The 142,875-nt window shown below is 48.6% G+C and overlaps 1 protein-coding gene and 1 long non-coding RNA gene across 2 annotated transcripts; both read left to right on the top strand.

Annotated features, from left to right (window-relative positions):
• Positions 1–21,795: 21,795 nt before the first annotated feature.
• ITPKB (inositol-trisphosphate 3-kinase B) lies at positions 21,796–133,019 on the top strand. The gene is made up of 8 exons (XM_033198065.1): positions 21,796–21,935; positions 23,316–25,458; positions 115,448–115,547; positions 116,841–117,054; positions 122,059–122,263; positions 124,570–124,671; positions 126,689–126,760; positions 129,821–133,019. The coding sequence occupies exons 2-8, from the start codon at positions 23,521–23,523 to the stop codon at positions 130,034–130,036; spliced, it is 2,847 nt and encodes a 948-aa protein (XP_033053956.1). The 5' UTR covers positions 21,796–21,935; positions 23,316–23,520; the 3' UTR covers positions 130,037–133,019.
• LOC117075595 lies at positions 88,635–107,470 on the top strand. The gene is made up of 2 exons (XR_004434058.1): positions 88,635–88,750; positions 106,920–107,470. It is a non-coding gene; the product is annotated as an uncharacterized LOC117075595 (long non-coding RNA).
• Positions 133,020–142,875: the final 9,856 nt, after the last annotated feature.

Raw genomic sequence — 142,875 nt, 5'->3', positions numbered from 1 at the left:
TCAAAGAGAATTAAAATGTAATGTATACTCTCTAGATGCTAAAGCTGTTACATATGACATCATTTAATCATCACAACAATCCTACCCCATAAGTACTACCATTCTCTTCATGTTTACAGATGAGGAACTGAGACTTTAAGAGATTAAGTAGGCTAGTCATGGTGGCTCATGCCTGTAATTCCAGCACTTTGGGAGGCGAAGGCGGGTGGATCACCTGAAGTCGGGAGTTCGAGGCCAGCCTGACCAATATAGAGAAACCCCATCTCTACTAAAATTACAAAATTAGCTAGCTTGGCATAGTGGCACATGCCTGTAATCCCAGCGACTTGGGAAGCTGAGGCAGGAGAATTGCTTGAACCCGGGAGGTGGAGGTTGCATTAAGCTGAGATCACGCCATTGCACTCCAGCCTCAGCAACAAGAGCAAAACTCCATCTCAAAAAAAGAAAAAGATTGAGTAAATTGCCCAATGTCATAGAGCTATGAAGTGGAACAACTATGAATCAAATGTTGTTGAGACCTGCACTGACCACACTATTACAAATTGCAAGCTTTTTCCTAACCTGCCCCTGATCTCCCTGTATGGGGAATTACTATTGCTATTCTTTTTCTACATCAACATCTCTTATCACTTTCTAACACACTATATAATTTACGTATTTATTATACTTATTCTTTTTTTGTATTCCTGAAATCATTGAGCTTCAAATTATGTTTACTATTTACTGCACTCTTTCCCATCTAGAATGCAAACTTCAAGTGGACAGATTTTGAGCTGGGCACAGTGGTATACACCTATAATCTCAGCTACTCAAGAGGCTGATGGGTGAGGGTCCCTTGAGCCCAGGAGTTTGAGACCAGCCTAGGCAATATAATGTCTTTTTTAAAAAGACAGAATTTTAATCTATTTTGTTCATGGATATATTCCTAGATGCTGAGATATAGGCTTGGCACATACCAGACGTTCATTTAAATAAATATTTGTTGAATGAATGCTTGATACCAAAGTCAATGATCTGAACTACCACAATGACCTGCCTCCTAGTATATAATAAATATAAACGTTTTTCAAAGGTGGCCCCAGGATAACCAATGAGCATGGATCAGGGCTGTGGTGACAGATGCCTGTGGGTCCATGAAGATGACGTGAGTTGTGAGAAAGAGCAGGTTCTGGACTCTTCCATTCCTTCCTCCAGCTCCCAGCCACCCCACCATAGTTCTTCTACCTGGCTCCTTTTGCTGCAGGGAGCTGCCCAAGGGGTCCTTGACTATACCCCTGATGGTGATCGTGATGAGCAGATGGGGGTTCTGTGGGAGTGGTGTAGCCATAGCAGGATGCTGGGTGTTGGGGTTCAAAGAGTTCAAAGGAGTGAAGAGCTGTCCCAGAGAGGTGACCCTGAGAGATATCATTTATTGAGAGTTTACTCCAAGCCAAGCATAGGGCTACATGGGCTTCATATATGTTGTTTCCAGTTCTTACAGCAACACATAAAAGTGGGTATTATTGTCTCCATTGTGCAGATGAGCAATCTAAGGATCAGAGAAGTTAAGTGTTTTGCCCAAAGTTATACAGGAGCCAAAGCAACAGCTGAGCCAGGATTTGAAGCCAGGCATCCCTGACTTCAAAGTCCTTATGCTTTTATACCATCCAACATTGAAAGTATTGCTGTCTTGTAACATCTTAACTTGCCACAATTTATCACATATTAGGAACTCAATAAGTATGTCTTTTAAGAATGAACAGATGGATGGATGCATGGATGGGTAGATGAGTGGTTTGTGTAGCTGTCCCTTGAACTATAGCACTCTTTGTTGACTTTCCATCCATTTTGAGGAATATTTGGCTCTATATATGTGAAAGAATACAATTTTTTTTTCTTTTTCTTTCTTTTCTTTCTTTTTTCTTTTTTTCTTTTTTCTTTTTTTTTGAGACGGAGTTTCGTTCTTATTGCCTAGGCTGGAGTGCAGTGGTGCGATCTCCACTCACTGCAACCTCTGCCCCCTGGGTTCAAGCGATTCTCCTGTCTCAGCCTCCCAAGTAGCTGGGATTATAGGTGCCCGACACCACGGCTGGCTAATATTTTGTATTTTTAGTAGAGATGGGGTTTCACCATGTGGGCCAGGTTGGTCTCGAACTCCAGACCTCAGGTGATCCACCTGCCTTGGCCTCCCAAAGTGTTGGGATTACAGGCGTGAGCCACCGTGTCTGGCCAAAGTACAATTTTTCTAAACGAAGGAACACTTCATCAAACTAAGTATTATCAATAACAATTATTTAAGCAACAACATAAGTACGTCTTGATATCAAGCTATTCTTTCAAGTAATCTTTAATTGCTCATTATAGGCATTTAGAAAACATGTATTGATTGTATTTATTGTTTATAATCAAAGGAGAAAAGGGGGACTACTGTCTCTTGATACCAAGCAATGAAGGAGTCACAGATAGTCATGGCTAAAGGACTTTCATAAGCACCTAATGCCCTCATTTTATAGGTAAGTCATTTGACCCCAGTGAGAAATGTATATGTTTAGGTGGTTGTTTAATGATTATTGGGTTTTTTTTGTTTTTGTTTTTGTTTTGAGCTGGAGTCTTGCTGTGTCGCCCAGGCTGGAGTGCAGTAGCACAACCTCTGCTCACTGTAACCTCCGCCTCCTGGGTTCAAGCGATTCTCCTGCCTCAGTCTCTGGAGTAGCTGGGACTAACAGGCGTGTGGGACATCACACCTGGCTAATTTTTGTATTTTTGGTAGAGACAGGGCTTCACCATGTTGGCCAGGTTGGTCTTGAGCTCCTGACCTCAAGTGATCCCCCCGCCTTGGCCTCCCAAAGTGCTGGCTGGGATTGTAGGTGTGAGCCATCGCACCTGGCCTAGTCCATTTTTTGTTTGTTTGTTTTTTGAGATGGGGTTTTGCTATGTTGGCCAGACTGGTCTGAAACTTCTGAGTTCAAGCAATCCTCCTACCTTAGCCTCCTGAGTAGTTGGGACTACAGGTGCATGCCACCATGCCTGGCTTATTTTATCTTTTACTATAAGCAAAACTTTATTTCTCTATAAATAGCTCTTATTTAACTTATTTAAACTTTTCATATCTCAGTTTCATTGCATTTAAAGTGGAAATAGTAACATTACCTACCTCATAGCTTAGCTGTGATAATTAAATGATCAATACATGTAAATAATATGTAAAGTGTTTCGAACAGTACCCGGCACCTCATAAGCACTTATCTATCATTATGATTACTATTACTTAATAGGAAGAAATTGGGGGATTGTGTAAATCAATTTATGGCTTAATAATGAAATTGATCTCACTCTTCTTTCTAATCTACGTTTATTTTACTATGTAATAATAACTTTTAAACAGCATTCTGGTTAGAATTACAGTTTTCCTGTTTTGCCTAAACACACATGCAATGTGTATGCACAGGCATATCTTGAAGATATCATGGGTTTCTTTCCAGACCACTGCAATAAAATGAGTCACATGAATATTTTGGCTTCCCAGTGCATATAAAAGTTATGTTTACATGGCCGGGTGCAGTGGCTCATGCCTGTAATCCCAGCACTTTGGGAGGCCGAGGCAGGCAGATCACCTGGTCAGGAGTTCAAAACCATCCTGGCCAACGTGGTGAAACCCCGTCTACACTAAAAACACAAAAATTAGCCAGGCGTGGTGGTGCGTGCCTATAATCCCAGCTACTTGGGAGGCTGAGATAGGAGAATCACTTGAACCCGGGAGGTGGTGGTTGCAGTGAGCTGAGATCGCTCCACTGCATTCGAGCCTGGGTGACAGTGAGACTGTCTCAAAAAACAAAAAAAAAAAGTTATGTTTACACTGTCCTGTAGTCTATAGTCTATTACGTGTGAAATAGCATTATGTCTAAAACACAGACATACCTTAATTTAAAAATACTTTATTGCTAAAAAGTGCTAACAATCATCTGAGCCTTCAGCAAGTCATAAACCTTTAGCTGGTGGAGGGTTTGCTTCAATGTTGATGGTTGCTGACTGATCAGGATGATTATTGCTGAAGGTTAGGGTAGCTTTGGCAATTTCTCAAAATAAGACAATAGTGAAGTTTGCTGTATTGATTGACTGTTCCTTTCACAAAAGATATATCTACAGCATGTGATGCTGTTTGATAGCATTTTACCCACAGTACAATTTTTTTTTCAAAAATGAAGGCAATCCTCTCAAACCCTGCTGCTGCTTTATCAACTAGGTTTAGGTAATTTCCTAAAGCCTTTATTGTCATTTCAACAATATTCACAGCATCTTCACCAGGAGTAGATTCCATCTCCAGAAACCACTTTCTTTGTTCATCCATAAGAAGCAACTTCTCATCCATTCAAGTTTTTTGATCTTGAGATTGCAGCAATCCAGTCCCATCTTCAGGCTCCATTTCTAATCGCAGTTCTCTTGCTATTTCTACTACATCTTCAGGCACTTCCTCCACTGAAGTCTTGAACCCCTCAGTTATCCATGAGGGTTGGAATCAAATTCTTGCAAACTCTTCTTTACATTGATATTTTGACTCCTTCCATAAATCATGAATGTCCTTAATGACATTTAGAATAGTGAATCTTTCCAGAATGTTTTCAATCTATTTTGCCAAGATCCATCAGAAAAATCACTACCCATGGCAGCTATTGCCTTACAAAATGTATATCTTAAATAATAAGACTTAGAAGTCAAAATTACTCCTTGACCCACGGACTGCAGAATGAATATTGTGTTAGCAGGCATGAAAACTATGTTAATCTCCTTGTTCATCTCCATTAGAGTTCTTGGGTGAACAGGTACCTTGTCAATTAGCAGTAACATTTTGAAAGGAATCTTTTTTTTTTTTCTGAGCAGTAGGTCCCAACAGTGGGCTTAAAATATTCAGTAAACCAGCTGGGCTGGGTGGCTCACACCTGTAATCCCAGCACTTTGGGAGGCCGAGGCAAGGGGATCACGATGTCAGGAGATTGAGAACATCTTGGCTAACACGGTGAAACCCCATCACTACTGAAAATACAAAAACAAAATTAGCCGGGCGTGGTGGTGAGTGCTTGTAGTCCCAGCTACAACCTGGGAGGCGGAGCTTGCAGTGAGCTGAGATCGTGCCACTACATTCCAGCCTGGGAGACAGAGCGAGACTCCGTCTCAAAAAAAAAAAAAAAAAAAAAAAATCAGTAAACCATGTTGTAGACAAATGTGCTGACATCCAGGCTTGGTTGTTTCATTTGCAGAGCACAGACAGTAGATTTAGCATAGTTCTTAAGGCCCTGGGACTTTTGGCATATGATAAATGAGCACTGGCTTCAACTTAAAGTCACCAGCTGCATTAGTTCCTGCCAGGAGAGTCAGCCTCTCCTTTGAAGCGTTGAAGCCAGGCATTGACTTTGCCCCTCTAGCTATGAAAGTCTAGCTATTAATTTCTTTTGATACAGGCTGTTTCATCTACATTGAAAACCTGTTGTTTAGTGTATCCACCTTCATCACTTATCTTAGCTGGATCTTCTGGATAACTTGCTGCCGCTTTTTCGTTAGCACTTACTGCTTCTCCTTGCGCTTTTATGTTAGGAAGGTGACTTCTTTCCTTAAACCTCATGAACCAACCTTTTGCAGTGTCTAACTTTTCTTCTGCAGCTTCCTCATCTCTCTCAGCATTCACAGAATTAAAGAGAGTTAGGGCCTTGTTCTGGATTAGGCTTTGGCTTACAGGGATGTTGTGGCTGATTTGATCTTCTATCCCAACCACTATACTTTTTCTGTGTCATCAGTAAGACTATTTTGCTTTCTTGTTATTTGTGTGTTCACTCAAGTAGCATTTTATATTTTCATCAATAACTTTTCCCATATAGTCACAATTTGGCTAACCGTTTGGCATGAGAGGCCTAGCTTTTGGCCCATCTCATCTTTTTACCTGCCTTCCTCACTAAGCTTAATCATTTCTAGCTTTTGAGTTAAAGTGAGGGATGTGTGACTCTTCCTTTCACTTGAACACTCAGAGGCCATTGTAGGGTTGTTAATTGGCCTGATTTCAATATTATTGTTTCTCAAGGACTAGAGAGACCCAAGGAGATAAGTGATGAAGGTAGATACACTAAACAACAGGTGGCTCACGCCTGTAATCCCAGCACTATGGGAGCCCTAGGTGGGCAGATCTCCTGAGGTCAGGAGTTCGAGACCAGCCTGGCTAACATGGTGAAACCCTGTCTCTACTAAAAATACAAAAATTAGCAGGGCATGGTGCTATGCACCTGTAATCCCACTTACTCTCAGGAGGCTGAGGCAGGAGAATCACTTGAACCTGGGAGATGGAGGTTGCAATGAGCCAAGATCACGCCACTGCACTCCAGCCTGGGCAACAGAGCGAGACTCCATCTCAAAAAAAAACAAAAAAAAGATAGACTTGCTCAAAGCAGTGTTGCCACAAACCTTCAATTTGTCAAAAAGAATATCTGTGAAGCAGAATAAAAGTAGGTATTCCTGTATATGCATGCACACATGCATGTGTGTGTATGAGAGCAAGAGACAGAGAGAGAGAGAGAGAGGGACAGAGAGAGAGAGAGAGAGAGAAAGACAGAGAGAGAGAGAGAGAACAAGAGTATAAAACATCCGATGCATCAAACCTGGTGACTATACCTTCAAATGCATCCAGAGCCTGCCTCCTTCTAGCACTTCTGCTCTCCTGCCTGGCCTCACCCCTGCTCCTCCAGTTTGGCTTCCCACAGGAGCCCCCGAATGCTCTTCCTGTCTGCTCTCTTGCCCCTCCACCCTCTGTTCCCCACCAGCAATCAGAGGGCTCCTTCTAAAATGTGAGTCAGGTCATCTTACTTACTTGCTCAAAACCTTCCAAAAGTGTCTCTTCTTACCCTAGGGAAAGCCCTAACTATCTCCCTGATCTTATTCTCTCCAATGCTCCCTTCACTCACTCTGCCCCAGCCACCATGGCTGTTTGCTTCCTTGACCCTGCAGGTGTGCTCTTGCCTCAGGGCCTCTACTCTGGCTGTCCCCTCTGTGGGTAACACTCCTCCCTGGTGTGTGAATGATGTCCTCCATCCTTCAGATCTCTGCTCAGACATCATCTTAGGCAGAAAGTCTTCCTTGGCCACCTCTACAAAGTAACTTAGCACTCCCAAAGCCCTCTTACCCTGCCTGTATTGTTCTCCATGGCTCTTATCAACATCACACGCACACACCACACACACACACACACACACACACACACACACACACACAGGCTTGTTACTCCCATCTTCCATTACTGTGAAGCCTCTCTGAGGTCAGGACTTGTGTGTGACTCCCTGCTCTATCCTTACAGTCTAGAATACTGCCTGACATATAACTGCTCAGTAACATTTTTTGAATGAATTTGTCTTCTTCCCTTTTTACCTTTAATCGCTTCCTCCCCCCCACCTTTTTTTTTTGAGACAGAGTCTCACTCTGTCGCCCTGGCTGGAGTGCACTGGCACTGTCTCAGCTCATTGCAACCTCCGCCTCCTGGGTTAAAGTGATTCTCCTGCCTCAGCCTCCCAAGTAGCTGGGACTACAGGTGGCCACCACCATGCCAGGCTAATTTTTGTATTTTTAGTAGAGACGGGGTTTCACAATGTTGGGCAGGCTGGTCTCGAACTCCTGACCTCAGGTGATCCGCCCACCTCAGCCTCCCGAAGTGCTGGGATTACAGACATGAGCCACCATGCCCGGTTTTTAATCACTTTTTAATTATTTAAAGAAAAAGATGGCTGGGCATGGTGGCTAACAATTGTAATTCCAGCACTTTGGTAGGCTGAGGTGGGCAGATTACTTGAGGTCAGGAATTTGAGGCCAGCTTCGCCAACATGGCAAAACCCTGTCTCTACTAAAAATACAAAAATTAGCCCAGGCATGGTGGCGCATACCTGTAATCCCAGCTACTTGGTAGGCTGACGTAGGAGAATTGCTTGAACCTGGGAGGTGGAGGTTGCAGTGAGCACACACTGCACTCCAGCCTGGGCAACAGAACAAGACTCCATCTCAAAACAAAAAACAAAAAACAAAAAACAAAACAAAAAAAAAGAGAGAGAGAGAGAAAAAGACAAAGAAAGAAAGAAAGAAAAAGATGCTGTGAGAACTCACTTGCTCACTTGCCTGGAAGTCAGCCCTGCGGCTCCAGTGGACCTTCTGGGCTCTTTAGCTGAGCAGCCTCCAAGCCTGAGATGCCTGCTTCCCCAGCCTCCAGGGGTGGGTATGGATACACACCTCGACTCAGCCCATCAGGCACACCCACTGGACATTGACACAGAGAAGCAGGGCCATGGAGAAGCCATCTTTGTGTAATGGTGCCAGCACCATGGCCATGTCCAGGCTCCAGGAGTATCAGTGCTGCAGCAGGAGCTGTGTTGACAACACCTTATGTGGCACTGGACAAACTCTCAGGAGTGATTCGACCTGGGGAGCCTCCCCCATTCCTGCCCCATCTCCCAAGCTTGATTTTCTGGCATTCTTGATGATTTTATGAATTCCCCATATCTTTATTATAACTTTATCTTGTGCTTATAGAAGCAATATACAGTTTCTGTTGCTTGCCATTAAGCACCCTGACCACTGCTGGGCCATGCTCTGTGATGCTTTATGGCAATAAGCACAGTAGGTTGGGGGCATGCAGGAACCACTGGAAAAACAGTAGCCTCATAGATGCCTTCCTAACCCCCTACAACCTATTATACCTTTACCTTAAGGTAAGCAAGTTGGCATTCTTTGCATCTCATAATTTGAAGTCATTCATCTTTGTGCTTTCACTGCATCTGCTCTCTTTGGAGAAGATGTCTATTTTTGAAGCTGCTGGGCATTTGGGAATCCTGCACACAATGTGAATTGGTTGGGTTGGCACTGTCACCAATGACGATGTGAGTCGGGTTGGCATTGTCAGCACTTAGAGACACAGTTTAGATTGAAAGCTTTCAACCTCAGCATTCATGCTTTAGGGTTCCTTTGGGAGTTACTCTTCTAGCTGCATTTCCAGGAATTTTAATATAAATTATGTAACAACAAGCATGGAGACTGTACTCAGGAGACCAAGAGAAGTAAGAGCATCCCAGCCTATTCCCAGCTTTTCAGCTCTGCCTTAGCAGGGAGCACATGGCCTCTAAGACAGAAAACCAAAGCCTCAGCCCAAGATGAGCTCCTCCCCTCACCCCTGCTTCTGTTTACCCCAGCCTTCCATCCCAATCAGGTGTTTTAGTTTAGCACAGAGATGAGCACATAATAAATACCTTTAAAAGCAGTCTAGGCTGGGCACAGTGGCTCATGCCTGTAATACCAGCATTTTGGGAGGCTGAAGTGGGAGCATCACTCGAGTCCAGGAGTTTGAGACCAGCCTGGGCAACATAGGGAGACCTCATCTCTACAAAAAAGTGAAAAAATTATCTGGACATGGTGGTGCATGCCTGTGGCCCTAGCTACTCAGGAGGCTGAGGTGGCAGACTCACTGGAGCCCAGGAGTTCCAGTCTATAGTGAGGCATGATCACACTACTGCACTCCATACTGGGCCACAGAGCAAGATCCTTTTTTTTTTTTTTTAGAGTAATCAAGCGCTAAATCATTGGATGGATGATGGGGGAGACCTCGAAGGGGAGGAAACACTCCCATTTCAGGGCCTTAGAGAGCTGCTAGAGATGGGTGATGTAGCCCCGGACCCCCAGTCCTGGAGGGTCAGCAAGTGTTTATCAGGTGGTCACCAAATAAAAGGAGTGTCCACAGCATGGAGATGCAAGGTCCTCTTGCTTTTACCACTGAGGGGGCCTTGATGTGGGATGTGTCTGTGACAGTCTTGGCTGCCCTCCAAGGAGAAGCCTGTGAACCAGGCTCTTTCACAGCTGGTTTTGCCTGTGACTTCAATCCAGCCTTGCTTAAGATATGGCCTAAGTTACTGGCTAAGTTGCAATGTGGCAGGGCCCATGCTAGGGTCTTTCATATACACCATGTCATTTAATCTTTCAAGATCCCTATGGGGTAAGCAGCAGTATCCCCATCTTGCAGATTAGGAAAGTGATGTGAAGAGAGGCCACCTAACTCCCAAGTTCACACAGCTGTTAAGTGGCCAAGCTGGGATTGAAACTCATGTCCAGGCCAGGCACAGTCACTCACGCCTGTGATCCCAGCACCTTGGGAGACTGAGGCGGGCAGATCACCTGAGGTCAGGAGTTCAAGACCGGCCTGGCCAACATGGTGAAACCCCGTCTCTACTAAAAATACAAAAAATTAGCCGGGTGTGGTGGTGGGCACCTGTAGTCTCAGCTACTCAGGAGGCTGAGGCAGGAGAATGGCGTGAACCCAGGAGGCAGAGCTTGCAGTGAGCCGAGATCGCGCCACTGTACTCCAGCCTGGGTGACAGAGCAAGACTCCGTCTCAAAAAACAAAAAAACAAAAAAACAAAAATTAGCCAAGCATGGTGGCAGGTGCCTGTAATCCCAGCTACTTGGGAGCCTGAGGCAGGAGAATTGCTTGAACCCGGGAGGCAGAAGTTGCAGTGAGCTGAGATTGCACCACAGCACTCCAGCCTGGGCATGGCAGTGAGACTCTGTCTCAAAAACAAAAACAAAAACAAACAAAAAACTAAATAAATAAACCTTTGTCCACCATGGACTTTTTAACCAAAGGGCCCAATGGATAATAAGAATTAACTGATGAGGCCAGGCGCGGTGGCTCACGCCTATAATCCCAGCATTTTGGGAGGCTGAAGAGGGCAGGTGACAAGGTCAGGAGATCGAGATCATCCTGGCCAACATGGTGAAACCCCATCTCTACTAAAAATACAAAGAATTAGCCGGGTGTGGTGGCACGCACCTGTAGTCCCAGCTACCAGGGAGCCTGAGGCAGGGGAATCGCTTGAACCCAGGAGGTGGAGGTTGCAGTGAGCCAAAATTGCGCCACTACACTCCAGCCTGGCAACAGAGCAAGACTCCATCTCAAAAAAAAAAAAAAAAAAAAAAAACAGAATTAACTGATGAATAGGGAAATTTCAGGTCTTCAACATCTTAATCCAGGACCACAGTAATGGCATTCTAATTGAGCCCCTTGAGGAAGTATTCCCTTAATCACCAGATCAGTCCAGATAACCTCTCTTTGATTGTGTAGCCCCTGGAGAACACAGCTACTTTATTTTTCCCTTATTTTCTGAGATGGTTCAAGATCAGCCTCTGTCCTTAGAGACAGACTCTAAGATGGGTTCAAGTATTTCTGCCTGCAGGCATTTCACGGCCCTGTGTGTGAGTGGGCTTGGCGATTTGCTTCTAAGCAGTAGAGGTGATAGGATTATCATCTAAGCAATGGAGGTGATTATGTTACATAAGATTGCAACTTCCATCTTGTAAGCAGACGCTCTTTGTTGCCTTCTAAGCTTTCGTGCTTTGATGAAGCAAATAGCCATGTTGAGGAGGTTCACATGGCAAAGAAGTGAGAGAAGCTTCTGGCCAAAGCCAGCAAGTTGCTGAATCTCACCAACAGCACTGTGAGCTTGGAAGCAGATCCTTCCCCAGTTGAGGATCAGATGAAGCCCAGTCCTGGCCAACACCTTAAGTGTAGTCTGAAGCCGTGGACTGAACTAAACCACACTGCGTATTACAGAAACTGTGAGATTATAAATACATGTTGTTTCAAGCTGCTAAGTTTCTGGTAATTTGTGATAACAACAGGTAATTAATATGCTCCCTTATGCAGTTGCGAGCTCCTGAAAGGTAGGGCTGTGTTGCATGTTTTACTCATCTCTGAGGGCCTGGTATCCGGGAACTCTGTAAGGTTTGTGCCCCCAGTGAACCTGGTCTCTATTTCCCTTCCAATATATCCTCCGTACTGCCTCAGAGGTATCTTTTTAAAATGCTAATTTGTATCACTCTCTGCCTAAAACTCCTCAGTGGCCGCCTATCATTTTTAATGAAAATCCAAGCTAATTAGCTTAGTAATTAAGGAACTTCACCACATGTCTCCAAACTGTTATTCCAGGCTCTTCCCCCCCACTATTGCCCCCCACCCACCGCTACCATATACTCTGGCCACATGGATTCAACACTCCTCAAACCTGCTCTTCCATGGGTCAAGGGACCTGTGTGTGCTGTGCCTCTGCCTAGAAGACTCTTTTCTTTTCCTGGTGAACTCCTACTCAGCCTTTACAGTTCACCAAAAGATCACCCTTTCCTGAAGCCTTCCCATCTCCTCCCCTAGTCCAAGGTCAGCCCTACCACTGTTCTTTCTTGGTAATTTGAGTGCTATTATACCATTTATCACATAAAAATAAAAATAATTATAACTATTTTACCACTTGGTTCCCCTTCTAGTCTGTGAGTTCTTTAAAGATGAGTACAACTCCTCTTCATATCCTTCTCTTCCCTCTCCCCCTGCCTAGAAAACCCAGTCATAGTTTAAGAGTAAATGAATGGCATTAATGATACCCAAAGCTGAAATGAGATGCTCATGGGTTAAACGACAGCGATGTAGGCTGCGTTAGTGAGTACCAGCAGAAGCTCTGTAGACACCTGAAGCATGGACTGAGTGTGGTTTGCAAGCAGTATAGATATAATCTCTTGTTGCTTGTGCTGTCCCTTTGTTGTAAGGGAAAGGAGAAATGGGAGGCAAGAGAAACTTCCCTTTTCTACCAAAGACAGCTATTTTGTGTTAGAACATTATATGGTGACCTTTTCTGAGACTCTGTTCTTATATACCAAGCATGTAAACTTAACACTTTCTTTTCATTCCTAAAATCTTAGATGATGGATCAAGGTTGACCAAAGTCCTTCTCTGGCTCTCCTAAACTTCCTAATGGAGGCTATTCAAACACAAGGCCCACTGTATCAAAACCTCAGAGAAAACATTTTGTGAATGTCCTGTAACTTGCACGTTTCCAATGCTCTTTCTCACCAATTATTTTTGTCCTAAGGGTCCACAGATGTCACACGAATCCAGTTATCCAGAGAAAGGTGCTAAGGCCGCTCCTCACCTTTCACTCTTCTGTTGTTGTTGCTGTTGTTGAGACAGAGTCTTGCTCTGTTGCCCAGGCTGGAGTGCAATGGCATAATCTCAGCTCACTGTAACCTCTGCCTCCCAAGCGATTCTCCTGCCTCAGCCTCCGGAGTAGCTGGGATTACAGGCACCCGCCACTATACCCGGCTAATTTTTGTATTGTTAGTAGAGATGGGGTTTCACCATGTTAGTCAGGCTGGTCTCGAACTCATGACCTCAGGTGATCAGCCCGCCTCGGCCTCCCAAAGTGCTGAGATTACAGGTGCGAGCCACCGTGCCCAGCCCACCCTTCACTTTTTAGGATTTAAAGCAAAGGCAGCCTTTTCAGTGTGTAGGAGGGGATCCCTGGAGAAGAGGTTTAGTGCAAAGCCATAGAGAGTCAGCAACTTAAACTGACAGCAAATTACTTGGTTTCAATTAAAACAAAGTCTTGACACCACATGTTTTCTTTCCTTTTTCCTTTCCTTTCCTTTTTTTTCTTTTCTTTTCTTTTCTTTTCTTTTGAGATAGGGTCTCACTCTATCACCCAGGCTGGAGTGCAGTGGCACAATCATGGCTTTTTGCATCCTCAACACCTGGGCTCAAGCGATCCTCCTGCCTCAGCCTCCCAAGTAGCTGGGACTACACGTGCATTGCATCATGCCTGACTAATTTTTAAATTTTTGTAGGGACAGGGTCTCGCTATGTTGCCTAGACTGGTCTGGAACTCCTGGTCTCAAGCAAACCTCCTACTTTGGCCTCCCAAAGTGCTAATCCACTGCATCTGGGCTTGACACCACATTTCAACATGAGTGTTTAAGTTAGCTAAGTCACATTTAGGTAGGAAAAGCAGGATCATATTTTTTCAGTCCATCTCTTATCAGTTCACGGTTGTCATTACAGACAATGAAAAAATGTATATATACATTTTTGATGCTAAGTGAATACATGTATTTATACCACTGGCTCAGATCATGGCTATTCTATGGATTTTGAGTCTCTGTGCATAATTTCTTAACAGATTTACAACAGAGACAACCCAATCTATTGTTTAGATGGCTGGAAAAGTCAGTTTGAAACTAGATAATGGTTTCAGTGTCCACATGTAAATGGAATATACCTATAAGTATCTTACACTTTGCTGCAGAAATCATCCTAATCAGCTTGGTATTCTCTTTCCAGTACCACCACAAAGCAGCCTCTGGATTTAGGAGAAGCAGAAAATACTTCTGTTGCTCTTGCCTGAGTTGGGGACAATGACCATTCAATAAATATGATCAAATACCTTTGCTACACCAGACATAGCAGATGCAAATGGGAATAAGTCCTCAAAGAAGAGGAGACAAAAGGTAGCACATTATAACAAAGCCTGGAGGGAGGGAAGGGTTTAGTAAGCATTTGATGAATGAATGAAGACATGAAGAATAAGCTGTTATAATAGTGAAGTATACCCAGGAAGCCATGAAACTAGGGCTAAAGCTTGGATGTATAGCGAAAATGTAAAAATGGACTTTCTCTTTTCCATATCAACCTAGAATCATAACATTTGCTGTTTTCATTTTGCTCTTCCAGACCATGTGCCTCATGACTAGTGGCAGAGGGTAGCAAGACTGTGTTTGTGTATGTATATGTTTAAATAAATAAGTCTGTCTTTTAAAAAATAGTATTTTTAATGACTAAGGAATTAATCATGAATAAATATATGTAAGACAAGGTATTAAGTGGCTAGGGGAGGTGGGGATTGTTCATAGAAAAGCCATAGCTGCTCTCTGCCTTCAAGGACCTTATGAGAGACAGCATGAAAAGCTTACTAATGGTGCGAGGCAGAAGGAGGGATGCTGAGTGAAGGGTGCTGATGCAGAGTCTCCACGTGCGAGGAAGAGGAGGTCATTGCGGGCTGGGCCATCAGAGGAGGATTCCTAAGAGGATGACACTGCAGGACAGATGGGACAGCTGGAACAATTTTGATAATTTAGCAAAGTTATATTTGAAAAAAGGGAACACAGAGTTATTCCATGAAACATGTGAATGAACAAATGAACAATTTACCCAGAACGTTTCACCCAGAAGAGATATTATATGTCAAGCGCTGTGCTTGACACTAAGAATGGGGCCCATAATATCCTCATCAAAGGCTATATCCATCCATAGCTATGTTTTAAAAAATAACTTTATTGGCTGAGCACAGTGGCTCATATCTGTAATCCCAGCACTTTGGGAGGCTGAGGCGGGTGGATCACCTGTGGTCAGGAGTTCAAGACCAGCCTGGCCAACATGGTGAAACCCCGTCTCTACTAAAAATACAAAAATCAGCCAGGCATGATGACGGTTGTCTGTAATCCCAGCTACTCAGGAGGCTGAGGCAGGAGAATCACTTGAACCCGGAGGGGGTGGCTGCAGTGAGCTGAGATCGCACCATTGCACTCCAGCCTGGGCGACAAGAGCAAGACTCCGTCTCAAAAAAAAAAAAAAAAAAAATCTTTATTACGTTATAAGTGATATACAACAAACTGCACATATTTAATGTTTTACAGTGTTATATGTTTTCATTTATGTATACACTCATAAAATCATACTACAATTAAGACAGTGAAAGGACCCATTACTTTCACAATGTCCCACATGTCCCTTCATCTTTCCTACTTCCTGCCCCTCTCCACAGCCTCCATGTTCAGGCAGCCACCCAGTCTACTTTCTGTTACTATAGATGAGTTTGTGTTTTCTAGAATTTTCCATATTTAGAATCATACAGTAGATACTCTTTTTTTTTTTTTTTTTTTTTTTTGAGACGGAGTCTTGCTCTGCCACCCAGACTGGAGTGCAGTGGCCGGATCTCAGCTCACTGCAAGCTCCGCCTCCCGGTGTACGCCATTCTCCTGCCTCAGCCTCCCGAGTAGCTGGGACTACAGGCGCCCGCCTCGTCGCCCGGCTAGTTTTTTGTATTTTTAAGTAGAGACGGGGTTTCACCGTATTAGCCAGGATGGTCTCGATCTCCTGACCTCGTGATTCGCCCGTCTCGGCCTCCCAAAGTGCTGGGATTACAGGCTTGAGCCACCGCGCCCGGCCAGTAGATACTCTTTTGTTTGATTTTTCTCATGCAACATAATTCTTTTGAGATTCATCCATGTTGTATGTACATCAATGTCCATTTCTTTTTTATTAATGAATATTCCATTGTATACCACAATTTGTTTATCCATTTACCTCTTGATGGACTTCTGAATTTTTTTACAATTTTTGGCTAATTCTAATAAAGCTGCTATGAACAGTATGCTTTGCATATATTTTCTCCCAGTCTATGCATTGTCTTTTCAGTATTTTTTGAAGAAAAGTGGGGTGTTTTGTTTTTGTTTTTTTGTGGACACAAGGTCTCACTCTGTCACCTAGACTGGAGTGCAGTGGCATGATCATGGTTCACTGCAGGCTTGGCCTCCCAGGCTCAATTGATCCTCCCACCTCACCCTCCTGAGTAGCTGGGAATACAGGCACGTGCCACCATGCCAGCTAATTTTTGTATTTTTTTTGAGACAGAGTCTTGCTCTGTCACCCAGGCTGGAGTGCAGTGGTGTGATCTCGGCTCACTGCAATCTCTGCCTCCCAGGTTCAAATGATTCTCCTGCCTCAGCCTCCTGAGTAGCTGGGACTACAGGCATGCACCACCACGCCTGGCTAAGTTTTGTATTTTTAGTAGAGACGGAGTTTCACCATGTTGGCCAGGCTGGTCTCAAACTCCTGACCTCCAGTGATCCGCCTGCCTTGGCCTTCCAAAGTACTGGGATTATAGTTATGAGCCACATTGCCTCCTAAAGTGCTGGAATTACTGGCATCAGCCACCATGCTTGGTCTAATTTTTGTTTTTATTTTGTTGTAGAGATGGGGTTTTACCATGTTGCCTAGGCTGGTCTCAAACTCCTGAGCTCAAGTGATCTGCCCACCTCAGCCTCCCAAAAATGCTGGGATTACAGGTGTGCACCACTGTGCCTGGCCTTGAAGAGAAGTTTTAAATTTTGATGTAGCCCAAATAATTTTGGTATCACATCTAAGAAACGGGAAGCCAAGTTCCCAGATATTTTCTCTTATGTTTCTTATAAAAGTTTCTTGGTTTTAGGCTTTATAATTAGGATCTGTGAGCCATTTTGAGTAATTTTTGTACAATATTATATAAGATATTCATTGAATTTCTTCTTTTCAGATATGGATGCTGAATTGTTACGGCACTGTTTGTTAAAAGACTTCTCTACTTTTTCTGCACTTGTGTCAAAAATCAATTTTCCATATATATGTGGGTCTATTTCTGGTCTTTTTGATGTATTTTTTGAACTTTATGCTAATGCCACACTATCTTGATCACTGTAACTTTATAATAAGTCTTGACATGAGATAGTGTTAGTCCTTCCACTGCGTTCTTTTTCAAAGTTGTTTTGGTCATTCTAGATCTTTTGCATTTCCCTATGAAGTTTAGAAAATAAAAACAAAATAAAATAAACAAAATCTTGCTGAAATACTGATTGTGATTGCATTGAATCTACAGATAAATTTGAGGAAGAACTGACATAACAATATTGAGTCCTCCAATTCATGAACATGGTATATCTCTTCATTTACTTAGGTCTTTTTTTCAGTAGTGATTTATAATTTTCTTGCTATGGATCTTCAAATGTTTTGTCATGTTTATCTCTAAGTGTTTCATAGTTTTTGATGTTATTGTAAAGGTATTATTATTATTTAATTTTTTAAAATTTCCGATTATTTCTTGGTAGTATGTAGAAATACAACTGATTTTGGTATATTAATCTTGTATTCTGCAACTTTGCTATTATGGGCTGAATTGTGTTTCCCTCCATATTTATATATTGAAGTCCTAATCCACGATGCCTCAGAATATGACTATTTGGAGGTAGGGTCTTTAAAAAGGTAATTAAGGTTAAATGAGGTCATTAGGATGGACCATAATCCAATATGACTGGTGTACTTACAGGAAGAGGAGATTAGGACAAAAACCTATACAGAGAGAAGACCATATAAACATATATAGAGATATATCGGCCGGGTGTGGTGGCTCACACCTGTAATCCCAGCACTTTGGGAGGCCCAGGCAGGCGGATCACAAGGTCAGGAGTTTGAAACCAGCTTGGCCAATATGGTGAAACCCCATCTCTACTAAAAATACAAAAATTAGCTGGGCGTGGTGGCGGGTGCCTGCAGTCCCAGCTATTTGGGAGGCTGAGGCAGGAGAATTGCTTGACCCTGGGAGGCAGAGGTTGCAGTGAACTGAGATTGCACCACTGTACTCCAGCCTGGGTGACAGAGTGAGACTCTGTCTCAAAAAAAAAAAAAAAGACAACTTATCTACAAGTCAAGGAGAGAGGCCTCAGAAGAAACTGGCCCTGCAACACCTTGATCTACAGACTACTACTATTCTTAGTCACCAGAAGTGTGAGAAGATAAATTTCTATTGTAAACAGAATTTCTGTTGTAAGCCAACCAGTGTGAGGTACTTTATTATGGCAGCCCGGCAAACTAATACATTTACTAAACTCACATGTTAGTTCTAATAGCTTTTTTATAGACCCAGGATTTTCCACATAGACAATTACATAATATAAATAAATAGTTTTACTTCTTCCTTTCCAATTTGATGCCTTTTTATTCCTTTTCCTTGTCTGATTGCACTGTCTGGGACTTCAAGTACAATGGTGAGAGCAGACATGCTAACCTTATTCCTAATTTTGTTTTATTTTATTATTATTTTTTAGATGAAGTCTCACTCTGTTGCCTAGGTTGGAGTACAGTAGTGCTATCTTGGCTCACTGAAACCTCTGCCGCCGGGTTCAAGTGATTCTCCTGCCTCAGCCTCCTGAGTAGCTGGGACTACAGGTGCGTGCCACCATGCCTGGCTAATTGTTGTATTTTCAGTAGAGACAGGATTTCACCATGTTGGCCAGGCTGGTCCTGAACTCCTGATCTCAAGTGATCCACCTGCCTCAGTCTCCCAAAGTGCTGGAATTACAAGCATGAGCCACCTCGCCTGGCCATTGTTCCTCATTTTAGTGGTAAGTGTTTAGTACTTCATCATTAAGTATGATATTAGGTTTTTCGTAGATGCTGTTTATCAAGTTGAGGAAGTTTCCTTGTATTCCTAGTTTCATGGCCTTGATTTTTTTAACTTCAATTTCAAAAGCAGGCAAATGGGTACTCTGAATAGTTAGGCAAACCTTCCCTATACCTATAGAGAACAACTGAAAAGTTAGGCACACCTTCCCTATGGTTATAGATAATAACTATACAATGTGGAGAATTAGTGACAAGCATGGATTCTAGACCCAGATTACACAGGTCAAATCCTGGTTTTGCCACTTACCAGCAATGGGATTTGGGGACAAACGACTCACTTATTTGCGCTTTCATTTTTTCATCTGTAGAATAAGGATAATAATGATGCCTGCCTCATAGAGTTTTTATCAGGATAAAAATGTATAAATATTTATAATGTGTCTAGAACAGTGTCTCTCAAATAAATGCTATGTAAAATATTCTTCTCATGTTCATTCACAATCATGGAAGGCAACTAGATTCTGTCTCAGGATGCAAGCCCACTATGCTAGCATCCAGACATGCATTTTATTCTGTCTTTTCCCCAACCCCTGCTGCTCTTGGTGGCACAGCTAGAATTTGAGACTGGTAGAATCATCAGCTAGCCCCACCTCAAGCTCAAGGCAGAAATTCTTTCTGCATGTCACACCTGACAGCTGCTGACTGCCTTCTGACCAATAATTCTTCAGGTTGACTGCACATTCAAGAAGTCTGAGTTTCTCAGCTATGGAAGCCTGATGATATCAGGCTGTGAGGTGACAGTGAGGTTTCCCAGGGATTGGGAAGCTAAGTGTCTGTGCTTAATGTATGCATTGCTAGGTCCCTCAGTTGCTTCCACCATGATACCTGACATAGGTATTGGCCTCTACTAGAACAAAGGCCCCTCAGACATAAACTCCAATGATTGGGTCTCCTGAAAACTGGCAACTCGTTTCTTTTGCCCCTAGGGAACCAAATTAGGGTCAAGGAGAGGGCTGGTTTCTCTTTCTTAGGAACTGCTCAGATCCTGAATAACTGCTCAGAGCCCTGAATAACTCTGGGCTTTTTTTTTTTTTTTTTTTTTGAGATGGAGTTTCGCTCTGTCGCTTAGGCTGGAGTGCAGTGGTACGATCTTGGCTCACTGCAACGTCTGCCTCCCAGGTTCAAGTGATTCTCCTGCCTCAGTCGCCCAAGTAGCTGGGATTACAGGAGTGCACCACCACGCCCGACTAATTTTTGTATTTTTAGTGAAGACGGGGTTTCACCATGTTAGTTAGGCTGGTCTCGAACTCCTGACCTTGTGATCCGCCTGCCTCAGCCTCCCAAAGTGCTGGGATTGGGCTTTTTAAAAAAAGTCCCATTGAAGGTAGGAGGGGAATTAGGTTCAATTATTCCATTTCTAATTTTTAAAAATTAGAAAGTTTTCAACAGTGCATGATTCTCAGGAATTCTTGGCTAGAAGATCTCTTGATTTCAGATTTAGCATGAGCCTTTTCCTGATTGAGCAGCAGGTTGCTTTGCTCACTTAACAGTATTGTTACATAAACAAGCAAGAGATCTGTGTGCTACAAGCAAAGTCAAAATTTCCATCTGAATTTCAGCTAATCATGATATAAGGACCAATTCAGGCTTTGGATGTTTCAGTGTCCTGCGCTGTGCAGCTGTGTTTTCCCTCTTTTCACTAAATGCTGTAGTTTAAGATTTAGAGAATTATGTAAAACACACTGGCAGTGCCAGGGCTTAAAAGGGGTAGGATCCCCTGCCCAGTAATGTTTGCTCATGTTCTTTCTCCCTTTTTTGCTGATAGTAAAAAGGTTCTTGAAAATGATCCAGTCTACAGGAGACAGTCTACAAGGGTCTACAGGAGCAAGACGGGTTTCAGACATTAGCCAAGGCTTCTTAGTTCCAGGACTATGCTTTTTCTTAAAATAATTCTGAGAATTAAGTGCAAAAATATGTGAATGTCACATGCGCTGTGTGCATTTATAAATAAATGTGATATGTAAAGGTGTATTTATACATCTACCAATCGCACTGCAAAACCATCCCCAGCTCATAGACCAACCAGTCTTCCAAAATACTACTGTGATGCACTTAAAATCTGCAACTCTGCAGGAAGGTGACCTCAATGTACCTTCTTTGAATTTGCAGAATTGTGTACAAGAACACAAACCGTTTATATAGGATTGTAGCCTTTTTTAAATGCTAAAAAGGTCCCCATGATTTGCTTTGTTTAAGACATACACTCAAAACTTTATTAAAAACATTTTTCAAAACTAGTTTCATAAAGCTAGACACATCAGCAAGCCTCGATTGAGGGGTGGAAAATGAATTGTGTATCTTTAAACCGCAGAAGTTAAAAGGCTTTTTTTTTTTTTTGTTAGCTAACAATGGAAACTTTTTTTTAAGTGTTTCCCTCCCTCGTCTTGCCAAGCAATAGAAAAAAAAAAAAAAAAAAGAAAAGAAAAACTTGTTCCGCTGAGTTCAACCCCAGACAGGCTCACAACTTCCTTCCTGCTTTCCTCCCCCAAGCCTCCGCCTTTCTCCCTCCTCCCTCCTCCCTCCTCCACCCCCCCCCCAACTTTTCTTTCTTTCTTTTTTTTTTTCAATCGTACATTGAACAAACACTGAAGTAGCCCGGAGCAGACATTGACAGGAGCAGTATCTCCACGGCCGAAAAGGGCGTGCAGAGCCGGCTTGGCGTCGCAACTGCCGGGATCGCCCGGCCCCTGAACCGAAGAGCTTCCCCCTGTTTTGCACTCCTCTTTTTTGTCTTCCATAGCTTGTGAGAAAATAATTTCTGAACATTTTTACTTTTAAAGCCATCTCGTCCCTAGGAGGTCTGCGCCTCTGGGCATGTAGTCTACACAGGATCTGAGAATCTGAGAAATTGCAGGTAAGTCTGGCGGCTTTTTAATGGCTCTCGCCTCTGAACAACCCTCTTTCCCCTCACTTTCTGCTCTGGAGCCAATCTCGGCCTTCCTGGTTCCGAAGTAGGGCAAAGGGGTGGGCTGGGGAGGCAGGGAAGGGGGTTTGATTTTGGAGGGTGACATGGAGTGGTGGTGGGGAGAAAATCCGGAGAGGGGAGGTCCTCGCATTTCTCCTACCCGCTTTCCGGGCCGCTCACTCCGCGCCGCCTCCCCCAGCGCGCTCCAGGAGTCCCCAGGCTGGGGTCTCGGGGCGGCTCTGCTGGCGCCGGACGAGGCTGCCCGGGTTTGCAGAGAAGCTCTGCGCTCCGCGGCGCTGTCCTGGGGTGTTAGAGCGCCAGCTCCAGGGAGGTTTGCAGAGCCAGAGGCTCTGTGCATCTAGGGCTGCAGCCATGCACGCCCCTAAGTTCCTCCGAGTGGGCGCGGGTCCGGGAGCCCGCAGGGGCAGTTGTGTCCTCGGCAACAGGGCGCGCTGAGAGCGGACTCGCTCCGCGCGCGTATACACACACGCGTGCACACGCACACACACATACACACACAGTCACACACCCCTCCATAGGGGACGACGGCAGGAGGGCAGCGAGTACTGGTTCCGGTAGAGGGGATGTGTAGAACCTCGGTGCGCCCACACTCACAAAACACTTGTCTAGGGCTAGGCAACAAGGCCAGAGCTGAAAAATGCTTCGGCTGCGGCCCCGCCGCGTGCCCAGGCCTTCCTAGGCCGAGAGACACAGCCCCAAGGCCAGGGTCAGGAAGGTAAACGGCGGGCACGCGGGCGCCCTCCCAGATCCGGGCGCTGGCAGCGATTCGGGGAAGGCGGGTTCCGCTCAGGTTCCCTCCAAGCCGGTCGGTCTCTGATGCCCCGAGAGGGTGGAGCAGGGAGACCCTGAAGCCCAGGGCGAGGGCTGCCAGGTTGCCCTCTATAGCCAATGTTTGCTCAGGCTGGGGAGACTCGGAGACGGTGACTGGGATGTCCTCAGCCCGGGAGAGCTGGGAGTCAGCCGCGCCCCACGCACAGCATACTTAGGAGCCAAGGAGTTGGACCTAGCTTCTCGCCGGTCCGCGTGGCTCCGGAGACGAATGTTAGGACTGGGATTTGAAGGGACCTCATAAAGCTCATCGCAGTCTGGGGCGGGGTGGGGGGCGGGGAAGCACACCGGTAACCGCGCTGGCGACCGAGGCAGCCGGGGCATTCCCTCGCCGAGCCTCGCCGTCCCCATAGGTGAGATGTCGGGTGGCGCCGGGTCCTGGATAGATTGGGTTCCCGGGGCTCCCTCTGGGTTCTGCAGGCGACCCCTAATTCCCCCGCGCCCTCCAGGGTCCTGACTTTTCTCCTTGTATCTCCACAGCCGCACGGTTGTTTATGGAGCTTTGGGTGGGGGCTGAACCCGCGGTCGTGCCCCCAGCCCGCAGCCCAGGCCATGCCGCCCCATCTGCGCGCAGAGCCACGGCTGCCGGGCCTCCGGGGCTGAGCCGGCAGCGCCGGGAGGAGGAGGCGCCGGCGGCGGAGCAGGAGCCGGAGCCGCGGCGGCGGGCAGCGAGGGACCCAGTACTATGGCTGTGTACTGCTATGCGCTCAATAGCCTGGTGATCATGAATAGCGCCAACGAGATGAAGAGCGGCGGCGGCCCCGGGCCCAGTGGCAGCGAGACGCCCCCGCCCCCGGGGAAAGCCGTGCTGAGCCCCGGCAGCGTTTTCAGTCCCGGGAGAGGCACCTCTTTCCTCTTCCCCCCAGTCGAGTCACTCTCGCCCGAGGAGCCCCGGAGTCCCGGGGGCTGGCGGAGCGGCCGGCGCAGGCTGAATAGTAGCAGCGGCAGTGGTAGCGGCAGTGGCAGCGGCAGCAGCGGCAGCAGCGTGAGCAGCCCAAGTTGGGCTGGTCGCCTGCGAGGGGAAGGGCAGCAGGTGGCGGCCGCCGGTACCCTCTCCCCGCCGGGGCCGGAGGAGGCCAAGAGGAAGCTGCGGATCCTGCAGCGCGAGTTGCAGAACGTGCAGGTGAACCAGAAAGTGGGCATGTTTGAGGCGCACATCCAGGCACAGAGCTCCGCCATTCATGCGCCCCGCAGCCCGCGTTTGGGCAGAGCTCGCTCGCCCTCCCCGTGCCCTCTCCGCAGCAGCAGCCAGCCCCCTGGAAGGGTCCTGGTTCAGGGCGCCCGGATCGAGGAACGGAGGACAAAGTCCTGGGGGGAGCAATGTCCAGAGACTTCAGGAGCCGACTCCAGGAGGAAAGGAGGGCCCAGCCTATGCACCTCGCAGGTGAAGGAAGGAATGCCACGTCTTCCTGGCCGGGCTGCCCCTACAGGATCAGAGGCCTGGGGTCCTTTTGTAAGGATGGAGAAGGGTATCTCTGCCAGTCCCGGCTATGACTCACCCACAGCTATGGAAATTGACAAAAGGGTCTCTCCTCCCCCGGGAACCCGCAGCTGCCTAGCTCCCTCATTGGGGCTGGTGGGAGCTAGCTTAATGATAGCCACAGAAGTGGCAGCGAGAGCTACATCTACAGGGCCACACCGTCCACAGGATCTTGCCCTCACTGAGCCGTCTGGTAGAGCCCGTGAGCTTGAGGACCCGCAGCCCCGAAAGGCCCTGGTGGAGAGGCAGGGGCAGTTTCTGGGCAGTGAGACAAGCCCAGCCCCAGAAAGGGGCGGGCCCCGCGCTGGAGAACCCCCTGGGAAGATGGGGAAAGGAAATCTGCCGTGTGGCATGCCGGGCTCTGGGGCGCCTGAAGTGGGCGAAAGGCCAGAGGAGACGACTGTGAGCGTGCAAAGCGCAGAGTCCTCTGACGCCCTGAGCTGGTCCAGGCTGCCCAGAGCCCTGGCCTCCGTAGGCCCTGAGGAGGCCCGAAGTGGGGGCCCTGTGGGCAGGGGGCGTTGGCAGCTCTCTGACAGAGTGGAGGGAGGGTCCCCAATGCTGGGCTTGCTTGGGGGCAGCCCCTCAGCACAGCCGGGGACCTGGGATGTGGAGGCGGGAATTCCTTCTGGCAGAATGCTGGAGCCTTTGCCCTGTTGGGACACTGTGAAAGATCTGAAAGAACCTCAGTGCCCTCCTGGGGACAGGGTGGGTGTGCAGCCTGGGAGCTCCAGGGTTTGGCAGGGCACCATGGAGGAAGCCGGTTTGGCATGGACGTGTGGCACAGGGGTGCAGTCAGAGGGGACTTGGGAAAGCCAGCGGCAGGACAGAGATGCCCACCCAAGTCCGGAGCTGCTACCCCAAGATCAGGACAAGCCTTTCCTGAGAGAGGCCTGCAGCCCCAGCAACATACCTGCCGTCATCATTACAGACATGGGCACCCAGGAGGACGGGGCCTTGGAGGAGACGCAGGGAAGCCATCGGGGCAACCTGCCCCTGAGGAAGCTGTCCTCTTCCTCGGCCTCCTCCACGGGCTTCTCCTCATCCTATGAAGACTCAGAGGAGGACATCTCCAGTGACCCTGAGCGCACCCTGGACCCCAACTCAGCCTTCCTGCACACCCTGGACCAACAGAAACCTAGAGTGGTAAGTCTTGCTCTGAGATTTGCCCAGAACTCATGCTGATTTCAGCAGACTTTTGATACCCTATGCATCCCTTTTTCTTACTTTCTACAGTCATGAAAACTCAAACCAGGGCCCTGGGACAGTCACAGTGAATAATTCTGTCCAGGTGTGTTTGCTGAGGTGGAAGCAGAGGCACTGACCATGCATTTTAGCTTGGACGGTGAATCTGAGTCATTTCTACTATTTCCATGCACATCTTAAATAACAAGTTTTAAAAGTATTTCGTGTAGGTCACCATGTTTCTTGGGAAAATAATATTCATAAGTGTCACCAAAAACTTCTGTACTAATCCCCAAAGATAGTGAACCGAGCTACTGAGTGTAGTTTTTGTCTGATCAGGTGAAACACTTAACTCTGTGTTTCATTCAGGCCAAAGAAAATTGACAAGGATATCATCAAATTAAGTTAGCCTCTACTAATAAGCCAGGAAAATGAGTGATGTGAGTCTATGACAGGACCCTGAAACCTGTAGATGTGGTCGTGGCCAGTGAACTGGGTGAGGAATCACTGAACCTCAGTAAGTTAAGCCAGGCCATTGCAATATTTGTGTGATCAGCGTAACCAAGGTGCAGTTTGATGTATGAATTAAATGAAAACGATACTTTGAGCTAAGCAGATGGTTTCTTCAGTATCATAGGCACCTGGGTGGTATCTCCAGAGTAGGTACCTCCTAATGGATGTACATGTCAGTCAGTACAAGTTGACATTTCAGGTATGTTTTCACATGCGTCTGGTTTGGGTCATCACACTGACATCTTGTTCTGGTTATGGCAGTAGACAGGAGTTTATTTCTATTACATGGTTAATCGAATGTGTAAGCTGTTTTTACTTTTAGGAGGATCACAGTATCTTACAGAAGACATAGGAGTTGAAGCTAGCACTTCTGAAAAGATCTGGACTTTCTATTAGCTTTTCCAGAGAGCATGGGGAATTTCCTAGTTCAGCATGCCAGGGGTGGTTGTGCTACATTGGGGGAAAGTCTGCATTTTATTATAGTAGGTAGCCTTCCGATTTCATCTTGAATATCAAATACTCTTCACTGTACCTCAATAACTTTCTCCACCATGACTGGGAGCTTTATGTTTCTACTCTGCATTCTTCACTAAGGTATTTTGGACCACAAAACGTACTCCTCTCTGATTCCGTATTCACAAATCATAGTCTGGATTTTTGAAGACCAGGCATTCCTTTTCATGAAACTCTGCTTTCTGCTGATGATCTGGAGGCAAATGTGTATGCAAAATCGCCCCAATCAGCCTGGCATTTTGTGGCTAGGACAGGGCCCCTGGGCATTATGCACCTGCTGTCAGGCATAGGCACACCACCTTTAGAAGGGGAAACGGTCCACCTGGAACAGGATGGTGGTCAAGGGCAGGTGGGAATTACTTCTTTCTGAAGGCATGGCCCAGATTTATCTGTCTTTCTGCCCAGCTGTTAGAGGCCTACTGAATAAGAGATGGTCCCCCATCCCACCCCTCCCAGTTGCTTTTGAACTCCTGAAGCATAGCTAGAACAGCCAAAGTCACTTTAACTTGTTCCCTGACTGTCCATTCACCCTTTCTAGTGGTATATTAGCAACTTCTATTGGTTGGTTGTCAAAACAGTTTGTGTCTTGATGTTTGAAAAGGGCTCTTGTCTAGAAGAGAATTAACCGGGAGATCAATAATGACAGGTGACTTTTTTTTTCATTTGCTAGGATGCCATTTGAGAAACCAGAGGGTTAAGTGGTGTTTTTAAGTTAGTGAACATATCCAGAGGTAGAAATGAGGCCAGCTTGTTGTCCAGTCTACCTCCCACCTTTAAACAGGTTTTCATATACCTGCAGAGCAGAGCCAGGGAAACATCCCCTGCTGGCTTTGCTCTCTGAATCACATGAGACTGGTGGGAAGTGGGGTGTGTGTGTGTGTGTGTGTGTGTGTGTGTGTGTAGGGGAGTAAGGGTGGGTAACCAACTGGAAATTATGGGATCCTAGGGACTTTTGAGCTTTGGTTGAGTGCTTGCATGATAAGCAAAGTTTTCTTCTTGTACAGATTGTTACGCTGGAGCCTTATCTGTGACACCCGAACATCAGCTTGTAGGGTCAAAAATCACTTGATTACCTGCGATTGATATTTTGTCTACATAAGCCCAGACATCTTGATGGAGTGAGCCTTTTGGCTGGGTCTTTCTGTTTGATAGATAAAAGCCCCACCAGCTCTGTCTGAGGTTCTACCAAACTGATGCAGCATTCTCTTTTCTGGACTTTGCTGTGTCTGTACAGCTACTGCACTACGCTACAGCTGCACACTCTCATGCTTGCTCACACTTGCTTACACTCACCCTCACACACGCTCACACTCACCCTCCTATGCTCACACAGGCTCCCACTTGCTCACCCCGCTCACACACAGGTCTGAAATGGCATGTTCAGCGTTCCAGTCACATAACCAACCCCTGGCCCTCAGACCCACACTAGACACAGATCTTTTTCTATGCTGCCCTACCTTCCCACAGAGTTAAACCTCTCAGGCCTCCTGTGGCGCTTTCTTCATCCTTGCTGAGGAATACGAGTGTGTATGATTTGGTGTGCAGGCAGGGGGTGACAGTATATCTGCTTAGTAGGGATCAGACACTTGAAATTTGCTCAGAAGTAGTTGCATTACACACCCAGTGGGTAATGCCTGAAATTCAGGCACATTCATGCTTACTGTTTCTCTGAGATCTGAACAAAATCAAATTGCACTGAGCAAGGATAGTGCTCTCTCTTTTGTTCTTTCTGACAGCTAAAAATTAACCAGTGGTTGTCTACTTCCTTATGTAATTCCGTTTAAGAGAATCTGGACCATTGAGACACCAGGCTTAAAATGTTGTATTAAGATATAAAAGTACCTTACTTTAAAAATAGATTTTTATTGATTTATTTCAAAATTGTTCTATCAATTGTATGTACAAAAAACAAAAGAAGGCAGGGCACGGTGGCTCATGCCTTTAATCCCAGCACTTTGGGAGGCCAAGGTGGGTGGATCACTTGAGGTCAGGAGTTCAAGACCAGCCTGGCCAACATGTTGAAACCCTGTCTCTACTAAAAATACAAAAATTAACTGGCGTGGTGGTGGGTGCCTGTAATCCCAGCTACTTAGGAGTGGGAGGCAGGAGAATCGCTTGAACCCTGGAGGTAGAGGCTGCAGTGAGCCAAGATTGCACCACTTGCACTGCAGCCTGGGCGACAGAGTGAGACTCCGTTTCAAAAGAAAACAAAAACAAAAACCACTGGCCTAGTTACTTGGGGGATGTATAAAGAAGTGTAGTACAAAACCCTTGGCTTCATGGTGCTTACTTTTTTATAAGGGCCATTGGAATTTTGTTTCCTTAGCCTTTTTTTTTTTTTTTTTTTTTGGTGTTGACTAGTTTTGTTGTCTTTTTTTTTTCTGAGTGAAAAACTAACTCATACACATAGTAAAAAATCCAAACAGTTTAACGTGGTTTTACGTGGTTTTGAAAAGTGTGTAAAAATTTTAGTTCGGGGTAAACCAAACTAAAACGTAAAAGCTTTAGAGGGGCACTTTAAAAACTGCATCTGTTGGTGAATACTTTTAAGTGGAAAATTCTTTTCTAGATGAGAATGTTGAAAGCTCAGCTTCGTGGGGTTATAACCTCAAGTTGCACATGCTGTTTGCTGAAGATGGGGTATCCTTCTTCTCTCTCAGGTACATGGAGAGGATCTTTCTGGCAAGGCCTCAGCAGCTTTGAGATCTGGGAGGACCCCGAGTCATTTATGTTGGGTTTGGGGTATGAATCTGATCTGTTTGAGGGTGAAGAAACAAAACACTCAAAGTCAAAGGGAACCAAGGACACACTCAGGCTGTGCTTCTCTAGCTTAGTTTTCTCCTCTGAAAATGTGGGTATTGCATGGGATCGATCTCATGGGGTCATCCAGTTCTGTCTGTGACTATGTAATTGAAGACATCTGATTTACAACCTAGTGTTTGTATTAGGGTATTGGGAAATGTGACAAGACTTGTTAGGTGTGGATTTCCAGCACTGAGGCCAAAACTGGGCGCCTTCACTTTTGTGCTTTTGCTTGACACCAGTTGATTGATCTGTCTATCTTCTGTCTTTTTGCCGTAAGAATGGCTCTTTGTAATTTCACATTGAAAAAGTATCATCAAAATAAATCATCAGTACAACACCTAAGATTATCATTAATAATTAGACTGGTGGTAGAGACTGCTGGTAGGATGCCAGAACATTAACCTGAACAGTAAAAGATTCATTCTGTTGGCGGGGCACGGTGTCTCAGGCCTGTAATCCCAGCACTTTGGGAGGCCGAGGCGGTCGGATCACGAGGTCAGGAGATCGAGACCATCCTGGCCAACATAGTGAAACCCCGTCTCTACTAAAAATACAAAAAAAAAAAAAAAAAAGAAAAATTAGCCGGGCGTGGTGGCGGGCGCCTGTAGTCCCAGCTACTCGGGAGGCTGAGGCAGGAGAATGGCATGAACCCGGGAGGCAGAGCTTGCAGTGAGCCGAGATCGCGCCCCTGCACTCCAGCCTGGGAGACTGAGCGAGACTCTGTCTCAAAAAAAGAAAAAAAGATTCATTCTGTTTAAAAACAAAAAACAAGGCTTTGTCCCCCCTCAGATACTGAAGTCTAGAAACTGAGGCCTTGCCCACACAGAGCCAAAACATCACTTCAAAGACCTTGTCTTATCAAAGATAAAAGTATTCAGCCAGCTTAAAACCTTTTCAAGTAAAGGTGAGGTATACAGAAAAAGAAAGAGGGATTCTAAGCATTGCAATTTATCATGCAAATGCTTAGACTTTGCAAAACATACAGCCCAAGACTTACCCGCTTTTAGGTACTACAAGAAAACATTAAAGCTGTCAGTTGGTGTTTTTAGAGAAATATATTTCAGGTGTTACATAAGTCATTTTCAGAATTTTTGTTTTTAAGTGCTGAATTGCTGCGGAGTCACTTTTCTGATTTTGTTGGCACATACCTGTTAAATGCAGTTCCAGATTAGATTAGTACTGGCTAGTTTATTTATATTCCTAGGAGTATTGATAACATTGTTTAGACTTATTTTATTTTGTCAGGTTTCAATTTAGTTATCTAAAGGTAGAATTTTAAGGTATTTAATGGAAAGAATTTTGTATCTTGGTGGAAAAAAACTACAGACTTTGGATAATCAGGAGGTGATTCAGAATTAACTGGAACTTTTCTAAAGCATGTTGTGATCACAGCATCAGTGTAGAGGGTTCTGCGGATTTTGGTGGGAGAGGAGACCTTGGGATCATAGGTTTATGACATGGTATTCAACTCCATGACAAGAAGGCCTTGCTGTGATTTGTCTTTTCCTCACTGGGTAGAATTGGCATTGTGAAAGATGTATTTTTCAGCCATCAGGGGAGCTCATTGTTAACAAAAATCACACCAAAACCAACTATGAACTCTTTGGTAATTTGAAAAGTGGAGTGGCAGCTGCCTGTTTGGGATTTTGTATGACCAGTTCTAAGATGGTTGCCCTTCCTGAGTTAACTTACTAAACCAAGTGACGATGGTGCTACAGGCAATCCCAAACAACATGGAGCAGAAACAATCAGCATCCCATGGGTCTGATCCATCTGACTGTGGAGGGCCACCTTGGTGATCTGGAAGAATCTGCTGACCTGGTCCCTTGACCTTCTAGTCAAATTTGACTTGCTGAAGTTCTGCCAGACAGCTCTTCATTTTCTCACTGGGCCCCCTTCATTCACCCCAACTTTCTAGTGAAGACAGCAGCCCTGATCCATTTTTCCAGGAGTAAACTATTATCTAAAATACAGTTCAAGTCTCCTTGATTGAAAGACACCATAAATATATATGATCTCATTAGGAAGTTAGGCCTTTGTGCTTGCTATTGAAAAATAACAAAACCTAGGCAGGGTGTGGTGGCTCACGCCTGTGATCCCAGCACTTTGGGAGGCTGAGGTGGATGGATCACCTGAGGTCAGGAGTTCGAAATCAGCCTGGCCAACATGGTGAAACCCCATCTACTAAAAATACTAAATCTATTAAAATACAAAAATTAGCCAGGCATGGTGGCACACACCTGTAATCCCAGCTACTCAGGAGGCTGAGACAGGAGAAACACTTAAAAGGGAGGAGGTGGAGGTTGCAGTGAGCCGAGATTGCACCACTGCACTCCAGCCTGGGTGACAGAGCAAGATTCTATCTCAAAAAGAAAAACCAAAAACAAAACAAAAACTTTTTGATAGCTTCCATAATTAACAGTATCGAAATCTGGGTCTGGGACAGGCTTTAGAGCTCATTTCCTTTTTTTTTTTTTTTTGAGATGGAGTCTCGCTCTGTCACCAGGCTGGAGTGCAGTGGCATGATCTCGGCTCACTGCAACCTCTGCCTCCTGGATTCATGCAGTTCTCCTGCCTCAGCCTCCCGAGTAGCGGGGACAACAGATGCACGCCACCACGCCCTGCTAATTTTTGTATTTTTACTAGAGATGGGTTTTCACCATGTTGGCCAGGATGGTCTCGATCTCTTGACCTTGTGATACTCCCACCTCAGCCTCCCAAAGTGCTGGGATTACAGGCGTGAGCCACTGCGCCTAGCCTCATTTCCTTTAATATCCACATTTTACAGAGGAGGAAAGCAAGGGTGGAAAATAGTCAATACCATTACAGGACCCATGGTTACACCCTTCTTTTCAACTAACAAACTTCCTCAGTGGGTAAGCCCCTTACTCGCCTTTGCAGATCCACCTCAGCTTTGAACACAGTACATGCTTTTAAAACATTTGTTAAAGGAATAGATGAATGAACAAAGGAGAGAAAAAAATCCCTGCCGTATTATCTACCCATAAAAGAAATGCAGAACCATCTGGAAGGTAAAGAACAAAGAAAGAGAATCAAGCCCTTGGAATACAAGTTTGCTGCTTATTCCTGTGACTTTGCTGCCACAGGGATAAGGGTGCTAGCCTTAGGTTTAGGAGACTTGGGTGAAATTCCAGTCTACACATGGCCGGCAAGCTCTCTGAAAAATGGGGAGAGTCAGTGTGACCTCAGGGAGTGGTGAGCATTCAATGATGTCATGTTTACAAAAGTGCCTAGCACTGTACCTGGTACATAGTAGGGGTGTAGTAGTAGTGGTTTCCTTTTGTTCAGTTGGCAGGGTTGGATATTACTTTAAGGCTTAGACTCAAAGTGGTAGGAATGAATTGCTTGGTCAGCAGAAGTGCACACTGTACACTGGCCTCAAGGGACAAGGTCAACCATGACACATGTTTGCAAACTGTTTTTGCAGGGAAGACCACTCTGATGTTTCTTACTTAAAGGCAGGGTCTTCCAACTTTGTCTGATAAGGAATGACTTGTTACAATCATTTCACAGGCAAGCCGACACTCAGGCTTTTGACTACCTTGTCTGGTGTGTTTCTCAACAATTCCATTAAGAATTCACTGTTAGAAATCTGGTCTTTTTCTCCTCTGTTGAGCTTTACTTGGACATTTTATTGATTTGATATCACTTAATAGAAACCCATTAACAAAAAGTATCTCTTCAGGCCACTAGTCAATACAGCATTGTTTATTTCCTGAGATTTTTACTTCTATTTTGCCCCACATGAGCTGGTAAGTTTTATAAGTAAGCAAAAAATAGGAGCTATAGACAATAAGGAAGCAGAATGAACTTCTGCAATTCATATTTATGTATGATTTCGCTTGGAGTGGGAGATGTTTTTATTTCCCCGTCTTTGAATAAGTAGAAAAACATCTCATGCAACCTGGGGTGGTGGTGGTGAATTTTCAGCTAAAGGGAATCCTCCCTTATGAAGCTCACTGCTATCCTGTTAATTCGGCATTTTACTTTTGTGGTAAGATTCTGGGTGGAAAGGGAAAATGAAATGATATAGCATCTCAAACATAGGCATCAAGATTATTTCCGTTGACCTGGTGACCAAGATTAGGGTTTGCCTAACCCAGAGATGATAATATGTGTTAATAATGCAGGGTAAGGGCCGGCCCTTGGCCAAGGAGAACTCTTCTAAAGGGGTAGGCCATTTGCTCACATTTATAAAGTTGGTCTCAGGGCGTTGAGGGGTCGGGGTGCAAATGAGGTGCTTTTACCTCTGACTTTTGGGGCAATGACAGCAGTTTTCTTTCTTGGCCCTTCTAAAGGGTTCTCTGCATTCTGTCCCCTCCCCATCCCCACCCATTAAATGAGAATGAATAAACTGATTTTACTGTTTTCCAAAAAGAAGCCGTAACACATTTTATATTACCAGTGCTTAATATTTTCATGAACTACAGGGAGCGTTCAGCCTGCTGCGAGACGGATTTGGTTCCCTGGTGACTGGCCATCTACCCAGCTCAATCTGCAATCTCTCTTGGTATGCTGCCGAGTTGGTGGGACCTGGGCGATTACAAGGGAGGTCACTGCACCCCCAGGCAGTTCCCAGCAAGTGTTTTTTCCAATTTCACTGACATTCTTTCCGGGCTCAACTCAATTTGTTTTCATCTTCTCTATGGCAATTGATGACTGACTGTAATTCAGCAGGATCTCCTGTGAAGTGCTTCTTGCTCAGTTGAATAGGAGCTGGTGTTTGTCTAAGCCTCTGCTTATGCATGAGGTATAATGCTTTTTATATGTTATATAATGCTCTTACACGTTAGCTATCTGAATGGTAGATTTAATAAAATATACCTCATAATCTTATGGGGAAAAGATGCTGGCTGGTATAGAGAGGAACTTGGGAGTATCACTTCTGTAATCCTTATCTAACCTGAATCTATTAGCAGGAAACTGAAAAGGCCTGTGTATGACAGTGAGATAAACAGTTTTAATCTCTTAACAATGTCAAGTGGAAAATCTAACTACCTGCCAGTAGCTTAAGAAATGGCTAAGAGATTTTGTTAGGGACAAATAATCCTGAGACCTAGATTGCTGAGCCAAGGGTAGGAAAATTGGTTGCTATGTGTTACAGCTGGGAAGTGAGAAGGTCACTGAGAAACTGCTAAAAAAAACCTTACAGATTAAACAGTCGCCAGTGTAGGGGACATTTTGAATGTGTTATAATTGATATTTTAGTCTATATGAGGCCGCTGAAACCTTTTTCTTAAAAAAAAAAAAAAAACTTCGTTTAATTTGAGACGGAGTCTCACTCTGTCGCCCAGGCTGGAGTGCAGTTGTGTAATCACAGCTCACTGCAGCCTCAATCTCTCCAGCTCAAGAGATCTTCCCTCAACCTCCCAAGTAGCTGGGATTACAGGTTCATAGCATCATGCCTGGCTAATTTTTTATTTTTTAGTAGAGACATCTCTTGCTGTGTTGCCCAGGCTGGTCTCGAATTCCTAAGCTCAAGTGATCCTTCCACCTTGGCCTCCCAATCCGCCTTGGCCTCCCAGAGTGTTGGGATTACAGCTCTGAGCCACTGAGCCTGGCCTTCTCTTTTTCTTAACCTTTCTCCTTCATCATCATCATAGTCATCACAGCATTAAACACTCATTAATATTTACCATCTGGCTAATTGCAAGTAATTGAGGAGACAAGGCCTCCTCTGAGAATGTTTTTTGTGCTTTACAAGTGCAACGTGCTTGAAAGACTTGTGACTCTCAGATCCAGCACTTGACCTCATTGGGCCTCTTTGGACTTGGGTATCTTCAGTCTATAAAATGGGTATATTGATAGTCTTGCTACCGCATGTGGTCTTTGTGAGTCCAAATGAGGCAGTGTATATAGTCATTTGGGGAGAGTGAATTATTTCCTGCCTAAATGAGTTTTTAATTATCAGTATGATGACTTTGCTTTTAAACTTTTACAAAAAGGATGGACAAGGGCAAGCACTCACTCATGAAGAGTATTCTGACCTTGCTTAAAGAGAAATCGCTAAGGACTATGTTAAAAACAATCTTTGCATCCACAGCAGAGCCAGTTCTGAGGTGGACGGAGCAGTGAGGTGGGGGTTGGGATGAGGAGACATTCTGGATAATGCCCCGGTTTCACTTCAGCCACAGCATTGTCTCCTCTTGCCTGTGTGCCCATCTTGGCCACTGTGGACTGTGGATGCAGCCTCCTCTGACTGTGGTTTGCCCACTTGTCAGTGGGCATGCAGATGTGACAGACACCAGGGAAGGCTGGAGCAAGCAAGAAGGGGGCCCCAAAGCCGGGGTCTCATGCTCCCTGAACGAGGCCGCCAGCTGCTGAATCATGACAGGGAGACTGCACTGTACTCTAGAGTTTGAGGGTACTTAATGGGGGCATGGACTTTTCTAGTACCATGTAGTGGTTTTCTCTTCTGTGTCATGGAAAGGGAAAGGGGAATTCAACAAAGTCTTGAGCTTTTAATGCAGATACTACATTCAGCAGATATATACTTGGTGCCTCTTCTGTATGGCCAGGCCCTGGGCTAGGTCTGGCAACCACTGCCTCCTTTCTCACAGAGCTGGATCTCCCTTTGGGTGGCTGCTCACTTTGAGAAGTGCACTTTGCACCCAGTGGCGGCCCAAATAGTAGGCATTTATTTAATACCCTTGTCTGTAGACACCTGTGCTGAAAAGAATGGCTTAACGGATGCTGTCCCTGTCCTTGGGAATCTGCCTTCTAAGACAAAGTTAATGCCAACTGGAGATTTGCGAAACTGAAGAACAAGTTGTATGGCCACTGAGCAAGCATGTTCATTAAATATGAGTTAATAAGTAATGGATTGGTGCTGGCATGCACAATGCAGAAAGCTTCAGTACGTGTTGTGGAACAGGGAGTAAAGGAATTGAATTTGGGCAACAGCCTCTAGGGAAGGAGTCTGGGGTAAAGGTCTTGAGGAATTTGCTCCCTCTGTTGGAAGTGGTCGATCAAAGAGACTGTTCTGGATCCAGAGGCTCGTGGAGGCTGGAATGAAAGAGGGCACCCCTCTTCCAGGACTTGATTCGGAGCGTTGGATTCTGCACAAATTGATGCTCAGCAGATGCATGGTGCAGAGCCCAGTCAGCTGCACTATTGCTGTGCTCTCGGGAGGACCCCGATTGACCAGAAGGACATGGTCAGGAGAGCTCGGCAGGGGTTTTTCTGCTTAGTACGCATTATGGAGCCTTAACTGTGGAAGACACCTGGCGGGGGGGGGGAGAACCCTGAGGGTGGTAGTCCTGGGTTGAGTCTAAACTCTGTTGCTTCCTATCTGCGTGACCCTAGAGAAAACTTTGTGCCCCTCAGTTGCATCATCTGTGAAATGTGACTGATAATACCCACCTTAAGGCTGTGAGCCTAGGCCGGGCGCGGTGGCTCAAGCCTGTAATCCCAGCACTTTGGGAGGCCGAGATGGGCGGATCACGAGGTCAGGAGATCGAGACCGTCCTGGCTAACATGGTGAAACCCCGTCTCTACTAAAAAAATAAAAAAATAAAAATAAATAAAAAAACTAGCCGGGCGCGGTGGCGGGCGCCTGTAGTCCCAGCTACTCGGGAGGCTGAGGCAGGAGAATGGCGGGAACCCGGGAGGCGGAGCTTGCAGTGAGCTGAGATCCGGCCACTGCACTCCAGCCTGGGCAACAGAGCCAGACTCCGTCTCAAAAAAAAAAAAAAAAAAGGCTGTGAGCCTTAAACAAGGTAAGGTGGGGAATGCCTAGTACAGTGTCTGGACATACTAAATGCTCAATACAATAGCATGAACCTCAGAGGCAGCTGTGGTGCCATTCATTAACATTTTATGCTGAACCTGCGACTTCCACCATTCCCTTTGACTGGCTGAGAGTGAATAAGGGTGCCTGAGGCAGTATTGCCTTCTTCCCTTGGAAGAGGAGAGGTCATGGGGTCTGGGAGCGCTTTGACATTGATGTTTGTAGGAAGTGTGTGCTGGAGGAGGCTTGCTCTGCTGAGCACGGAAACAATATGGTCTGCTGGGGAGCGTGGAGCCCAAGCCAGCCAGACCTGAACCCACACCCTCCCTCCGTCCTAGACCTTGGTGTGGACTGAACATCTCTGAGCCGCAGTTTCCTCATCTCTAACATGAGGATAATAAGCCTCTCTCAGGGGCTGCTGTGAAGATGAAAGGAGATAATGCGACTCAAGTGCCGGGTGCAGAACAGGGGTGGAATAGAGGACACCCCTCCTCCAGTTGTGAAGAGCATTTTTAAGTGGATTCTCTAATCGCCTTCACCAAGTGGCTCGAGTCGCATCATCCCAAGTACAGCTAATTGTCGAAGATGATGACAAAACAGGCAGCAGGATTTATTTTTCCAAGGAGGTTCTTCAGTTGCAGGAGAGGCCTCACTTTGTTACTAGGGATTGGAACTTGAAGTTTAAAAAAACAATCCCCTGTATTCAGCTGCTGGCAAGAGGTGTCAGGTTACACACCCTGGGGACCAGCCTCTTTTTATTCTGTTTTGTAGGTGGAAACTGGCTGAGGTCATTCAGACACAAAACACCCAGCATTTGGGGTGTGAAAGCCGTCCCTTCCCTCGCTTCCCCTTGTTCCTCTGATTTCTTGATGCATCTTTTTAGAGTCACTGTAGCTCTAAGAGAGCCAATGAGATATATATATATATATATATATGCGCGCACACACTACTCTGTATCGCTGTGACTTTTCTTACCAAGGAGGTCTCTGGACGTGTGTGATTTAATTAGCCTTCATCTCTTCTCTGTGCCGCATCTGGTGGCCAGGCCAGGCACGTGCTTATTAACACAGGCTCTTTCTGAGACTAAGGAGATGTTTTATTTTACTGCACACCCAGTGAGGCCCGTCAGGCGTCCATTCACAGGGACTCAGGTCCATGTGGCTCTGGGGTCTCTGAAGCACACTGTGCATCACCATAGCTTCCTCTTGAAGTGAGCCACGGAGAACCTACCCAGCACTTACCAAGTCACAAGGCCATGCTGTGCCCTTGTCATCTGGGCTGGGATGGTGGAGTGGAAGGAAAAGCCAGTCAGGTGACTGGATGGACCTGATGAACCCCAAGCACACCAGCTCACTTCCAAGTCCCAAGAGGGCCTACTGGAACCCACGCAGGATCCAAGCTGGATGGCGACAGGTTCCATCTGAGCAGCACAGAGTGGCATCACCACAGCCCAGGGCACCTCTGCCTGCCAAACCCGTCTGTACACACTGGATGTGTGATATGGAACTCTCTCCTTCCTTTCGGCTGTAATTCGGGGGGCGGGGGGGTGGGGGAGGGGCGGGGGTGGGCAGGCAGCAGGCAGGATTGACCCTGGGAGTTTGCATCCAGGGTGATCTACTCAAGCCTTTTCTAGCCCCAGGACCCATGAGGCATCTGTACAGAGCTTCCAGGCTCTGAATATGCAGTTTTGAGACTGTGTCCTTTCTAGACATATATGTCTCAGGCTCAGCATGCCCTAACACCTCCCCAAGCCCCAGTTTCTTTCTGCCCTTTGCAGGATGAAGGGGCTGATGTCTGGGAGAATTGAAACCACGAAAGGAGCTTGTTAGCATGTGGCAGTGTTGACCTCAGAGGTGGTCTGATGGCAAATGTGCTGAACAGTAACTCTCTTATTGCCCAAACCTGGAAATATACACAGAATGGTAATTGGTTTCGATCTCAGGGTAAAGGCATATGGAGCAGCGTCTGGAATGCTGTTTACCTTGCGGTATTACACTGTACATTAAAAATCAACTGCTTGGCCGGGTGTGGTGGCTCAAGCCTGTAATCCCAGCACTTTGGGAGACCGAGACGGGCGGATCACAAGGTCAGGAGATCGAGACCATCCTGGCTAATATGGTGAAACCCCGTCTCTACTTAAAAATACAAAAAACTAGCCGGGTGAGGTGGCGGGCGCCTGTAGTCCCAGCTACTCCGGAGGCTGAGGCAGGAGAATGGCGTAAACCCGGGAGGCGGAGCTTGCAGTGAGCTAAGATCCGGCCACTGCACTCCAGCCTGGGAGACAGAGCCAGACTCCGTCTCAAAAAAAAAAAAAAAAAATCAACTGCTCTCTCCTGAGAGCCGAGCCGTCTCCCGCCTCTGCAGACTGCTGGTTAACACCGAGAAACTGAACGGAGCCCTGCAGGTCCTGGGGTCCTTTCTGGCATCCTGTCTTTGGCATTTTGAACTGGGCTAGATTTTCTGGTCTGTCACTATTGGCCTCAAATACCACATTCCCAGGGGAGGGCAGGAAGGTCTCCTAGGAGTTGGAGTGGCGAGGAGCCCCAAGGATCCATGTCGTGCCTGAAGCAGGGGTGCCCTGAATGTACCAGGTGGCAAGTTGCTAGGGACCATGAGCCTGGCCCCTGACTGTAGTTTGGGAACACTGACTTTGGAAAGAAGATTTGAGCAACTTCAGAAAAATATTTTATGGCTGGATGCAGTGGCTCATGACTGTAATCCCAGCACTTTGAGAGGCTGAGGTGGGTGGATTACCTGAGGTCAGGAGTTTGATCCAGCCTGGCAAACATGGTGAAACCCCGTCTCTACTTAAAAATACAAAAAACTAGCCGGGTGAGGTGGCGGGCGCCTGTAGTCCCAGCTACTCCGGAGGCTGAGGCAGGAGAATGGCGTAAACCCGGGAGGCGGAGCTTGCAGTGAGCTAAGATCCGGCCACTGCACTCCAGCCTGGGAGACAGAGCCAGACTCCGTCTCAAAAAAAAAAAAAAAAAATCAACTGCTCTCTCCTGAGAGCCGAGCCGTCTCCCGCCTCTGCAGACTGCTGGTTAACACCGAGAAACTGAACGGAGCCCTGCAGGTCCTGGGGTCCTTTCTGGCATCCTGTCTTTGGCATTTTGAACTGGGCTAGATTTTCTGGTCTGTCACTATTGGCCTCAAATACCACATTCCCAGGGGAGGGCAGGAAGGTCTCCTAGGAGTTGGAGTGGCGAGGAGCCCCAAGGATCCATGTCGTGCCTGAAGCAGGGGTGCCCTGAATGTACCAGGTGGCAAGTTGCTAGGGACCATGAGCCTGGCCCCTGACTGTAGTTTGGGAACACTGACTTTGGAAAGAAGATTTGAGCAACTTCAGAAAAATATTTTATGGCTGGATGCAGTGGCTCATGACTGTAATCCCAGCACTTTGAGAGGCTGAGGTGGGTGGATTACCTGAGGTCAGGAGTTTGATCCAGCCTGGCAAACATGGTGAAACCCCGTCTCTACTAAAAATACAAAATTAGCTGGGTGTGGTGGCAGGCGCCTGTAATCCCAGCTAATCCTGAGGCTGAGGCAGGAGAGTCACTTGAAACCAGGAGGCAGAGGTTGCAATGAGCCCAGATCGTGCCACTGCACTTCAGCCCGGGCAACAAGAACAAAACTCCATCTCAGAAAAAGAAAAGAAAAGAAAAGAAGGCCAGGTATGGTGGCTCATTCCTGTAATCCCAGGACTTTGGGAGGCTGAGGCGGGTGGATAACCTGAGGTCAGGAGTTCCAGACCACCCTGACCAACATGGTGAAACCCCGGCTCTACCAAATACAAAATACTAGCCAGGCGTGGTGGAGTATGCCTGTAATCCCAGCCACTTGGGAGGCTGAGGCAGGAGAATTGATCGAACCTGTGAAGCAGAGGTTGCAGGGAGCCGAGATTGCACCATTGCACTCCAGCCTGGGCAACAACAGCGAAACTCCGTCTCAAAACAAAACAAAACAAAAATAGTTCAGTATGACCCCATGACCAGATATCGTAAAAGGGAACATGAGGTCCACATAAAGGTATTTAAAAGTCAATTGCAATAGGATAGGATGGAGGGAGTCCTGGCTCATCAATATTTCTTTTTTTTTTTTTTTGAGACAGAGTTTTGCTCTTGTTGCCCAGGCTGGAGTGCAATGGTGAAATCTCGACTCACTGCAACCTCCGCCTCCTGAGTTCAAAAGATTCTCCTGCCTCAGCCTCCCGAGTAGCTGGGATTACAGGCATGTGCCACTACGTCCGGCTAATTTTGTATTTTTTTTTTTTTGTAGAGATGGGGTTTCTCGGCCGGGCGCGGTGGCTCAAGTCTGTAATCCCAGTACTTTGGGAGGCCGAGGCGGGCGGATCACGAGGTCAGGAGATCGAGACCATCCTGGCTAACCCGTTGAAACCCCGTCTCTACTAAAAAAATACAAAAAGCTAGCCGGGCGAGGTGGCGGGCGCCTGTAGTCCCAGCTACTCCGGAGGCTGAGGCAGGAGAATGGCGTGAACCCGGGAGGCGGAGCTTGCAGTGAGCTGAGATCCGGCCACTGCACTCCAGCCCGGGCGACAGAGCGAGACTCCGTCTCAAAAAAAAAAAAAAAAAAGAGATGGGGTTTCTCCATGTTGGTCAGGTTGCGCTTGAACTCCCAACCTCAGGTGATCTGCCCACCTCGGCCTCCCAATGTGCTGGGATTGCAGGCATGAACCACCACGCCCGGCCAATATTTCTTTTTATTTTATTTTATTTTATTTTTTGAGACGGAGTCTTGCTCTGTTGCCCAGGTTGGAGTGCAGTGGTGGGATCTCGGCTCACTGTAACCTCTGCTGCCCAGGTTCAAGCAATTCTCCTGCCTCAGCCTCCCAAGTAGCTGGGATTACAGGTGCGTGCCACCACGTCTGGCTAATTTTTGTGTTTTTCGTAGAGGTGGGGTTTCAGCATCTTGGCCAGGCTGGTCTTGAACTCCTGACTGCGTGATCTGCCCATCTCGGCCTCCCAAGGTGCTGGGATTACAGACCTGAACCACCACACCCGGCCGTGCCCAGCCAATATTTCTTTTGCAATTCACTGGAAGTTATAATTTTACTACCAGTTCAATATGAATTAACAGGTGGTGCGGCTGTTAAAAATACTAAGCAGTCTTAGGATGCACAATAATAATAAAAATAATAGCAGCAGTGATTTCAGAAGTGCCTATTATGTACCAGGCATGTTCCATCAAATACTGTATGTAATTTTTGCAAGGCATTCATTATTTTCCTCCTTTTAGAGATAAGGATGAGACATACAAGTTGTTAGTCCCAAGCCCACAGCTGGGCAGGGCTGGGATTTTAACTCATCTGAATCTCTCAAGTTCCTACCCCGTCCTCTCTGCCACCCATCAGCTGTCACCTGGAGAACAGAGGAAGGTGGCTTTGAATTTAGTTCTGGGCCTTTTGCTTTAGGGGGATTGGGGACTGACTGAACTGAATGCAAAGGCAGATGGGTGGAACGATGGGGGTTCTGAACCACAGCCCTGGGAGGTGGCTGAGGGAATTAGGATTGGTGGTTGTTGTGGAAATATTGGACCTGGGGGAAAGACAGTGTGTTCACATAGGTTCCCTGGAGTAGCGTTTTAGTCTGGTCAAAGATCAATTCTCTATTTGAGGGGTGGAACTAAGAGAGGATTCTTTTCCTTATAAGTGAAAGGGCCTTTGTTTAAAAAAGGGATGTAATAGATGCAACTGCAGCAAAAGTGAGCCCCTGGAGCTGCCTCCTTAGGTTGACGAACTGGAAGAGAACTCTTAACCCTAAAGGGCAGGAAAAGGTTAAAGCTCCTCATTGCTACAGCTGTAGCAGGGCAATAAGCTCCTGATAGCAGAAAAGTGGAGCACCCCAAGGCACTCACTCTGCAATCCGGGTCCCCAGGGACTCAGCCTGCCTCCCACAGGGAGAAGAAGGGCAGATCTGCCCTCAGGACAGAGGGTTGCAGCAGATACAGAGCACGGATCTGCACATGTCCAGTTGCCTCAGGCCACCCAGAGAGAGCATCGTGGGCCTCTTGACTGCGTGGAGCTTGCTAGGTACTGCTATACTGTGAAGCACCCAGGCAGCCTGGAGCTGCACATCCTGGGCATGAGTCCAACAGGTACAAGCTGTTGTGGGCTTATAACGTCAGTACCTAAGTAGGCATTGAATGCAATCAAGTTGGGTTACCTGCCTGCAGGTAAATTAAATTAAATCCTCATTTAAATTAGGAGACATGGGTGAGGACCTAAAGGGGCCAGGAGACAGAAGGCCCAGGCTTGCAATAGGTGATAGTTTCAATGTGTGATAGAGGTGGGACTGAAGGGTGTGAACCCTGGGCATGCCATGGCAGCTCCCTGGAAAGGAGCACAGCTGCGGTCACCAAGTGAGGCTGTGACCTCCATCGTGAAGGCCATGTGGGCTGGCAAGTGAACAACCACAGGGCACAGGCAGTCGGCAGGGAGTGACCGCCAGGATTCCTTATTGAAATTGGATTCCTCAGCCTCTGCTATGCTACCCTCAGAGATTCTGATTCAGTTTTTTGTTCTGTTTCGTCCTGCTCTGTTGCCCAAGCTGGAGGGCAGTGGTGTGATCTTGGCTCACTGCAACCTCCGCCTTCTCGGTTCAAGTGATTCTAGAGCCTCAACCTCCCAAGTAGCTGGGATTACAGGCATACGCCACCACAACTGGCTACTTTTTTTGTATTTTTCAGTAGAGATGGGGTTTCGCCACGTTGTCCGGGCTTATCTCAAACTCCTGGCCTCAAGTGATCCGCATGCCTCGGCCTCCCAAAGTGCTGGCCCCCAATTCACTTTTTAGGAGGGGACATCTATGTCATTTCCAGGTCTGGCTATTTTGAATAAAGCAGCTGTGAACATTTGTGTACACATTTTTGTGTGATGTAAGCTTTCATTTATTTGTGATAAATGCTCAGGAGTGCAGTTGCTGGGTTGTACAGTAGTTGCATATTTATTTTACTTTCTATGAAACTGCCACACTGCTCTCCAGAGTGGCTGCACCATTTTACATCCCACAGCAGTGTATGAGTGCTGCAGCTTCTCCACATCCTTGTCAGCATTTTATTTAGTAGCTGAGTAGCTACTTTTATTTTAGCCACTCTGGTAGGTATCCAGGTATGCATGGCCGTCTCATTGTAGGTTTTTTGTTTGTGTGTTTGTTTGATACAGGGTCTTGTTCTGTAGCTTGCCCAGGTTGGGGTGCAGTGGGCAATCATAACTCGCTGCAGCCTTGACTTCCCAGGTTCAAGGGATCCTCCCGCGTTAGCCTCCCAAGTAGCTATTTATAGGACGACAGGTGTGCAGCACCAATGCGCAGCTAATTTTTAAATTATTTTGCAGGGATGGGGTCTCACTGTGTTGCCAAGGCTGGTCTCAAGTCTCCTGGCCTCCCAAAGTGCTGAGATTATGGGAGTGAGCCACCACACCAGCCTTCATTGTAGTTTTAACTTGCTTTTCTCTTTTTTGAAGAAGAAGAAATCTTGCTCTGTCGCTCAGGCTGGAATGCAGTGATGCGATCTCGGCTCACTGAAAGCTCTGCCTCCTGGTTTCAAGTGATTCTCCTGCCTCAGCCTCCCAAGTAGCTGGGACTACAGGCGCCTGCCACCATGCCCGGCTAATTTTTGTATTTTTAATAGAGACGAGGTTTCACTGTGCTGGCCAGGCTGGTCTCAAAGTTCTCACCTTGTGATCCGCCCGCCTCGGCCTCCCAAAGTGTTGGGATTACAGGCGTGAGCCACCGTGCCTGGCCAACTTGCTTTTCTCTAATGGCTGGTGATGTCAATTTTTCATTGGCTTATTTACCGTCTCCTTCTGTGGAATGATCTGGCTTAGAAAAAGAAAAATTCCACAGAGGTGCTATAAAAACGGCAGGGTGTCAAAAGCCTTGGCCTCTGGTTTGGGCTTTGCCTCTCAGGGCTTCAGGTGAAGGTGCTTGGTCATCTCTGAGGTCCCTTCCTGCCCTCAGTGTTCTCTGACTCCAAGACACAGTCATGCCCCTTGGCAGGCAGCCTCGGCGGGAGCTGTGGTGTGTAGGAGGCCAGGACGGCGGTCCCTGCCCACATGCCATCACCTCCCAGCCCCGTCTCCACAGGAGCTTACCCAGGCTGACTCACAGGTGCTGCATTATTTAAGGAAAGTTGTTTATTGATTGTTGGGCCTGGAAATAAAAATACAAACAAAGAAGCAGATGCAGAGTGTCTCCTTGCCACCTCCCTCTGGTCGCCTCCGAGATGGTGGCTGAGGACCAGGCCCCGCTCTGGGCGAGGCTTCCTTTCCGCCACTGGTGCTTCCCGTTGTCTCTCTGCAGCCTGGGCCTGTGCTTTGGGTTTAGTTTTGCAACACAGTCATGCTGAAGGTCCCAGAGATGCTTCCCCTTTTTATTGTAATTAAACCAAAAAAGAAACATTGGGTATGTAATTTACAACTACTCATAACCGCAGCGATGGAAGGAATTTTCTCTTTAGAGCTAGCACTGGATTTCACTTTGCCCCTAGGCCGCTTGGCCATGTCCTTGTCTTCTTTTAACTCCTGGGGCAGCAGAAAGTGGTCTTGAGAGTTAATGGGATTGCTACTAGTTTGAGTACCTGCTGGAGGGTTTGATCTCCATCGAGAAACAGGGGAAGATGTCATCTGCTTACGAAGGTGTTTATGTTTGTTTTTCTGCCCAGTGATATACATGAACCTGGTAGTGTGTGAAATAAAGCATCTTAGTCCTCATTTCAGTGAATCAGAGGAAACGAAAAGGCGTGGTTGTTTCTCCCTCAGTATGATGAGGTCTGTATAATATTTGCAAAATCTCCTCTGGTGAATTTGTATAAGCAATCTATCACAAAGAAAGTATTGTTTTCTATATGGGCTTAAAGGATTTTTGGAAAATGGGCAGAGGATTTTCCCATGTATTCCCTGAGCCCGGGGATTGGAAATGGTCTCATGGAGACAGATGACCACAGGCTTTCCACCCAGTCCCCATGGCCCGCTAGAATTGTCCAGCATGTTTCAGTGGTTATTTGATTGGGCTCAAGACCAAAGTTGGAACTGAATCAAATGATGGTTTGGTTCAGAATATTTTTCCATTTTGGTATGTTTTGAAAACCTAGGTTTGATACTGGTTGTAGTTGTTCAATAGATTTTTTAAAAAAACTTTTGGTACAACACCCACTGAGGCCTTTCGGGGATTGGGGCAGGGAGAGCATCAGGATAAACAGCTAATGCATGTGGGGCTTAGTGCCTAGGTGACGGGTTATAGGTGCAGCAAACCACCACGGCACTTGCTTACCTATGTAACAAAACTGCACATCCTGCACATTTATCCTAGAACTTCAAATAAAATAAAAATTTTTTAAAAGAAAATAAAAAGCAAAGATTTTTAGAAAAAAAGAAGAAAAAGAGATTGTAGAGCCACCAAATCTCTTTTTAGAGTATGGGAAGAACAGAAATACTTTGGGTAGAGCAATTTTTGGCAGAAAATGATTTGGGTTTATGTGAGATATACAAAACTATTCTTACGCATTTTTACTGCATACCACAACTTGGGATTTCTTAGTATTTTTCTCATCAACCACACTACTTTAAGTCATCTGATTAGAAGTGTATGAACATGTTATAAGCTCAGAAAATGGCATGTAAAATCAATAGAGGGCTGGGTGCGGTGGCTCATGCCTGTAGTGCCAGCACTTTGGGAGGACGAGGCAGGCGGATTGCCTGAGGTCAGGAGTTTGAGACCAGCCTGGCCAACTTGGCAGAACCTCATTTCTACTAAAAATACAAAAATTAGCCGGGCATTGTGACGGGCACCTGTAGTCCCAGCTACTCAGGAGGCTGAGGCAAGAGAATCACTTGAACCTGGGAGGCAGAGGTTTCAGTGAGCTGAGATCTTGCCACTGCACTCCAGCCTGGGCGACAGAGCGAGACTCCATCTCAAAAATAAACGCATAAAAATAAAAGCAATAGAGTATTACAGTGTTAATCAGGAAATCTTGCACATTTTGAAGGTTTCAAATGGCTTGGTTTAATAAAGAAAGAAAATTTGTAATACCTAGAAAATTGATGTTGAATGGCAAAAATAAAACAGAAAATACTGCTATACAAAAACCTCTTGTTATATTCATGACTCAAATTATAATCTGATATTTGTGTTTGGTTTGTTTGAATACATAAAATATGTTATGGCCATTGGTAAGCAGTTAGTTCATTTTGATTCAAGTTACTTCTCCAGATAGCATCATTGTTATAAAACTTAATTTCCATGAACTTACATTCTTCCAGGATGGTTTTGTGTGTTGATCTTCTGGTTTCTTAAATATTCTGGGTCAGAGTTACTATACTATACTTGCATTTGTGCTTCGCAATGAACTAGAATAAATACTTTCTATTAAAACCAGCAGAGGTTTTGCTAAAGAGAATGCACACACAGGCCTTCTCTTTTTGGTACAAGGTAGAGGGTTTTATCTACTACCTGCGACTAACTAGCTTTCAGGAAAGAGTTAACTAATGCTTTACTCATGGAGTTCACAAACGTTTATGGTGTTCTGGCAGTAGGGATACATATATAAGCATAGCTTAGTTCCTACTTTTTAGGGATTTGAAGTTTAGTAGAGGAGGCAGATTGTAATACCTAATACCTATTATGCTTTTATTATGTGGTAGGTATTGAAGGAGAAGTTAAATGACATGTCTAAAATCATAGTAATAGAAGAGTCAGGCTATGAACCAAGATATTCTTAGGGTTTCTCATCGTTGGCATTTAGGGACAGATACTTATTGGTTGTGTGGGGCTGCTCTGTGTACTGTAGGATGTTTAGCAGTATCTCTGATCAGTAGCACCTCCCCCCATTTGTGACAACCAGATGTCTCCAGACATTGCCAAACGTCCCCCGTGGGGAGAATCGCCCCTGATTGAAAAGCACTGCTCTAGAGCCTGCTCTTGTGCCCACCACTCTGTACTGTCTTCCTAGATGAGTGAGTACTGTGGGAGAGAATAAGCATGTTTACAGTGTGAAGTCCCAATTCCTGCTGGCAGCAGAGGACAGATGCCAACACTACCTAGGGTGGTGGAGAAGAGAAATATTCTCAGATATGGTGCCACTGGAGTTGAATTTTGAACTCCAGAGAGTTCAAAAAAGGCAGAGAAAAAGGAAGACTATCTGGAGTAGAGGGATGTGCATGCACAAAAGCACAGCAGCAGGAGGAAGCAGGGCAACCTTGCAGATGGCAGGTAGTTTTCTGTAGTCCCTTTAATTCCCTCTTCAGTGCTGTTCTCTTGTTTACTCTGTTCAAGCAGCAAGCCAGGGTCACAGCAGCTCTCTATGTCATTCTTACTTCAAATCAAAGGTGTTGTGTTAGTCAGGATGAGCTAGGTTATGTTGCAGTAACAAACAGCCCCAGAATTGGCAGCAGAAAACAAGAAAGGTTTATTTCTTACTCATGCCACATACCTGATCTGGGTCAGCTGTGGTCTCATGGTGCTGATTACTGTACAGAGGGAATGAGAACATGGGGAATCACATACTGACTTCTAAAGCTGCATTCCAGACAAGTAACACTTATCACTTCTGCTCACATTTAATTGGCCAGGCAAGTCTGCTGTCCTCACCTAATTTTAAGGGGGCAAGGGAGTAGAGTCCTACCATGTGCTCAGGAGAACTGGAAATATTTGCGGGCAGCACTCAGGTGTACCACAGATGTCAGAGGTCCATACCTGAAATGTTCAAGCACACACAACTCATCGTCTGCTCTCTGACAGCCTCCTAGCTTGGCTTTCAAGAAGGGCCCTTTGCCATAGATGGTCAAGATTTTTAAAAATATCAATTATCAAAAAGTCAAAGAAAGTCCTTGTGGGACCAGGTCACAAGCCCTCAGTTTCAAGAGTCAGGATGTTGGGGTGGGAGTGATACAATTGATTGAAGTCAATACAGTCTGGATGTGGTAGATTGTTTTACAAGGAAGGGCAGTTTTTCAGGACACTGATCATTATCTGAACACCCAGGATGCTTTCTTTGGCTGTCACTGTACTAGTTTTAAAGCCTGAGCCAAGTGTCAAGCAGCAGGAGGGTGTCCTTCGTGAACTCTGAATTTATGGGGCTGTGTCTGAGAGAGAAGAGATGCCAACAGTAGTGACTGAGAACATTCTGGATGATTTTAGAAACCCCAAACACATTCCTTAAACACCAAGGAGCATTCTCTTTGTTAGAAATTCCTCCAGACCACGACTCTGGCCCTGGCCCTGGGGTTAGGAGATAGAGAGGGTGCCTGGCTATAGTGGATCTAAAACAGGATGACACCGGAAACCTGTGGGGAGGATGCTGTCCTTGTCGCCCCTTGATAGGGGGCACAGAGGCCTTAGAGAAACAGAAATAAAAATAGCAATTGTTTGCCACTTCCCTCCCCAATAAAGTGTTCTCTCCAAACCTGGTTTCTACTCTATTTCTGAACTGTTTTGCTGCATGGTGTGTAGCGAGCCAGCGTAAATGTGGGAGTGGGAGGAACGGGACATAGGCAGCAACTCAAAGGAAGGCAGAATTAGTAGCCGTCTGGGAACCGGGAATGGGGGCATTCTAGAGACGTGAAGAGGTCGAACAGCCAGCTGGGTCCAGAGTCACCTCGCCTCTGGTGTCTTAGCAGAGCATGTGTGTGTGTGTGTGTGTGTGTGTGTATATGTGTGTGTGTATTTGCACATATGCACGTGTGTGTTTATGTGTGTGTCCATGCATGCGTGTATATGGGTAAGTGTGCAGTGTATGTGTGTGTGTGTGCATGCATGCGTGTACGGGTGTAGATATGTGGGTGTGTAGATATGTGTGGGTGTGCACATGCATGCACCCCTGCAGTGGAAGCTGTGTGCAGCTGCATGAGTGTTACTGACCATCCTGTGGTTTGCTGATAGCTGCCTAATCTGAGTTGTGTGTTTCCTCCCTCCCCCAGCAGACACTCAGGGCGCTCCATGATGCCCCGGGACACTAATATTTTCACACCTGCAATCTGTATTGCTATTTTCTCCTTCGGAGGGCAATATTGCCCTTCTGGGTGCTTAAGTAGGACACACAGGACCAGATAATATAAGAGAAGCCTGAATGCTCAGGGCCAGAACAGATGGTCCTGAACAAGGTCACAGGCCGTCCAGGGAGTGCAGGGCCAGGGAAACACCAGCTCACTTCCTTCCAGCTGACTGCTCCCTTCACCGTGACCTTCCCTTCAACCTTCCCTTCAACGCCTTTGTTTCCTGGCTGTAAAATGGGCACGTTGCATACAGCTGTGTAGGGAGTGTTTGCAAGTGCCCAGGCTCTGGGAATTTGAGTAAAGGAGGCCCTTTGTTGGTTGCGCACACAGCCTCGGCTTTCTTTACCTTGTGAGTTGTCCATTCAGTTGGAGTAACTGTGAACACCCACTTACCCTTCACATATCCTAGGATCAGGACTGTGCCTGCAGTGACCATGAAGGCTGGAGAGCCAGATGGCTATGGACCTCACAAGGGCCTGCCAGTTCCCAGGAAGGGGGTCTGGGCTGCCAGGACAGGGGGCAGCAGCAGGACTCAGCGAGAAGGTTGCCTCGCAGTGAGCCCTGTCCATCTCTAGTACGGTGGCAAGGTGGTTGAAACCCTGTCCTTATCCTATGCTCTGAGGTCTCCGGAAGACACAGGTGCTATATATAAAACTAAGACTGTTATCTCACTCTTGCTAAGTTTCCACCCTCGCGGCTTACTGTACATCACCGGGGAGAACATTTCCTGAAGCCCTTCTCCCGGAGCTCTGGGGCCAGAGTGAGGGACGCCTTCTGAGAGAGAGAAAACCTTCCCCCCAGGAAGGCCTTTTGTAGAAGGGGGAGGAGAATAAAGATGTCCAGGCAAATGCCCAACCTCACCCTAGTGAGCTTCCCACTAGCTGAGCTGGGGACCAACGTGGTACCAGCCCACAGGGAAGCCCCTCATCTTCCCCCTTTTGCCTTTTAACATGGAGTCTCTGGGTCAGGGATGGATGCGGTGGTGAGGGATGCTAAGTATGAGCAGACATCCTAGTGGGTTCAGCTCAAATTCCAGAGGGGATGGGGATGGGCAACACTCCTGAGGAACTTCTGTTCAGCACTGGTCATCGCCGTGACAAATGATGGGAGGTCCGGGTTGGGAGGTTTCCATTTAAGCATTGGTTCCTTGCAATTTCCCTGGGCAGTTTTTTCAAATAGCCCATGATTGTCATTTTGGGTAGGACGATCCCCATTGTTTGGGACTGTCCAGCACACTGAAGGTCACTGAGCATCTGGGCCCTGGAGCACTATTTGCCATTGTGCAACATACACCACACACACTCTCTCTCTCTCTCTCTCTCTCTCTCTTTCAAAACACCCTCTAGGGCTGGAGGCAGGTACTGCATCTGGTTGGGAACCACCGCAAGGAATTATTTATCTTGGCAACATCTCAAGAGGACATCGAACTGGAGTCAAAGGATTTTGGGGAGGTGGAGTAGGAAGGAGGTAGAGGATATTAGGCTAAGAAATGTCCTGTCAGCTTGGACAGGGTGTTGGCCTAATTTTTTTAAGTGAAGAAGTTTCATTTTTTTTGTCCTATTTATGAGCACCCAATTGACGAGCACTCAGTTAATTGGAGAATCTTGTGCATTTTGTTTGGTTTTGTTTTCACTTTTTCTTAATAAGATGTCTCTTAATAAGCACTATTACCTGTGGGGCCGGCTTCATGAATGCAGTTGCACAGGCCGCATGCTCAGAAGGGCCCCGCTTTGGGGTTGAATGCCTGGCCGTTGCTGCCTTGAAATTCATGATAGTTCTTTGAGTTGGTGTTTTGTAAGTGAAGTCCAGTAGGACAATGAAGCATGAATTCCCTGGGCTCCAGCCCCACCTGGCTTCCTTCTCCCCACCCCTGGCAACTACTGACTCTTCTGGTCCCATCAGGGGCCTGGGTGAAGGTTCAGGGAGGGACAGGGTTGGCGTCACTGGTGTCCCAAGGTAGGGTGTGGTGGCCATCCCCACCCCAGGCTGGCAGGGCGAAAAAGTAGGCAACTCCGTGAGAATTCAGCTCACTCTGGGTCCAAATACTGAGGGTGTCCCAGCACGGAGTGTGCAGTCACTTTGGGTCTGCCCAGGCAGGTGTGTGGAAAGAGGAGACCTCTCTGCTCCTGGCCTAGCCGCCCGGTAGAGGAAGGCAGTAGACAGAGTGGCCAGAGTTAAGGGGCGGACTCCCAGCGTCCTGTGAGACTCTGCACTCATTAAATAGCAAATACGAAACACTGTATCAAGTTGAGAGAAACCCTGCTGAAGAAAGGAAGGAAACAGTTTATTTTAGTACCTTTTATGGCACTTTTTTCCTGTTTTTTGAACAAGGGTGCTACATTTTTACTTTGCACTGGACCCTGAAACTTAGGTAGCTGGCCCTACTTGCTTACTTCATTGCTACCTGCAGTTTCTGTTTATTTTCTGTCTCCCAGTTTCTAAAAAGAAATAACTGGTTAAAAGGGCTCACCATGAACACAAGTGCTTCCATTTGTTTCCCCCTTTCTGTTCTTCTGAGGGACATGATCACCAGCCAATCACCAGCTGCCCCACCCCAGACTTCTTTTCCAATGCTACCTGTTAGCATGGCACCTTCTGGAGGAGGCCGTGAGTCAGGGGAGAGGAGACGGGCAGGGAAGACAGATTTATCTGTCCCTGGGATGTGGCTGAATTTTGTGGTGGGTCGGTCGTGAATCTTCCCATTGGGGAGTGATTTCTTCCCAGGCAGTTATGAGGTAGTGCTGGCCCCAGGCAGGATGCTGTCAGGATACTAGACAGGGAACCATAAAGCAAGGTTCCAAGAAACCAGGCTCTGCTCTCATTAGCGAGCTTTATTAAGGGACTCTTTTCAAGTGGGGAGATAGTGCTGCAAGTTAAGCACTGTCTTTGGGCAGGAGTATCATGCCGTAAGACACGGCCCAAGGGAGAATGACAGTGAGGAAACCTAATTGCAGGTCAGGTGGGCCTGTAGACAGGGACAGGTGAGGGCTAGGCCCTGCCCCTGCCGCTTCTCATTGTTGGTCCCTAGTCATAGAAGTTTCATATTTAGACAGAGGAGGGTCAGGGAAATATCACGTCTTCTGCTTTATCTAGGAAGTTCTTGTTGGGGGAAAGTTGGATGTCAGAAGCCACTGTGCCTGCCTCTACCCTAGTCCCCTTCACAGCCTGCTGCATAGTTTCCAAGTGTCCCAGGACCGCAGTGACGCCCACTCCACCCATACCTTTTTAGTGTTAGCCACTGCTTGTCTGTTACTATAAAATGCACATCAGACATTCCTAGACCCATCGGAGACCTGGAGAGGGCAGACAGTGGACATCCTCCTACCACTGGGCCAGACACACCCATGGCAGCCCAGATAGGCAGCCCAGGGCAGGGGAGGCCATCTTTGTTTCTGGATGTTCCTAGACTCGCCAGGGAGGGGGTGCAGCCAGAATAAAGGCATGGGACATACTCATGCTAAAAAGTCACTCATTTATCTAAAAATCCAAACTTAACTGGGCATCCTGTACTTTTTCTGGCAGCCTTAACCCAGAGGGCAGTTTTGTCACAGCCTTTGTGAAATGGGTGAATCCAGAAAGGAAAGAGCTGGTGGCCCAGAGGCCTCTGGAGATCTCCTATTAAGGGGTCAGATGTCTGGGGCTCTGCTGCCCACTGCTGCCACCTGCTTGCTGTGCCATATGGAGTTGTTCTGAGGCCTGGTGTAGCTCGTGTTCAGTGGGGATAGAGATACCAGTGTCTTCTTCCACCTCCCTTAGGCTCTCCCTCAGAATGGAATACAGTGAGGGGCCTGGCAGAATCCTGGCCTAAGGCAGCATGGCCTGCCAGGCCTCCATCAGAAAGCTGCTCAGGCTCCCTGCCTCATGACTTAAGATGCTGTCAGCAGCAAGTATCAGAAAACTGCAACCCAGTAGAGTTGAACAATAAAGAAAACACATTATTTCACTTTAATCAACAAGTCCCAGCATAGGCAGTATTAGCATTGGTTAATTCATCAGCACAGCAGAGTTACTGAAAGACCTGTTTCCTCTGTCTCTCTCTGCTCTGTCCCACAACGTGTTGACTCATCTTTCCTCATGGTTTCTGGATGGGTGCTGCAGGGCCTCATGTCCTGTGTGGACATGATAATATCCCTTGGAGGAAAAAGTGGGGATGGCTCTTCATGGTGTCTAATGCCGAGACATCTTTCTCAGAAGGCTCCCAGCAGATATCCCCTGTGTCTCATTGACCAGAATGTCTCACATACTTGTGCCTAAGTCAGCCTCTAGCATGGGAGTGGCTTATAACAATTAGTATTGACTCTGGGAGTAGCTCCAAGGAGCATGCATTTGGATGGGTCTCAATTAGGTCCCTTGAACTGTTCCCTACCTCATTCTGCCAACAGCTTGAGGCAGGTTTGATTTATTTTTTCTTTGTTCTTTTTGGTTTTTAACAAAAACTTAAACATTACAGAGAAAGAAGCTAATGATAACCATAACTAAATAATGATAACCACGACTAAATGAATGATTTAACTCATTCTAGGTATTTACAATCTTTGTAAATCCAATTTGATCTTCGACTAATTACCTAATTTGGTTTTACATAATTGCAGTCTGATTGTACTAGTTTTATCTTTTATTGTTTTAACGTCATTTCATACTTTCATTTTCATGTATTGATGTAGGTCACCTGCTTGCCATTTTAAATGAATAATTGCAACTAACTTTTATCAAGTCCTCATCATGTGCCAGTCACTGTTCTAAGTGTCTTACATTGACTATTTCATGTAATCCTCATGGCGACCCATTTTCAGATGAGGAACTGAGGCACAGAGTATATAGTAATGAACTGTGTGGTCTGACTCCTGAGTGTGAACTTTCAGCCACTACACCATTTACATCATCTTACTCCTACCTTTGGGTGGGTAGTTTCCATATTTTGTTGCAGTTATTGCCATATGCAGCCATGAGCATTTTTGTTAAAACGACCTCTTTTCTTCTCCCTTTAGTGACTTCCTTGGGAAGTGTTCCCCTCAGTGATACTGCTGGGGCAACGTCCGATACCAAGAATGATGTATAGCATATTTCATCTTCCCACGCTACTCTCCCAAAAGACTGAGCCTATTACAGGGTCATCTGCAAAGTCTTAAGTGCTGCAGTTTCCCTACGACCATTGGATTTTGTTTGTAGTTTGATATTGTCTTACTGTCCCTTAAAGTTATAATTTGTAATTCTTTAGTTTTCAAGAGGGACTCTACATGTTTCCTTGTGATGATGGCCTTTAATTCCTCATGTGTACGCTGCTTATTTATCCCCATTGAGCCACCACTGCCCGAACATGTTGATAGCACTTTTTATATAGTAAGCTATTAGTTACTTAATGTACAAATATTTTTCCATTCCATGTTTTTCTCTTAAAATTGTACTTTATTGGCTGGGCACGGTGGCTCACATCTGTAATCCCAGCACTTTGGGAGGCCACAGCAGGTGGATCACCTGAGGTCAAGAGATTGAAACCAGCCTGGCCAACGTGGTGAAACCCCATCTCTACTAAAAATACAAAAAGTAGCCAGGTGTGGTAGCGGGTGCCTGTAATCCCAGCTACTTGGGAGACTGAGGCAGGAGAATTGCTCGAAACCGAGAGGCGGAAGTTGCGGTGACCCAAGATGGCACCACTGCACTCCAGCCTGGGCAAAAAAACGAAACTCCATCTCAAAAAAAAAAAAAAAGAAAAGAAAAGAAAAAAAAAAGTGTACTTCATTTGGCAATGATGTTTTTATTCTGAATTATTCTACTAGGTCCCTTTTTTGCCTTGTGAAATTGTTCTTAATTGCGCTGGCCTGGAAATAGAGCCCATATGGTACTGGAGGGTGATGGTTTTTCATAGTTTTTCTTATGCAACCACTCTTAGTGATGAGTCCCTAGAGGATTGAACTGTGCCTCATTCTGTGGACCGGACTTTTTGGAAACCCCTTTTTGAGCCCCCAGGAAGCAATCTGGCTGAGAGCTGATGCCTGGATGCTAGCCAGCTGGCTGCTGGCCATATCCAGCCACCTCAGTCCCCTGGCCATCTGTATACCTCGGCAACAGAGTGGCAACTGACACACCCAGGCCCAGAAAGCCAGACAGACTGGCGGCTGGAAACTTCATGGAATCCTTGTAATTAGAAATGGAAAAGACCTGTTAGCTCGAGTGGTATTCTCCTCCTCCTCCCACAGGCCCTAACCAGCTTTAGAACGTGACATATAATTTGCCCTGTCACTTGGAGCACTCAATTGAGTTTTCTGGGCCTTATATGTGAAATCTAAGAGCTGGACCAAATCAGTGGTTTTTAACCCCTTTTGGGTCTTATGCCATTTTGGAAAGTGGTAGAAAGCCACACACCCTCTTTCCAGAGAGAAGCACATTTCACAGGCCATTTTGCCCTTTCAGGACATTGATAACAAGAAGCCTGTCTAGATCCTAGCCCACGGTCTTCAGGTTTAGAACCCAAAGACTTGTTGATCTCTGAAGTCCCTCTCAGCTCAGAAAACCCACATTCTAGAAAGTTTTCTGTCAAGGACCCTAGGTATGGAAATGGGTAAAAGGAAGTCTCTTGTACTTAACTTGGAGGAAACCACTGTCCAGCCCAATGGGTTTCACTATCAGGTATTTTTATTTATTGTTTTACCATTTATTATTTTTCAGGATTGAGTTCTACTTTGTGGTACCACAGTCTTTCCCATCACCTTAATCTTTCTAAATTTCATACTGCCTTTGATTGAAACAATTGAACTCTTACAGGTTTGTGGAGTGGCAATGGGATTCAAGTGACTTTGACCTTCACCTCACAGGAAGGGGGATCATCTTTCTGGCAATTCCCAGCAGATAATTAGCCTCTGCCTGCTGACCCTCAGCCTCCTCTCCCAGCCCTTTAACAGCTTGGAACAAGAGGCAGCAAACTGGTTGGGTTGATGTTTATGTGAGCATATGGGTGCTTGGGAGGTGGAAGATGCGGGGGGAATCCCTTCTGATGGCTCTACAAGTGCTTTCCCAGCACTCTGGGCTTGCGTGGTTAAGAGGCTTTCGCTTCAGTTCCCAGGGACTTCAGAGTTTCTAATTCCTCAAATGACCTGCCTGACAGGAAGTCTTCTTCTTTTTTTTTGTTTTTTTTTTTTGAGACGGAGTCTTGCTCTGTCGCCCAGGCTGGAGTACAGTGGCCGGATCTCGGCTCACTGCAAGCTCCGCCTCCCGGGTTTACGCCATTCTCCTGCCTCAGCCTCCCGAGTAGCTGGGACTACAGGTGCCCGCCACCTCGCCTGGCTAGTTTTTTGTACTTTTTAGTAGAGACGGGGTTTCACCGTGTTAGCCAGGATGGTCTCGATCTCCTGACCTCGTGATCCGCCCGTCTCGGCCTCCCAAAGTGCTGGGATTACAGGCTTGAGCCACCGCGCCCGGCCAGTCTTCTTCCTTTTTTTTTTTTTTGAGACGGAGTCTCGCTCTGTCGCCCAGGCTGGAGTGCAGTGGCCGGATCTCAGCTCACTGCAAGCTCTGCCTCCCGGGTTTACGCCATTCTCTCCCCTCAGCCTCCCGAGTAGCTGGGACTACAGGCGCCCGCCATCTCGCCCGGCTAATTTTTTGTATTTTTTTAGTAGAGACGGGGTTTCACCGTGTCAGCCAGGATGGTCTCGATCTCCTGACCTCATGATCCGCCCATCTCGGCCTCCCAAAGTGCTGGGATTACAGGCTTGGGCCACCGCCCCCGGCCCTGACAGGGAGTCTTAACAAATGATTCGGGCCTCCAAGATCTTTCCTCAGGAGTCAGGAGAAAACGAGCAGTATAAGTTGATATAGCTGGAGAGAGGATGTCAGCAACCTCCAGCTGTGGACAAGGCCAGCCTAGCCTCCTGGAATGGGGTGGAGGCAGTCACAGATACAAGTCTCCTTGGTGGGAAATTGAAGGTATTCAGGCCTGTATGTGCCCATAGGCACTTCTGCATATTTGGATTTGACCCAGGAAGCTTGGGGAAGGAGGGAGAAAATCAGAAGCTTTGACATCAGTTTTTTTTTTTTGAGACGGCGTTTTGCTCTTGTTGCCCAGGCTGGAGTGCAATGGCACAATCTCAGCTCACCGCAACCCCCACCTCCCAGGTTCAAGCGATTCTCCTGCCTCAGCTTCCCAAGTAGCTGGGATTACAGGCATGCATCATCACGCCCAGCTCATTTTGTATTTTTAGCAGAGATGGTTTCTCCATGTTGGTCAGGCTGGTCTCGAACTCCTGACCTCAGGTGACCTAAATGCCTTGGGCCTTCCAAAGTGCTGGGATTACAGGCGTGAGCCACTGCACCTGATTGACATCAGTTTTGTTTCTGGACTCTCCTCTCTTCCTCTGGCCTTCAGAATGTTTATGGAAAAATGTGAAATGAGGGATAAAGGAATTAGCACCTAAATATTTTACATAATGTTAGGATGATTTTGCTGTGTGGGAGAGTGGCCTGAATGTGGGGAGCCTTTGAGTAACTGACCTATAACTTTTCTTACGCCCTTCTGATTTTATCCCAGTTACTGATGCCGTTCTTAGCTCCTACCTCTTCTGGAATTCATCTTTGAACATTTAATACATTTGGCCAAGCAAGAACAATGCTGTGATTCTTTTAAAAAGTACAAGCTTTTGTCAATACTTCTTTCAAGTTCTAAATTTTATGAGGAGTTTGTTCCACTGTGCAAAGGAGCCTCTGACTTTAAGAAAGGTCATTCCAGCTCAAGATTTCAAATGAAGTTGAGGCTGTGTGTAGTCACAGGATTTCTCATGTCATCGGCAGAGATAAAAGCCTCTTAGTTTTACACTGGGCACAGCATTGTTGAACGTCCATTACTTACTGTTTAAGTAGCCAATGATCTCTGAAAAAACCTTGGATGTAAAGTTGGCAGAATGATGCACTGCTTTGTTTCAAGCCACTGTAAACTGTCTTTCCCAGTGTCACTTTTATCTCCACTGCTTTTGTCACATCTTTTTGTTCATTTCCCCAGAGTGGAAAAATATTGCATTATCCAGAATGACAATTTTCATTGCTGCCCGCTCAATTCAGTTTTTCATAAATATCCAAGAAATAAACTAGCTGAGTTCTTCTCCATTCTTACACATCTTCATTAGCACACACGAGAAGTTTTTTACAGGGAATTCTCAAGTTGAGCAGTTATACCTGTTGGAATGTGGGTAGCCTTGGTTATATTAACGTTTATAAAGATAAGTAGTGTTATTACTTTATTGGTCATGTATAATCATATCGGAGGTCTAATTATTGAGAGTTAACAATGTTTTGTAATTGGTATTTTATGGCATGCTAAACATTTTTCTGAAGTGCTCTTACTATTAATGTTTATCTATTAGTTTTGTAGTCACTTTTTTCATACTGTAAAGGTAAATGGAATTCAGATTAAGACTGAATTATCAAACATTTTCAGGGGTCTAAACAAATAGTATTTACAGTCCGACCCTCTCGCTGTTTGAGATCTAGGAAAATAAAAGCCTTGGGCGGATGAGTTTCCGGCAGAACCGCTATGCTCTGCAAGCTGTCCGTGGAGTTGGGCAGTGTCATCCAAAGAAATGAAGATTTTTTAAAATTAGCTCTTAAAATTAATTAATCAGAAGTTGTTACTCTTGGGGATGAGGGGGACCAGGGAAGACAGGATTTGGGAGCCTCCTGACCTACAGTTCAACCCTACAAAAAGTATACCCATTTTACAAATGAGGAAACCCAGACTGAAACACATCCTTGATCCCAAGCCGGGAGCTGGCGGCCAGCAGCGCTGAGATTTTTTTCGTAAGCAGCAACAGCAGCCCCCTTGTCTTTCCCGCCTGGGGGGCGCAAGCCAGCCGTGCAGGACAGCATTTCAAGCCCCGCTGCTACCTCTGCTGCGGGGCCGCTGGCGCTGGCGGAGCCGGCAGGGGCGGCCGCCTCCCCATCACGTGACGGGCGCCGCCGCAGAGCATGCCGGGAGACGGCGCTCCCTCCCCGCCGCGGGCTTCCGCGCGTGGGCGGCGGGCCGGGCGCGCGCGCGGGAGGAGAGAGGAGGTGGGGACCGGGCAGCGACTGGGGAAGAAACCGCGGCGAGGAAAAGCCCCCCTGTAGAGCAGGCCCTGTTCCATCGCCCTGCCCGAAATCCCCGCGCGGCGCCCCCGCCTCGACCAGCGAGCGTCGGGCGGTGGGAACCGGGCCTGAGCTGAGGGCGGAGGGATTCCAGCGCCGTGCTTTAATTGTGAACAAGTCGAGCGAGAAAGGGAGGCAGGCCTGGTTCCCTCGGGTCCCCTGGTGCAGGCTTTCACAGCCAGGGTGCTGGTACTTGGTCTTTCCCCTGCATAAGGGATAGGACTGTGTGTGCAGTCAGGTTTTTCTAATAATACCTTGCACTTTTTTTTCTTCACCCACTCAGACATTCCCCATTTTTCCTCATAATCACTTTCTCTCGCTTCAGCATACACACTTAGCCCTTGGCAGGCAAAGCGGAATCTCGGGTTCTTGTCAGAGCTAAGTGTTTAAGCTTCTGAAACACAGGGCATATTTGGTTTATTTTACTGTTATGAAAATAAACCACCTCCTGCAGTTACAACAGCACAGATTTTCCCTCGATAGGGTCAGTGTGGATTATCTATTGGAGAAAAAATATTTAATTAGAAAGGAATGAAATTCTCTTAGCTCCTTGAGGTTGGAGGGAGCTTAGGCAAGGAACAGTTAAAGGTAAAAACAAAAAATGCCAGGAGCCCAAGAAGCCACTATTGGAATGCAGTATCTGTTGGCTACTGGTTTAGCACACTGCCCCAGGCTTCCCAGTTGGGGCTCCACTCGGGTCCTAGACTGACAAAATGGGAAGGCACCCTCCCAATGGGTCTTCATTACCATCTGCCGAATAAAGAGAATACCAGTAGTTGTATTTCGTGCATTTATTGGAGCCGAATGATTGGATTAAATCTAGTCCCTTACTGTGCGAGCGTAGTCAACTTTGGTCATCTCTCTCTAGGCTTAGAGCCAGTTGTTGCCTGCCTTTGTAACCAGATAGCCACAATGAGGCCATCAGAGGAGGATAGGCAGCCCTGCAGAAGGGAATCGTTTTTCTGTACCTCACCATGATGAAATAGGGCTAGCGGTCAAGTTGAATTTTCTCTTTTTTTTCTTTCCCCCCGAGAGGGAGTCTCACTGTGTCGCCCAGGCTGGAGTGCAGTGGCGTGATGTTGGCTCACTGCAACTTTCGCCTCTTGGGTTCAAGCGATTCTCCTGCCTCAGCCTCCCGAGTAGCTGGGATTATAGGCGTCCACCACCACGCCCGGCTAATTTTTGTATTTTTTAGTAGAGATGGGGTTTTGCCATGTTGGCCAGGCTGGTCTTGAACTCCAGACCTCAAGTGATCCATCCACCTCAGCCTCCCAAAGTGCTGGGATTCCAGGCGTGAGCCACCGCGCCGGGCAAGTTGAACTTTTCTCTTGGGGAAATCATGTGCCTGCTCAACACAGATCTGGTGGAGTTTTCTTGTCTCTTTCTCTTCCCTGGCATTTTCTCTGGTCTTAGGCAAGTATTTCCTGCTTTTTCTGATCCCCTGTGTGTGCATGGGACTTAGGGGAGAAAGGAGGAGGGAGTTTTCTGTTAAGGGAGCCATGGATGAGCAGGCAATGGCTATTTGGTACCAGTTATTCTGCAGAATTAGGGGGCGCTGGATGCTGACAAGGAGTCAGAAGGATTCAGTCATCATGACATCTGCAGTCACAACTGGGTGGGTTAGTGAGCGCCCCTGAAGTGTGTGTACTCATTTCAGGCGCAGTCAGCAGCAGAATTCGGGAAGACTGTCGCACCCCTCCTACTCCCTGCGTGCCGGCAGTTTGCTGTGTGTATCTCCATGGATCTGTGGAGCTTAAGAGATTAAGTCCTTGGAGAAAATGGATAAAGTGAAGTTTTTAAGTAGGACTGTTGTTAGGAAGATGTTAGCACACTGAAGAGTTTGTAGGAATTCTCCTGTTGGGGTGTCACTTTCTGTTCTGTTGAAATGATACTTCTTCCAAAAGCTGGAGTTCTGGGCTTATATAGCAGGGAGCCTCGCTGCAGCTCACACACACCCTGCGTGGCTGGCTTCTGGTCAGAGTACCAAAAGCATTTGAAGTTTCTGGAGGTGTGTTAGCATAAAGAATCAGTGTCATCAGGTAGCTGGGACATTGTGAGAAGTCTTGTCCATGTCTGTAGAAACAGTTTCAGACTGACTGCTTGCTGGTTTCTCATTGAAGGCACCGTGTGCTCCATGTAGTGCTCTATGTAATCTAATGTACAGAGTCAAAGCAAAAGCTGCAAATGATGACAAACCCAGATCCAGAAAAAGACACAGCCCTTGACAAGGTGGTGAATTTCTTCTGAGCTTCCTAGCATCTCTTTTTATATTCTCTTCCTCTCTTGATTGAATTTTGTTTGGGTCCCACTCCCTTCTCATTCTGATAAGGGTGGAGGGGCTCAGAAGGTGGTGTTCTGCAGGCAGGCAATGTAGCCTTTGAGAAGAAGAAGCAGGCTCTGGAGTCAGAGGCTGAGTTTCAATCCTAGCCTGGCCAATCACTAGTATCATTCTAGGCAATGTATTTATTTTCTGTGAAAACACTTTCGTCATTGGGTTTATGTGGGAACTGAGCAATGTGGGTAAAGTGCCTTGCATATATAGTAAATCATATTAATAGCTGTGATGGTTAATACTGAGCGTCAAATTGATTGGATTTAAGGCTGCAAAGTTCTGGGGTTTTTTGTTTTTTTGTTTTAAGACAGAGTCTTGCTCTCTTGCCAGGCTGGAGTGCCGTGGCCTGATTTGGGCTCACTGCAACCTCCGCCTCCCAGGTTCAAATGATTCCTCTGTCTCAGCCTCCCAAGTAGCTGGGACTACAGCTGTGTGCCACCATGCCTGGCTAATTTTTTGTATTTTAGTAGAGATAGGCCAGGATGTTGGCCAGGATGGTCTCGATCTCCTGACCTCGTGATTAGCCTGCTTCAGCCTCCCAAAGTACTGAGATTACAGGCATAAGCCGCTGCGTCCAGCCAGTTGCAAAGTATTGATGCTAGGTGTGTCTGTGAGGGTGTTACTAAAGGAGATTAACATTTGAGTCAGTGGGCTGGGAAAGGCAGACCCACCCATAATCTGGGTGGGCACTATCTAATTAGCTGCCAGCGCGGCTAGAAAATAAAGCAGGCAAAAAAACATGAAAAGACTACACTGGCCAAGCCTCCCAGCCTACATCTTTCTCCCATGCTGGATCCTTCCTCCCCTTGAACATCAGACTCTAAAGTTCTTCAGTTTTGGGACTTGGACCAGCTCTCCTTGCTCCTCAGCTTGCAGGCAGCCTATTGTGGGACCTGTGATCATGTGAGTTAATACTGAATAAACTCCCCTTTATATGTTTATTTATCCTATTAGTTCTGTCCTTCTAGAGAACCCTGACTAATACAGTAGCTTAGTGTTTGTTTTTCTTTCTTTCTTTTTTAATTAATGAAGCTCTGCTGTACTGGGTGCTATGGAGAATATCCCAGAAAGGACTATTCTCAAAAAGCTGACAATAAAGATGATACTGACTAATGTTCACTGAATGCTTAATATGCTCCAGGCGTTGTTCTAAGTGGTTTGAATATTTTGGCTTATTTAATCCTACTAATGAAATGACCCTGTGAGGTAAGTGCTATTAATACATCTATTTTGCAGATGAGGAAACTGAGACCCAGAGGTGTTAAATGACTTCTCAGTTGTCTGAGAAAATTTTAGTATGTGAACACAGTTTAGAGCCCAGACCTGCCTGGCTGCACTGTCTGGGCTCTTAACTGCTGTAATCTATACTGCTGTATGTAGTATAGGATAACACACTGGGGAATCTAACAGTGTCGTCAGTAGCCCGGAGGGTGCTTGGCGGTGCAGAGATCCTCAGAGATCATCCTCCAGGTGCGCAGCCAGAGCAGTCTCTGTCCTGCTCTTGCACCTTTCCTTTCTCTATAGCATTGTTGCTGTGACCAGGAGGCATTGCCTTAAGCCTTCCTACAGAACAGATGGCCCACTGAGTCCTTTCCTTCTAGATGAGACTTTTCTCAGATGGCCTGATAGTACCTTATTATCCGCATACTAGAAAGCCAGGGCTGCTTCCTTATGAGAGGTAGTGGGGTTGAGAGGAGGCCAGAGGGCCGTGGAGAGTTCACGGAACCAAGAGAAAACTTAAGGCATTGTTCTTGCCTGCCAGCTCTTCCCTGTGTCCTTCCCAGCAGTTGGTAGTTTCCAGGTGAGACTGGCTTTCTAGTTCTTTCTTGCACTGCCCAGCTCAGCCCTCTTAATTTTAAGCAAATGTGTGCAACAGGTTGGAGAGGGTACCGGCTTGAGATATGACCAGGATAGCAGAGCTAGCCCTGTCTGGAGACTATCAGCAGATCTGTGTGAATGCAGTCAGCAGGATGGGCTGAGAGGCCAGGTGCAGAGCTGAGCTCTAGCCCAGTGGCCTGGAGCAGGGGGGGCTGCCCCATTTGGGATGCTGCTTTCCATAACCTCCTGCAGATCATGCCTGTCCTCTTCCTAGTCAACCTGGGGAAAAGAGTCTTCCATATTTCTCCAGCCTCTGATGACTTAGTAATGACTCATTCATATATAAGTGAACAATACCTGTCACCGTGGCCTCTGTCTTTTTCAGAATTGGTTTAGTTGGTTTAGTCTGGGAGATGCAAAATGAAACGTGAAGGCACACACTTTCCAGTCTTACTATTCTGAAAGGTTGGTCCTTCTCTAATTGGCTCGGTGCCTCCATACTCTGATTTAAGAGAGGTTTCTCATCACCCCAGCAGTCAGCATCCCTAGCCCTGCCCTTCTGGCCTCTAAGGTCAGCTCTCGTCAGTTCAGAAATGAGCTGTCGTAGCTGCTTTAGGGATCTTAAGGAGTCTGTGACCTTTCTCATGTTTCACAGGAACAGAAATTTCCTGAAGATCCACTCTATGCCAGGCACTAGGCTAGGTGCTATGGAAACAAAAGATAAACCAAACAGAGCTTCTGCCCATAAGGTGCTCTCCAATTTGGGTGATTCCCCTTGGCCCCTTGACAGTTACACTGGTGACATTTCGGGGACAGAAAACAAGATTTGAACCGGTTTGGCAGACAGATTCAAAGCTGCCCTTCAGCCTACAGTGCTGTTCTGCCCCGGGGGAGTGTCCTTCCATCTGTCTGGAGAGCACAGTGCATAGGACCCTGCCTCTGAGTTGAGTGGCTCCCAGCCTGTTGGCAGCCAGTTGTGGCTGTGACCAGGGCTGCCCCAAGAGGGTTTGGGTCCTCTTGGGGACCCCTTATCACCCAGATATGCGGGCACATCTGCCAGGGTAGGCCACAGAACTGTGGTGTTCCTAGGGCAGCTCTAGGTGTTCCTAGGATAGTTCTGGGTTGGTACAGAGGACCCTAGAGAATTGTCTCTTTCACTTATGCCACCTGGGGCAGGTCCCCAGTGTCTTCACCACTAATTGCCTCCCTTCTCTAGCTCCCATAGTCATGGTGAGGAAAAGTGACTTCAGTGCTCATCAGAGTGTTTGGGAGTGCATAAAGCCCAGTTCGCCTGTCAGGTATGTTTGATTTCAGCTTATTCCTCAGATGAAATGGCCAGCCATTGTTTGCAGAGTTGGAGAATCACGCACAAAGAGATTTCCTCACCTGACCTCTGGACACCCATCTCTCCAGGGATGATGAGAAGGGGAACTAGGGCCTTCCTTGCTGATGCCGGGCCTGTGTCTACATCACAGTGCTTTCTTGTCTAAAGGGGGAGATTCTACTTCTCATTTTGCAGCACTGTGTATTCATGATCTTTTCAGATTTGCTTATTGGTGCAGAAAAGGGAAAGAGCCTAAAGTTTCTCAAATCTTTGCCAGACACTGTACCGTGCCTCTAAATGCATCATATCTTAATCACTCTTCACAACAACTATTACTATTTTCATCTTTCAGACAGGGAGACAGATTCAGAAAGGTTAACCAAGTTGTGACAGGCACCTAGCCTGAATCAGTGGATTTCTTCCTGGACCTACCAACATTTAGTTGATGCTTGCCCAGGTGTCTGCTTTGGTGAACTATATCCTATTGCTGTCAGATAAGAACACCTCCAAATTAACATGAATCCATTTGTTTGGTGGTAGCTGATATGATTTGTTCCCATGAGGCCTGGATGAATGAACTTCGTGGTTGTGACCTCTTTTTAATTAGTGATGCTGTACCTGTCCTTCCTGTAGGAAGCTGACATCATTGAGTGTGATCTCTGTGCTGGGTTTTTTCCTGGGAATGGGGACAGGTTGTGCTAACCCCCCTGCCTGTAGTCGGGTGCTGCAGAGGACACTCAGGCCTCAGGGAATGGCTTAGGCTACATCACCTCTGTAGTTTGTCAGCTCTGAGATTCTCAGGCCTTAGTAAGTGTGATGAGACAGGAAATATTCGGAGCCCTAACCAGATGTAAAGACTGTGTGCGTATGTGTGTGTGTGCGTGTGTGTTTCCTCACTGCTAGTGCTAGCTATGAGTTCTATGGAGAAGGCCAGCCATCTTAGCGGTTGCTTGGTCTCCAAGGGGACCCTGAGAAATAGCAGCAGCTAATAATGCTCCAAGCTAGTAATTAATACTCTAACTAGAAATGATGTTCTCAGGAAACAGTAGAAAATACAGGGGCCGGGCATGTGCCATTTCCTCTCTAAGCTTTGGCCTTGTTGGAAGTGGAAGCCGGTGTCCAAGATAGTAAAATCAGTTGCTATCTATGTGCCAGGGATGTACATTATAACTAAAACTAGCTACCAGGGAGCACCTTATATGTGCCAAGCATCTATGTTGAGAGAGAGAGAGAGACACACACACACACACGTATATCTATATGTGTGTATATATATGTGTGTATATATTTAAAATTAAATCTCACTTAATCCCATATCAAAACTATGAGATAGATATTATTGTCCCCATTTCACAGATGTGGAAACTAAGGCTTAGTGAGATTAAGTAATTGGTCTAAATTCACCCAGCTAGTGACTGGTAGAGCCAGAGTTTTAATCCAGCATAGTGAATTCCAGAGATTCCCAGGTAAAGGCATTAATGGGTGAGTAATAGGCTAAGCTGGATGCTCTGGGCAAGAAGCAGGAAGGAGCTGAATGGAAGAAGCAGCAGCATGTAAGTGCATATTGGAGGGCTGGGAGTAATTAGTCTTTTCCCTCTGCTCTGCCTTTTTCTTCTCCTCTTCCCTTTCCTGGCCCTGCATCTGTTTCCTCCCCCTCCTCACCACTTCCTTCTCTTTTCCCTCATCTTACTGTCTTGTCCCCTGGGTTTGGGGGGCTCACAGTGGCATTGTGGGCTCTGCCATAATTTCTCCACTTGCCCTCTTGTGTTCTCCCCCATGTCCCCTCCCTCCTGTCCTTCCCCTCTTCCCTCTTGCCATTTGTCTTCCAATTCTGCTGCACACCGACTCTTGCTGCTGCTGCCAGAGGACAGAGTGGGATGGGGCAGAGGTATGTTCTATAGGGGAAGGGGGAGCAGAGGTATGTTCTATAGGGGAAGGGGGAGCAGAGGTATGTTCTATAGGGGAAGGGGGGCAGAGGTATGTTCTATAGGGGAAGGGGGAGCAGAGGTATGTTCTATAGGGGAAGGGGGAGCAGAGGTATGTTCTATAGGGGAGGGGGAGCAGAGGTATGTTCTATAGGGGAAGGGGGGCAGAGGTATGTTCTATGGGGAAGGGGGGCAGAGGTATGTTCTATAGGGGAAGGGGGGCAGAGGTATGTTCTATAGGGGAAGGGGGGGCAGGGGTATGTTCTATAGGGGAAGGGGGGGCAGAGGTATGTTCTATAGGGGAAGGGGAGGCCCCACAGGTAGTGTCAGGTCTGCTGCAGGTGTGAGAAGAGAGAGCGGATGGCGGGGCCAATGCTCAGGCAGCTGGCCTGGGTGGGAGTGTGGGAGATACCTGGACTGCTTGCCCTGTCAGTGCAGCCAAGATCGTGTTGGCGTCTGTGGAGTCACGCAGGACTGCCACTCCCTGGGCTGAAGGTTAACCGATCCCCCTTCCCCAACCTTCCATACATTAACTGCCATAAAATGCCGCGAGTGCCAATCTCACTTTGCACAACTGATTTATTTAAAACCAAAATACGGACCTTCAGTCTTGTATTAGTGGTTTTGGCCTAGAATGTTAATCAAGATAATTTTGACTCTTGATTTTTGTAATTTATCCTGTTCACTATCTTCTCCCAGCTTTTATTTATTTATGTATTTATGTATGTATTTATTTACTTACTTACTTATTGAGACAGAGTCTCCCTCTGTCGCCCAGGCTGGAGTGCAGTGGCACAATCTCGGCTCACTGCAACCTCCGCCTCCCAGGTTCAAGCAATTCTCCTGCCTCAGCCTCCCGAGCAGCTGGGACTACACGTGTGCATCACCACACCTGGCTAATTTTTTGTAGTTTTGGTGGAGATGGGGTTTCACGGTGTTGCCCAGGCTGGTCTCAAACTCTTGACCCCAGGTGATCCGCCCACCTTGGCTTCCCTGAGTGCTGGGATTATAGGTGTGAGCCACGGTGCCCGACCCCTTCCAGCTTTTTGAAAGAGTTGGAAAAATGAGGAGACCTAAATTCAAATACTGTCCTGGTAACTTTTTAACTGTGGACCTTGATCGAGCCAGATCAAAGTTTGATTTACCCAGTGGTTTTCAACCATGAGTGATTTTGGCCATTAGGGGATGTTTGGCAATGTCTGGAGACATTTTTGGTTGTCACAACTGTAAGGGTGGTGCTCCCAGCACATAGTGGGTAGAGGCCAGGGATGCTGCCGACATCCTCCAGTGCACAGGACGGCAGAGAATTACCCAGTTGAAAATGTTCATATTGCTGAGGTTAAGAAACATTGATGGCTGAGCCTGAGTTTCTTTACTATAAAATGAATATAAGAATACCTGGCTCCCTGACTTGGAGGCTCAAATGAGATAAGATGTGTAAAAGTACCTGATAAAACTGCACAGTGCTCTGTGGGTGCCCAGTTCATCAGTTGATCAGTTATTATTGAGGACACGCCATACCAATTGGTAATGTTGCTATCACTAATTAAAGAAGTCATAGATAGAAAGTTTGACTAGGATCAGACTCAGAAAAGAACCTTCTAGGGTCCTAATAAAAGCAATTTCCAATGTTCTTAAGGGTCTGTTATCAATAGCCTCTAGGGGTACAATTGTTCTAACAGCTTCAAAACTGTTCAACCATACTTGGACACATATTTTCTTTTTCTATCTTTTCATGCACCTTGGTGAAATCTGAACACATTCTCTATGGCATTCTTCCTGATTTTGTAGCCTGCATCAAAAGAAGAAATGATATTGGTTTGTTGAGAGTTTTTCTTAATGAACCCATGTAGATTTTTAGTGATTTCTACCTTTCCCTGTAAATGCTCACAAATCACTTGTTCGGTAATCCAGCCCTATGTTTACCAGTCTGAAGCTTTCAGAATCCACTTTGGCAAAATGTTAGGCAAATAGTTACCCGTCTTTAGTCCTCTTACACCTCTTAAAGGTTATTAGCAATGGTTCTGTGAACGCAGAGTTGAGTTCTTTCAGAGCTATGTCTGAAGACAAGGTGTGCTGTGAGAACCCATTGTGGGTTGGGCCGCATGGATCATTTGAATTCTTTTTTAAAAGGGTTGATGTGGAGCTTTTTGAGTAAACTTGAGTTATCCAGGAAAGGGGAATAAGGTACAAATCACCTCTCTGACCCATGGTGTCAGCACAGGGCTATAATTCAAAACCGTGGGACTGGCTCCTATGACCGTAGCAGTTTTAAAACTACAGATTGTGATCTTCAAATGGGGATCAATTTAGATGGTTACAACCAATATGTTTTAATAAAATAGAATATTATAGAGTAGAATAGAAAATAACAGAATTCATTGCACAAAGAAATGTTAAGTACTGTTATGTGAAACTTTTGTTTTCAGTTGTGTGTCTGTGTATATGAAGAATATACTGAGAACACCATAAATTAGATTGCTTACAAAACATGTCGGTGGGGGGACAGGCAGTGATCGCTACAGACCCAATAGGAAGTGGTTCTAAAGTCTAGAAATTAAATTCTAAAGCAATGACTCTTAGGCAGGGGTTTTCCTAATATCTGTGTGCAAAGAGCTGCCCAGCATCGCTCGACAGCAGTTTAGACCAGCTAGGGAAAGGAAGGGAATGGTGGAGGGTCTAACTGCTTCCAGAAGCCCAAAGAGATCTCAGCTCAGCGTCTTGTGTGTTCTTCTGGGCTTTTGGCTGTCACTATTCCCAGCGGAAACTGCAGTCCTGCTCCCGAGAAAGCAGAGCTGGGTGCTGTCTGCTCACCAAAGTTGACCAGAAGTGACTGTTGTAATGTGCTACCTTTGAGGGCTTCTGGACCACCCTGGAAGACAGCAGCACCCAAGCCAGGACTCACATGCCTGCCTTGCTTCCTGAGCAGCCGAACTTTATTACCATCACACTTGAAGCAGCTCGTCCGGGATTTGTTTGAGGCAAGAGTTCCTAGGCCCAGGAAAAAGCTGAAAGCTGTGGACTTAGGAGCCAGATGTTGAGATTTTGTTGTCTGCTGATTGGTTGGCTCTTGTCAGGAAAGGAGAAGAAGGAGAAATGAGAGTATATTCACAGTTGCATGGGGAGTTTTTTACCCTTTTCTTTTTTTGAGACGGAGTCTCGCTCTGTCACCCAGGCTGGAGTGCAGTGGCGCGATATCCACTCACTGCAAGCTCTGCCTCCCGGGTTCACGCCATTCTCCTGCCTCAGCCTCCGGTGTAGCTGGGACTACAGGCGCCTGCTACTGCGCCTGGCTAATTTTTGTATTTTTAGTAGAGACAGGGTTTCACCATGTTAGCGAGGGTGGTCTCGATCTCCTGACCTCGTGATCCACCTGTCTCGGCCTCCCAAAGTGCTGGGATTACAGGCGTGAGCCACCGCACCCGGCCTCCCTTTTCTTTTTTTAAAGAAGTTGGCATATTCTTCAAACCTGAGTATTTATATATTGAGCACTAACAATTCTACATTTGAAGAATAAATCCCTTTAGTGACATGCTACCTTCAGCTCTCATTCTTGGGACTAAACTGAGTGGTGACTTGGGGGTAGCTTTGCCTTATAGTGGCTGGCTCAGAAATAGCCAGTACACTTTTGACACAGACTGCCAGGCTCTCTGGCGGAAGACAGAGGCTTTGGAGCTCAAGTTTAGCCTCAGCTGTTCTATGGCAGTGTAGGGTGAGAATTGGACCTGGTGGTTTATATTAAGAAGTCCGGGGCTACAGAATGGGAATGCTTTCTTTAGAAGCTTACCCCCTGAAAAATAATTTCTACTTTCCTATTTAAAGGGGCTTTTGAACTTGTGTTTATGAAATCTGTTCCCGCCATTTCATGTGACTTGGGACATAGCAGCTGGGATGATGTTCTTTTTACTCAAATGGAAAGTTGGGTTGGGCTAGGGCCTGTGGAAAAGCTGGAGAAGTTTAAGAGCCAGACAAGCAGGATTATAAAAAACAAGAACCAGGAAAAAAAAAACCCCACATGATCTTGAGAGGCAGCCTAGTGTAATGGAAAGAGTATAAGCTTTGGAGTCAGATGACTTAGAGTTGAACCCTAGCTCTGCTCCTTGGACATATTGCTGAATTTCTTCCATTTCCTCATGTATAAAACTTGAAAGTTATAGGGTTTCGAAGACTCCAGGAAAAATAGATGCATGGCACCTTGCATGTAGTAGGCCCTTGATAAATACTGATTCCCTCCCAGGCATTTTATCCTTGTTTTTCTGGGGCTCTTAACTTTTCTTCACTGGTCCTTGGTAGGCACCCATTTGGAGTTCAGCAGGTACCTGGGAGCGCAGAGGAAAAAGAGTGCTACAGACTCCAGGTGGGCCCTGGGTGACCACTGAACCCACCTTCATGATTAGGACCCATGCAACACAGAGCTGCTTCCAGAGCTCTGGGGGATTTCCTATTAGCTTGGGGTAGTTTAAAATTGAACCCATCACAGTGACACGATGGGGAGACATAAACAGAACATTTAGGAGCAGAGCACAGCTGCTAAGGTGGCATGGTAGACTGCTTGGCATTACAGCATTGTTATTTATTAGGGAAAGTTGAAATTGGTCAGAGAACAAAGTTTTCCTAAAGACCTCAGTCTTAGGACTAGCAGTCTCTTTTCAGTGTTCCTCCGTAAAAATTTTTTGCTCTGCTCTATATTGGGCCAAATGCACTAGCCAAAATACTATTTTGCAAATTTCAGGGGAGGGGATGGGGCTGCTCATTCTGGGCCCTCCCCTTCCTGCTGTTGACTCAGGCCGGGCTAAGGCATTCTGTGCTGTATTTGGGGGATTTTCTGGGGCTGATTTTAGAATGCCTGCTCACTGTGTGTGTAGAGCCCCCCCAGTCAGACCCCATCCCAGCATGACTCCTGCCTCTCTCATCTGAAGCCCATGAGCTGAGGCTGGGAAGAGAATAGAAGACACTGGTCATATGCATGTGCCAGAGTTTGTTTGAGGAAGAGATTATACATCCATATTTCCAAAGAGAAAAAACAAGTTTTTTAAAAAATGTGGCAGTGTATATAACATAAAATTCACCATTTTAACCGTTTTAAGTGCACAGTTCAGTGTCATTACATCCATTCACACTGTCACACAGCCATCACCACCATCCGTCTCCAGAACGTTTTCATTTTCTCAAACTGAAACTCTACCCATTAAATAATCCCTCTCTCCTCTCTCCTAGGCCCCTACAACCATTAATCTACTTTTCTGTCTTTGTGAATTTGCCTATTTTCAGTACTTGGGATAAGTGGAGTCATACAACATTTGTCCTTTTGTGTCTGGATTATTTCATGTAGCATAATGTGTTCAAGGGTCATCCCTGTTGTAGCATGTGTCAGAATTTCCTTCCCTTTTAAGGCTGAATGATAATCCATTGTGTGTCTATATCACATTTTGTTTATCCAGTCATCTGCCGATGGCACTTGGCTTGCTTCCACCTTTTGGCTATTGCAGGAAACCAGTTTTGACGTGTTGAGATGCCGGCCTGATTTCCCTGCCTGCTTGTGAGATAGGTGGACACGTTGAATTGACGGTCCTCTGTGTGAATGAAGTGTGTGCGACTGTGTCTGAGTGTCTGTCCTTCTCAGTTGACGTAAATACTAGGATTATGAAAAGTCCTGTTTTATATCTGAAGAAACTCTCCCTGCCCACTGGCTTGTCAGAGCCTCTTGATGAAAGGGTAAACAGGAGGTGAGTGCTTGACGTAGGAGGAGTGAGTTCTGCCTCAGCCTCCTGCCCTGGAAAGTGTGTTTACTGCAGGATGCTGTGGGGATGAGAGGACCAGTTTGGGGGCCTGAGAGCCCCAGATCAGGACCAGTCTCAGAATTTATTTCTTGTGTGGGCCGGGCGCGGTGGCTCAAGCCTGTAATCCCAGCACTTTGGGAGGCCGAGACAGGCGGATCACGAGGTCAGGAGATCGAGACCATCCTGGCTAACATGGTGAAACCCCGTCTCTACTAAAAAAATACAAAAATCTAGCCGGGCGAGGTGGCGGGCGCCTGTAGTCCCAGCTACTCCGGAGGCTGAGGCAGGAGAATGGCGTAAACCCGGGAGGCGGAGCTTGCAGTGAGCTGAGATCCGGCCACTGCACTCCAGCCCCGGCGACAGAGCGAGACTCCGTCTCAAAAAAAAAAAAAAGATTTTATTTCTTGTGTGACTTTGGCTAGGTCACTTTAACTTTTCTGAGCCTGGTTGTCTACATCTAAGAGGATTTTGGGGTCCATATTTAATGTAACATGTCAAAAGCTGTTGCCCGGTGCCTGGCTTATGGTATGTGTTCAAAACATCTTCTCTTCCTTAAAGAAACGCTTATACACTGTTGGTGGGAGTGTAAATTAGTTCAACCACTGTGGAAGACTGTGGCAATTCCTCAAAGACCTAAATACAGAAATACCATTCAATACAGCAATCTCACTACTGGGTATATACCCAAAAGAATATAAATCATTCTATTATAAAGACACATGCACATGTATGTTTATTGCAGCACTATTCCATAATGGCAAAGACATGGAATCAACCCAAATGCCCGTCAGTGGTAGGCTGGATAAAGAAAATGTGGTACATATACACCATTGAACACTATGCAGCCATAGAAAGGAATGAGATCATATCCTTTGCAGGAACATGGTTGGAGCTGGAGGCCATTCTCCTCAGCAAACCAACACAGGAACTGAAAACCAAATACTGCATGTTCTTATAAGTGGGAGCTAAATGATGAGAACACATGGACACATAGAGGGGAGCAACAAATACTGGGGCCTTTTGGAGGGTGGAGGGTAGGAAGAGGGAGAGGATCAGGAGAAATAACTAATGGGTACTAGGCTTAATACCTGGGTGATGAAATAATCTGTAAAACAAACCCCCATGACACAAGTTTACCTAGGTAACCTGTACATGTACCTCTGAACTTAAAAGTACACAAACACGTATGCACGTGCGCGCACGCGCACACACACACACACACACAAATAAAACCTTCCCACAAAGAAAAAACCCACAAAAATTTTCTCCTTCTTTTTCCACCAGGATAGTTAGCATCTTGCCAGGGAGAGACCTTGTTGTATTTACCTATAGGATTCTCCTTCCCTGGGCCTACCACAGTACCTGGCCTGCAGTAGCGGCTGCTGGTTGGATGCTTATTAACTTTATCCTGGACACTCTCTGGGAAACAAAAGCTGTTCCACAACAGGACTTTCCAAAAATGTTCTGAGAAAACACAGCCCCAGTGGAATCAGCACAGAGCCTTCTAAGGGGGCGGGCTTTGAAGATAATATGATTTATTTGGATGGGTAAATTCTGGCTTGTTTGAAAAACAAAAACCTAATACCGGCCTCATTACTTTTTTCGTCGTTGCCTCTTTGTCTGTGGGTAGAGTGTTTTTCAGAGATTATTGGTTGGAACTTTATAAATAGGCCAGTTGTCAGATGTCTTGGCACAAAAACATATCCCAGTGGCTTTCTTTAGGAATTTTCATAAAACTAAACGTCTCTCCTTGGAGAGGACTGTGTTGATCACCATCTGCTGAATACCCTAAAGAGGTCGGAAAACAAACTTGCTCCCAACCTAGTGGAACTAGCCAGTGGAATCCAGATGTCAGTAAAGTGGGGAAGAGCTTGTTTGTTGGGGGAAAATGGAGTGGTTGGTAATGGCAGCAAAAAGAGTCCAAATCATTTTTTCTGGACCCTTCTCCCAACTCCCATCCCTATCCCTACCCATCTGTCTTTGTCTTTATCAATGAGAGTCCTACCAGCGTCCTTGGATGGTTTTGTGGATCAAGCAGAGAGAAGGGTACAAAGACTGTTGGTGGCATTCCAAATGCCAGGTGAAAGGGGAAGGAGAAAGTTCTAGCATAAAAGCTCTGCTTGGGACCCAGCAGGCTGCTCTGGCACAGCTGACTGTGGCAGCAGCTCTGTGGTCTGGGCAGCCCCTGAGTAGCCTGCTAATTGTGACTGGCTTCATTAGCATTTTGGGCAGTGGTCCCCGAGCAGCTGGGCTGCTGCTGCCAAGGGTTGCTTTGCAGATGGAGGACCTCCTTTTCTGTCCTCTCCTCTTGGCCCTCATTACTATCTAATGCCAAAGATAGCAGAGTGGGGGTGACTCTTGGTTTGGGTTCTGTGGGACCCTGAACACATGAGACAATCCTGATGGGGGGCGGTTAGGAGTGGGGGAGTTACATTCTGAGTTTCCAGGAACAGCTCTGCAAAACAGCTCCCCAAGGGGTTTTGTCTAATTCGTCTTTGCATTTCCAGTGCCAGCGTGGTACCTGCCACATATAGAGGGCTGCAGTTTAAAAGGCTATGCTCTTTTCTAGAACACTCAAGGGCTGCAGGGATCTCTTGTATGATAATGTCACTATTTGCCATTTCATAAGGGCTTTATCATCGCTGAACCCTATCAGAAGTATGAACCCTATCAGAAATGCTAAGCCCATTTGTTTTTTCTTGCCAGAGGCTCAGGCCTGAGACTTGGTATAGCTTCTACTTTGGGTGTATTTATCCTAAGGAAAACTTAGGGTGATTGGGAGCTTTCTCCTGTTTCTTTTTAAAAGTAGTTGTTACAGAGACTCCCTTGGCTGGTCCTGGCAAAGATTCTTGAGGTGGTAGGAGCTGCTCTTTCCTCCTCCCCAGAGGCCTGGGGGAGTTGGTGAATTCCTTGAGGAAACTCGGAAGCAGTAACTTTTTAACGTTTTTACCTCTATCCCTGTGGTCTTGAGTAGAGAGCCGCACACAAAAGGCCCCTTGACAATGAGGAGCAATGGTGATGCTGCCCAGCTAGAGATCCTGCCCGCAGCTGGTATCTGTGTGGCCCCTCTGTGCCAAGCAAGGCCACAGGAGGGCATGAGGGCACTGTGTCTCTTAAGTGCTCCCTACAGTGCTGGAACTGCTGGGGCTGCAGTTTCATGGAACCCCTCAGTTTTGCCAGCCTCAAGTTGACAAGTGCAAAAGCAGATGTGATTTCTGAGCTCATTCATGTTCCTTTACAGCGGGCAGCACCCTTGGTCTCAATGGAAAAAGCTGTTCCAGGGACAGAGGGTAGAAACTGTTTCTATGTTGGCTTCTGAGCTGGAGGCTGGAAACAAGGGATCAGGGTGTGATGTGGCAGGGCAGATGGCATAGAAGACTCCAAACCCTAGTGTTCCCTTTCGAGGCCCACTTTTGGTTGCTTCATTGTGGATAGTGGGTGAGATTTTTGTTTTCATCCGAGGATGGAAGGCATAGACTTACGACTCTGAAGAGCTCTCTTACGAATAATTTACGGTTCTATAGCTCACGGTGGAAATATCTGGCAACATTCTGCACTATTTCTGCCTTCTCTTCTTGATTAGAGTTTATTTTGTTCCACTCTGATCTTATTTTGGCCCAAGTGTAAATGACGCTATAGAAAGATTCCTTTTTAAAATATTCCTTTTTGCTCACTGACTATAAATATACAGTGCTAGAGACCCAAGGCAGCAAATGACTTGTGCCACATCAGTGAGGCAGGGCATTGGTCCCTGCCAGCACATGGTGATATCACTCCCTGGAGGTTCCAGATTATAGCATCCCAGCCTGAGGCTTGAAGACCCAGGGGACTTCTGTTGTCACAGCACAGTCAAATCCTCTTGGCAATAACTCACTCTCCTTGCACGTTTTTCTCTACCTCCAGTTCTGCTCTATCCCCTCCCATTGCCAGAAAAGTCAGCCACATATCGCCTCCAGGACATGGTGGCAGATGTGCACTTGGCACCCCAGGACAACCCTTAGGAAAAATGGACACACACCCAAACCCTTTGGGATGTCCCTTTTCGCCATTGTGCACAGCTACACATGATCTTTCACGAAAGAATCCTAGATGGGAAACATGTGGCAGGAGATCTCCTTTTAGTGCCAGATAGTTATGGAGTCCTCTGGTCTTTAATAAGTTTTATGTTGTGTTATGTCTGTGCTGGGGTGGAGGGCACGTTACACCACAGGCTGACGCAGGTTCGGGGCCCCAGAGGACACACAGAGGCAGCGTAGGAGCTTTGGGTTTTTCCCACTGAGCTAAAGGGAGTTTGGGGGGTTTGATCCTTTTGAATTTCCCCCATTTCCCCAAAGGCCGAGTTCTGGACTTGGCACTTAACAAGAAATGCTCCTGGGGACCCCAATCTAATCATGGTATCTCAGTGAACCCCAGGGAATTGTTCCACTTACTTTTGAAACTGACTATGGCTTATCTTTCAATCTATACTAGACATGTCCAGGAATGAAATTAGGTCCACTGGGTGACTAGGGAGTTGGAGACATTCTTCAGCCAGCCAGAGCCTCACTGTTGATTCAAGAGCAGATGCTTCTGTGACTTGCCCCTGCCCACCCACCCCTGTGGCCTCATTAGAGTAGACAAAACTGGTTTGGAAGCCTGCTGGTCCACATGGCTTTCCCTTGGGTTCTGCTGAAGTGCCCTGGTAAACCCTCTAGGGCAGGGGGGCCGGGGGAGGCAGGGGCTTTATCTGCCATTCCCTTTCCTTTAGCAACTTGCCTGTTAACCTGGGGTTGCTTTCTGCAGTAATGTCACAGGTTGGAATCATCGTCATCCCCCTCCTCTTCTGCCTCACTCTTTCTCCTTTCCTCCCCCGTCATCAGTTCTTTGTCTTGGCACCCAGCAGCCAGCCACTTCATTTCCCCAGCTCCAGAGCTTCATGGATGAGAAAGTGGAATTTTTTTTCCTTGTACAATGTTGTGGAGCTTTTAATTAGTTAACTCATGTGTCCATTGTATAAACAATGAATTAAACACCTGTTACATGCTGAACATTCCAGCCCAACAAGCCCTGGTGCCTGCCCTTGAGGACCTGGAGATGTCACTGGTCACAGAGACATGCAATCAGATCACAGAGTCATTGGGTAGAGGCTGCAGGGAGGCCCATGAGGGTAGGGCCATGCCGTGTGGGTGCAGACAGGGAGGAACAGCTACTGCCCTGGGGCCTGCTGGGAGGCCCAGAGCTCATCTGTGGAGGCTCTGTGGGAGAAGGGACAGTCAATAACTGTTGAGTTGGACTTCAGTGGCTGGACTTCAATTTACTGTTGAGTTGGACCTTAGTGGCTGGACGGGGAGGAAAGACGATTCCAAGTTGAAGGTCCACGTGAGCAATGGCCAGGAGAACTGAGAGAATGTGGCGGGACCGGGAAATGGTGAGTGGGTCAATGTCGCTAGGACTTAGGGGCAGGAGTGGGGCAGAGCGGGCCTGTGTGGAGCCAGGGTGCTGAACACTGAGCTCAGCACGAGCTCAATTTTGAAGTGCCACATTCTAAGGAAATTAAAATATCCTGTGGATGGCAAGAGGACAGGTTGAGTTTTGAAAGGGGTGTCCACAAATGGAGGTGTAGGGAGGTAGCTCTGAAGACAGGGACTCTTGGATGAATCTCTTACTGTGTTGTTCCCATTAAAGGGCTGTTTCCCTCTTGGGGCAGAGGCCACCTCCTTCATTCCCCACCTTGGCTTCAATGTCTACTCAGGCATTCAAAGGGAAAAGGAAAGCAATGTTTTTTCCTGACCCCATTCCATTCTCCCCGTGTAGGACCTGTGAGTCGGCTGTGCTCATTGAAAGAATAGCTGTCTGTGAATCCAAATGCAGGCCTTCCATGCAGGCTTTTGAGGGAGGATGGTGGGGTGCACATGTTGACTGCTCTGCTCCCTAGCTGGTGCTGCTCTCCTTCTGGAAGCGTGCACTAGGTCGGCCAGCTGGAGAGTGAGTATCTGGTAACAGATGAGCAAGTGCTTCTCCTACTTTGAGTTTCTTGGGGGTGATTCTACACTTGCTTTTACATATCCTTCTGGTAACACCTGACCTGGTGCCATTTCCTTCCCCTTTGTTTTGTTCCTAATGGCCCCAACATCAGTGCTGCATGTGAAAGGTGAGAGAGAATTCTTGGCAGGTGAGAGAGAATTCTTGGCGGGTGAGAACTGGGTGCTGTGAAGAGGTTATTTTTCTACTTATGGAAGTTCATTTACTCTTTGGATTGGAAATTTCCCTGACACTCAGAAAGCCAGATGGTTTGTCAATATGGAACATGCCTTAGGGAATTAGTAGGATATCCATGCCTTCTTTGACTGGAATTTAATATTTCCCACATTGGCCCAGCAATTGAACAAAATCTCTTTGCAATGAAGGTACCACAAGGTGAAGTGAAGTTTGGTAAGATGAAAGCTGTGTTCTGAGGCACAGATGTTGTAAGATGTTTGGTGGTTGACTCGTCCAGCCTGTCCTTAGATAGGGGGCTTTGCCATTTTCTCAGATGGAGAAAGGAGAGATGGAATGATGTGTTGCTCAAACTCAGTTTTAGAATGGAGCATTAAGTCAGGGGGACTCTGAGTTCAGCTAGAGCTTAGATTAGTTGCATGTCTACACTCCCCTTCCCCCGCCACCGTGTCCACTTCACAGATGGCTTATACTACACAGCAAGCAGGAGGGCCTTTGACATGGGTAGGGGGCCATGGGGCATAGCATGGTGGAGAAGAATGGGTCCTTAGTACATAGACATGGGTTCAAATCCTGTTTCTGATGAGTCCTGTGACTGGGAGCAAGTAATGGCATCTGCCTGAGCCTCTGTTTTCTTACTGGTGAATCCAGGTCATCTTAGTCCCTGTAATCAGCTGCCTCACAGGGCTGTTTTGAACATCATAAGAAATAATGGATGAGAAAGAGCTCCATCAACTCTATAGGTGTCAAGGGAGAAAGGAGAGAAAAGGAAAAGCAGAAAGAATCATGTAGGCAGTGGGTTCCTTTATGCTGGGCTGCTCAAAGCACGAAGGGGGAAGTGTTGCAGAGTTGGGATTCCCCAGCCCTCTCTGCCTTGGGACAGTTGTCATACATTCCCAGGGTCTGTGTCTTCTACCCAGGTTTATGCAAGCATGGACAGCACAGGTGTCAGGTTGTAGTGCTGGCTGCCCCCTCTAGGGCCTGGCTTCCCTCAGAGCATCATGGTGTAAAGTATGATGTAGAAGGTAGGTATGAGTCTGTGGGCAGACAGACCTGTCTTGGGCAGAGCTGCTTGGGATGACACAATCCAGTCTGATTGCCACCCAGTTTGGTAGGTAGAACGTGGCCAAATATAGCTGGAGTCTCCCTGTAAATATACACCTCCTCCTGAGACTCAACTTGCAGAGAAAAAGGGACTAGGGATAGAGAACAAAGGCTGGAGATGCCCCAGATGCTTGAGTGGCTGCCCTGCCTGTCTCCTATACCACTTTCAGCTTCTTTTATCTTCCACAGCTCCTCCCCAAGGAAGTCTGAATCTCGTTCACTAAAGGGGTCCCCTCTGAAGGGTACCATCAGCCCACAGCCTCTCTAAATACCAAACACAAGTCAACCCAGGTGCAATTTGTTTATTAACAATCTTAAGTGTCACTTACAGAAGACCTTGTATGTGCCAGGCAATGCCCTAGTGCAGCTAATTCCTAGCACAGCCCAGTAAGGGAAGCAGCCTTATTTTACAGATGAGGAAACTAAGGCTCAGAATGAATGAGTGGCTTTACCCAGGTCACATGGTGGGCAAAATGCTGGAGCTAGGACTCAAATTTCTGCTTGCTTTGATCCAAACCCTTTGCTCTATCTCGCTACCTCGCCTTTCACTGCCAGTACACAGAAGTCCCTTTGGTCCTTCTCTGTTCTCAAGAACCCTGAATGGCCTGCTGAACGTTATTTATATTTTCCTAGCTCTTTTGGGCCACTTTGACCAAACACTAGCCCAGTGGTTCTTGTCAAGACTGCACTTTGGAAACATGTGGGAGCTTAACAAATAAATCCCTGTGCTAGACTACACTCCACACTGACTAAGCCAGAATCTCGGGGTGGGGAGGACCCAGGCAACAATGGTTGTAAAACTCCCAGGTGATACTGATGTGCAGCCAAGGTCAAGAACCACTGCATTGCCCTCCCAGCCTTCAGCTAGTGGTGGGCTTTTGACTACTGGAGATGAGATGGTGGCAGCTGCCTGGGGATCCTTTAGGAGGCCCAGAAATTCTTCAGCCAGGCCTTTAGGTGGACTGCCGACGTCGCTCCTACACTGTTTCCCCCATAGCTCTGAGCCTTTTTATGTAATGCCCTCATTCAGCCTATGAGCTTATAAGCAGCTTGAGTCTGAACTCCCAGCTTGGACTCCTGAGTGACACATGCTGGAGTACAGGCATTTGTTTTGAAGGAGGTGGGGGTATCCTCTGGAGAGCTAGAAATTTTGTTTTGCAGGGTTACCAAAAACATGGCCAGCTAGTAGACCTGCATTTGCTCCCTTTTTTAGTGCCCAGGCTGAGGCATTTAAATGTTGTTGCAGGTGGGAGAGGATGAAGCACAGATCCAAATCTGTACCACGCAAAATTATGCAAATTGGGCTTTAAAAGAAAATGATTATATTTAATTTTTAAATCAAACCTTTTACCTCAATGTAGGTATTTTTCTGTATGCCCCAGGCAATTGCAGGAAAGCAGCCTGGCATAGGGAAGGCCTGGGTTGGATCTGGGCTCTGGATTTATCAAATTTTCTGCACTTAGCAACTCTGTGCCCTTGCCAGGGTGGTTGTGAAGACCATCTTAGAGAATGGACACAAGCTGTCTTGCACAATGGTAGGCTCAGAGAACACACGCAACACACTAATTGCTTTCCCTGCCTTCTCTGCCCAATTTTACAGATAGAGGTGTCTGCAAGGTAAACTTTCTGGCTAAATCAAAGGTAAATGAAGTGTAACCCCTCAGGAGCAGAAGGGCTGGTTCTAGGTGGGAGTGTTATTCACAGGCTAGGAAGAAAGGCACAATCTGGCCTCTGGGAACCAGCAACACTGTCTGTGGACTGAGAAGCACCCCACGTTAGGTCTTCTCACGAGACCACTGGGTTTGACATGGTGAGAAGAGGCAGGTGGTTAATTTTCTGACCAAAGCGCTCAGCTGAAAGGCTATTAAGGATGGCATGAATAATTTTTGCCAGGTAAAGGGAGGGGAGTTTCAGAGAGCATGCATCTCAAAGCCTTGTCAGGGCAATGACTGGACCTCAGAGGCTGACCACTTAGGGTAGTCACAAGGTGTATGTGTTGGGTTTGGCAGAGGTCTTGCATTTACCCAGGATGGGGTTGAACATTTTCCTGTTTGTCCCAGGGACAGGGTAGCTCTCTTGTGCCCTGTGGGCTTCAAGGCAAAAGGACTTCATGAATCCTGGTGAGAAAAAGCGTTTGAAATTTATCTTGGCCAACAGTACCTTCGTTTAGTCCTTCGATCTGACTTTCCTGAGTTGCATCCCAACTGGGCTGAGCCTGGTCTCTGAAAAGTCCGTATCATCAACATCCATTTCTTTCCAAACGCCCTTGCTGAAAAGCCTGGGGCCCCCTTTTCTTTCCTTCGTGTACTGTGGGATATTTGGTTTCCTTTTTCATAAGAATCGTGGGTAACTTAATACAAGTAATCATATTAGAGCCGACTCTTCACGCATCGGTTCACCAGCTGGTCCCGGAAAAGGACCCTACCTAACACATTCAGCATTGACTCTCTTGGGGAAAGAGCTGACACATTTCTCTTCCTCATGCTGGTTCTGGGATGCCCGCAGGCTTCCCTACCTCCCACCTCTCCGCCAAAAGGGACTTAGAATCTTTAAGCTGTCTTTCAAACCTCAAGGAATTTCCGGAACTCGCTTACTCTTTTGGGGTCGCGCTGATTTGGGCAGCTGGGTGTGCCCCGCCCCCCTCCCCGCCCCAGCAGTCACGTCATGGAAAGGCGGGGGAGGCGGGTCCGTGCTCACGTGGTCGCGGGCACTGCGCTGCCTGGAGGCTCAGTTCTGGGCTTTCGGGGTTGAAAACCCCGGCCAGAGTTTAGTTTGAGGCCGTCTGAGGCCGCTTGAGAGCTGACCCTGCACTCACAGGTGATGTGTTAGGATCGAGGTGTGGTTGGTCTCCGTAAGCATGTCGGAAGCACAGACGCTGGGCCAAGGTGTCAGCAGCAGTAGGAAATCTACTGGGTGTTGAGGCTTTTTACAGTTCCCTTTTCTCCCCGCCCTCTCCGCCTGGCCTGCGCTTTGACTCTTCCCAGGTTTGCTGCAGGGTTAGGGGTGAAGGCAGTTTCACTGGTGAAAAGGACGCTTTTAGAAGCCAGACTCCTAACTCTCTCCCCAGCAAAATCGAATTTAAAGCAATAACCTTTGAGTTTTAAACTGTGACATGTCCATTGTAGATCATTGGGTCAATACAGAAAACTATAAAGAAATTAAAATCACCCGTAGTAACCCTTTTAGACCTTTTCCTAATATTAAAAATACTGCTTTTATTTCTGCAAAATGTAATTTTAAGTATAGTCTTGAATGACTGATGAGGAAAACACTCGTTTATCTTCTTTCTCCTTTAAACGCCAGTTCAAAAGGGTAGAATATCGACTTAGGTTAGTCCCCACAACTCAGCTTTTTTGAGACTATCCCAAGAACACAGAATTTCAGAGCCAGATAGTATTTTTGAGTTTATGTGGTTAATCTTTCCATTGTCTGGACTGAGACAAGTGATACAACTTTCTGGGGGTTTCCAAATTAGCTGCAGAGCTGGAACCAGAAGAACTCAGGAATTCTGCCTCTGAAGTCAGGGTCCTCCCAAAACTCCAGGAGCATGGAATATCAGAGTTCACTTTTAGGTCAGAGATTTTAAATAAGATCAAAAGCAGAAAAGGGAAGAGGGGAGACAGGCAACTGCATGTGAAAAGGGGCAATTTTCTTTGGAATTTTGGTAAATTTTAATTCCTTCTTACAAATAGAAACAAAGTGACATTTTAAAAAATTCTGAATAGACGCTGTCGGCCATTGGAACAAAACACCTGCAGGAAGAGTTATTGGGAGGTGGGGAGCTATATCTTAGAGAGACACCCAGTTCTTTGGGATATGAGTGCCAATCTCTGCAGAAGTTGACACCGGGACTTCCCTAACCTGAGTGCTGGCGTCAGTGCTTCCCCGCAGGCCTGCCCTCTGGGCAACCATGTGCTCTCTTCCTCATCAATATCCCTCTGCGGAGGCATGCTCCCTGAGATGCCTCTCTTTCTGACATCCACTCTGGGCCTGTGGCTGTCTTGCTGGGAGTATTGAGACCTCTCTTGTCACTTCCTGGGAGGCCTTCTCTTCACACAGGAAACCTCCTTCCTGAGAGCAGAGAGCAGCCTAGAATAAGCCTATCATGAACACCGTTGTCAAGACCACGTAAAAAGCTCACCAGAGTCTTATCCCAGTCCTGGCTCCTTTTGGAATAGATAATTCGCCCTTTTTCTCTCTGACCAAGACTGATAATGATGATAATAACTAACACTTAGGTAGTGTTTAGTGCTAGATACTTTACATTTTAGTCCTCACAGTGTCCCAAATTCATTTCACAGGTGAGGAAACCAATGGGGCACAAATAAGCTTGCCTGAAGTCACAGCTATGAAATTCAGAGCCAGAATTCACACTTAGCCTGGCTCCAGAGACCATGTTCCTAACCACTAGACTAGACTAGTCAGCCTGCTCCAGGGGCTTGGCCTTTGCCCTCGGTGGCAGCAACTCTATTTGAGGTCTGCAGCCATCTGCAGGGGATTTGATTTTCCTCCCCCTTTATGGAAAGTGAGTCTGGGGTCACCGTGGCTCCTCTGCCCTCTTCGAAGTTTGCATGGCAGCCAGTTTTCATTTTGTGTCATTTTATTTTCCATAGGCCACATTTATCATATTTAATAACCAAATGTTTGGTTATTGGTTATTTTGTAAAATTATTCATATGAATAACATTAGAAAAATAGTCTTTGTTAGCGTCCATGTCCTGTTTGGTATTTGGACAAATTGGGAAGGTGTGGCCAGAGAGTATATTCTGGAGTTGGACAAAACTGTCCAAATCTAGACTCTACCATTGATTGGCAACATGTCTTCCTTTTTTTTTTCAATTCCTTCATTTCACGGTTTTCAGTGTATTCAAGTAATGCCTGTACAAGCTTGATATAGCACGTTAAATAATACACGTGAAATACCTATACAAATGAAATAATACAAGATGCATGAAGGTTAAGCTACTCATCTCCTCCTTCAGTCCTGTCCCTCTCAATCAGCATTAGCCATGTTCTTCTCCAGGGCAGCCTGCTGAGCTTCCACACGGTTGTTTTCCTGTCTATAACAGGAGGTGAATGCCCTGTCATGTATGTAATGGGTGCTCTTTCAGTGGTAGTCATTGTTATGAGGAGGGAACATAATGTGCGTTAGGGCTGCAGCAAGTTGCAGGGAAAAGAGATTCTCCACCTTTCCCGTCGGTTTCTCTATGCTTCTCCATCTTGCAGCCTCTGGCACAGCCTAGAGTCCAGTGGTACCCAGCAGAGGCAGTGCTGTGCACCTCTGAACTGGGCCCAGAAGAGGAAGGGGGAGCATCTCCAGCAACATTCAGGGTGGGTCTGGATTCCAGGGCTTCTGATCCTGGGGCTGGGCTTGTCTGAGATTCACAGGAGGTTAGAGAACTAAGGAGGAAGGGGAGACTGCTTTAACCAACTCCTCTGCTCGCTCTCTCTCTGGAGGAAACCTCAGGCAACTCTGCATACTTCCCCCACTGCACACACACCCCTTCCTGCCTTCTCTACCCTGACACCAAGGTCTCTCCTCAGCCCTGGTTGGCATTGTGCCTGGGTTGCTAATAATAGAGAAGGGTGAATCTGCCAGGCTGTGAATCAGAAGGCTGTCCCAGCTCTGCTCTTTTGCCCTGATCCTGGCAAATTCTTGCGGGGCTGATTTGGTAAATGTCCTTGTGAGCAGAATAAGCCTTTGTGTGTTCTGGAAACTCCTGCTGTCCCTGGGGGTAACACCCTCTTGGAAGGATGATGGGGATGCCTTTGGCCTCAAGATGTTAGGACAGCCTTTCAAATCGCTCCAGGCTTCCAAGCTAGCCTGGGCTCTAGGAAGAAGGTTTGCAGGTTTGGAGAAGGAGCTGCTTCCCAGGTTCTCAGGGGATGGAAGTGAGAATAGGGAGGGTGTGGAGGGTGCGAAGAGACTGTTTAGTTCTTGCCTAAAAGGCAACACAATATGGTCCTTCCAGTTCTTTCCAGAGCTCAAGAGGTGAAATAAGAATGAAGAACAGCGATCTGCAGTTTTCCTATTATCCAAAAGCCTACTACCCAATTCAGTGGGTTGTTTTGGCAACTTGCTTGGATAAACTTATTTAGAAATTATTTCAGAATTCCTTCAGGCAGTTACCCAACATCCTTTTTAAGTCAAGGTGTGGTATAAGTCCATTAACAAATTAAAATGCTTCCAGATTTCTGTGTTATTCTCAAGGCACTTTTGCTAGATACCTCACACTTGGACGGTGTTTTGTGGTTTGCAAAGCACTTTCACATCTGTTTTCTCACTTGGTTGCCATAATAACCCTGGGAGCTGGGAAGGACATGTCTTGTTATTACCCCTATTTTGCAGATGAGGAAGCCAAGGTTTTTAGAAGATTGGGTGGCCTGGTCAAGGTCACACCGATAGGAGGACTGGGGGGATGGAGGAAACTAGAGCTGTTTTTCCTTAACCATGTTGCCTCCCACTGAGATGAAACAGCAGGATGGTTCCTGGGACCCAAGATCCCTTTGAACACTTGGATTAAAAGAATTTATGAGTTCTTTGTGAGTGTGTGTGGACCTGCTGGTAGTGGCTTTTCTTCATTAAAATTTGCATGTAAGATTGAAACTAAGATGGCTGACTTTCACCATCCGAAACCAACCCTGTTTTTGCACCATGCTGTAGTGGCATGAATTACCTTGCAGGTAACTGTGGCTTAGGTGACGGTACACAAAAGGCATCATGCAGCAGCCAGATGTTCATTTTACTAAATGGAAAATATGACTCAGAACAGGGGCCAATCTGAGCCTCCAAGCAGGCAAATTAGCCATTGAGGATGAAATCTTCATCTCTGGAGAGGAGAGAATGTGGGAACACAGAGCCCAGAGTCAAGTGATTTGGTTGAGTTCCCCCCACTTTGGTTATTTAGACTTGCTTATACTCTTCTGACCAGACTCTAGGATCTTCTACTGAAATTCTGCAGCAGTGTGGGCAGAATTACAAGTAAAGTGGGTTGAGGAAGTGCTCAGGTAGAAGTGTAGCAGAGAGGATGCGTTTGAGGAGCAAGAGGCTGGGACTCAAGAAAGCTTTATGCAGACTCGAATCTTGCAGTGATAAAAAGCATTTGCATAGCACATACAAGTTTCATCCTATGAAGGATTCCATATGATTCCCACAGCAGCCCGAGGATGTGAGCAGAGCAGTGAAAAATATCCCTGTTTTATAGAGGAAGTAGAAATCGAGAAGCAGGAAGGGTGGGTAATTTGCCCAAAGTTCCACCACTAGTAAACCGCAGAACTGGGACTAAAGCCCAGGTCTTCTGATCCTCACTGGGCCCAGCGTTCTTTCCAATATGTCATCCTGCCTTTTCCCCCTTTCTTCCTCCTCCCCACAGCTCCTTACAAGTTCAGCCTGCTGGAGGTAAGGGAAGTGATCATGAGAGTTGTTCCAGTGCTGAGACGTTCTGGAAACAACATGGACCTGTATCTGTGTCCTGATCTGTGCTTCGTGATTGGACTGTCTTGACACTCATCTCAGGGACTCTGGGGAGTGCTTGTGCAAGTGTTTCCCAGTGTGGCCGGCTTCTCGAATGCTGCTAATGGAAAGTTGTAAGAGTTCCATTTTCCTGTTTCAAGCGAGCATTTCCCCCTTGGGGTTATAGCAACCACTTCCTCCTCAGCACCCGGTGGGTCGTGGTAAACACCAGTTACGGCAGAGTATCCCCTTCTGACAACCTCATTGGTTCCTTTTTTTTTTTTCTTCCCTTTAAACACACACACAGAGTTCTGAAGGCTAGGTCTCCTTTCCCTCTGGTTTAGAGTTTTCAGAGTACCCTGCTGTGGCTTTGGAAACAGAAAACCCATACAGAGGTCAAACGCAGTTCTTGTGGAGTCACCTTGTCATCCTGCTTTGTTTTGGAAGGAACTGGGTTGGAGGCAGCACAGTAGGACTACAGCATCGTTAAAGCTTGGTAGGATTGCTGGATCCGCTAAACGCTTGTGGGTAAACAGGAAGCTCACAGCCTCAGTGGGTCATTAAGGGTGTTACAAAATAGACACAAAAATCTGAAGTGGGATGGGAGCAGAGCAGGATTTGGTGGGTAGGTACTGAGGAAAAGGAGACAAATGGGGATAGTGAAGAAACCAAAAGGGAATAGGGGATACAAGGAAGGGGTCAGGAAAGGGTGAGTAAAAGGTTTAAAGAGAGGTGCTAATTTTAGATACTTAAAAATATATGAAAACTTGTGGCTGGGTATGGTGGTTCATGCCTTTAATCCCAGTGCTTTGGGAGGCCAAGGTGGGCAGATCACTTGAGGTCAGGAGTTCGAGACCAGCCTGGCCAAAATGGTGAAACCCTGTCTCTAACTAAAAATACAAAAATTGGGCCGGGCGCAGTGGCTCACGCCTGTAATCCCAGCACTTTGGGAGGCTGAGGCAGGTGGATCACGAGGTCAGGAGTTCAAGACCAGCCTGGCCAAAATGGTGAAACCCTATCTCTACTAAAACTACAAAAATCAGCCAAGTGTGGGGGCAGGTGCCTGTAATCCCAGCTACTCAGGAGGCCAAGGCAGGAGATTGGTTTGAACCCGGGAGTTGGAGATTGCAGTGAGCCGAGATGACACCACTGCACTCCAGCCTGGGAAACAGTGAGACTGTCTCAAAAAAATTAAAAAAAAAAAAAGTATATATATATATATATATACTTAAAAAATATTTGTAATTGCTGGTTTGGGGTTACTAGAATCTCTTCTGAATCTGTCTCAGTTTTTCTTACAGCTTTTAAATCCATGGAGCTCTATCACCAGGAGATGATTGTGGTATGGAGCTGAATCATGCTGGAGTTAGTCAGGTGGCAACTGAGATCAAGGGGGAAATGGAGCAGTTTGAGGATAAATGGGCCATGAAAACCTCCCAGCTCTGCCCCCAGCCATGCCGTGAAAGTCATGGGGAAGAAAAACCCCCATTTGTGTGTTTGTGTGCGTGCATTATTAAATAGAACAGTAACGGGGCAGGTCTCTGAGCCTGTCTGGCAGAAATCTTTCCGTAGCAGGAGTGTCCTGCAACTCTCTGGCAGATTTGCAAAACAGTCCAGGTAGAAAAACTTAAATGGGAAACAAGCTTGTCTTGTGTCCTACTTTGTGGAGATAGATAATAAAGCCGAAAGGCCAAGAAATGTAAATATATAGCATGTATCTAATGTATACGGCTTATGTACATGTCAATCTATAGCTATACAATATCTACACTATTTATCTATATCTATTCTATGACTATAGGCTTCAGAAGACCTGTCAAAGATTTCCATACATTTAGAGAATTTGGGAGGATCCCTTTATAGGTGAGAGTTGAGACTCTTTGACTGCAGGTTGGGATTTGGTGGACTAGTTCCTGGTACTACCACCTGGTTGCTGTGATTATCTTTAGACTAACCAAGGCTCTTGTGTTAGCCTTCCTTAAATCATCCCCACCTCTAAGCAAGACAGCACCTATACCTTCTCCAGTTCATCCTGAACAGTTTGATGAATAGTTTCTCCAGTTCATCCTGTTTTATTTTATTTTTATTTATTGTTTTTTGAGACAGGGTCATGCTCTGTCACCCAGGCTGGAGTGCAGTGGCACGAACATGGCAGCCTCTACCCCTGTGTGCAAGCAATCCTCCTGCCTCAGCCTCCTGAGTAGCTGGGACCACAGGTGCACACCACCACACCTGGCTAATTTTTGTGTTTTTTATAGAGACAGGGGTCTCATCATGTTGCCCAGGCTGGTCCTGAACTTCTGATCTCAAGCAGTCCTCTTGCCTCAGCCTCCCAAAATTTTGGGATTACAGGTGTGAGCTACTGCATCCGGCCCATCCCTGTTTAAATGAGAATATCCAGAAGATTGTCCTTGTCATACACTTGGTGCAGTTTAAAGTATCTTTGCCACTTGTCAGAAACAGAATTCTGGTTGGGAAGGGCCATCATTCTGAGTGTGGCAGGTTTTTGGTTTATTAATTGCTGGAACTGGGGTACAGAAGCCAAATGCAGGCTCTCCACCTGGGACTTTCTTCCTGTTTGTCTGCCCAGTTCACATTTGTCTTAGGAGCTGCAGCCTGAAATAGTGAGATGGCTACATTGCCTGATCAAATCTGGGATTTATGAAGTGATAACACCTCCCAGGAGATAGATTTCTTCGCCCCACCCCAGTGCTTCCCACCCATGCCCAGGGACCGGCTCTTTATCTCTGGCGTGAAGATTCCTCCCACTTCCCTGTTGCTGAGATCCTTAGTCCTTTAGAGGGAAATTCTTTCAGCAGGGATTGCAGCTCCAGGTTAGAGTGGGAGTGGGAAGAAACCATGCCCCTCACATCGAAAGAGTACTGGTCTTGTCGACCTAGTATCTGAGCCAAGGTTGAGGACAGCTGCCTGGGACACACTTCCAAGTTGCCTTGGGGAGTGCTCTGTTTGGCCTTTGTTACAAGCAGGTTTTCAAAGGCAAAAGGAACAAGGAAGTGGGCTGAGACAAAGTTGTCTGACAGGAATCCTCCTGGGTTTACAGAGATAACATTGGATAGTGATTGCTCTATACTGTTGAACTATACAGTACAAGCGATGGTGTCAGCATATGTCATTTTATGGCTACTTAGCATCAGTTAGTCTAGAGCCCACATAGCAAGTGGCTTCAAGAGGTGATTATTTAGCTCAGGCGGGGAGTGAGACGTGATCGCTGTCACATTTCGGTGCCTCTCTGGGTTTGATAATTAAAGGGGGTTTGGATTCTCAGATAAAACGTTTTTCTTTCTCAGTCTAAAGTGGAGAGTTTAAAAAAAAATCCATCTTCCTCTCTCACTTGGACAATGACAGCAGCCTCAAAATGGATCTTTCTTGTTTTCACCCTTTCTTTCCTGCTTTCTGTTCCCCAGGTGTACTCTGTACACAAGCAGAGTGAGCCTTTTAGAATATAAGCCAGACTATGACACTCCTCACCCAAAACCCTCCAGCAACTTCCTATCTCACTGACATAAAATCCGAAGTCCTAAGAACGGCCTAAAAAACTCTGCAAGAACTGACCTCATATGTGATATGTTCTCCTCTTTGTTTACTCTGTTCCAACCACTTTGTGGTTCCTGTTGGCCTTTGAAGCTGCCCACACACCTGTCTCAAAGCCTGTGCACTTGGCCGCTCCCTCTGCCTGCAGTGCCCTACCCTCCACCTGTGTATGTCTCAGCCCCTCACTTCCTGCAGAAAGGCCATGGTCACCTAAGCCAGCACACCCCTCTCCCTGCCTCCCCGGGGCTCTCCCTTTTCCCCTACCTGGCTTTATTTATCTTCAGGATACTCATAGCTGCCTGATGCAATATGTCTTTATTTGTTTATCATCTGCCTCTCCGCACTTAGAATGTAAGCTGCTTTAAGGGTAGAGACTTCATTGTGTTCACTGCTAAATAACCTGCAGCTAGAACAGTGGGACATCTGTAAATATTTGTCAAACAATGAATGCATGTGTGCACGTGTGCGTGAATCCATTAGCAACAGCATTTATTGGGTTCCTTTACTAGGCATCACGTTTGTAGCAAGGAGTACAAAGATGGATACTACGGTCCCTGCCCTCAGGGGCTCACTCCTTTGATCTGTTCTTTGTGGAAGGGTTTCCCACATCAGTCTCTTTTCTGATCCTGTTCTTACCCATGCTGTTTGAATTTTGGGAAGGCCCCTCCACCCTAGGAGTCTAGCTGCTGTCTGTCATCAGAATGATCCTACACTAATGTTTCTGGGCTTCTGGAGTTCCTTGGGGTCTTCACGGAGCAGTCAACCCATTCAGGGAACAGTTTTCAGTCCTGAGCTCACAGAACCTACAGCAAGAAAGCCCTATTTCTCCCTTAGCTGAAGTGACCTTTTGGAGAGTGCTGTGTTCTCAGATCAAATACAGGAAGGAGCACTGAAGGTGTAAGATACGGCAGCAATTTCTTTATGTTACTTGTTTATTTGGTGTTCTGTATATTTTTTACATTGTAAAAGCAAACTAACCAGGCTACAGAAATTTCAAAAATAAAGAAAAAGAATGGGTATCATCATAACCCTACCATCGTAATGAAACAGCTTGATTCTATGAATTATTAATTAATTGGTTAATTTGTATTCTACCTTATTTAAAAGCTTTGCAGATACTTAAAACAAATATGCATCTAGTACAATAGAATATAATAACTGAGAAATCAGAGCAAAGGGTCAAATTGTTTATCACAGCCAGTATAAAGTTAATGTGCAGAAATGCATACTATTATAACTACTCTTATAAATTGGTATATTTCTTCTTAGCCTAAGTCTGTATATTTTTCATAGCTTATTCTGCTCCCCACCCCTTAATCTTATAGCAAAAATCTCCACGTTTCTGTCTTAACTCTTATAGTTAAGGACTGAATGATCAATCCCAAGGATATGCCCCTAATTTGTTTAATCATTCCTCTATTGTTGGAAGTTGGGCTATTTTCACTACTATTGTTATTAGAAACAATGGCGTAATTAACATCTTTGTGCATGTAACTTTTTCCATATTTTGGAGTATTTCCTTAAGTAGATTTCCAGAGGTAAAATAACTAACTGAAAGGTTGAAACATTTTTATGGCCCTTGTAGCATATTCCTGGGCCGATTTCCCAGAAGGTCATGTGCCTTGGGGATGCCTCCCAGCAGTGGGTTGGTATGTGTCACACCTTACTCTCCTCACCAGCACTAGGATTCACTATTTAAAAAAAAATATTTTTTTGCGGCCAAGCTCATGGCTTACGCTTGTAATCCCAGCATTTTGGGAGGGCAAGGCAGGCAGATCACTTTAGGTCAGGGGTTTGAGACCAGCTGGGGCAAATAGTGAAACCCCATCTCTACTAAAAGTACAAAAATTAGCCCCGCATGGTGGTGCGCATCTTCTAGTCCCGGCTACTCAGGAGGTTGAGGCAGGAGAATTGCTTGACCTCTGGAGGCGGAGAGTGCAGTGAGCCAGGATCATGCCACTGCACTCCAGCCTGGGTGACAGAATGAGACAATGTCTCAAAAAACAAAAACAAAAAGCAAGACACAATTTTTTTTTTTTTTTTTGCTAATAGGCAAACAGTATATTGTTATTTCATTATATGTATGTTGAATTATATGTATGTTGCCAGGTTATCTATCTATTGGCACCTGAGATTGTTTTTACCCATTTGTTTGAGTTCTTTGTATATAAAACTTAACCCTTCAATCATACCTTATTTTGTAAAATATTTTCTCCAGTTTATTTGACTTGCTCTTTGATTTGCAGGTGTCTTTGCTTTAGATACTTTTAGGTTTCACGTTTTGGATAGTCAGAGTTCTTTATAATTTTCTCTGTTATTTACCTAGAGACTGTAGTCCAAGTTCATTAGCCTGGCGGTTGAGGCCTGTGTTGGCTTTGTTATTCCAGAAGCCTCACCTTCTGTTCTCTTAGGACCTTCTTGTTAGGAAGGTGAATCAGTGGTGCATCGAGCATATTTTACACTAGGAGTACAATTTTTTTTTTTCTTTAGATGAAGTTTCGCTCTCGTTGCCCAGGCTGGAGTTCAATGACACGATCTCTGCTCACTGCAACCTCTGCCTCCTGAGTTCAAGCGATTCTCCAGCCTCAGCCCAGGTGCCTGCCACCACACCTGGCTAATTTTTGTATTTTCAGTAGACACGGGGTTTCACCATGTTGGCCAGGCTGTTCTCGAACTCCTGACCTCAGGTGATCCACCTGCCTTGACCTTCTAAAGTGTTGGGATTAAAGGCGGGAGCCACCACGCCCAGCTCAGGAGTAGATTTTTTAAAATACTCCCCTCCTCTAGTAAGAAAGTTATTTCAGTAATTAAGAAATAAATGATGATGAAGATGACCAGAAAAGAATTTCAGACGGTGAAACATTTCTGTTTTTGAATTTTGTGTATATGATGCCAGCAATAAAAAAAGGGGGGCGGGGAGTAATGAGTTAATGACGCTAATGCTTATTTGAAAAAAGGGAAAGGTTACACTTTTGTAGTGGTCTGTAGTGAATAAAACTCTATAGTTTCTGGTTTTGAGTCTTCTGTAAACTGATCAGACTTCGTAAATACTGATCTTTGCCTCTTCATCATGATCAGTAGACAAAGCCGCATTTGTTGGTCTATCTTCCCTCAAAGCTGGTCGCAGAACGCTTTTTATTCCTGTTAATTTTGAAGTTTCTTTTGGTTGAAACAGCAGATATACAAATAGGATAAATCTTAAACATAAAATTTGGCAGAAATTCACAACAATCCCATTTCACGTAAATTCCAGACATTGCGACAAAGTCCTGTTCCTCATTTCTTCAGGACTGAATAATATCTCGTTGAAAAGTTAGAAACATAAATAAAAACTCCCAAGTGGTCTGGTAGAATGAGAGGATGGAATAGCCCAGGCTCTATTTCTTTGTCTTTACAATGACTTTGCTTCCAGCCTTTATTTTTGATCTGGTCTTCAAGCTTAGGAACACATCGTACCACAGGACTCGGGGGACAAGCCACCCCAAAATGAGTGCCAATGATACCAAATCCTGTGAACTTGCTCTTGAAACATGGGTAGCTGAGTCCACGGGTGTCGGGGGCTGGCTTGGCAACCAAAATATGAGTTCTTTGAATTAAATTCCATAGAGAATGTAATGTTTATTGAAAGGTAATTTAGTCTGTGTGAATTTGAAGCTTACATGTATTATTAAAAGTCAAGAATAATGCAGCAATTGTTTAGAATTAGACAAAAGGTTGTTGGCAGGGGCGGGGAGGGGGCAGTGTTAGATTATGTTTAAATCAGAATTGCCAGCTCATGGTCGCAATAAAAAGCCCATCAGTTTCAGTATTGTTTTAAATTCCCTACAGGCAATTTTCCCTCTTATTGCCTCCCTCTGGGGCAGACCGCTCAGTGCTAGGCCCTTGGTGCTGAGCTGAGCCGAGCTATGCCAGGCTGTTGGCTGTGCTGTTGGTGCTTTTTTGCTTCTAGGCTTTTGCTTATGCTTTTCTCAATCGTGAAACACCAACCTCCACTTCACACACACACACACACACACACACACACGTACACCCCTCATTTTCCTCGTCTTTTAAGACTTAGCTTACATGTCACCTTTTCCATCAAGCTTCCTTAATTTTTTCCCTTTTTCTCCCAAAGTAATAACTTCCTCTTCTGAATTCCTGTAGCTCTATCCCAGATCTGAAGGAGAAAGCGCTCCCAGCTGTGTCCAGTGCATCCAGGGACAGCACTGATGTCAGAAAGTGTGGGTGGCCTGATTGGATGAAGGAGCCCAGGAGCCAGCCCAGGTTACCTGCCTGGGTCCTGGTTCCGGAGCTCTCCTTGTTCGCCTCTCTCTCTGATGGGCTGGCCCTGGTAGTGGGACCTCACCGAGTCTGGAGGCTGCTGCCTCTGGTTCTTGGCTTCTGGGTGTGAGGCAACCCTTACTCAACTTACCTTTCTGCTTCAGAAACCCCACCTTTAAGCCAGATCCCACAATAAGGGCTGGGCATTCTGGGCATTATTCTGCTTTCTCAGCCAGACTCTTGGATCTTGGCGGGGTTCCCACGTGTTTATGTTAGCCTATATTTATCGATTCCCAACCCTGGGAAAGCAGTGTGCCAGGTAGGGTCTAGAGGTTCAGCAGCGAACTGGCCATTTCCAGCCCTCAGGGAATGCTCGCTCTAGTAGGGGTTACACTCATGTCATCAGCAGACCATGTGAATGCGCTCTCAGCAGAGAAGCAAATGCATGTGTGAGGTATAGGGGAGAAGTAATTAGCCTTTTTGAGTGCATTGGGCAAAAAGTGCAAAGAGGAGGTGATAATTGCGCATGGTAAAGAATGAAGAAGAGTTCTCTAGGTAGGTTAGGGGAAGGGTCTTCCAACCAGGGGGGCCAGCACAAAAGGTTCAGGAGCATGAAGCAGTGTGGTGTGGGTCAGCAAACACAACCAGATCAGTTTTGCAACAGCCCAGGGAGTGAAGGGACGCATTGGTGGGGAGAGGGTGAGAGCCCTTGAGAGTCCCTGTGTGGTCTGTGGCCTTTGTCCTGCAGGCTTTAGGGAAGCCATGGAAGATTTAAAGCAGGGGAGGCACATGATGGAATTGGCATGACCAGATTGATGTTTTAGAAAGGTCTGCAAAGCTGATGAGTGATGAGGGTTGCAGGAAGGCACACCCAAGGCAGGGCAGGCTGTTGTCATCTTGGAGAGATAGGAAGAGCAAGGGGTGCTGGCCATAGGGAGAGTTGTCAGAGTGGTAAATTAGGAACTTTGATGATTGACTGGATGTTTTGGCAGCCCTCTTCCAGAATCTCCTTTGCTGTCCCTGAGAGTAGATCATAGGGTCTCTCATGGAATTTGTGACCTCATATGTTCAGTGTGGTCCTATGAGGTCTGTGGGGTCTGTTTGCTGGGGCATGACACTGCACATGCTCTATCTACCCAGAGCCCCTGGAGCCCCTGGCCATCAGGGAACCATGTCCGCCACATATGATGCTTTGGTAAGGAGCTGGTAAGAAGCAAGATGACCTCTTGCTCCTGAGGGCTGCAAGCACTTACAGCTTCTCCCTCTGAGCTCCTATGGCTTGATGGGAGCTGGCAGAGCTTACCAAGTCATGCCCTGATTGGGTGGCCTGAGTCATTGCTGCCACGGCCACAGGCACCAGATCCCACTGTGCCATGTGCCCCCTTCTGGTATCACAGCTGCTCACTCTCCACATGTGGCCTTAGGGAGGGCTTTGACGCAGGTATGGGATGGATGTCTTTATCACTTAAACCTCTCCTCATCTTCTGAGAAGCCCATTGGTAGCTAGCCTTCTGCAGTCATGTCTGTCATTTCTTTGATTTTTGGGCAGGCAGGTGGGGAAGACCGCAGATGGCCAGGAGCTTTTGGGTCACCCCTCAAAATGCAGTTGGCCGCTACACTGTGAGATCCTCAGAGGCCACAGTGCCCTGTGATTTGCTCCTAGCATTTTGAGTGTTGAGTTTCATTGCCAAGATGCTAGGCTTCCTCCTGGCCCCACCACAGATGCTTCGGTAAGTGTCTCCTCGCCTCACCTGGGCTGGGCCATGGCTAGAAGTCCCAAATGCCAACCATCCCCGGTTCTAAATTGCGTTCTAACTAATTAGAGGCAGAGGTTGGTCAGAGTCAGGTACTGCTCAGCCACGACCACAGTGATGTTCCGCTTCTCCTGGAGGTGGTACCGCAGGCGGGGCCAGGTTGGTGGGGCTGGATGGTTTAGAAATCCTGGCTTCCGGCCGGGCGCGGTGGCTCAAGCCTGTAATCCCAGCACTTTGGGAGGCCGAGGCGGGCGGATCACGAGGTCAGGAGATCGAGACCCTCCTGGCTAACACGGTGAAACCCCGTCTCTACTAAAAAATACAAAAAACTAGCCGGGCGCAGTGGCGGGCGCCTGTGGTCCCAGCTACTCGGAGGCTGAGACGGGAGAATGGCGGGAACCCGGGAGGCGGAGCTTGCAGTGAGCCGAGATCGCGCCACTGCACTCCAGCCTGGGTGACACAGCGAGACTCCGTCTAGAAAAAAAAAAAAGAAATCCTGGCTTCCATCTCAGCCCCTGCAGGTGACCACTGAGGTAGCTTTTGTGTGTCCTTTCGTTTCCTCTGCTACTTACCTCATCAGAGAGGCCTGTTTTGGCTTGGTGTTCTGTTTCGTCTTTTAGACCCGAAGGGCCATATCTTACCATGCATGGTGTGTGTTCAGGTTTTCAAACACGTGCCTTGTTTTCCTACCTAGTCTTCCCTACAGTTTTGGGGTTGAGGCCTTGCTGTCCTTTTTCATCTCTGCAGAGGGAGAAACAGCAGCTCAGCAAAATAGGAGACTTGCCTGCACTGACATGGCCAGTGAGTAGACTACAGTTGAGCTCTTTGGTTTTCCTCAGCACTTTCCCCTTTGTCTCTAAATCCAGCAGTTCAAACTCAAATGCCACCAGGGGCCAGGCAGGTGACCTGTGTCAGCGGGGCCCAGTGACAGGGGAAGGGAAGGCCCCATCTTAAGTGGCTGCTGCTCAGCCTCAGGCAGGGGCCACTGTCCGGGATTACAGGCCCAGGATTTCAAAGAGAAATTGGGAATTCGGATTTTTGTGTGCAATCTGATTTTTAAATGTTGGCAGCTAATTTAGAAAAAAAAAAAAAAAATGTAGCCAAACAAAGTAAGTCTGCTGGCCTCTGTCCTATATCACCTGGCTGCTGGTCACTCACCCATGGCCTTTCCTCCTGACTCAGGCTTATGGGGACCCTCTGCTGGCTGGCTTTCCTATTAAGGGAAAGGGGGAGAGGAAAGGGAAGAGGAAACAGTTCTAGGAGCTTCTGGTCCATTTGCATCGTGCTGGCCACACACTGTGTAAATAGCTCAGCTGCCCACATTCCCAAGGCAGATACTTTCCATGCGCCTCTTTGGCCACCTTGAATCCTGGGGCTCTTTGGCAGTTTATCGGCTCGCTTCCTTTTCCGAAGATTTAAATGACGACTGCCTGAAAATATTTTCTTCAGCTGGGTTTTTCCTTGGTGACTTCACTCTGAGACAGATGTGCCCTAATAATAGCATTGAAAGTTAAGGGGAATAAGTCAGCCAGCTGGTTCTGTTCCCTAGAAATGATGTTACAGTTCCTAAATGTGAGCTCTCCCTGGAGACCTTGGAGGGGCTGAGCCTGCAAGAGGGCTGTGGTCACTGTTAGAGTCTGGAGTCCTTCTCCCTGGGACAGAGTCCCCAAGGCTCTCCCCTCGTCCCAACAGGACACGTGTACTGCCTGGCACACAGCAGATGGACATTGCAAAGGAGGTTTGCTCTCTTCGGAGATGGTCAGGGGCTCTTATTCAGCTCCTGCCTTCTGAGCCTAGAGGCTCCAAGCTTGGTGAGACCTAAACCCTGACTGCACAAAGCAGACTGTTCCTCCAAGTGCCTCTCTCGTGCCTGTGTTCAGGCTCACTGACTGGAAGGACTCCCAGAGGTCATTTAAGCCCGTTCTTCAGCCTCTATCATTCCAGAATACATTTTTCAGATAACCCACTTGCATTCCCTCAATAATGTTTCATTTCCTCTAACTCAGTAGGAAGGAGATGAAACAAGTCTAAGAGAACCAGAAGCCTTCTGTAAGCTGTGCAGGCAAGAGAGTGACTTTTGTGGGGGGCCAAGCTTTAAAATCCCTTAGATAGAAAACTGGACCAGCCTCTACGGATGTTGATGCTCTGTTTCTTGGTTTTGCTTCTCTGTAAATCTGAGGGAGAAGACAGGAAGGGCCTGAGGTGCAGCCCTTCTTTGCCCCTGTCTCATAGGAGATCCTCACCTCACCTTTGTGAAAACCCATGGTGTCTGTAATGATCCCAAAAGCTGCTGCAAGAGACCTCAATATAAAGGAAATGTTAACCTGGACGTGGTGGCTCACACCTGTAATCCCAGCACTTTGAGAGGCCGAGGTGGGTGGATCTCTTCTTTGGTCACCTTAAGTCCAGGACTTCAAGACCAGCCTGGGTAACATGGCAAAACCCCATCTCTACGAAAAACTAGAAAAATTATCCAGGCATGGTGGTACATGCGTATAGTCCCAGCTACTAGGGAGGCTGAGGCAGGAGGATTGCTGGGTTGCTTGAGCCCAGGAAGTTAAGGCCATAGTGAGCCATGATTGCGCCACTGACTCCACTCCAGCCTGGGAGACAGAACGAGACCCTGTCTCATAAAAAAAGAAAAAAAAAGGAAGAAATGTTTAATCATTGTAGCCTGAAGCAAGAAGTGAAGGAAACAGTTTCAGGGTGTCCCTGCTCCTGGCGGGTGGGAGAACCTGGCTGAAGGAGGGAGTGCAGGCTTCCAGGGTAGGAGTTTGGGCAAGACCCCAAGGTCTGCCCTGGATTGGGACACAAACCTGGGGGCACACCTTTGCCCCTGTTTGCGCTCTGGGAATTGGAGGCAAGACTGGTGCCTGCCTTTCAGGGGCCCTGGGAGGCTCCTGTCGCATGGGGAAAGTGTTACGTAAGCATCCACTGCCACGAGCAGGGCCTGGTTGACAGAGATGCACGGGGAAGGGCGATGAGTCAATCTGTTTATGAAAATCACACATATCGTCACACATACCGTCAAGATGACCTGGGGGACAGCTGAGCTCTGAGAGCTGATGAGTCTTGCTCATACTTGGGGGTTCTCTGGTGTCCCTTTTTGGCAACCTGTTTCCTGTGCTTCCAGAGGTCTGCACGTGAACAGATGCATGACTGCTGAACTGAGACACAGGGTCTCTGCCCTGAACAGCTCTGGTCAGGAGAGGGAAGCTGGGTGACTCATAGCAGAATTCAGAGCTGCGCATGGGCCACTGCTGGGGCAGGGCTGCAGACGCTTCTTTGGAAAGCAGCTTGGGGTTTCTGGTTCTCTCTGCAAGTCTACATTCTCACTCGCTGAGTGCCATTTAGCCACAGGCAAATCAGCATAATCTGTCAGAAATATGAATTGTTCCAGTGTAGCTTGATAACTGCTTATAAGCCGTCATATGGTATTCAAGTCCTTCCTCAAAAGTTTCCGTGTTAGAAATTCCTTAAGTGGGAGTTCCCAAAACTCTGGCTTTGGAGTTAGACCAGGGTGACCCCCTTAACCAAATCTCTTACAAGATCTTTTTTGCATTCCCAGAAACTACTTAAAAGGCAGTATTTTGTCCATTAATGTTCTTGGCCTAGAGAGGTAAACTTTTAGCAATTGGAGGTTGAGGAAATCTTGTCCCTTCTACTATATCCAGTAGTATCCTAAGATTTTAAAATGTATAACCTGAAGTCTTTTCAATCTCAGGAATCTCTGAAAAAGTACCAGGGGTCACTAATGAGCTGCTCACACAGAAGTAAGTGTGTTTCCTTCAGCAGGGCTGTGCCTGAGAGAGCTTGGGGGAGAGAAGATGGCATTTTAGATTCTTGAACTTTCTGCAGAAAACTTCCTTTTAGATTCCTGGCTTTGTAACTGTCATCCTCCAGCATGGGATGAAGAAGTCTCTCTCCACTTGTGGCCACCTAGCAGAGCTGCCTGTGTCCCTGCTGCCCAGCTCAGTCTCCCGGGGAGTAGCCAGAGTTCCTTATTTCAGATCCCAGGTCCCTGCGGGAGGTTTGGGCGGGGGAATTTTCAGGAAACACGAGCGCCTCTGGTGGCTCCCGTGCCAGGCTGCCTCATCATCCGTGCACTCCCTCTCACACCTGGCTAGAAAGTAGCTCCTGGACGTTTTGGAGTTCCAGAAAGACTGTTTCTGGCAGGGAATAGGACTTTTTGTTGGGGATCCACTTCCTCCTGGCTGTGGCCTTCACCTTCTGCCCTTTCCTTGTGGAAAGGTGGGATTCAAGGCTGGGATCCGGGATAGAGGAGGAGGTGGTCAGACCCTACTGCTAACATCTGCTGGGCCCGTACAGAGCTGCCTCCTGTACAGTTCATCTGACCCATAGGCTCTTGACCTTGAGGGGGTCAGACCAGACAGTATACGTGAGAGGTATGCAATATGTATCTGCCTCTGTTGAGTGCTCTTGTGTATGTACCAGGCACTGCACACAGAGCATTTAATTTAACCCAGAAGACAATCCTTCAGGATACATGATATTTCCACTTTACAGATGAGGAAACTGAAGCTCAGAGAGGTTTGGTAACTTACCTAGTGCCACCAGCCAGCAGAGGCAGAATCTAAATCTGAGTTTATTTGGCTATAATGTTACCTGTTCCACATGACAGGAAATGAAGCAGCCCAGCAGAATGATGAAGAGCTTGGAGCCGGTAGCCAGCCTGCCTGACTACACATGTACAGAACATTGGGCAAGTTGTCTCATGACTCCGTACCTCAGTGTTCCCATCTGTAAAGTGGGACAGTGACAGCACCTCTGTGATAGGTTGAGAGACTCTTATCACACACACATAGCAAATACTCAGCCTTGTGTCTGGCTCTGGTAAGCACACGAGCTATTTCTTGAACTGGCACTAGAACAGCTCGCATGCTGTGGGCTGTGCTCCTGCCCTGCTTACCTCTCTGTGGGCTATAAAGGAAGGATTAAGCAACTCTAGCTCCCCAGACCAGGGAGCTGTTCCCAAGAAGGTGTGTTGGGGGTGGGGATGAGGCTGAGTCCCCTGGATGGCCCCTCTGAGAGAATGGCCCAAGATGGAGTCTGCGGGTGCTCGGAGGTTCCAGAACTTCAGTGCCAATTGTCTGCCGATCAGTAAAGGCCTTCGGTAAATTTCCACCCTCTGTAACTTGGCCTTCTTGTTTTGCATTTACCAAAGTAAAAATAAAATCTCTGGGGAGGAGTGAACGAGCGCAGGGCGGGAGAGGATCTGCTGCAGGGGTGGCCCTTAACCGGCTGGGTAGAGCCCAGGCACCCTTTCCCAGAGGAAAGGCTGAGCCCTTCTGTCCTCTGAGCTTTATCCATTAGGAAGTCAGCCTGGAAAGGCTGCCCCCCCTCCTCATGCTCTTCCCCAGCCCCCTTGGCCACTCCCTGTTTCCTCCTATTGTTGGTCCCGTCCTAGCCTCCGGACCCAGCAGCCTTTGAGGCCTGGAGGGGCCCCTGGTGTGAGCTCTGTGAGGCTCCTGGTGTGAGCTCTGCCAGGCCTCTGTTCAGCACAGCATTTCCTATGCCTTCTTCCTCTCTCGCCTCTCTCCTCTAGCCCTTCATTATTTTTAGTTCTTAAGAGGATGGAATCCAGGAGGGAGGAGAGGGAAGAGCCAAGTTAATGACCTTCTCACCAGAGATGGAGCATTTGCTGGGCCCTGCCCAATAGGGAGGGTTAGGAACATTTCCATTTTGGGTGAAGGACACCTCGATTCTTGAGTAACCAAAAAAAGACTCTGGTTTAGCAAGATTGTGGGCCCCTTTGGTGCCAGCTCCTATACAGTGTGGATGAGGGAAGGAGTCGGGACCTGAAAGAGTTGCTAACAGAAGAGCATTCTTTGCTGGTGTCTCCAGTGTCCCTGGCTCCTGCAGGACACTGGGGACACCCATGAAGAGATGTTCTCTGCCTGCCAGCAAGGGCATACCAGATTGAGGGATGGGAGAGTGAACAAACAGTGACTAACCTGAGTGAAATGTTGCCCTCTAAACCCTTGAGTGAAAAAGAACCCTGGGGCCCGGGGCCAGCCAGGCTGCCAGCCATGGGGTCCTGGAGAGAAACCCAGGCAGACCAAACAGGAAATTCCCACAAACATGCCCCCTCCTGCTGCTTGGAGAAGTCTCTAGAAAAATTCAGGTGGGACAGGTGAACGTAAAGCAGTGTGAGCCTTGGTGTAGGTGTGCTTTATCTTCCAGGCCTGGGCGCTTACCATGTGGTGGGCCCGCAGGGTCCTCTTATCAGCCAGATGCCGGGAGTATTGGATTCCCGCTGGCTGTCCAGCCTGGGGGACATACAGAAGTTTAGGACAAATCCCCAGTTCCCCAGGAGCCTTCCTGCCACTGGGAGACACTCCAGCTTCCTGCTTCACGAAGCACTCCAGCTTCCTGTCCCTTCCCTGCCCCACCTGCAGGTCTGCTGTGCAGGTGCCCTTCCAGGAAGCTGTCCCTCCACTCTTCTGCATATCCACATCCTGCATCTCCCTCCAGCTTTAGGGAGGATTCCAGGAATGGCGTGGGGCTGGAGTGGCCGGAGAGACTTCAGGGAGAAGGTAGGGCCAGCTTGCAGATTCCAGGGGTTTTTGCTAGAGGGAGAGGTAGGATGTGGATACACAGAAGGGAGGAGGGAGAGCTTTCTGGGCAGAGCATCTGCACAGCAGACCTGGAGGGGGAGGCAGGTATGGGATGTCTTGCCCTGACAGATTGGAGTGGGCACACCAGAGAGTGAGTGTGGGGCAGTATCTGGGGGTGGCTCTGTATCCTGGAGGGACCCTGCTCCCTCTTATGGGTGGTCATGAGCCTTGGTGAGGCCCTGGGCTGTTCCTGGAGCCCCGTCCTTGACGGCTGGGCCTTGGGCAACCTCCTCTGGCAGGGTTTAGGGCTTATGGTGGAAGAGGAAGAGTGGCCATGATGGAGGCCCCCTGGGTGCCAGTCTGGGTGCTGCCCTTGGCCTAGAAACTGGGCCTCTAGTTGCAACAGGAAGAAGGCCGCTAAATAGGAGACAGCTGGGCAGTCACTCAGGGTTTTCCTGGCTTTGGCCAGAATGTGCTGCTAGGGGTCGATTGCACATGGTGGCATCCCTCAAAAAGGGTCAGCCAGGTGGGGAGCTCCAGCCTTCAGCCTGACCAGGTCTACACACTGCAAACCAGGGGCCCGGCAGCCCTCACAACCTGATTGGGCCTGGAGAGGACAGAGCGCTTACCTGGAGCTAGTTTAGCTAGTTCACTGAGCTGGTTCGTGTGGCCCCTGCACGTCCTGGCCCCTGCAGGGGGTCCTGGTCTGCAGGGGCTGGTAAGGACCCACCATACTCGTTCTCCTGCCCCAGGCCCAGCAATTGCTTCTGAAGGAGGGACTTCACCCACCCGACAGCTCTCAGTAATCCCTACCCTACGCTCATGGGTTCCATAAAGGGCGGGGGAGAAGAACCTCGTGCCTGGTGCGCAGCGCTATGGAGGATGTTCTGTGCCATCTAGCATGCGGGAACATCACACGGTGGATGGGGACGGGAGATGAAATAAAACCTTACTCCGGTCTTTTCTGAAAGTGCTTTTGCATTTGGCATTTAGGGGGATTTTCTTGTTTGCTAAAGGGGGAAAGGCAGTTAGTCTTAAATCCAGACTTTTATTTTTAGCCGGAGCTACCTGTCCTGCCAAGTCCTTGGGCTTAATTTTTCCGATCCTTGGTGTCTTGGTTTTGAAAGCTCTTCCCCTCCTCCCCTCCCAGCTCCTTTTTGGCAGGGGCAGGTTTCGCTTTTGGCCCCAGCCAGGTTTCTAACCAGGGCTACAGGAGGGAGCTATTGAGCCAGGGGCCCCTACCTGCCTGGGCTTGTACCCAGCTGCCGCCAACCCAGCTGGGTCCTGCCAGGGGGAATACAATGAACAAAGTTGGCGACCGCCTCCACTCTGCAGCCTAGGAGAAGCACCAGGCTTTTCCCCAGTGAAGGAAATAATGATCACTAGGGAAACCCTAACTGCTTTTTTAGAAAGACCAAATGAAGAAGGAAGGAAAAGAGGATTTTTTCCAAACATGGAAAACTCAATGACTCTCACTCAGACTTTTGCAAGAGCAGAACAAAGACTTTGACACAGAACAAATTCTCCCCAGGCAGGGGCGTTCTTCATCCACTTTCGGGGCTTTGTTAAATGTGCCTTCCCTGAGTGTGTGTCAGTAAGGACGTTCTGGGAACAGAGTTGGAGGGAGGGGAAAGTAGGCCTTTGTTCAGGCCTCCCCCATCTGAAAGGTCACTCTTCTGACAAAGCCCTTGCTGTTTATGTGAGGCTATTTTATAACTAGGGGAGAAGTAGATAGCCCCGGGTCCGAGAGAGATGATGGGAGCCCAGTAATCCTTGGCTGAAACAAAATCCTTGGAATTAAGTGGCACAAACCTGGACTCTGTGTGATTGGACTCTGTGTGACCTTTTGCAAGTTACTAAACCTCTCTGAACATGTTTCATCATTTGCAAAATGGAGACAACTGTATCAGTGTTGTGAGAGTTACCTGAGCTGTTAGTATAGTATCTAACATCATGTTAGACATATAACGTGATCTCTTTGCACACACGCAGCAGAGTTAGGCTGGCAATACTGTTTTTGGAGTGTTAGAGGGTCCAGAGATCATTTCCCATTTCTGATATTTTAGAGATTTCCCTTCATCTCTTTTACTCAAAAACAACAACAAACGGAGACTCTTTCTTTATGATTATCTAAAAATAAAAGCCAAGTGATCAAACTGTTTAAATAAAAAGAGAAGTGCTGGAGGAAAAAGTAGCAAATTGGGGGAACAAGTCAGGTGAGAAGGAGGCTAAGAACAGAATAGAATGTAACCCACTTTAGAAGATGAAATTTGCCGAGCAATCTTATTATTCACCTTGAAAATATCTTTCTTGGCCGGGCGCGGTGGCTCAAGCCTGTAATCCCAGCACTTTGGGAGGCCGAGACGGGCGGATCACGAGGTCAGGAGATCGAGACCATCCTGGCGAACACTGTGAAACCCCGTCTCTACTAAAAAATACAAAAAACTAGCCGGGCGAGGTGGCGGGCGTCTGTAGTCCCAGCTACTCGGGAGGCTGAGGCAGGAGAATGGCGTGAACCCGGGAGGCGGAGCTTGCAGTGAGCTGAGATCCGGCCACTGCACTCCAGCCCCGGCGACAGAGCAAGACTCCGTCTCAAAAAAAAAAAAAAAAAAAAAAAAAAAAAAAAGAAAATATCTTTCTTTGGCAGTGCCTAGCAGAGTTCCACATATGTGAAATAAGATGCTTTAGGAAATCATTCTTCTTTTTGCAACGTCAGTGACTTGAACCAGAAACTGGTATTGACTCACCAGGGCTCTGACTCTTTCCAAGTTACACATCTAGGGGCCTGAGGAACTGCCCCATGAGTCCCCAGAGCTGCCGTGGGCATGGATGAGAAGCTTTGTAAGCAATTAATCACACAGTTAACTCATCTGATCGCCACTGGCCACCATCAGGCCCTCTGAAAGTGCCTAGTTGGATGCTTGCCAATCTGCTATGCCTTGGAGGAAAAAATTATTTCGATTTAAGAAAATAGACACAGAAGCAAAAAACCAAAGTGAGCCTGGAAGGTTTGCCTATCCGTGACAGTCTACAGAGCAGCTGCTTGTGCCTGTCACCTGCTCAGGCTCTCACGGTGACTGCATGGGGAAGGCAGGGTGTATGCATTGGTACCTGCCATGCCCAGTGTACACTGAGGTTTGCCTATGCCGCAGCTAGAAGGCAGCAGAAGAGAGGTTCATTCCAACCTTTAAACCTGAATTGCGTTCTGTGTCATCGTCCTGTCTTGTAGAACAACATCCAACTCTATGGGCTGCCTTTTGGGATCTTCATGGAGGGGACAGAAGTATGTATGTCGCTTCAGCCCTTAATGTGCAAGGTAGTGAAACCACTGTGGGCCTGGCAAAATCAGCAAGAAGGGGGCTGGAGGAAGGGCAGCTGTCTTAGGGGTACGCTGGGACTGGAAGGAGCTGCCTTCCGGAAGTCCTCCTTGCTTCTCTGAAGTTGTCCCAGCACAGCTGTGGCTTCCAGGAGAGGAATGTCAGGGCCCTGATAAGGAAATGGAGTGGAGCCCACACCTGCCCAGAATGTGAACTTTCTTCAGGAGCCTCTGACTGGGCTCCTGATGGGCAAGTACAGCCCCTCCCACACCTGCTGAGTTTGATCTCCCTCTTCCTGGATGCTGTGAGGCTTGGCACCTGCCCAGCCAGGCACTCAGGAAACCTGCTGGGAGTCTCTGAGGGCCCACCAGGGTAAACCAAGGTCCCTTTCTTGTGTCAAAGAGAACTGGGATGGAGGTGTGCCCAGGGCTCTTTGGAAGCACCCAGGAGGGGCAAGGGAAGGCTTCCTGGGAAGAGGGTATCTGGGTTGCATTTTAAAGTCCACACAGGAGTTAGCTAAGCCCTGAGCATCCACAGTCATTCTTCTGCAAAGTCCCTAATAGCAGAAGCTGACACCTTTGTGGGCCGAAGGTGGCATGGGGACAGGTGTGTGGAGCAAGAAGTTGCCTGCAGAGCTCCACAGGCCCGAGAGAATGTGAGCCCAGGTGTGCTGCAGATGGTGCCATGTGTGGATGTCACCAGGGCTGCCAGTGACATGCAGTCCTCACAACACACAAGTGTCTGCCCCCAGCATCACAACTTTTTCTTCTCCCACCCATGCCAAATTGCATTGAGAAACATAACATTGGTTTGGAGGGGCGGGAAGTGGCTGGAAAGAAGATGGGAAGTAGACCCCGGCGGGGCATGTGGGCTGAGCTGAGGAATTGGAAGTGCTGGCCCTGGGCTGGGCAAGTGGCCGCTGACCGGCTCAGACAGCACTGCAGGGACAGGAAGCAAGGCCAGACTCTGAAGAACATGCAGAAGGCTGAGGTCTAGTTGCCCCCTCACCTCTCCTGCGCGGCCTCTCCAGGAGACCTCCCCGAGCCCCGAAAGAAGAGCCACAGGTGCCTGCGGCCTTGAGCTTTCCCCTGCCCAAGGATTGAGGAGCCTCTGGTCATGCCTGTGAGCAGGCCACAGAGGCCTGCAGGCCTGGGGTCACCTGCTGTCTCCTACATTTCCTCCCCAGGAGGCAGGGCCCATTTCCTGGCTGAGCAGTCACAGGGCCTGAGAAGGACCCCGAGCTTGGTGAAGCTCTGCTTTCCCCATCATGACATTCTTACTGAATTTTGGACAAGGGGCCCCTCATTTTCATTTTGCATGTTATGCAGATGATCCTGATGATAGTTAAAGCATTTTGTAAGTGGGGTGGCCAGAGGCCCACACATCTCCACAGCCTAGAGTAGGGTACACCTGGGTCCCTCCTTCCCCTCCTTCCTCTTCTTCTTCTTCCTTCCCTCCTCTTTCTGCCCTCCTCCTCCTCCTCTTTCTCCTCTCCTCCTTCTCCCCACCTCCTCCTCCTCTTCTCCTCCCCTCCACTTCCTCCTTCTCCTCTTTCTACCCTCCTCCCACCCTCCTTCTCTTCCTCCTTCCCTCCTCTTTACTATCCTCTTCCTCCTTCCCTCCTCTTCCCTGTCCTCTTCCTCCTCCTCTCTTCTTCCTATACTCCTCCTGCTCTCCCTTCTCTCTCCTCTGCTTCCTCCCTCCTCTTCCTCCTCCCCCTCTTCACTCTTCTCCTCTTCTTCCTCTTCCTCCTTCCTCCTCCTTCCCTGCCCCCAGCAGTCCTTTTTTGCCTGCCTTATGAACGACAAAGGCTAGACCTGGATGTTATGCCCATTTGCCCTTTGATTTGTTGAAGGCAGTGTTTCCGTACAGCATGACTGAGGATGCCTGATGGGAAGGACCCGGGGAGGATGGCGACACCCAGGAACCGTTAGCATCATGGGAGGGTTGGAACTTGATCCAGAAAAACACATAGACTCAGACTCTGCCCAGGGAGCCCCCCTGGCTCGGGGCAGCTCCAAGGATGGGCTGGAGGTGGGGAGGAGGAACTGCTTGCCCAGGAAGGCTCCACACCCCCCTACCACAGAACCCCGGGTCTGTTTTATGGCTGTGTGTGTTGAGCGGGGGAGATGGTTCTGTGTAGGCCTTGGCCTCCAGGGAGTAGATTCCCATATGCTCTTCAGACCAGGAACTTCTGGGAAAAGGGGAAGAGGAAAAGGGAGACAAAATGTGGTGTGCCCTGAGCTTCCCAAAGGCGAGGGCTTCCTACTTCCAGGTGACGTGGGGAGCAGAATTGGGAGCTGGGGCAGGCTTCTCTCTGTTGCAGGGGAATGCGGCTGCTGTCTGCCAGCTCCTCAAGCTCCCTTCGCCTCTGACTTCCTGTCTCCTCCAGCGCAAAGAGGGTTGGGGTTTTGTTGTCAGATTTTTTTCCCTCCCACTACAAATCTCTCCACATTCTCTGAATATTTTAGCTCCTTCAAGTCAGGTGCCAGGGGACAAAACCACACCAGAGGTCTCCAGGCCTCTCTGAGTTTTAAAAAATCACTTCCCTCACCACCACCACCACCACCCCTCCCTCACCCTGGTCTGGCTGTTTTCTGATCGTTTCTTTCCACATTTCTCTGAGTTAATTGAAGCTCCATCTTTCCCTGTGCTTCTGGAGTTCAGCACAAGACCCTCTTACAGAGCAGGGTCCAGGTCGCAACAGGCAGGGGTGACAAAGCCAGCAGCAGGCACTGCCCACCCTGCCTGCAGAGGAGCAGCTAAGCAAAGCTCAGACTAGTGCTCATGTAACCAGTAGCGCAGCCGTCTAGGGAGCTCCCCAGCTGGTTTGCATCCAAGCCTGTGAGGCCGGAGGTTACCTGAAAGACCTCATGCCTGGTCTTCAGTTGGTTTAACCACCTCACCCAGAACCAAAGTAAAAGCCATGTGTCTCCAGCCCACTCCACTGCCCTTTACCTGTCCAGGGGCACTCCTGCGTCATGGTGCTTTCCTTTCCACCAAAGTGTCCCCAAGAACATCACAAGTGCAGAATCCCATCCACAGAGTCTAGAAGTGTCTGGCTGCTCTGATCTGATATGTGGGCGAGCTTAAACCTTGTGTCATCTGACAGCTGCACTGGAAGTGGCACCTGAGCAGCCCCAGAGAGGGACATATCTGGGGTTTTGGTGGCCAGCTTTAGGGGCATCAGAGGCCCTGGGCTCCTCTGCTAACAGAGCAGCCAGAAAACTTTCCTGGGCTGGCATCCTGACTGTCCAGGGGAACCGCCTTGGAGGAATCTTGCTCTTGTCCTTCCTGCCCAGTCTTCTGCCTCTTGTCCCCTCATCCTGCTGTCTTGAGACTGGAAGGGGCACTCGGAGGTGGGGCCGTCACTCGTTGATAGGCACGGAAGTGGGTAAACTGGCTGGAGGCTCCCCATGTGCATGGTACCTATTGGCAGGGCATAGAATGGGATGACTGGGGAAGTAACTTGCCGAGCCTCAGACTCTTTCATCTGTAAAATGGAGAAAATGCTCCTGACTAGAACATAGGAACAAGGCCATAATGTACTAACCAGGGCCTGTCATATAGCGAGAGCCCCATAAATGGTAACAGGTATGAGTGCACACACCATGCCATGGTATTGGGGCACATCTGCAGAAATGGGCCTTCCCATCTCCCCGAGAGGTGACAAAAGCGATGCCAGCCAGCAGCAAGTCCCCCTGCACAGTACTACTCAGCTAGCTTAGGAAGAAACCCAGCACATCCACTGGCTAGGCCGGCCCCACATCTGCGTGTGGGGAAGTAAGGGTCACAGCAGAGCTGGCCACAGTCAGCTTGCCACCTGCCCCGGGTCTGCCAGGGAGCAGTTCACAGCCCCGGGAGGCCAGCAGGGACCTGCCACACATAGAGAGCTTTGGGAGCACTCCAGGAGGGGTCCATAAGGGATGTCCCGATTCCCCTGATGACTGGGAGGTGATGCAGGAGCAGGTGGCCAGCTCTGCCCTGGGCGGGGGACCAGGTTCCCTTTGCCACACCACGTTCAAGGCATTTGAAGGCTGCTTTTGTATTTCCTAGAGCTTGGTTTGAGAGGCTGAAGACCTGGGACTGAGTCTGATTTCAGACAGAGAAGAGACAGAGGCTGCCATGGAGAGCTCACTCTTGAATATCTCCCACAGGGGAGGGCCGGAGGGGCGGGGGATAAACCCCTCCGGGTGGGATTCTTCTGGGTTGTCCTCCTTTCTTGCCTTGTTACCTGTCTTAGCTGGCAGATGAGGCCTGGAGTCCATTTCTGAGGACTGGGGCTTCCTCCAACCATGCTCGGAGGGAGGGCTGTTAGCCTGGCTGCTCCTGGAAAGTGGCGTGTGCCTGGAGTGGATTTGGTTCCTGAGGTGGGTGCTGTGGTCTCCCCGACCATCACAAGGACATTGGTTTTCTGGAATCTCCTTCCATCCTTTAGTTTATCTCTGCTCCTAGGGGCTGGGCTGGGGCGGCTGGGGTCACCCTGCAGCCCTCCTTCCCCAAGCCTGGACCTGGAAATGGCTTTTTCTGTTTACTGCTTGGCACTGACATTAGGCAGTGCCTGGGTGCTGCTATTTAAAAATCACGGGGAAACCCTGTGTGCTGCTACTGGCAGAGAGAAAAGAGGTCTATAGTGCAAGTGCATGGCATTCTCACAAGGGGAATATTCCACGGCCCTCATCCAGGCAGGGCAGCCTTGGGATCGGGGGACTCTCAAGGCCTTAGCCACGTGGGACCTGTTTTCAGGGTGAAGAAATGGAGGAGGTGTGGGCAGAGGGCAGCCAAGCAGTAAAGGGTGCCTGGTTTCGTCAGAGCTCAGCAATGTGAGAGGCTTGTGGATCCCTTGAACTGTCAGAAGACCCCCACCTTGGAGTACACCCTCCTTTCTGGACCCCTGGTCTTTAGCCTCTGGGAGAGGTCCAAGAACTAGAAGTTTCTTAGCTTCAAATGGCCTTGCAGAGGCTAAGCCACACTGTCTTGCCCAGCATCTGTTCACCTTCCTGGGTCACAGGCCCCTGCTCACTGTGTCTTGTGGGTCTCTGGAGAGCTGCACTCCAACAGGGTGGGCCTGACCCTGCCCCGGGCTCCAAGATCTTTATTGTTCAGAACTTAGGCCGGCAACTCCGCCTAGCACAGGACTGACCATTCTTGGAGTAACTTCAGAGACACCTGGGTCCTCTCCTTGAACACAGAGGGCTAAAGACCCTCCTATAGACACCGCTGTACCCACATCTTCTGACAGCTTTGTCTCCTGGGAGAACGGGAATCTATGTGTCAGTCTTTTTACAAGCGAGGACTAAGAACTTGTTCAAGGTCAGTCACTGAGGAGGAAAAGGGGAGCCGGGACTCGGGCCCAGGTTGGCCTGCCTCCCCGCCCCACACTCTCCCAAGGCCTCGCCTGCTCACCTGTCTCCCTCTGCCTGCACCCCCCATGCCCATGGCAGGTCTGGTTCCCAACCACTCCCAGTCCCAGTCCCCGGGCCTTTGTCCCCACACTTCCGCTGCCAGCTGCAGTCTTCTCTTTCTCTCCATTGAGTCTGGCCCCCAACTGTCTCTGGTGGGTGCAGCCTCCATAAGCTCCCTCCTTCTCCATAGTGAGCTGCCCTTGCATGGCCCCTCTGGGGTCCTGGGACCCTTCCTCCATTCGTGCTCATTTGCCTCCGCCTGTATACATAAACGGTAAAGTGGCATGCTGCAGCTGGGAGAGTGGCCCTCTCTAGTCTTCCTCGGAGGGGCCATTGCTGTTGGGATGAGGGAAGGTCACTCTCCAGGGCCCTAGAGTGTCCATCCATCCAAGGAGACTGGTATATCAGCTGTCTGTTCCTCACCGGACACAGGAAACTGAGGTCCCAAGAGGGGCTGTTGAAGCAGTGCGGTGTGGGTTCTCCCAATGGGGACATGGCATGGGATGGAGCGAGCGTTGGATTGAGACCACTCTGGGCTCCCCTCCTCCCACACCAGCCCCGAAGCCTGTCAGCCCCTGTCCTTTCTGAGCTCTGCTGCAGCGATGTGACCCACAGGTGGTGACTGGCTATGCACTTGCCCCCTGGACCCACCGTAATGGCTTCCCCCTGAGCAGGGGCATCCCCACAAGCCACTGCTGGGCTCATCTTATGTAATGAGGTTTTTGCATTGTTGCCCTCCTGCATTGTGTGCCCTGATTGTTTATGCAGCCTTCTGGGTGCTTAGATAAGAAATGCCTCTGCTGGCTTTAGCCTTCTTTGGCGATCTCCGTCAGAAGGCTCTAGGAAAAGCAGCGCTGTCAGTAAAGCCTTGGCCCTTTTGTCGCATGGCCTCGTGGGCTGCTGCCCTCTCTTAAGAATAGACTTGGTCTTGGCGGTGGGGTGAGGGTTTCTGGGATGGGGATAAAAATGACCAGGTTTAGTAAGGAAGAATTCCTCTCCTTAAATAGATTTTAACTTGAAAACCTGATGACAGAAGCGGCTGAGTCTCAGCAAAGAGAGAACAAACAAAGGAAGCTGATTTCACCTTGACTTCACCTTGGGGACCCAGCAGCCGCCACTGACCCCTGAGGGCTGCAGCTGGGTGCTTCGGGGCAAGGAGTGGGAACCACATCTTCAGCGTGTCCCCCTGTCAGGCGGGACCACCCTCATCTCCTCTGCAAGCCTCATGGCTTCTGCTCTCCGTGGTTAGCTGGTCTGGGATCTGCTTTCTCAGGAACTCACAGTGCTTCTCATTCAGGTTCTCATCGCCCCCCTCAGGGCGGGTGTGTTTTGGGGACACTTGATCTTCATCTCCGCAGCCTGTTCTTATTAAAGTTCACTTAAGGATCCTTTTTTCTAATTTTTTTTTTTTTTTTTTTTGCTGGAAAGAAAAGAATTTTATTTATTTTCAAGTAGTTGTATAGATGAATGTTTAAATCCCAGCTTCATCATTTACCTCTCCAAGGCTCAGGCTCCACCAGATGGAAATAGAAAGAATTGACTTGCATGCTCATTGAAAAAATAAAATAAGAAGATGCTTAATATACCTTAGTTCTCCTTTCTGCCCAAAGGGCCTGCTCTCCCCAAACACACACACACACATGCACGCACACACATGCGCACGCACACACTCATGCACACATATCACACACACTCATGCACACATATCACACACACTCATGCACACACACATGCACACATATCTCACACACACATGCACACACATTCATGCACACACACTCATGCACACATACTCTTGCACACATATCACACACATGCACACATGCACACACATACGCACATACACTCACGCACACATATCACACACGCACGCATATGCACACACAACTTATGCACACATATGCACACATACTCATGCACACATATGCACACACATGCACACACACACGCACACTCCCAGCCCTTGCTGTTTTCACTGAAGAAACATCCTGAGAGGGCGGAGCACAGTGCAGAGGAGAGAGCTGTGGACTTGCTCCCTCCTGTGTGACCTGAAGCCATTGGTGCAGGTTCTGTTCTGAGGAATTCCTTTAAAGTCTCCAAACCACTTGCAGGCAAGAGGTGCCTCTGTTGCCTCCGCATCTACAAATTGAATATGAACTAACGTGGTGCAGCTGGGTGGTCGTGTCCTCTCCAGCCTTCCTTGGAGGGGTCATTGCTCTTGGGACGAGGGGAGTTCCCCTGAGCATTTTGCTCAGGCTGTTTGTTAAATGGCGGTAAAGCCACCTCCCACCATGTGCCGCATAGGTGATGGTGCTGGTAAGGTCCTTGGAGCCCACCAAGGGCCCTTCCCATCTTGTGGCCACAGGCAATGAGGGCCTTCACTTTGAATTTGTCCTAACCAGAAATTAATGGTTGTCTTTCTAATGTAGAGCTTTTTGTTTGTTTGTTTCTAGAGCAAATCATGGAGGAAAATAAAAAACATGGTGCATTGGTCTCCCTTTGTCATGTCCTTCAAGAAGAAGTACCCCTGGATCCAGCTGGCAGGACACGCAGGTAGACACAGGTCTCCCGGACTTTCCTGGCTCGATGCTCAGCCCTCTGGGGAGGTGCCCTGGATGCTGCATTCTGGGGATCAAAGCTCCAGAGCAAGTTCCCTCTGAGACTTTGTAGTGTGAAATCGCAGCCACACTTGCAGGCTGCGGCCTTACCAATGCCTTGTAAATGCCGTAGACAACTGACCTCTCTGGAGTCTGTGTCACCCCGTTCCTCCAAAACACGCATCCTCCCCTCTTTCAGTCTCTGGCTTTTATTTCTGTCTCTTCCAGTCTCTCTCTTTCTCTCTCTCTTGCAGTTGTATTCAGTAAGACAGATGAAGCCATCAGTCTTTATAGCTTACCTGCCATTTGTCACCCTGGACAAAGAGGCAAAGCTAACCCCTTCATTGAGCACCTACTGTGTGCCCAAATTGCCATGGTCCTGGCAGTTGCAGCATTAATGGAGACGTAGTTTCTGCCCCGAGGAAGCCTGCAGCTGGTGGAAGATGTGGCCAAGTCACCCCATAACCACAGGGCGGTGTGCGGTGTTGGGTGAAAGGTGGCCAGGAGGAGTCCAGGCAGGGCCGGGGAGGAGGGACATCAGGAGCCAAGGCCCCAGAGCCATCCTGCCCACACGTGGGACCCTCTGGAAGCACTATCATCTGGAGACATGTCAGGAGCTGTCTGTGGACTTGGCCTTCGTGACTTCACCAGCCTGTGGGTCCTTTGCAGGCCAGCACAGGGTCCAGCATTTCGCTTACCTCCTTGACCACACTGGCCTAACCCAAGGCACCTGGATGAACAGCCTGTGTGAATACTTACTGGGTCTGGCTCAGAAGAAGTGCTGCCCAGGTGGGCCAAGCCTTAGACCTCCCCGCCCCACTTCTTAGCCTGCTGTATCTCCCCATCCTGGCTCTGAATCCTGTCCAATCAGGGTTTCTCTACTGAGGCCAGGAGACACCTTCGTTGCCGAGAAGCAGGGCTGATGATGGAGGTGAGGATGAAAATAGCAACACTAAGGACTGACTGAGTGGTGGCACCTTGGTCTCTCACCTAGCTCTGTACTCTTCCAGCAGGGAACACTGGTGAGGAGGAGTCTGGAGTCAAGGAAGCTGGGGAGCCAGCCCAGAACTCCAGTTAGTGAGTGGGGGATTGGGTCTTTAACCCACTCCCTTTAAGGTGCTCAGTCCACAGCAGGGACATAGGCACACCATCAGCCATCCCCAGGGAGGCCCAGGCCCTGTGCCAGGGAGGGTGCCTCTGCCAGCTGCCTGCAGCTGGGGACCAAGAACCTTCTCCACTTGCTCTGCAGGGAGTTTCAAGGCGGCTGCCAATGGCAGGATCCTGAAGAAGCACTGTGAGTCAGAGCAGCGCTGCCTGGACCGGCTGATGGTGGATGTGCTGAGGCCTTTCGTACCTGCCTACCACGGGGATGTGGTGAAGGACGGGGAGCGCTACAACCAGATGGACGACCTGCTGGCCGACTTTGACTCGCCCTGTGTGATGGACTGCAAGATGGGCATCAGGTGAGCCAGGCTCCTTGCACCTCACATGCCTGCCTCGCTGCAAGCCATGTGCCAGGTGCACAGCACAGCACTCAGGGCCTCCAGGAGGCCTCACAGGTGCAAGGGCAGGCTGAGGAGGCTGTTGGACCAATTAGAGCCTCCCCATCCCCAGGAATCTTCCATTATGTGCACAGGGTTCCGGGACCTGGGCTTTGCCCATGATGGCCCCTTTCCTTCTCCAGTGAGCAGAAGGCAGGGGCTGGCAGAACTAGAAAAAGGGCACCGGCTGGGTTCTGAGCCCCCATAGAGAGAAGGAAGAGAGAGCTGCCCTTGGTTCAGGTGGGATCACTAGGGATGCGGGGAGCACCAAGTAGGGAGGTCGCAGGATGGTGACTTCCTGCTGTGTGAGCTGCCGGGGGAGATGGGAACCGCGGTCTTTCCTTTTCCTCAGCCCTGGTGAGTGGGAAGAGAGAGTGGCTAGTAGAACATGCTGGTTTACTAATAAAGACCTGTGCCTGCCTAAGAGGAGGAGGAAGCCCCTGACGGAGCTCAAGAAACCCACATGGCAGGGTGCCACAGGGGCCCAAGGTGAGCCTGGAGCAGTCACTGGGCCTGTGTGCAGGACTGGCTCCCACCCCCAGGTTTCTGACAGAGGCTCAGGCTCACCCTGACACCTGCCCAGGGGATAAGCCTGGAGAGGACTCCAGGGAAGAGGAGAAAGGAAGAGTGGGCTTGAGGAGGCAGGGCAGAGAGCAGACAGGGATGCCTGAGGCTGGCTGCCCTGATCTCGGGGCTCAGTTTTAGGTGGCCGCGTTTTCTCATTACCTCTCAAACTGTGGCCCTTCCACCCTGAGTCATCCACGGCATGGCTCCTTCTCCCCTGTTCGGGTTTGGTGAACCTCCCTAAGGCTGTTGGCCCCCATGGTGTCCAGCGTGCGGTGCTCATGCTTTGGGGCTGGCCCTGGCTGCAGCACCCGGGCTGGATGGCCAGATGCCGGGCCCCTCCATGCTGCCTTGCAGGGCTGTGTGGGAGGCCAGGCACCAAGACTCAGCTCAGAGCAGAAGGCTGTGTCTACTGTGACTGGTTTAACCAGATTATTTCTCATTGAGAAAGAGGGGTGTGAGAGAGACAGAGAGAGAGAGAGGCCAAGAGAGAAGTGGGCTAAGCCAGCCAGTGTTTCTTTCCTTCCTTCTCTCTCCTCCTGGGAGTTCTGTCCTAAAATCCGCCCCTGCCACTGACTATTGTGTTCTCTCACCGTCACCACAGGGAAAGAATGGGGGATGGAGAAGCACAGGCCCCACTCTTTGCTCTTGTGCCATCTCTGGCCACCTCCCTCCCACCATCCAAGTTCCTTACTATCTTTAGCCCACAGGGACCTGGGATAGGGCAGGGAGGAGACAGAACATGCCCCCAGCCAGCCCAAGGCCATTGCTTTTCCCGAGTCTGATTTCTGACACAGGATGGCATCCCCTGGTGCACCAGAATGTGTCCTCTCAGGGGAGGCCCAGCCCTTCCTTCCAACCCAGATAGCAGCAGGGCTTCTCAGATGACCACACAGAGAATAATCCAACGGAGTCCACTCAGACCTGGCCAAAAATGTATGACCTGTGTGAAGAACACTGGCTGGGCATTTCTGGAAGTCGGCTGTCCCAAGGACAGAGCCAGCCAAGCACAGGGCCAGGCTACCCCAGAACCTGCCTGCTCCTGCTGGGGACAGGAGCCTCGCTTCCTGCCCCAGGGCTGCCCCCACCCGCCCACTTGACTTCCGCAGCTTCTCACTGATTGCACCCTAGCGTTCTCAGAAGAGACCTAGAGTGACCGTGGATGGTACCCATGAACCCATCTTGGCAGGCAGAGGGAGCAGGATGAGAGAAGAGTATGTGTGGAGGGGAAGAGGAAGGTCTCCCCAGAAGCAGGGTGCACCCAGCCCCATCTTTTCTGCACACAAATCCTAAGGACCCTTCTTTTTCCAAGGGCTGCGCTAGATGCTTCCATTATTTATCCCATTGCATTCTCACCACCATTCTGGGAGATGAGTCAGTATAAGCAGGAGGATTCTGTCACCAGGAGGTTCAGTGACTCATCGAGGCCACCCAGCCAGGCAGCAGATTGGTGCAGTTCTGCACCAGGCTTGCTTGACTGCAAATCAGGCCCCCAGCTGCAGCCCAGCCCTTCCCGAGGGAGCTGTGTAGGACCCAGCTTCCATGGCATTTCCCTGAGGTGCCGGGCTAGTTCCATCTGGGCCATGGACTGTGGCCTTCCCCCAAATGCGTTCATCCAGAACCCTTGGCTGCAGAGCCTCTCCCAAGACTGGCCGCTCATGGTCACCTCCAGAATGTGGCCTTTCCATGACAGGGTGAGGAGGCTGGAGCCCAGGGCTACCTCAAATGCTGAGTCCCAGGGCATGAGGGTTTGAGACATGTCACAGAGAAATGGAAGGGCTGGTCACCAAACAGTCCTGGGCATGGCGGGGGCAGAGGGGTGGCACTAAGGAGAATGTGATGCAGTTGCTGGTGGTGTCTGCACCTGGGAGCTTCTTGGGACTCTGGCTCCCACCGACACATGCTCAGTGGCTCTGGGGCATGCTCTGAGGTTTGTGACTTGCCCTGGAGAGTCAGCACTGTCTTCCTGACATCGGGACCAGCAGCCTGGGGAGTGCAGGTGAGAGCCCGTCCCTAGCACCTCTGCCCTTTAGGAGCTCTGGGTGGCTTTTGTCTGCCACCTGTTGGCTCCCTGGGCTGGCCTGTCTCAAAGGAGTACTTCCTCCACCTGGTCTTGAGTCCCCTCCTCCCCCAGCATCCTGTGAGTGGGCGAGCAGGTCTCTTCTCTGCTTCCCTGCATGGCTTGGAGCTTTGACTTTGCCTCGGACAGGCAGGGGAGTGTGGGGAGGGGCTGAGCCTTACCTTACCTCCCTATGGGCCTCCCACTCCACCATCCAGCTGGCACCCCCTGTGGGCATCTCCCCCAGCCCCTTTCCTCTCCTGGGCAGTGAGTGACTGCCTGCTTTGAGCCATGGGGGCCCTTTTTGGAGAAAGGCCATGTGAAAAGGGATTTCACATTGAGGTCTGCTTCCTGTTTAAGGAGGTGCTGAGAGCTCTTTGCAGAAGTGCAGCCACCCACCATGCGGGCCCCTACAGCACCCTCAGGAGTCCCTCCCCCAGCCTGGCTGCCCCTTTTCTACATGGTATACACACGGATGCACACGCAGCCCCTGCCTCGGCGCCCCCGTCACCACTGACCTGACTCTGGATGTGAGGGGTATGCTCTGTGCATGTCCTGCATGGGTGCACCTGTGTGTGCAGTGGTGCACACGAGTCCGTGTTTATGTGCATGTGTGTGCATGAGCATGTGTGTGTGTATGTGCGCACATGGGTGTGTGTGCATGCCAGGGCCCAACCCAAAGCTACTGACCTCCCGCTCCAGACCTCATCACCTCCTGGAAGGTCCTAACCAGCCAGGCCTAAGTTCACACCCAAAGAATTTGTTTTTTTCTTCCCGTTTCTTTCAGTGCAAATTTCAATTAATACAGTGGTTTCTAAAGCCTGTCATTTTTAAGACGCTGTAGTTTTTGTTTAGTCTGTTCTGGGTCCCAAACCAGCAACTTGTAGAAGTTGGTGGGCAATGTTGGAACAAGGCCTGGGAGACAGATGTGGGAAGAGTGGAGGGCCAGGTGGAGGGCAAGTGGGCAGGGCCTCTGTGGGCAGCTCTCACCCACACAGGGCAAAGGGAGAAAACTTCCCCATCCTGCAACTGACACTGCTGATTTCTGCCTCCTCAAGGGCTGTGGGCAGCCTCTGAGCCTGTTGTGTAGGGAGACTGGGGCTCTAAAAAGAGAGCAGGGAAGCGGGGGTGGGATGACTCACCCCACCTCTGCTCTGGAGAAGGTAGAAGCACAGAGGTGTGTGCTGGGGGAGGGGTTGTGTCCTGGTAGCTCAGTGCCAGCGATTCAGCCCCAGGCTGCTCAGGTTCTCTGCTGCCCCTGCCCCCGTTACCTCCCCCTGTCTAGGTGGTCCCCGCCAGTTCAGCTGGAGCTGCTTGTGTGGAGGCCAGGGCCATGAGGCAGTTGAGTTGGAAGCATTTTCTCAGGCTTTTTGGGCTGGGGGCTCACCTATGAGGAGGCCTGGTGTCGATGGGGTGGGGTGTGCCAGGCTTGTCTCCAGGATGAGCAGAGGCTGAGGGAGCTCCCTGCCTTTCCCCCCACACTACGGGCTTCTCCATCCACACTGGGGCCCCTTCCGAAGCCACCTTCTGACCTGAACTTTGTTCTCCAGAAGATTTCGCCTCTTTGGAAAGGGCAGAGACACTTATGGGCAGGCTCAGCCTTCAGGCTGCCTGAGAGCAACAGAGATTGGGGCTTGAGGAGGACAGACTTCTCCCGCTAGGACAGCTTCTGGCTTTGGAAGCCCTTGCTTTATGGAAGGGCCCAGGCAGCCAAGGGGGTACAGTGGGGCCCTGAGTAGACCCTGCCCCCCAGTCCCCTCTCTCAGCTCTACTGTAGCAGCAGGATCAGGACAAGCCCCCTGCCCCACTGTCCTGCCTCCGTCTTCCTTCTTCTGCCAGTTCCTGTAGGGGTCTTCTGAGGAGGAGCTCCTTGGGCTTTGTGAGACCAGCCGATGGGCTCAGAGTGAAGGTGGTCTGATTCAGTGAGGCTGCCCCTTTTCTCCTGGATCAAGAGCCAATCCCAGGCTGGGTGGTGGTGCACACCTGTAATCCCAGCACTTTAGGAGGCCGAGGTGGGAGGATCACTTGAGGCTAGAAATTTGAGACCAGCCTGGGCAACATAGCGAGACTCCCCTATCTCTACTAAAAAAATTATCTAAACAAAGAAAAAAAAATTAGAGCCAGCCCCAGCTGGAACAGAGTCTGCCGCCCCCTCCGAAGGTCATGCCTTGACTCAGGGCGCTGAGCTGACTGCGGCTGTCGGGCAACACATGCCCCGAACCTTCATCCACCAGGCGGGAAAGGAGCTGCTGGTCAGCCCTGCCCCAGGCCGCGGCCCTCATGTTGCCTCCCCTCCTACACAGGACCTACCTGGAGGAGGAGCTCACCAAGGCCCGGAAGAAGCCCAGCCTGCGGAAGGACATGTACCAGAAGATGATCGAGGTGGACCCCGAGGCCCCCACCGAGGAGGAGAAAGCACAGCGGGCTGTGACCAAGCCGCGGTACATGCAGTGGCGGGAGACCATCAGCTCCACGGCCACCCTGGGGTTCAGAATCGAGGGAATCAAGGTGAGGCTGGCAAGTGAGTGCAGCCTCAGGCCCCACCCGTGCCCACCTCGAGGGGCTTGGCTTCTCTCAGGGCCGTTTGGAAGCTGTAAGCTTCTCCAAGCACAGGCTCAGAGTGTGGGTGGCCCACCCCAAGGCCAGACATTTGGAGACATCAGCCTATTCCTCAGGCGGGATGGCTGTGTAGGGGGCTCAGGCCTCAGAGCAGAGTGGCTTCCAGCCTGCCCAACTGTCAGCCCTCTGCCGAGGACTCTCCATTTCGCCCAGACGGTGCCTGGCACCAAGAGCCAGGCAAGAGCTGCCTACGGGATGCCTGTCGGGGAGCTGGTTCATTCTGCTGTGGCTGCAAACCGGGACTGGCAGACAATTCAGGGAAGGGAGGAGCATGCTGGCCGCCTTTGATGTTGGAGCCAGGGTCCCTCAGAAACCGCATTCTCTCCTCTTTGCTCTTCGATCTTCTTTTTTTTTTTGAAATTTCAAACTATTTGTTGGAACAGAAATAGAAACATAAGCCCCAAGTAAACAACATGACAAATTTTGTAAGTAAATGTAATATTCCCCTAATTAATATATTTACTTTGTGTTCGTGGTTTACAAAATGATGGCTCTTCCCCTTCTATCCCTTTGTACCTATGTGTATCTGGCAGAGAAGTTCTTAACTCTGGCTATGGGCACACAGAAGCTTCCTATATGTGATTATGCTCAAATATTTATTTACTTTCCCCAGAATAAATTGGGGAACTGGCACTGTCTGGATTGATGACTGTCTGGATTGATCACTGGCACTGTCTGAATTGCTCTCCCTGTCCTGGGCCCCTGCGTGCACCCTTGCTGTTAAATTTGCAAGAGCAGGGCTTTGGGGCGCCGGCCCCTCAGGGTCTCAGCAGCTGGCCCTCTAGAGCAGATGGCAGTCCCTGTGGGGTTGCCAGGTCTCCCATCTCTGTCCAGTCGTGGTCTGCATCATCTCTAATGTCCAGCCTGGAGTCAGGGTTGGGCAGCTGAGGGTCCTGATGGGAGGTTCCCCTCAGCCTCCTTTCAGATGGCATTTAGACGTACGCTTCCGCAGTTGTCAATGGCTCGCTGCCCACAGTGGCGTGTGGGGGAAGTTTTTACCTTCCCCTGGGACAGCTGCTTTGTGAGCTCTGGGCTGAGAAAGGCATTTGCCCCCTTCTTTGTCTTTTGTAGCCCTTCCCTCTTTTTTGCATCCAGCTCTGAGACTGGATGCAAATTCTGTACCCCTCCTCCTTCTCCTTAACCCTTGCTTTCCTTACTTTATTTGTTCAAAACAATCCACTTTCCCTTCACCTCTCCCTCTCAAGCAGGATGTGCTCTTGGTCTCTGTCTATTGTCCAGCCATCAGAACGGCCAACAGCCTGTCTTCCTGCTCAGAGAGAAGGCAGCTGTCTTCACCGTCACCTACCCACCCCAGCCTCAGCCAAGAGCCTCTGTCTGGGGTGCGCTTCCTGTGGTCCCCCGCTCTCGGCCCCTTCTGCACCCAGGGCTGCTCTCTCGTCCCCAGGTCCTGCCAGTCCTGTCAAAGGCAGCCACAGTGAGGACACAGCTGAAGTAATCTCCAGCCTGAGGGCAGACACGGCCCACTGTTGGGGCTCCTCGCGGAGCATTCCTTTCTCACCCTTTGTCCCTAAAGAACAAATTTCCCCATAGGTCAGCAAAGCCCCACATGCAGGCCCAGGACAACCTGAACAGGGATAGTGCTGGGGCCAAGCAGATGGGAGTGGGGTGGGCGAGGGAGCAGAGATGAGCAGGGCTGTATTGGATCCTGGCTTTCAGAAAACCTGAAAGAAGAGATGGTAGATTATAAAGGAAGTCAACCTGAGCTCGAGGCAGGAGCAAGTCTCTCCTGCCTGTGCTGAGGGGAGGTGCCTCTGGAGGGCAGGGACCTCTGGGCACCGGTTTCAGGGCCCAGGCTCCGGAGTGGGAAGTTGAGGCGGACCCTCTCTCGGCCCTGCTGATGCACTCAGGACGGGCCAGACCCTGGCCGTGCTACTCCATCCTCGGCCCAGATGACCCTCACATCTCCGGCCCTTTCCTACCACTGTTCACTTGTCTGGGGATGTCAGCACCACCCTCTGTGTTCCCCTGTGTCTGGGCACAGGGCAGGCTCCCCTCTGCTGTGCATGCCACCTCCATGCGCCATATGTGGACACCTGGGTGCCTCCGCTGACCCTGACCCGGGTCCGGATGGGGCTCGCCTGCTCTGTGGTGTTGGGTGGGTGAGAACAGTCTTTGCCTTTGCCCGAGGGTCCCTGCTGACCCCCTTCGGGGTGGGGTGTTGTTCTTTTTCTCAGAAAGAAGACGGCACCGTGAACCGGGACTTCAAGAAGACCAAAACGAGGGAGCAGGTCACCGAGGCCTTCAGAGAGTTCACTAAAGGAAACCATAACATCCTGGTGAGTCTGGCACCTCCAGAGAGGGTCTCTCCAGCCAGCCAGGAAGGGACAACTGTGTCTACTCTGGAGGTGCCTATGGGGAGGACAAAGCACCCCCAGGGACAGCACACCCCAACCCGAGTCTGTAGGGCTCTGTAGAGAGGCCGCTGGCAGACTTTTGTGGCTCTCTCATTCCGCCCTTTCAAAAGTCAAAGGCACGCTGGGCGTGGTGGCTAACACCTATAATCCCAGCACTTTGGGAGGCCATGGCAGGCAGATCACCTGAGGTCAGAAGTTCGAGACCAGCCTGGCCAACATGGTGAAACTCCGTGTCTACTAAAAACACAAAAATTAGCCAGACATGGTGGTGCATGCCTGTAATTCCAGCCACTTGGGAGGCTGAGGCAGGAGAATTGCTTGAACCCAGGAGCGGAGGTTGCAGTGAGCTGAGATTTTGCCATTGCACTTCAGCCTGGGCAACAAGAGTGAGACTGTCTCAAAAAAAAAAAAAAAAAGTCAAGGGCACTGAAGTTTGTACCCAGGAAAGTGTGTATCCATCCTGGCCCCAGGCTTCTGCTTGGAAAGTGAAGAGGAAGGCGATGTGCTTGTCGCTGGCGTGCGTCGGGTAGCGTCGGGGAAGCTTGGTGGACACTCACTGACTCTCCCTTAGCCATCGGCCCCATAGCTCCAGAGAGCATTTCCCATCCCCTGAGAGAGAGAACTGCTGCGTTTCCACAGTGCCCGCTGCCTGCCAGGTGTCATGCCAAGTGTGCTGCAAATCTTCACAGCAGACCTGCTGTGGGTAGACCTCCTTGTCCCCATCTTGTGTGCCCGAGGTCACACTGCCCCCTGCCAGGGAGAGCTGGCAAGCTGTCTCCAAGTCTGGGGGTGTGGGTTGTGCAAGTTCATGACAAAGTTCTGTCTTGTGTATTGCTGCTGCAGCGACCCGCAGGCTGGATAGACGCTCTGCCCACTGGGACCAGAGCACTGACCCTTCCAGCTGAATTAGGGAATATTGTGCCACTGTGGCCCAAGTGCACAGCTCCCCAGGACAGTCATAGATCCAGGCACATCTGGGACACGGGCCCTAGAGCCCCTGTGAACGGCACCTCCTGAACAGGCCACAGCAGCTGCAGAACAAGTAGGGGAGGACCAGGTAGCCGTTTCTCCAAGGAGACTCAGTACTGACTGGAACTGGGAAATCTTCCTTTTCGAGCTGGGGAGGCTTCCCTTGGCTCCTGGCAAGCTCTGAGGCTGCAGGCATGGGGAATGCACCTGACTCTTTCGTAGCCCAAGTCCTCCAGTTCCTGAGTCCCCTGCAGGGGAGGATCTCAGCCCCTTAGCAGTGGCCACCATGGAACATGCCCCCTATGCCTGAGATCGACAGGGGTTTGTTCCTGGTGCTGAACACTCCAGGGGCTGCTCGGCTGGCCCTGCCAGCTGTCACTGCTTTCCAGCAGGCATTGAGGAACTCTGTACCTGTGTATGACAGGCTTCCCAAGGCAGCCGGGGGGTAAGACCCACAGAGCTGGCCTCTGGGGAGGATGGGGCACCCCCAAGGCCAGCACAGCTTGACACGAGTTTATAGGGCTCCGTGGAGAGGCCACTGGGAGAGATATTTGTGGTTCTCCCTCTTACTCTGTCCTTTCAAAAGTCAAGGGTACTGACTTTCATGCTGAGAAAGACGCCATAGCAGCCCTGCTTGCAGGAAGATGCGTCTAGATGTCTGGCATTCAGGGTAGACCACACTCACAGGAGCAACCACTAGAGGCCGCATGGGTGTTCCGATACTGCCCTCCCCGCACCTCCTGTTCACGGAGAAAGGTTGGTGGGAGAAAGGGCGGCAGCGGAGCCCCAGCTACAGCCCCTCCTCTGGGCTGCAGTTTCTTCATTTGTAGATAAGGAGGTTGGAATAAATGATCAGGGTGTAAGGTCACTGCCATTTCTACAGTCGGTGACTCTAATGAGCTAAATGGACTAAAATCCACCCCTTCCCCCCACGCAGTGTTTAAAAATCTGATCCTCTTTCTATTCCCAGATCGCCTATCGGGACCGGCTGAAGGCCATTCGAACCACTCTAGAAGTTTCTCCCTTCTTCAAGTGCCACGAGGTAGATATTGGCAAGCTTTTGCCCTCTTGAGCAGAATGCTGCGCATGCCGACAGGCCTTCTTCTTCCAGAAGCCCGTGGTGGGGGGCGGGGGGCGGGCATTTTCACGTTAGTGCAGCCAGAGGCAGGCCATCAGGGACCAGCCCCTCGCAGCATGGGGGAGCTGCGTCTTAATGCTCCCTAGGGTGACCACACGGGCTGTCCTACCTGAGAACCCTGGCTATTGCCCCCTTTCTCCTCCCTTGTCCTTCCAGCTCCAGAGTCTTGTCCATTCTGGGCAGTGGTGGCAGGACTTCTATCCCACATACCCCATGGTCTTAGGGCAGAAGCTCTCTGAGCTGCTAGAATAGCCAGGCACCTCCCGACCACCACCTATATCTTCAGATGAGACCCTGAGGAGGGCAGGCAGGTCTTCAGGTGTCACTCTCGGGCGGGGCTGGAACCTCCCACCTTTGCATATGTTGGTTGGCAGGGGCAGCAGGCAGCAGGTGGGGAACTGAGACACCTGAGAGAGGCTCTGGGAGGTGTCGGCAGGTTCCCTGGAGGGGTACGAGACCCTGACATGGGGAGTCCAGGTCCCCAGCCACATGACACATTCACAGATCCCACACTCATCAATCCTATACCACACACATTCACAGATCACACTCATAAACCCTACGTGCATATACACATTCACACACATTCACAGATCACACTCATAAACCCCACGTGCATATACACATTCACACACATTCACAGATCACACTCATAAACCCCACGTGCATATACACATTCACACACATTCACAGATCACACTCATAAACCCCACGTGCATATACACATTCACACACATTCACAGATCACACTCATAAACCCCACGTGCATATACACATTCACACACATTCACAGATCACACTCATAAACCCCACGTGCATATACACATTCACACACATTCACAGATCACACTCATAAACCCCACGTGCATATACACATTCACACACATTCACAGATCACACTCATAAACCCCACGTGCATATACACATTCACACACATTCACAGATCACACTCATAAACCCTACATGCACACACATTCCCACATGCATTCACAAATCACACACACATTCACACACACAAATCACAATCACATGCATACACACACATTCATACATCACACATTGACACAAGTCATACACATACACGCTCATACATGTATTCATATATCCAATACACATTTTTGTGTGCACACCCACTCATATACAAACATGCATGCCTTTACCAGTCACACGCCCACCCCCACACACACACAGCTGCAGTGCTGAGGCCGTCTAACTCCATGGGTGTGAAGCGGGATCCTGCGGCTCCCTGCAGCTGTGTAGGTGGTTCAGGAAAGCAGCCCTCTCATTGGACTGTCTTGTGGAGGCCCTCTTGCATGGGGTCTTGTATGGAGGTGGCCTCAGCCTATGCCCTGCCCACAGAGAAGGCTGCGGAGCCAGCAGTAGGAACTCATAGGGTCAGCCCTGGGGCACCCAGCAGGGCGGTGCATCTTTCTGCAAACTACAGCACCGGCCCTCCTCAGGCAGATGGCCTACCTTGCTCCTGGATGTCATTCCCTGCGGGGCACCTGGAGAGGATGGCTGCGAGGAGGGGGTGGCACACCTAGAGAGGAGACTCAGGCTTTGCTCTGCCCCTAGCAGGGAGCTCTGTCCTTCTCAGAAGGTTCTTTGCTCTCCTCGTCCCCTAGACCCTCAGCTCCTCGTGGGGCCTCTCCTTTCCACTTGATGAAGCATCCTCGTGCCTCTTGCCAGAGCCCCCTTTGTCCTAGCTGCCTTTCTGGAGGATGGGGGTGCTGCCTGGCTGCCTGACCCCAGGAGCCGAGCCTCGGAGGACTTCAGGCCACAGAGCTCTGTCTCAAAGCCGTTCCCACCCTTCTTCAACACTTCTGCTTTCATTTCTTGGAAGAGCATTTTGTTCTACACATTTTGGAGTCTCCCTTAAGGTCTGGAAAGAGGCCAAATCAGCTGGGGTCTGTTGTTTTCCACCTGGGAAGAGGAAGCCCCTTTTCTGGGCTCAGCCTCGCCAGGGGCCCCACCTGCCCTGCACTGCTGGAAGCTGGAATATCACCTCAGCCCTTTCTGTGCCCCTGGCCTTCCTCTGGCCCCACTCAGGTGACCCAGGGGTATGTGTGGCCGTATTTGGGAAAGCGCCTCGCTCCCACGCACAGGCTCTGAGCTCTCCCAGGAGGGGCAGGCTCTTTGGTGCCCACTGTCCCTGGGCCAGGCTGGGAAGGCTCTATAGGGCCTGTCCGCCCTGAATCTGCAGGGGGTTGTGCTGCTGTGGTGGGGGTGCTGTGTGCATTTGAACTGGGTTCTTTTCCACCCCCGCCCCGGGAGAGTTTGGGCTCTTCTGGGCACCTTCCCTTTCACTGTGATTCCCTCCAGAGTGTTTGGGAGGAGTCAGGTTCTAGGAGGGGGAAGGGCGAGGCCCCAGGTTTGGTTGTGGTCTAGAAAGAGTGGAAAGTTTGCCCAGGTGCAGTGATCCATGCCTCTAATCTCAGCACTTTCCGAGGCCAAGGCAGGAGGTTGGCTTGAGCTTAGGAGTTTGGGACCAGCCTGGGTAACATAGTGAAACCCTGTCTCTACAGAAATGAAAAACAAAAAATTTGCCAGGCATGGTGGTACATGCCTGTAGTCCCAACTACTTGGGAGGCTGTGGTGGGAGGATCGCTGGAGCCCAGGAGGTTGCACCACTGCACTCCAGCCAGGGCGACAGAGTAAGACCCTGTCTGGAGGGAAGGAAGGAAAGAAGGAGGGAAGGAGTGGAAAGTGTGCAGGCCAGAGTCGGGGCGTGAAAGGGTGCCTACTGCTGCCCACACAGAAGGTGGTCACCGACCCTGGAACCCAATGCCCTCTGCCCAGGCATGGCCATTCTTGGGCCGGCTCTGCTGCCTGGCTGAAAATGGGGATTGGAATTGCAGGCGCCGGCCTGAGCGAGCCTCCCCACCTGGTCAGCCAGCCCCAGGCCGCAGTGGGAAGGGCAGGGCGGGGGCTCCAGGTCACCCTTCACCCCCCTGTTCCCCTCAGGTCATTGGCAGCTCCCTCCTCTTCATCCATGACAAGAAGGAACAGGCCAAAGTGTGGATGATCGACTTTGGGAAAACCACACCCCTGCCTGAGGGCCAGACCCTGCAGCATGACGTCCCCTGGCAGGAGGGGAACCGGGAGGATGGCTACCTCTCGGGGCTGAACAACCTCATCGACATCCTGACGGAAATGTCCCAGGATGCCCCACTCGCCTGAGCTGCCCACACCCTCCCTGGCCCTTGCCTGGGCCTCCTTTCCTCCCCCTGTGCTTCCTTTCTCGTTCCTAACTTTTCCTTCACTTCCACCTGGGCTCAAACCCAGAATTGACCCTCCCGAACTGCACTACAAGACACTTTGTAGAAGAGATGAGAGTTTCTCGTCATTTTCCTAACTTCAGGGCTTGGAGGTGGTGTTTGGACTGCTCTTTGGAGAGAGGGTCACCTACTAGAAGAGAAATGCCCAGTCCGAGAGGTGGGTCAGGTGTAGAGCTGAAGGGGGTCCCTGGGTCCTGAGGGGACCCTACCGGATGAGCCCTGCCCCTGGGAACCCCCTAGGAAGCGCCAGCCTGGACCGACCACCTGCGGAGGCCTGCTGCCCCCTGGCGGCCAGTGCTGTTAGAGAGCTGCCAAGCACAGTGTTGTTTCTGCCAGGGCCTCCCCACCTGAATGCCCAGGGGGCCGGCCGGGTTCCTGGTGCCTGGCTGGGAGCAGGGTTTTCTGGTAGTTGGGGCACAAAACCATCAGGGAACCACATGTTGACTGTGAGCAAAGTGTCTTCCGATTAGCAGCCTCAGGGATGCCTTGGTGGCCTCTCCAGGGCTGCTCAGGCAAGGCCCCCCATCCATCTGGTATGGAAACCGCCGGCTCCAGGCCAGACCCAGGAGCCAGGAGAAAGCTGAAGCCAGCTTGGCTGTGTTCTCTGATCTAGGCCTTCCCAGAGGAGGCGAGCAGAAGCTGTGCTCTTCCATTTGGAATTGCAACCCATGAATTCAGAAGGCACATTGTGCCACGCTGAGCTCCAGGGGTGCTACCAGGGGAAGATGGGACCTATAGAGTCTCTGGGCCCTGGCCCCAGGGAGGGACACGCTTTTCTTGACCCTCACCTACCTGATGCCAGTTGGTCTACCCTGCTTGCATATGTGGGCTCCTGTCATGGGGCTCAGAGTCCCTTGCAGATCTAGAAATAGGAGAGGAGCTCAGGTCCGTGCCAGGCAGGAAGAAGGCAGGCTTCTGGCTTCCAGAGATGCCATGGTGGCCTCCTGGCATCATTTGTTATTGCCTCTGAAATAAGTCTTAACCGCCTGAAGGGCTTAGATTCCTGCTTCTCCAATGTAGTGTGGGTATTTTGCAGGGTATGTGGTGGATGCCAGGGCGTGCTCCAGGCACCTCTTCCTGAAGTCTTTGCATTTGAAGATTCATGGAAGACCTATTTAAGCCCAATTTTAACTGAAAGCCAGTGAGTCTGTTATGGCGAGGAATGTAAAATTCACATGACTTCTTAAGAACAAAACCCCCAGCTCTGTCCCAGGCTCCTTGGTGCTTGCCACCCACTCCTTTGCTGTCAGAGGTAGAGGAGCTGTGAGAGTCCAGGAGCTAGGGACACAGAGGGAGACTGTGGACCAAGGTGTGTGTGTCTGGAGTAACCACTGCCCACCCCACCGCCCCAGGGTCTCTGGGGAACTGTCAGCCTGCCCACGGGACATGTACATTTCCCCTTTTGTGCTGGAAGTGTGAGTGACACTTGGTGGGGGTGGAGGGTGGGACACATGAAGATGTATAAGTACAGATTTTAAAAAAGGAAATCACTTAAACTTCCTGGCTCTTGTTTAAAACAGTGGTGAGCTCCTGTGTGGGCCGACTTGCTAAAGGCCACACCCGGAGCACGAGAGACCTCGTGGCAGCATGTGATCTGGGAGGCAGCAGGACGGGGGCGTTGGGGAGCCAAAGTCAACTCTGGGCCTCTGGAGCTATAGTGACTTTTGGGCTAGAAGAGACCCTGGTGGTCTGTGCTTCAGCCATTTGCAGGGCAGGGGCATCATTCATTCAGACATAAAGATTCTATGACTATGGACTGGCCAAAAGTTATCCTCTTCCATCTGTGAAAGAAGTTTGCTAAAGCAAATCATGATATGAACGAAAATTACAGGGGGCCTGTTTAAGAGAACAAAATGTTCCAAGCACTTGAGGCAGACACCAGTTGTTTGCAAACAATGTGCTAATATGCAAATGATGTGCTTATTAAAGGAGGCCCATGGGGCCTCTTATTGGCAATACTTTGCTGTCGGGTTACATTAAATATGTGAAAGTGTGTGAAATAGCATCACTTTAGGGTTATTCTGTTACTTAGGGTTTTTGTTTTCTGGTTTTTTTTCTTTTTCTGTATTTACCATGCTAGTTCTCTTCCACACCTACTCTGTCTCTCAAGCCATTCTGCCAGCTGCTTCCCTGCCATCTGGCCCTTCCCTTTGTCTCAGTGGGATAGATGGATTCTGAAATAGAATCTCCCAGAACCTCTGCCCTGGCAGCCTGGAAGACCATGCCTGCCCAGCCCACATCGCCGCAGGGACTCCTTGGGTCCTGGCAGTGCAGATGCCAGCAGGCAGGACAAACTCTGTGCACCAGTGCCCAGGTGAATGGGCGCTGGGCCCTCTTGCCCCGTCCTCCGGGGTGCCCAGGGAGTTCTTGGCATTCAGCACTGCTTAGCATTCTCGGAAGGTTTCCTCAACTGCTTGCTTTTCCCATGCTTGCCTTTAGTGTCATGTAAGGCATTTTTAAATTATATTTATTTTGTTGGGTTTTAAAATTGCACAGAACACTAAGACCGAAAGGCTGGACTTGTTTCTCCTTGAAAGCTTTGCGTTTGTTTTGAACTTCCTTTCCCACTTGGTAGAAAGAGCCCAGAAGAAGCCCCGACCCCATAAGATGGACTCTTTCCTCCTTCAGTTGAATTTAGCTTTGAGTTTCTCTGCATCTGTCCACCCCTTTTGTATATAACCCAGCCCCTGGCTCTGGGGTGTTCACCTCATCAGTGGCTTTTGTTCTGGAGGAGAGGACCCCCCACACACACCTGCTGAGAGGCTCTCTTTCTGTTCTGCACCCCTCTTCCCATGGGACCTTGGAGAAAACTGAACTGTTACAAACCCCCTGCACAGTGCCTGTCAAACAGATGCAAACCTTCCTGAATAAAGCCTTGGAGACCAGCGCTGTCTGTGGTGTGATCCTTCTGGCCCCCAACCCTTGACACCTGGCTGAGGGGCAGGCTGGGGAGTCTTAGGAAGCTAGAGGGCCTGCATGGGGGCTGTTAGGAGAGTGGGTGTCAGATTGGGTAACATTTTAATTTGTAAAGAATATAAACCACTCTCCCAAACGAGTCTTTTTAATCCTTACAAAACTTTGAAATAGTGGCTCAGAGACTAGAACATCAACCAAGAAGCACTGCCCCCAAGCAGGGGGGGGTCTCCGGTGCAGCGATCGCTTCTGGGGCCTTACTCTAAGCTAGACTGGGGCTGAAGGCGCCCATCAGAGTTCCTGTTTTACCCAGATCAATTCCCTGAACAAAGATTTATAGTCTCTGTTTTACAGATGAGGAAACTGAGGTTTAGATCAAGCAACTTGACCTAAGTGGGAAGCAAGGATTTGAATCTAGAATGTGCGTTGATTGAAAACCATTTCTGTCATCCTCCTAACTGGGGGTGGGGATTGGGGTGGGGAGCAGTGTCTGGAGGGCAAAGAGCTTGTCTTATCTTTGTCCCAGATCCCAGGCTCTAAGCCCCTTAACTTGGCACACAGTAGCAGCCCAGGGAGGGTCTGGAGAACTAGTTCATGGCTGCTTGGCTGGGGCGTCCAGAAAAGACCTTTGGGGGCAAAGCCCCTGCCCCACATCGTGATGGCTTCATCATCTGCTACTGTGCACTTTCCTTTAGGCCTCTCCCTAGCTCTGGATTGCTGGGGGCTTCATTTGCAGAACTCAGAATTATTTATTTGGAGATGGAGATCCTTCCTTTTTCTCCTTCCTCCTCCTTTCTACTTTCTTGTTTCCTCCCTTCTTCCTTCCTCCCTCCCTCCCTCCTTTCCTTCTTTTTTCCCCTTCCTTCCTTGCTTCCTTCTTTCTTCTTCCTTCCTTCCTTTTCTTCCTTCTTCCTTCCTTCTTTCCTTCTTCCCTCTCTCTTCCTCCCTCCTTTCTTTTTCTTTCTCTCTCTCTTTCTCTTTCTTCTTTCTTTCTCCCCTCCCTTCCCCCCCCCTTTCTTTCCCTTCTCTTCCCTTCCCTTCTTTCATCTTCCTCTGTTGCCCAGGCTGGAGTGCAGTGCCACAATCACAGCTCACTACAGCCTCCACCTCCTGGGCTCATGTGATCCTCCCACCTCAGCCTCCTGAGTAGCTGGGACCACAGGTATACACCACCACACCCAGCTAATTTTGCATTTTTTGTAGAGATGGGGTTTCACCATGTTGCCTAGGCTGGTCTCAAACTCCTGGCCTCAAGCAGTCCTCCCACTCAGCCTCCTAAAGTGCTGGGATTACAGGTACGAGCCACCGCGCCCGGCTGCATCCTTTCTTTATCATCACTTTGACAGGTGATAGGCTGGGAGTACAGATGGTGAAAGCCACAGGGTCTTTTCATCTGCTCTCCCCAGACTGGCATGTGGTAATTATGCTCCCTTCAGATTTTTGTGCCTTCACTTACATGGTATTGTTGGTGATGCCACAGCAACCAGCTCTGCAGGTGCCAACCAATGTCCAGCAATGGAGCCCTTTATTGCATTCAGACTGGTGGGCCATCCAACTGCAGAATTCCACCCTGCGGGCTGTTTTCTAAGCAGATCAGCTGTCCCATTTGTGTCCTTGCAAACCTGGATGGTCAGTCACCAGTTGCCTTCCAGGACCACTGCTGGCACCAATTGCCTTAGCCTGGGCCCCTAGAAACCGGTCACCATGGCCACTGCTTGGCAGCAAGTGTGACCAACTCCTTAGTCTTATGGGATGTCTTCAGAGACACTGGGTGAACTGCCGTGTCTGGGGACAGTCCTCCTAGGGAAGGCAGGGATATAAATATCTGTGCCAGCTCCTGCTGGCTCTGTTTCCCAGTGGTCAGTCTTCCCGGAGGGTGTGATTTCTGGGGTGGCACTGTCAGCCTCTCCAGTAACCATGAGGCCCCTGAGCCTGTGCATAGGTGCCACACCCCCATAACGTGTCCCTGCAGTGATGGCAGCATTGGCGATGTGGTTTCAAGACCACAGGCACCATACCGGCCATGGCTGGGTGGCTGCAGTCTGGCATGTTGTGTAAACTAAGTTTGGACAGGACCTTTTCCAGCAAACACCAGCAGGGCAGCGTCCATCCGGCCCCCAGCCCCTGCCGGTCCTCTCTGCTCCTTGTATGTCCTCGACTGAGGGCTTCACCCTTTTACTCGACTGGGCAGGAGGCTGGGGTCACATGGGACTGCTCTCCAATTCTGGTGTGGGGAGGGGAGAGAAGCTGAGAATAAAGGAGCTCTGTGGGGTGCCATGGTAGGTTGACTGGGGAGTGCTCAGCGGTGTTGATGAGGGGAGGCCATCTCCATACCAGGGCACACCAGAACAACACTCCTCGAACCAGTCTGAGAATCGGCGATGAGAAGACCCTGGGAGAGGCACTGGGAGACGCCTGCTTCTAAGCAGTTGTGGGCCAGGTCAGCCCTGTGACCTCTCCTCCCCACATCTGCTTGGGCACCACAATCTCTGGGAGGTCTTCACTGACGTCCAGATGGTGGCTTGTGTTAACATGGTAGTTCTTCACCTTTTGGGTCACATATCCCTTAGATAATTTAGAGAAAGCTGTAAATCTCTCCAGAAAAACTCATATGCATATACACAAATGATACTATGTACAAATTTAGGGACCCACGGACACCCCCCAGCCTCCAAAGTCCATTGGTAAATGCCCAGATGGTGTATGGGCCCTGGCTTGTAATAACCCTACCTGGTAAGACATCATGGACGAGTGGCCCCTTCCCCTTCTCCCTCTAGTGTGTGACATCTCTGTGCATCAGAGACCTGCCTGGCCCCTGGCCCCCTCTTTTCCACTCCCTTAACCGCCCAGCTTCTGAACAGGTGTCACCTTAGAAATATGGCCTACCTGATTTCCTAAATAGTCTATTGGAAACAGCCATGCCATTAACTTACGTTTGGTCTATAACTGCTTTAGTACTATAATAGCAGAGTTGAATTGTGTAGTTGTCACAGAGACTGCATGGCTGCAAAGCCTAAAATATTTACTATCTGTCCCTATACAGAGAAAGTTTGCCAACTCCTGCCTGAGAATAATGGCAACCAGTAACAATTAAGGATTGCTTTGTGCCAGGCACCATACCAGGTGATTAAAGTTAAGTAGTTTAATCTTTATAAAAAACTCTATGATGAGCTTCATCGACCCCATTTTGTAGGTAAGAAAGCAGAGGCACAGAGAGGGTGAGTAACTCATCTAAGATCACACAACTGGTAGGCAACAGATGCAGGCTTTGAAACAAGGTTCAAAACCTTTCCATGACTCTGCACCTTATTCCTGAGCAGTCCAGGAGGTCTCCCCAGCAGCGGGTTTTGCCCCAGCACCAGCACTATTCTGGGATTACTGAGACAGCCATTGTCAAGCTGAGTCCTTGTTTGGGGACCTGGCCAGGCCCTGTGAAGTATGGACAGCTGAGTTGCAGCAACTCTTGGCTCTAGCCCCCAAGATCAACTGGCAGGACCTGCTCTCCAGCAGGACTGGGGGAGTTGGGGTGGGGTGGGGATATGGTTTGGCTCTCTGTCCGTGCCGCGCCGCAAATCTCATCTCAAATTGTAATCACCACATGTGAGGGAGGGACTTGGTGGGAGGTGATTGGATCATAGGGGTGGTTTCCCCACTGCTGTTCTCATGATAATAAGTGAGTTCCTACAAGATCTGATGATTTAAAAGTGTTTGGCAGTTCTCCGCCTTGCATTCTCTCTCCTGCCACCATGTAAGACGTGCCTAGATTCCTCTTTGCCTTCTGGCACTGTTGTAAGTTTCCTGAGGCCTCCCCAACCATGCAGAACTGTGAACCAATGAAACCTTTTATTCTTCATAGATTACCCAGTCTTAGGTAGTTCTTTACAGCAGTGTGAAAATGGACTAATGCAGGTGGGGACCCTGGGTCTCTCTAAGGAGGCACTGTTTGTTCTGGGCTCTCTGTAACCCTTCAGGGCAGCACAGCCTAGGCACCCCCCCATACCCCAGTCATCTCTCCTCACTGCAGACTGACTGTGCAGAACCAAGTTTACTCTTTAGCTCACAGGCTAGCTCCCATGCCCTCCCACAGAAACACAGAACATTATCCTAGTTCCCACAAACACATTGAAACAGCAGACAAGTCATTTTTCTTGCTGTTTTACTGCAACAACTGTGGCCTGCTCCTGGCATTTCAAGTGCCACGCATGGGCCCGAGATGACAAATTCAACAAACAAGTGAGAAAGGGAATGGCAAACCAGGAATGAGAAGATGGATTACATGCTTTAGCAAGATGTGAGGGCTTGCAGGGTTTTTTTAAAAACAAGAAAATAGGCCGGGCACGGTGGCTCAAGCCTGTAATCCCAGCACTTTGGGAGGCCGAGACGGGCGGATCACGAGGTCAGGAGATTGAGACCATCCTGGCTAACACGGTGAAACCCCGTCTCTACTAAAAATACAAAAAAAAAAAAAAACTAGCCAGGCGAGGTGGCAGGCGCCTGTAGTCCCAGCTACTCGGGAGGCTGAGGCAGGAGAATGTCGTGAACCCGGGAGGCGGACTTGCAGTGAGCTGAGATCCGGCCACCGCACTCCAGCCTGGGCGACAGAGCAAAACTCCGTCTCAAAAAAAAAAAAAAACAAAACAAAACAAGAAAATAACTAGTTGTTGTAATAATGACAACAATAATACACGAGAGGGGCCGGGCGCGGTGACTCACACCTGTAATCCCAGCACTTTGGGAGGCCAAGGTGGGCGGATCACAAGGTCAGGAGATCGAGACCATTCTGGCTAACATGGGGAAACCCCGTCTCTACTAAAAATACAAAAAATTAGCCAGGCATGGTGGTGGGCACCTGTAGTCCCAGCTACTCGGGAGGCTGAGGCAGGAGAATGGCATGAACCCAGGAGGCAGAGTTTGCAGTGAGCCAAGGTCGTACCACAGCACTCCAGCCTGGATGACAGAGTGAGACTCTGTCTCTAATAATAATAATAATCATAGTAATACAAGAGAGGGCCAAAGTGCTATCAGACACCTGTCTCAGTCTGCTTGGACTGCCATAACAACACAGCACACACTGTATGGCTTAACTGAAATGTATTTTCTCATAGTTCTGCAGAGTGGAAAGTCCAAGATAAATGCCAGGCTAGTTCAGTTTCTAAAGAGGGCTCTCTTCCTGGCTTGCAGACAGCCACCTTCTCACTACGTCCTCACACTGCAGAGAGCACACTCCTCTGCTTATAAGGCAACTAGCCCTATTGGGTTAAGGTCTCACCTTTATGACCCATTCAACCCTTACCACCTCCTCACAGGCGCCATCTCCAAATACACATGAGGGGTTAGGGCTTCAACATTTGAATTTGGGGTAGGGGGCGGACACAAACATTCAGTTGATAATGGTGCATCTGTTGCTAACTAACATCCTGGACTGTTTTTAACTTCCAACCTGTACCTTTTCAAGCTTGTGAATGAGTAAAGCCGTTTTGTGGAGGCGGGGGCGGGGGGGGGGTGCAATGCTAATTTCTGTGACTTTCAATGTGGCAACACGTGTTTGGGTTATTTTAAAAATAGCTTCTGCAAATTATGGACAAACAGTATCTTACAGAGCCAGTTTGCTGTCGACAGCAGCCCTGTTTTCATTTCAATGGGAAAAAAATGCCCAATTTTAGTCATGCTTTCTGAGAACACGTGCTGGAGTGAGATCAAGACAGCCGCCTACAGAGACGTCTGAAATAGCCTGGCGCCGCTTGCAGAGGCTGCCCCCTTCTGGACGATCTGGTGCATTACAAGGTGCCCTAAGAAAAGGAAGATGGGTGGGGAGCTCAGCGACGTCCAATCCTGTACCCTCAGGAAGGCCTGGAGAAGAGAAAGCTCGCTTTCTTTCGTGGTTTCTCCCAGCCTGGCTACATCTTTGCCCTGGCAGAAAGGCAGTGACCATGGCAATGATGAAGGAATCACCAAAACCAAAGGTTAGGGAAGGCTTCCTGTGTGCTGGGCAGGGTGGTGCACACTGTACACAGGTTACTTTATTTCATCTGTACAACAGTCAGTTAAGGGGGGTGCTATTAGTGTTGTCATAAATGCCTGTATAAATTAGGAAACATGCTCAGAGAGATTGAATAATTTGACCAAGTTTGCACAGCTAGTGAATGCCAGAGCCAGAATTAGAACCCAGATATAGGGCATGGCGTGGCAGTGGTCAGGTTTGCAGGCACATAGCATGCAGTGTGAAGAGGGCCGTGGTGGGGTAAACATGGAGCTCCACGGGGCACAGAGGAGGCCTGACCAGGGAGAGGGACAAGAAGGTCACTCAAGGGAAGCTTTGCAGAGGATGTGGCACCAGGAGGTTGGAGGATGGAGCAGAACATGAAGGTCACAGAGACACCTTTAGAGTATGCTTCTTCTGGAGTTGCTCCAGGCAGTGGGAGCAGAGGACCTTCATGGAGCTGGTAAGGGTGTCAGGGCTGGATCATGGCCTGCGGAGCCAGGGTGAGGCGTGGACTTTCCTGCAGTGACAAGCAGGTGTCCTTTGAGGCTATCAAGGTGGGGCATGATGAGATCACATTTGCATGTGATGGGGTCACTCTGGCTGCCTGTGGCTTAGAAGAAAGGAAAACAACGCGAGGAGATTCATTAGGAGGAGGTCAGGTGAAGCAGAGGAGAGATAATTGGGTCCTGAAGTGAGGTCAAGGCCATGAGCAGGAGAGATGCTGATGAGGTCGCACGGATGCCCTTCCACTGTGGCTGTGACAGAGTGGGCCTGGGTGCCCTGAGAATGACTGACTGGTAGGCCAGAAGCATGGGGATGGCCCTCCCTGAGCTGGGAGCATGGGAGGAGAGGCAGACTGGAGGGCAGGGGAGCAGGGAATGAGTTTCGTTTAGACACATCTAGTTACAGGTGGCTGTGGGACATCCACCTCTGAGGCCAGCTGGACATGTGGGCCTGGAGTTCAGGAGACAGACCTGGGCAGGAGTCATGGGGATAGCATCAGAGGATTGCTGGGGCGCCGCAGGCAGGCAGACAAACACTGCCATGCTCAGTGAGAAATGCAGAATTCAGAAGTGGATGTGCCAGTGAGTCCTGAAGTTTTAGAATTAAAAGAAAAACATCAGATTATTAACAGATTGGTTTGAGTGATGGGCTAATGGGATCATGAGTGGTTTTTCTTTTCTTTCTTTTTTTTTTTTTTTGAGACGGAGTTTTGCTCTTGTTGCCCAGGCTAGAGTATAGTGGCGCGACCTTGGCTCACTGCAACCTCCGCCTCCCAGGTTCAAGCGATTCTCCTGCCTCAGCCTCCCAAGTAGCTGGGATTATAGGTGCCCACCACCACACCTGGCTAGTTTTTTTTGGTTAGAGATGGGGTTTCATCATGTTGGTCAGGCTGGTCTCGAACTCCTGACCTCCTGTGATCCACCCGCCTTGGCCTCCCAAAGGTTTTTCTTTTCTACCTTACAGTTTTTTGCTTACTTAAAAATTTCCCCGCAAGCATAATTGGCTTTCATAATCAGAAACATGTACATGTGTAAGGATTTTGTTCTGGGTACTGCTTTGTGCCCAAATCATTCGGAATCCTCCTGACAGAGATGGGCTCCCCTTCCGTGTCCCCGAGCCCTTCTCTTTTGGCACTTATTCCACACTGTAAGTAGTCATCATCTTGGCGTCCCCAGCTGCAGCCCGGGGCCTGGTACATAGTGGCAACTTGGAAAATGTTAGTTAAATGAATGGAAAAATAGAATCTAGAAGGCCTACCACAGCCCATGTACTCCAGTGAGCAGGTGAGAGGCCTTGGGACCACCTCCATTCCCCACTACCCAGGATCCATGACAGTGCCCTTGTCAGGATTAGAACAGCATCTGGGCTGGGAAGGGGCAGTGACTTGCTGTTTATGGAGCTCACAAATTCTTAGTAAAATCTGTTTAGATAAAAAAAAATCTAACTATTTGTGAATGCTAAAACTCATGAAATAAGGAGCAATAATGAATAATATATCAACACATACATCAGTGAGCTTGTTTAAAAAGCTATGCTACTTTTGCAAGGGACAATTTGACAATAAGTATTCCAATTTTTTTTTGTTTTTTTGTTTTGAGGCAGAGTTTCACTTGTGTTGCCCAGGCTGTAGTGGCGCGATCTTGGCTCACTGCAACCTCTGCCTCCTGGGTTTAAGCAATTCTACTGCCTCAGCCTCCTGAGTAGCTGGGACTACAGGCACCCACCACCACATCCGGCTAATTTTTTTGTATTTTTAGTAGAGACGTGTTTCACCATTTTGGCCAGGCTAGTCTCAAACTCCTGACCTCAGGTGATCTGCCCACCTTGGCCTCCCAAAGTGCCGAGATTACAGGTGTGAGCCACTACGCCTGGCCAGCATTCTAAATTTTTTAAGCACATACTCAGTGGCCCAGCAAAACTATCCAGGTTTTTTATTTACAGATACCATGACCCACAGGTCAAATGACATTGGTATAAGAATGTTCCTTTCTGGGACAGTAAAAGATTGAAGATGATCTCTGTGTCATTGTGGGGGCTGGTTAAATACATACATCCACCTTGTGCAGCTCTTAAATGAATGAAGCAGCTGTCAGCACTGAGAAGGAGCACACCCCAGGCTGTATTGTTAACTGGAAAAAAAGCTAGGTTGGTAACAGTTTGTGATGGCAAGGAATTCTCTAGTAAGGACCCTTGTTTCTGGAAAGGAGACCCATCGGTGAATTGGGGAGGAGGGAGGTGGAGTTCTTCCCACCAAACTGGGTCCTTCTGTTACTTTTAGTTTTGTACCAAACCTCTAGGTACTGCCTATATGAAAAAATTAACAGAGTAAGATAAATAGTAGTGAGACACAATTTATCACAGGCTATAGCCAAAGATGTATAGTAAACCACTGTATATCAATGGTATGTTTTCCCCTTTCAAACAAAGTTCTGCTCAGAAGGAGTAACCTTTGGGAAGCCAAAGCAGGCCAAAGTGGGAGGATAATTTGAAGCCAGGAGTTCAAGACTAGCCTGGACAAATAGTGAGAGCCCTATCTCTAAAAAAAAATTTAAAAATCTGAGCTTAGTGGTGAGCCTGTAGTCCTAGCTACTTGGGAGGCTGAGGTGAGGAGATTGCTTGAGCCTGGGAGGTCGAGGCTGCAGTGAGCCATGATTGTGTCACTGCACCCCAGACTGGACAACATAGTGAGACTCTGTCTCAAAAAAAAAGAAGTAACCTATCTCATTTTCTAGCAGCAGCACAACTGTTTGTTGTATCTATTTTTTCTGTCCAGACTGGAGTGTGGTGGTGCAATCATGGCTCACTGCAGCCTCAACCTCCCATGCTCAAGCGATTCTCCAACCTCAGCCTCACAATAGCTGGTACTATAGGTGCGAGCCACCACACCCGGGTATTTTTTAAAAATTAGTTTCTGTTGAGATGGGGGGTGTCACTGTGTTGCCCAGGCTGGTGTCGAAGTCCTGGCTTCAAGTGATCCTCTCCTCTTAGCCTCTCAAAATGTTGAGATTACAGGTGTGAGCCACCGTGCCCAGCCTGTTTGTTGTATCTTAACCAGTTCTCCTGAAAGTTAAGATGGGCTGGGCGCAGTGGCTCACGCCTGTAATCCCAGCACTTTGGGAGGCCGAGGCAGGCAGATCACTAGGTCAGGAGGTCCAGACCATCCTGGCTAACACGGTGAAACCCCGTCTCTACTAAAAATACAAAAAAAAAAAAAAATTAGCTGGGCGTGGTGGCGGGTGCCTGTAGTCCCAGCTACTCGGGAGGCTGAGGCAGGAGAATTGCTTGAACCCGGGAGGTGGAGGTTGCATTGAGCTGAGATTGCGCCACTGCACTCCAGCATG

Source organism: Trachypithecus francoisi, unplaced genomic scaffold (assembly GCF_009764315.1).
Source record: "Trachypithecus francoisi isolate TF-2019V2 unplaced genomic scaffold, Tfra_2.0 Lachesis_group5, whole genome shotgun sequence".
NCBI lineage: Eukaryota > Metazoa > Chordata > Mammalia > Primates > Cercopithecidae > Trachypithecus > Trachypithecus francoisi.
This window is presented reverse-complemented; position numbering and strand designations above follow the sequence as displayed.

What these genes read in the sequence shown, in the direction of transcription:
- ITPKB (XM_033198065.1), top strand. Translation starts at nt 23,521, where the DNA reads ATGGCTGTGTACTGCTATGCGCTCAATAGCCTGGTGATCATGAATAGC. An exon ending in GACTGCAAGATGGGCATCAG is followed by an intron (nt 117,055 to 122,058) that starts GTGAGCCAGGCT and finishes CCTCCTACACAG; the next exon opens with GACCTACCTGGAGGAGGAGC. An exon ending in CCTTCTTCAAGTGCCACGAG is followed by an intron (nt 126,761 to 129,820) that starts GTAGATATTGGC and finishes TGTTCCCCTCAG; the next exon opens with GTCATTGGCAGCTCCCTCCT.